Here is a 131,756-nt window from a genome sequence, read left to right on the forward strand (position 1 = left end):
AATAATCTATATGCGTCCATGTACATGTAATTCTGAAAGCTTCTCAAACTTGTGAAATGTGCAGTCCATGAGCCGTTCTGACTTCATTTACTCCTGTCGCGACTGGAGAGTAGTGCTAAAGCAAGCTGTAAGGCAGTTGTTATATAAAATGACATCCAGTAATTATAAGTAATTATAGACTTATGTTCATGTTTTATGTTCATGTCTATGACCCAAGATTTAACATGAATCTAACCATTTCACCTCAGTTTGTGACATGCGCTATGTGTACATCTATTGGTTGATTGACTTTCAGCATGTCCTCTACTGTACACTGTAGCTGAGATTAAGGCTGACAGAGTAGCTATAGAAACACTAGATATAGTGAAGCCATGCCAATTGTATTTTGTGCTTTTATATTTTTACCCTAGTGTTGAATTGATTTGATTTGATTGTTTAGTTATGATTTTAAGATGTCCTTAGCATCGCGATGGAATTCTTGACATTCTCTCACAGAAATTTAAAGATAGACGATTTCTTAACTGTTGACTGTTTTGTTAAGACCCAAAATGATGTTTTACTTCATGTGCTGGTGGTAAATATGAAAGAATGTCTGTCAGTATTGAGGTGTTGGTCACAGCTCTTCACATCTTCACATCCTCTATTTTATGCATAAAATGTAGATGCAGTATGTTGTTGATAAAGTGTTCCAGTTTTTTTTTTGGGGGGGGGGGGGGCGTGTATATGTGTATATTTGATTACATTGAAATGTTATGATATATCTGTCTGTAAATATGATAACATTTTGCTCAGGTTATATAGGTGTACATCTGTCTGTTTCTGTTTTAAAAATCTTCTACCCTGTCTATCCATTGTGTAACAGAAATTACACACGTATTAAGGGTTGACTTTTTGATGTTGTGTGATCTGTTTTACCTATACTCTCCATTACAAAGGGAGATAATTTATCACATACACCACACATAAATTGATTAAAAGTACTCGTTGTGTATTTGTATTAGATGGTTCGACAAGGTGACATAAAGATAAGCCAGGACTGCAGTTTGTCCTCAATAGTTGTCTCCCTTGATGCAGTCATCACTTACTGGTTACAGCCCTGTCATGCAATCCACATAGATATTACAGAGCATGATGTTCTCCTCATTGATATAACAGGTTTTCAGGGCCTGGTTTCATGAACCTCACTTAGCAAAGTTTGCCCTTAACTACCATGTTACATGACCTAGCTAAGTCATGAAGCTCACTTAGCTAGGTAAGCCCTTAACTACTATGACAACGTATGTTGTAGAGAGCACTTAAATAAGGGTTACTTAACACTAAGTAAGCTTCGTGAAACGGGCCCCATGACAATGTATGTTGTAGAGAGCACTTAGCTAAGGGTGACTTAACACTAAGTAAGCTTCATGAAATGGGCTCCATGACAACGTATGTTGTAGAGATATAATGTGCGCTTAGCGAAGGGCAAGTTAGCACAAAGTATGCTTCATTAAACTGGCCCCCTGATATTATACACTGCAAGCAAACTATTATGACTTGTCAAGTCTGCAGCGCCTGCATCTGTTTCACCTAGCTGACCAGGATTTAAATGAAATATAGATAACTACTCCTTCAAGCAACCATGATGTAAATGACATATCCGCTGGTGGAAAAGGTAAAGATAAATGCCCCAAAAATTTAAATGGACATGCTCATCGGCAACTACACAGTGTAATGCACACTGTGCTGAGAAATACCTACATTGCACATCAAAGCATATTTGGCAGCTTATTATTATTATTATTATTATTATAACTGATTTAATTAAATATACCTTGTTTTACAAATGAACCGTCTGATTTATTGTTATACTCAGCCACTGTACACCTGAATGTCATGTGCCCTGTGCATTTACATTATCACCTGTTAACATGGGCAAGCAACCAATCAGATGTGAATATATGTCTTAAACAAAATGTTCAGGGCCCAATTGTTAGAAAATGTATTAGCTAATACTGGTATTAAGTCATATTTTATAGTGAAAATTTTAATCAAACTCAGCAGCCAATGGAGTCCTCCAAAATGAAAGTATAATAGCAGAGGTTTAGGCTCATATTTAATATTCTGGTGCACAATTTATTTTTAAGGCTAAGTACAAAATTGAAGACTTGGTTAAAGTTAATTCTGGCTTTAAGTCTTAAATCAGTTTTGAACAACTGGACCAAGGTCATTAAATTAAACTTCTTTTGCAGTTACCATAATTATTGCCTGGGAATTTTGCCACCTGTGATTTTTTAGCCTCATTGAATTATTGCTACCTGTATTGTTATGCTATTCATGCACACATATTGTGGGGGCATTAGTCTAGCTTTTAATTATTAAAGCTACAGGTACATTATGAAAATGAAATGTTTTTCTACAAAAATAGTCCAATATTAAAAAACTTAGGGCAGACATTCCATGATCTAGTTTTGCTTCCAGAAACAAAAAATGCAAAACCTTAAATTGCAATCAGATACCAGTTATATTTTTGTCTTTTTAACATATTAAAGGTGAGTCAACACTAAAAAATCAAAAAACTGGATTAAAATAAAAATTGGAAATATAACCTTTTTATTTAATCTGAACTAGAAGCTTTTATGATTTTCCTGACTTTTTCAAGGCTCTAAAATGAATGAAGTAAACATGCATTCAGCAGAACATATTTCTAGGGTAGTCCCTTTTCCTATAAATCAGATGATTTGTCAGTTTTATTTCCATACCCTCCTGAGTTCCACCATTGGAAAAAGATTCATTCAGCCCATAAAACAAAAATATAAATAGGTGTGGCCGTATTGCCTATTTCTTCTGAATTTTGGGACGCCTGGTTTGCTCATTTTAGCCGATATATATGTAATTCTAGCATGAATATTAAGTTTCTTTTTTCTCACATGGTGAGACCATCTAATGAACAGCATGCTCATATCCTTACTTTTCCAAAAGGCTAGTAAAGAAATGTAATATTCTACTTTCAACACTGCTAATATCTGTCCCAAATTTGAGAAGAATTAGGGTAAGCAGTAAAGATTAAGGATTGAGAGTGAGTAAGCTTGAATAGCTAAGGTTAAGGTGCATGTACTCTGAATAATTAGAGATCTGTTGTACTAGCTTACTTGTGGACTTGAATCTTTGAGCTTCTGTACAAAAAATGACTTGTCTGCGAACAACTGTAGTGGAGGCTGAGTGGCGAATAATTAATGCATACATGCACATGAGATCTATCTTTACCGCTCTCGAAATTGCTTCAGACCTCGTAGTGTTGTCCTCCCAAATCGTGCGACACCTGTACTTCATTGTAACAGTTCATTTTCATATTGAAATATTTTGCCTACGTCTTGTTATGTTCGTCTTGTGTAGTGCCAATTGTTCAACGATATCTAACAGTTGTAATAACCCTAATTCTTCTAATTTTTGGGGACATCTGATCTGCTCTTTTTAACCAATACTGGTATACACATATTTGTCGTAGGAATATTTAGTTTCTTTTTGTTTTGTTTTTTAGATGGTTAGTCCATCTAATGAAGAACATATTTATATCTTAGTCCCAGAAATTTTCCCTAAAACTAGTAAATGTAATTCTTTGCTTTCAGCACTACCACTATCTGTCCCAAAAATTAGAAGAATTAGGGTAAGTTAATATATGAGCATGTTTATTTTGATGTGTGTATGCATGTATTACTGTAACTCGGATCATTCCAAGTAATATATACATAGCCTATTTCTTCAACCTTTTCACACGTTCACCTGGGCCCAGTTGCTCAAAGCTGTCTTAAGACTTAATACCATTTTTAACTTAAAAGTAAAGTCTTCAAGTTTGTACTAGGCCCCAAAATAATTGCATAGCAGTATATTAAATATGAACTTCATCTGCTGCTCTTTCATTTGGTCTCAGCTGTAGGGTTGCTTGGTTTTGTTACAATGGCGGATATGTAATGTGACTGAATACTGATTTTAGTCAGTACACTTTTGAACAACCGGGTCCATGTGTTGTGTTATAAGCCTATAACTGTCTGAGGACATTTCGCTGTCTAACATGTCTATACAGTAGGTTAAGTAAAAACTTGATTTTTCTCTGTGAAGCCCTGACCAAACACACCAAAACATAAATCCTCACCATTATCAAAACATAAAGGTGGATGCATTGCATTCAAAATTGCTCTCACATATGCAAAATGGTTGAAGAAATAGGGTAGTACATATGCACTCAAATTAAACTTTTGGAAGGCGATAAAAGAAATTCTTTGGAGATGCATGAAGACGCGTGCTTATATTTGCCCAAAAAATTGATTGAAAAGGTGCATATTTGAAGACAGTACTGTTACCTTGGTTACAATCAGTTATACATATAGTAATTAGCATATAATATTCTGGGAGATTACTTAATGGAGTAAAAGTTTTATTGGCCAGTTTTGAGTTGAACTAGATTTGCAATAGATTATATATATGTAGTATAAAGAAACTGAGCGAAGAACACTGCACTGGTTCTTTCAATGTAAACTTTATACCGGTATATCTATAGTGCCAAACTTTGGAATGTACAAGCTGTATTAATTCTTACTGTCTATGTCACAGTTATAGAGGATGTCCATTTACATTTGATCTTGAACAAACAGATATTACTCATGTGAAGTGATTTTACTAGATGTAATAAATGAATAAGTGTATATTAAAAACAACAAAACAAAACAAACAGAAGATTTGTTTTATGGAAAGACTTTTTCATGTATTATTGTACAGATGTAGCCTGATAGAATGAATTGAGTTTAACTGTAATAAAGTTTTCTTTAAAAAAAAAAAAACTTCATAATAAAATGTTTTCTTTGAATTAGGATGTAAACAATGTCCATTACATATTGATAAAATAATTGAGCATAGCAACACTGAATTCATATTTGTGTTTCTTATATTGTAGCAAGAAAACAAAAACAAACAAACAAACAAAAAATACCCATTTGTTATGAAATTTGGCTGGGATCAATTTATTTGAATATTTTAATGAGATCAGTGTTTGTGTTGCATTTGGATCATAAGAAAATTAGGAAGAAAAAGTTTAGGAATTCTGATGATTAGCACATGGATGGTGCTTCATCTGTAAATGTATATACATAAATATGTTCATTTAATTCATTGTATCTCTGTTTTTTAGTTGGAGCTATATCCTTCCAGAGCCCTGATATGACACTTCCATCCCTTATGAAAATGGCCTGTGCCCCTAACAGAATATGCCATCCCTCCAGTTATCCCAGTGCCCAATTGCTATATAGTTCCCACCTGGAGTGCCCAGGAAGTTTTGGTTCCATCCGGTTTGAGTGCCCACTATATACGTCCATTCTTGGTCCAGTGCCTAGCTACATTCTCCATTGCCTGGTCCCTCCAGTGCCCAAATGTACACATAGAGTAGCTGTAACCGGTTTCATGAAGCTCACTGATCTAAGTAAACCTGTAACTACCATGACAAACGTGTGTTGTAGAGATATAAAGTGCACTTAGCTAACCACTTAGTAAGTTTCATGAAACAGGCCCCTGGTATGAAACGCCCAATTCCAGTTCCATTGCTTTACTGCCACACTTTCGTCCTTCTGGATCCATTGCTATCCCTCCAGTTTCCATTTGCCATACAGTACATGGCATGGAGAGCCCAATTCTGGTTCCAGTGCTTTACTGCCACACTTTCATCCTTGGATCCATTGCCATCCCTCCAGTTCCCATTTGCCATACAGTAGGCACGGAGTATCCAGTCCCAGTTCCATCTATTTTAGTGTTCACTGATACATGTCTACCATAATTTGCATAGATACAGTGCCATATATATTCCGCTGACATCATTACCAGGCCCTATTTCATTGCCCTTTCCCAGGGTGCCCAAATTCATTGCCATCACTCCAGTAAGCCTAATTTTGTTGCCATCTGTTTCATGGCAAGTTACTGTTGCACTGTACATATAACCTAGCTATGGTATGTCCAAGAATCCACACAGCTAATCAATCTGTCGACCTACCACAGGATATTAAATGTACATGAAAAATGTCAATTAATACAACTATAAAGAGCAAAATCAACAATAAAAAAGAAACAAAAGACTTCATCAAATTTTTAAACACTTAAGATACATGTAAAATTAAAATTTAGAGATACTTAATATTAAAATATAGTGTAGGCCCTTCTTGGAGTGTCTTGAATTAATTTAGTCCAGGCCACCCATAAAATATTACTTTTGTTGTGAAGATTTTCTAAGACTGAATCAAATGGTGTTATTTGTTAATGTTGAAAGTTATTTGTATTCCAGTTGTATGATAATTAGTATTAATTGGTCAATAGGTGCTGTTCTGTGACTGGTACTAGTTGTATGTTGTATACAATAGGCGAGTTTCGAGTTTCTTCTATCGATAAAGGTAGAAAAAGTCCAATTATATCATCTGACCTGTCAGAAATGTTGAGCAACTATATTTCACCCCATTTACTATAACATGGGCGTTTGAAAAAAGTTTCGCAAAAAGTAATTTAGAGTCAAGGGGCTGAACGTTTGTAAACTTGAGATGTTCCCGTAGGAGATGGGTGTAATTTGTGCCTCTGGAACAGGGTAAGGCAGGTGGTCAGTAAATTAATGTTGACATAGGCAATTGCCTACCATTTTTCACAATGATACAGTCACAATGATACAGCTGAACTGTTTTTACCTTTAATGACATAAGACTTCCAACTCAAAACTCCCCAACTTGACAGTTAACAATGAAAAATGTGACATACCTGTATACGAACATTATGAATGAATATGGTGGAAAACCCTAATGTACACATGTTCAGCTTGTTACAAAGTATGTATGTGAAGTATTGAATTGGTATTAAATAAATGAGCGAGTTCTCTTGAATAGGACATGATATGGGTAATCTGTGCTAATTAGTGTGTAAATTAACACCATAGCACATTTATTAAGTAATTAGGATTATTAATACATGCTTGCATTTAAACTACCCTAAGTCTTTAACCTTTTCAACCACCACTGCGATCAATACTTTTAAATATTCTGAGAGAGCTACGAGGTGTAGAGAAATAATATGCACATGAATATGTTTCAATAATATGTTTCATGAAGTTTGCTTCTTTAGTGACACAAACACATCATTCTTGGTGCCATTTTTCATTTTGATACGTAAATTCCGCCAAAAAAATGCTTTTACAGGTTGAAATGGTTCAAGATTTTTAGGTGAGCACTTCAAAATTGCGTGTGAGGAAGAGATACAATTGTGTATCAAGTTTCCGGGAAAGTAATATTTTAAAGATGCTTTGTAAGAATTGTTAAGGAAAAAAAAATAACTGCAAAATTATAGTTGTTGAAATCAGACTAGAGGTCCTAAGAATATTAAAAAATAATTAAGTTATACAAATCATTGCAAAAAAGCGATGGTAAATTAGAAATCAAACAAAAATTCTTTTTGAAACATTGCGTAGAGATCCTAATTTAAAATTCTGTTGCATATTCACTTTTAAAGACTTATAATTTATGTAAGGAGAAGCCTATGACAGGTATGAAATTTTCACAAGTCAGTGCAGTTACTCCTATAAGTTAAATGCACTAAAATTTCAGTGCTTTTTCAGAGGAAAATAAATGTCAAAATATTATATTTGGCGCTGAAACTTACAATTTTCCAGTAGAATACCATCCAGTGTTCCAAGCAAGTTACTATATATCACAACACCTTTCTAAAACCAGTAGAAGTCTCAGAATCAGGAAAAATGGGCAAATTCAGGGTCATTTAGGGTACATGTATTTGTATTAGACGAATGTGTGAAATGTATGTTTAATTGTTTACAGTATCGTCATGTAATTATGTGCGAGTTTAGTAATGTATTCATCATCCATGGAAACACAATGTTTAATTGCTCATATTGTAATTAATTTCCAATAAAATTATGAACAATTTAAGTACTTGTAGTTTGTCTAAATTCTGAGTAGGTTACTCATTTTTTAAATAATATTGATTGATTGAGTGATTGATTGATTGCATGGTGTTGAACTTCTATGACAATGCTCAGGTTATGTTTGGAGGACACTGAAGACTGAGTGAGTGAGTGCTTGGGGTTTAACGCCATACTTAACAATTTTTCAGTCATATGACGACGAATGAATCCTTACAGTGCGTGTAATGTGCCTCCTTGTTGCAGGACGGATTTCCACCGCTCTTCTAACTTGTGCTGCTTCCCTGAGATGCTTTACAAAGGCAAGTAAGCCATCACACCCGAGCCATTATACTGATACGGGTCAAACAGTCGTTGCACTATCGCCTTCATGCTGAACGCCAAGCGTGGAAGTTACAACTTCTTCTTAAAAATCTTAGGTGTAACTCGACCCAGGATTGACCCTGGATCTACCAGTCCCGAAGCAGATGCTCAACCAATCGGGGGCCACTGAAACTAACTGAACAATAAAACTTGACAGGTAACTTAAGATCGATTTTGATACTTCTTTATTTGGTTGGATGGTTTATGTTCAATGCCTCCATCATCGGATCCGTATACATATATATCTTTACATAAAAAGCATACATGTAATTAAAAATAAAGGTATCTATTTGTCCATAGAACAGGTACAAAACTTTTGATTCCGCTATGTATGAAGGATAACATGACTTATACGAAATCCTTCAACACTGGCTACATAAATGAACCACAACTTCACTGAATGAACACAAAATCTTTACAAGCACACATACAGTATAAATGCATATCAATTATAAAGATGAAAATTATTAACAAACTGTTTACAAGAGAAAATGTTAGCACTTAAAATTAACCAGTATGCAATTTTAGACAGCACTAAGCTTCATGGGTAAGGAAACTAAAGTACTTCATGAAACCACTGGGCTTTCTGATGTCATTACTATTAAAACCAATAGCGTCATAATATAATGTACCTACATATATCACAACTATAAATTCAGTTGACTCAACTTTACCTCTAAATTCACGCTTAGTGAAAATCTTGGAAAGGGCTTGAAAGTTTTTGTGCATAATTCTGCTATTCCAGTGAAAATCGATGCGCGAACAGATGTGCCTGGTGCAAAATGTGTCTTTGTAATGACATACCTGTGTAAGATGATGGTAAGATAAAATAAGCTATCCCAACAAACATGCTTAATTTGCTTGTCATTTCTGAGAATTGTGACTTTGGTCTACCATATGTATGTTTATTTATTTATTTACTCGATTGGTATTTTTACGCCGTACTCAAGTATATGTTACTTATGCTATACGACGGCGGCTGCCAACATTCGGGTGGGAGAAAACGAGGCCATGTGTACTGGTACATCTATGAACATGCATCATTCAGTCATTGTCATAATTATTTCGAGTATCGCTATGTTATAGAGAGCTGTAAATATATTGGCTTTCGCCACATGTTTGTGGAGATTTAGAAAATGTCTTCAGCAGTTGAAATGATGTTAGCCTAATGAGTGAGGAATTATATCAATGTGTCAGGTGTGTGAAATACCTGACGTGCTTATACTCATTAACCCTGAGACTTCTGAATACTAATACCAATGTGCTTGGCATCAAGAGGCCATACTGAAGATTTTAGAAAAAAAAAAAAAACACATTAGCTAACCAAATCAGATTTTCTGTATTCCCCAAGAATCGCTCAAATTATTGCCTGTCAGTAAATATCAGACTCATACCTGTACTATTTTTAGTGTTAAAATTATTGTAGACACTGCAAAGTTATAATGCAACCCATGTTGTTCATTTTAGGTACTTTATTTCCAGTTTTGAATGGCAATTCACCCACTGATGACACTGATATTTTGTGACTGATAATTATTTGAGATATTCCAAACCAGTATCAAAAATTTGTTGTACTGGTTGATTTTTTGCCAAAAATCTCTGGCACAGCCTCTTTAAGACACGAAAATGTCTTATCAATCAATTATAAACGAGATCTATTTATGAATGTGATGAAACTTATAAAAAATAGCTACATGTTTTTGACATAATATACCCATAGAAAAAAAAGATTTCCCAAAACATCCAGCAAGTACTGAAGTTTGTTTCTGCGATCTTGTACTAAATTAAAACAAATGAAAAAATTGTCAAATGACAAATGTAGCAAAATACATCTTTTAAGTTTTATATTAAAGAGTAAATTGAGATCTACATGTACACAGCAGCCAGCTACATGTTTTTGTTTTTTAGGCAAAATGCATTTGCCTAAAATGCCAAAATTTCACTCCAACCAAACAAATCACTCTTGAAATTTGATTGACACTTATGAGTGTAACAGTTGACAAATATATATTTTAATCAAATGAAGAATACTATTCGAGTTAAGTTTATTTGCACATTTAACCCTTTAATATGTGTGTATGTACCTCATGGTCGTAAGTCAAATTTTCTTCTTAACAAGGTACATCAATTTACCTTTTAAAGTCCTTTTAAAGTTTGAATTTGTTTTTGTTTGCGAACTGATAGATTTCAATAAAGGTGATTTAAGCCACTGTTAAAAAAATTTTGCCCAGATAAACACTTCAACCAGGTTTATTCCCTTTGGCCCCACTTGTGAACTTTATAAAGCTATTTTCAGCAAATGTTTTGGATAATCCCTGGTGCTGTCTTCTGAACAATATTGTGAAACCTTTTTCTATTATGAATGGGCAATATTTCATCACACAATATCAAACTAAGCACAACGCTCATGCAGGCCAGCATAAAGACGCATAATATATCTGATACCAAATGTAAATGAAGCCCGACTTCAAATTACCAAATTGCTCTACACATGAGTTAGTATCTTTTTATGTCTATGAGAACTACAAATAAATGTTATAATATAATAAGGACTTATTTCTTAGCTTTTCAGCGACACTGACCTTGAGGAGAATGGCTGATATCTGTATGTATTGAATGTATGTGTACACTTCATCCACTGACTTGTATAAAATAACATCCTCCTTTTTTCCCCCCAAAACCCCCCCCAAAATCAGGCAAATGTGTTACAAATGTACATTTGGTACAGTTATTATACATGTATGCTGTGTGTGAAAAAGACCAGGTTGTTAAAATGTCAGACATATTTCATGATGCCCGTATTTGGATGGCAAAACTTCAGCTTACCACTGGATTAATGGTAAAATCGTCACTATTCCAACAACCTTGACAAGTTTAGTTAATACATTATGACTTAATATTTGCCTTTTCTTAAGAACACTGAATCACCTTTCTTGTCTGATTTAAAATAACTCTTCCCCAGCTACTATTAGCACCATCTAGTCTTGCGTGATTTCGGGGATTTATGCTATGGCCAAGCTTAAAAAAAAACTGTTTCAAATGCTTTAAATGCTGCATCTACAACTGCAATTCAACAATCTCTTCAGACCCGTTGAACAGTTCAGACTATCTTGTTGTCGAATTTTGTAACGTTAAGGTTAACTACATGTATTTTATATCTATATCGTATGGATATTTTCCATCAATGGTCAGCAATTTTTTGAAATGATGTCCTAAAGACAGCTTTACAATTCTAAACAAGATTTTTTATTTCCAGCAAAGTGATAAACAAGAACAAGTAGCTGAACGGAAATATTCACTGAAATAGACAGAGAAAAGACCAAGCTTTCTTACCTTAAAAACCTGCCTAGACCAGCTTAGCACCCCACCAATTCCATCTCTCGCCCCCTGAAGTTGTTTTGACCCCGTGGGTGCTACCTACTTTCTCGACTGACTGTTAGAACCTCAGCAAAACTGTACATTAAAGCCATCTTCATGTCCCGAGAAGAAAGCGGAGAAGCTTTTTGTACTTTTACATGTCTTACATCTTAGGACAATTATTTCTGAGAACTCTCTCTGAGTAAAATAATAAGGCCTATCCTACTACATGTAGTGCTCATCTGACTTGTTTGTTTGATCGAGTTCTAGCGCTTTGGCAAGGCAGGGGCAATAAGCTTAAGTACTGTACAAGTGTTAAAAGAGTCTACCTACACTTATTGGAAAATAGCCGACTAAATTAGTCAGTCTGACGGACAATGTACACGCTCGTGGAAGGAAGACCCGGGGGGGGGGGGGGGGGGGGGTGCGGGGCAAGAACTGGTTTTATGTACAAAATGCTTTATCCTGACGACTCACCACAATATACTTAATTCTACTAAACCAGTGAAGATTACTTTCAACAATTTCTGATATTTATCTCCTTCAATGTTTAATTATCCTCTAACTGAAAAGTCTTAGGGACGCCTCATGGAATGAAAACAGCAGCATTTCAATTTTTTCATGTAGACTGAAATGAATTCTGAACAAATATTTGCTTCACCATGTTGCTCAGTCGTGGCTTACGTGTAATCTACCTGTAAGTTTCGGATGAGAAACACACACATCTTGCACTCTCTCATAATAATAACCTTCATAACGAGTATGTCAAAACAAGAGCTTTTATCGAGGTATTTCTAGGATTATTTCATCAGATAAGTACCTGATGACCTGTATCAGACAGGTCAGGAGTACACAGATTGAGAGAAGTATGCCACTCCGCTATGTGGCCAGGTCTCCAGGGCTGTACACAATACAGAAGGATGATGGGAAAATGGATATTGTCTGCAAGACACAATGAGTATTTGTACCTCAACTAACTGACTGTATTGGCAGGGGTCGCAAACTTAAATTTGTCGAACGTATTGGATTTCCATCATTTTCCTGTAAAATTCTCCCCCTCCCCCCCCCCCTCTAAAAACAGGAACAGATCGTTTGTTGCACACTGGAGTAGTCAGATGGGGAATCATACAAAGCAAGCGTGGCCTTCTCATCTCTATTTATGTACTTTTGGTTTGATCTACATGGTGATATGAGCCATCAGCACAACTCTGATGTGCCTTATGTTAATATCGGCTGCTTTCTATAAACAAAATCTTTCATACTTCACAATAATAATCTCAAGATTTCCTTAACATTGCAGGACAATTCTACAAAAACATTAATAAAAAAACAAATAACAAAAAAACCCCCACAAAATTTGGCAAATAAAAGTATACATCCTGACAAATACAAAAATGAAAACATTGCAATGGTCAGCTATTTACCAGTTTGGTCCGGAGAGCATCAAATGCTGTCGATCACTAAGAGGGCTGTCCTAAGCCCAGTGTTAACATATGTCTTCCATCATATATATAAATGTATATACAAGGAAATTTACAAAATGTGATAAATAAGACTGAAACCAGTGACTTGAAGACGGAGTCATCTCTTGTCTTCTTTTCGCTTGCGTTTACTCAGGGCGTCTGCGTTTCCCGCTTTCTCCTTTTCTCTTGCTCGCCGCTTGTCCAACTGTACACGGTGCTCTTTCTCCATGTCTCGCTCTGTGATGGGGAGTCTCAACGACTATACATGTAACAAAAATGGAAAGGTATGCAAGTAATTCTACCACTAGTTGTTTTAAAATACAGATTAAAATATATATGTCTCTGTGATAAAAAGTGGCATACAGTGGGTGTGAGTCTACTTAATTATTTGATTGGTGTTTTACGCCATACTCAAGAATATTTCACTTATACAACGGCGGCCAGCATTATGGTGTGAGGAAACCGGACAGAGCCCGGTGGAAACCCATGAACATCTGCAGGTTGCTGCCAGACCTTCCGACGTACGGCGGAAGAGTGCGAGTCTACTGCCAACTCACCCTATGGTAAATGAACTAAAATACTGCTCAAAATATTGAATTTTACAAGGCAAAAAAATGTCACAAAATGTCATTTCCGGTGGTGAAACCCAGATTGTGTTAGTTCCAACCAAAACAAACAAACCTCAATACGCCTTTCTGAGACCATCACAACTCTCAGAATCAGGAAAAATCTGCAACTCAATTTTATATGAAATATTAGATCAGATAGGTTATATGTCCTCTTACAAATTAATGCAGGTGTTTTCAGGAAAAAAAACCATAAATCATCCTGTAAGAAAGCCTTCACTCTATGACAACTCATTACTTCAGAGTCTCGTGGGATGCCACCACTTTATGGAACAATGTTGCTAAAATCTGACTTGAAATCCCATGCCCACTTGTCCACTAAATGACTCATATTCCCACTGTGACTCACGTGCCTGTTTAACTCACATACCCACTTTCACTGACATTTAAACTTTGACTCATGCTTGATTTAACACACATACCTTCACTCACATGCTTATAAACTTGCAACTGCCACACATGTCCACTGTGACTTACATGCTCAGCTTGACTCACAAGCTGCTGGCACCTGGCACGTCCAGCCTGACTTGCACGCTCAGTCTGACTCACACACCCTCCTCACATGTCCACTAATTTGCACCCATCACATGTCCAGCCTGACTCCCATGCTCAGTTTGACTCACACACCTGCTTTCACTCACATGGCCACTAATTTGCACTTATCACATGTCCATCCTGAGTCCCATGCTCAGTTTGACTCACAGACCCGCCTCACATGTCCACTAATTTGCACCTATCACATGCCCATCCTGACTCCCATGCTCAGTTTGACTCACAGACCCGCCTCACATGTCCACTAATTTGCACCCATCATATGTCTGTCCTGACTCCCATGCTCAGTTTGACTCACACACCCGCCTCACATGTCCACTAATTTGCACCCATTACATGTCCAGCCTGACTCCCATGCTCAGTTTGACTCACACACCTGTTTTCACTCACATGGCCACTAATTTGCACCTATCACATATCCAGCCTGACTCCCATGCTCAGTTTGACTCACACGCCAGCTTTCACTCACATGTCCACTAATCTGCACCTATCAAATGTCCAGCCTGACTCCCATTCTCAGTTTGACTCACACACCTGCTTTCGCTCACATGGCCACTAATTTGCACCTATCACCTGTCCATCCTGACTCCCATGCTCAGTTTGACTCACACACCCGCCTCACATTTCCACTAATTTGCACCTATCACATGTCCATCCTGACTCCCATGCTCAGTATGACTCACACATCCGCCTTCACACACATGGCCACTAACTTGCACCTATCACATGTCCAGCCTGACTAGCACGCCTGAGTTTGACTCACACACCTGCTTTCACTCACATGCCCACTATACTTGCACCCATCACATGTCCAGCCTACTCCCATGCTCAGTTTGACTCACATGCCTGCCTTCACTCACATGCCCACTAACCTGCACCTGACTCACATGCCTAGTCTGACTTGCATGTCTAGATCATCCTGACCTGTAAGCCTAGGTAGACTCACATGCCAAATCACTGACCTCTTTAATGATGACCTCCTCGTGTAGCATTTCTGGTGGGAAGTGGCGTAGCTTCTCCATTGTTTCGTATATGGTGGGACACTGTGAAAGCTTGTCTCTCCCCTCCAGTGAAAACTTCACCAAGACCAGAGCCACACGAAACACAACCTTCACACCTGTTGTAACCATGGCAACAAAGAGTGTAAACTTTAGTTTATGAAAACCTTTAGTTAATGTTTTTAAAGACAATATTTTATTGTCTTGATAGCTTGATAGCTTATTTTCATTTTATTTGCAAGTTTCTTACAAAAAGCCACTGAGAAGCTAGCCACCAGTAGATGAAAGTTGAGTATGAACTTCAGTCGCCTTAAACTGTTACCTCCCCTTAAAAATGCAGTGCCCTAATAAAGTTATGGTACATGTGTATTTAGTGAGTTGCTCACTCATCCATCAAAACACTGTTTTTATATCTTTTTGACCTCTAATTTTGAAGAGTGCATGGGGGGAGGCTAACTCAAATACATCCCAAACTGTATTCCACATTTTAATAATACAGCCTTTCACAGATTATGTAAAGTAACCCTGACAGCAGGAGTTGGAAATATAACAAATGTGGATGAGAACATGTAATGGTAGGAACAGAGCTGATATAACAAGCCCAAAGTCCATGACACTTTGTACCCAGGCCCTTTGTTATAAAGTGAATTTCCGATGTTGAATGGTAGGATGTCAATAATTTGACCAAGCAATTGAATAAAGAGAGTTGCTTGTTGTAACTAATGATTACATAAATACTTTCACTTGTATTTATTTATTTATTTGATTGGTGTTTTACACCGTACTCAAGAATATTTCACTTATACCACTACGGCCAGCATTATGGTGAGAGGAAACTGGGCAGTGCGTGGGGGAAACCCACAACCATCCCCAGGTTGCTGGCAGACCTTCCAACTGACGGCCAAAGAGGAAGCCAGCATGGGCTGGACTTGAACTCACAGCAACCGCATTGGTGACAGACTCCTGGGTCATTACGCTGTGCTAGCGCGCTAAACAACTGAGCCACGGAGGCTCCTCCACTTTTAGAGTGCAGTCTAACCTTCACAGAAGAACATGTCCCACACCCGGAGCACACAGGACCAGGGCAGAGTGCGGGCAAACACGCACATGAACCACTCCATCATGTAGAGGATTGGGTCAATCTTCTGCTTCTTCTGCAAACACAGATTCAATGGAGACAAATGTGAGTCAAATGGACTGGCGAAAATAGACTAGTACATGTAAATCATGGAACTATCCACAGCCTTCTGCAAACACAATGGAGACAACTGTAAGTCAAATGGACAGGCGACAACAGACCAGTACATGCAAATGATAGAACCATCCACAGCCTTCTGCAAACACAATGGAGACAGCTGTAAATCAAATGGGCTGGCGACAATAGACCAGTACATGTAAATCATAGAACCATCCACAGCCTTCTGGAAACACCATCATCAATGTGACCCCAGTGACCTTGGCATTGTCCAAGATTTTTGTACAAAATAAGCTAGAGATGTCAGTGATGTCAAGTGAACATAGGGAGCACCTTATGCGCTGTAAGGAGTACCATAGTATGTGCAAATGCAATTAAACTACATGTAAATGTAAAGAGTGACAAGGACTAAGGGAGATAACCCTTCAAGTGTTTACCAAATGTTTGTAGACTGGTGTTGATGTTTTCTTCAGCAGGCCGTTCAAAACTTCCCCATCTGTCTGCACAGCTTCCTATGGAAGAACAACAGATAAAAACATTCACACTGTTATTATTTGTTTATTTATTTATCTGCCTGTTGTTTAACCCCACAATGAAGTATATTAGCGTGCATATTATCCTCCACACTTAGTGTCCTGCAAACCATCTTTATCTTAAATAATGACGATGTCACCCGCTCGTTAGGCAAAGAATAAATGAATAAATAATTATAACTTAACACCACATCAGCAATATTTCAGCCATATCGTGGCGAGGTAAGGGAAAGAGTTTTTGGTGTTGAAATGAAGCCTATGGAGATAATTATTATGAACTACAAAAGAACTGGTGGTGTCATGTATCACTAATGAAAGGTAGGCTTGGTAGCGAGTATGACTGCTGTTACAGATATGGTATCTGAATGTAGGTGACAAGTTAAAAGAAACAAACTACAATTTTTGTGTCAAATTTTCATTTTGGGCGACATCAGTTTGCCCCAGAATTTAATTGGGTGATGCTGAGTGTATAATAAATAGGTTATTGAATAAATTCATGCTGAAGTGGAGACAAGCTTGTTCACACTTTGGTATCATGCAAAAACCGAACGCATCTGCTTCAGCTCACATTCATTAAACAATCTATAAGTATTTCCCCAGTATCACTCACCAGGCCAGGGCTGTAATACCCTGGCAGGTACTTCTCACAGATAGACACCAGGCACCAGAAGGCTTGTTCTGCAGGCATGTGCATGAGCAGGACTGCAGCAATGGGTCCCTGGGCCTGACAGTAACCGTCCTGGGGGTTGTAGATGGTGTAGGCCTTCAGCACATTGAACATATCACCTTGTCTGTAAACAAAACACAGCGATAAGGAAAATAAGTCACTGTTGTTGTTCTGAGGGAAAGGCCAGATGTAGGTGTTCAGCACATTGAACATATCACCCTGTCTGTGAACAAAACACAGCGATAAGGAAAATAAGTCGTTGTTGTTCTGAGGGAAAGGCCAGATGTAGGTGTTCAGTACTTTGAACATGTCACCTTGTCTGTAAACAAAACATAGCAATAAGGAAAATAAGTCGTTGTTGTTGTTCTGAGGGAAAAGCCAGATGTAGGTGTTCAGTACTTTGAACATGTCACCCTGATTGCAAACAAAACACAGCGATAAGGAAAATAAGCTGTTGTTAATATATATGAAATCATGGTATTCCCTTCTGATAGAATGTACAGGCGAATGCTTTTAGTACACTGAACAGGTCACTGTGTCTGCAAACAACACACATTGAAGATGAATGTAAGTGGTTATTGTCAGTATATAAATCATGCTGTTCTCTTCCAATGGAAAGTCCAGGATTCAGATCTGCTTGGAATTTTAACAAAATTTGGTTGCATTCCTCAAAACTAACTTTTTAAGACAGTTGCCCAGAAGGCAAGTTATTATCAAACAATATGATTACCCTCATAAGATTTTACTTGACACTAAATCCATTAGCAAGCTTGTCCACTCAAATGATGCTGTATTCCCTGTCTGGTGAGTGAGTTGTTTGCTCCAAAGGGCAACAACCAGGGACATTTTGCCTGCTCACATGAATTTTCTCTTGCCCAGGGCAATTGGGCAAGTGTTAAGTTACAGCACTGCTATTGTCACTTCTGCAGGGCTTTCTTAGACAAAAACAAAAATTTTGAAAATGAACGCTTAAGTCAAAGGTGGACAGATTTTAATTCAGCATTTTTGTAAATAATCAAATTCTTTTTTTAATGAAATATTTTTTGACACCCTATCAACCTTGCATGAAGTTGCCTCACCCATGCCCCCCTCTGGCCGCAAACATCTCGTGAAGAGGAAATTGCCGATGAAGATCCTTTGTGATGTCATCCACCCATTTAGGTTCTCCCTCCTGCTTGATCAGCTCCTGTGCACAGGGAAAACAACAAACAATTACACAATGTATTTCGCAGTAAAAAAAAAAAAAAAGTAGACACTTCAATATTTAAACTATGCAACATATGACATGGCATTCAGAGAATACCCATAGCTCGCCTGATTGAGCAGTTTTTGAAATTGCAAATATTTATCTCTAAACCCCGAAAAAGTAGAAAGACTGACACTGTCACATGCAGAGCAGTGACTTCATATGTTATAAAGTCGTAAATCATTGTGGAGGTAAACAGACACCGTGGAATGGCATGGAATGACAAACTTGTTCATTTATATGCAGACAGGTTGAGGAATTGGGGTAGAACTAGCCTTGAGGAAAACCAACACACAAACATCTTGACAGAAAGTCACAAAAAAACCCCCACTTTGACCTGGATTTCAACATGAACTTTAATGGTCAAAGCCAGCAGACAGCGCCCACCAGACAGCACCCACTTCATCATCAAGAACTTCTCATTTATATCACCATGGTCAGTTTTATGGGTGGAGCAAACTGAGGTGCCCATGTTAAACCAGTGACCTTTGGCAAACTATTGATAACCACTCCCACATGTGATAGGTAAACCAATGACCTTTGGCAAACTATTCATAACCACTCCCACATGTGATGTGTAAACCAATGACCTTTGGCAAACTATTGATAACCACTCCCACATGTGATGTGTAAACCAATGACCTTTGGCAAACTATTCATAACCACTCCCATATGTGATGTTCATATATGCATGACACATTTCTTGCAGACAAACTTTAGACCATGTAAATGAACTCATGAGCCAAGCTGACCGCTCATCATCACTATGAACAAAGAGTGCATGGGAATCTAGACCCCCCCCCCCCCCCTCCATCCAATGCCAGGCTTGAACTCACACCTTGTGTATTCTGGAAACTGAAAGATGAGCATCATAACAAAGCCAGCTTAGTGCCCTTCCTCCCGATTTGGGTCTATTGATTTAATGTTTGTTATTAAGATAGAATCATGAAAATATAAAAAAGTAGAAACAGAATATTTAAGCATCAATCAATATTAATTTGTGCCTCCTTCTTGCAGGACGGATTTCCACCGCTCTTTTATCTTGTGCTGCTTCACTACAACGACTTACCGAAAGCAAGTAAGTCGTTCCATTATCCCAATAATGCTAAACGCCAAGCGAGGAAGCTACAACTTCCTCTTTTAAGGTCTTTGGTATGACCCGGCCCAGAATTGACCCTGGTTCTACCACTCTGAAGCAGATGCTCTACCAACTGAGCCATTGGGACCAGTAAGTGACATCTGTGTGTACATGTAAACATGTGCATATGTAATATACAGGGTGTCCCAGAAGTAGTGCACCATCCTGATTTTCATTTTTTTTCTGCGTTTCAGATTTAATACTGATTTCAAATTTTTTTTCTCTCTTTCCGAGTTACTTATGACTAATAAACTAACACTACAAGAAAGAGTTGAATTGGTTTTTTATGTTTGGAAGAGATGGGGCAACACACCGCTCTGTAGCTGAAGCATTCAACCTCAACCTGGATGGTGCGCCACTTCTGGGACACCCTGTATATCTATGTGTAGAATTGTCACCTCATATTTGCCCTTGTTATGCTCCAGTAGGAACTGACTCCCGCACAGGTACTGCCACGCCCTCGGTCGTATGGATGGGGGAATTCCCTTCCGACAACGATCTTTCACCTGAAGGGACAAATTGGTTGAAAAAACTTGAAAAGGATCATGAATCAAATCTCGTCCCTAGTAACTGCACTGTATCTTTAACTTTAGTTTCTAATTACTAATTATTTATTTATTTTATACACAATATATGCTTTAGTTCAGCAATTTTCCCAGGTGGAGAACTCTCAGATGGTATGGAGTGGCCTCAATTGTGGCATTCTCTACCAACAGGCCAACAATGTATGTTAATACACATGTTTTGGATCTTTTTACAACAATTATTCACTTTATTATGTTGTCAGGCAGTATATTGTGCTGGAGGTGAACTACATACTGGAGAACTTTTCCACATGTGACATGTAATATTGGGGAAGGTACATGTAAGTAGTCCTCAGTGAACTTCATGTTAAAATACATGTATATGCTACAACATCATCAACAGCTTAATATCACTATAGCATCAAGAACAATGGAAGCAAAAGAATCGTGAAAAGCCATGTCCAAGAGTGGTATTGAACTTGCATATCTTCTGAAAATAACAATCCAAAATCATGACTCTCACAGTCAAAATGTAATAAGCTGGATTTGAACCTGTGACCCAGTGAAAAATAGCATGTGCCGGTATGTTATGACTAGAAAGTCACACAGGGTCTGCTACAAGCAAAGGTGCAAAATCAGTTACTAACAAAATGCCTTTATTCTATATGACTGCACACTAGTCTAACTCTTTGTTTACAGAAACAAAACACTGCAAAGACAAAACTGAAGATAAAATCCCCCGCTGTTAGGTCTGGAGGTTTAAGGGTTTCTCTGCTGAGTAAGGCCCAGTGACTGTCTAGTACAAGATGCAGGCTTGGATCTGAACAAGCTTACTGTGCATAAACTTTGACATAAACACAATATTTACCCATATGTTTACAGACTGCCAGTGTTGTTGGTTTTCATCACTATAAACACAGACTAAGGCCTCCCACAATGTAACTACTACTCAATAGTCTCTTACACTAAAGATTTTTGATCACTTATACATTCCTCAAATTTATGTCCATATTTATAATTTATCTATTTGAACAGTGCTTTATGTTGTACACATTACCCAAATTTTTCTCCTAATTTTTCCGGACATCTGCTCCACTCTTTATAGCCACTATACATGTAATTGTATGCATATTTAGTTTCATTTTTTTTTCCCACATGGTTAGTCCATCTAATGAACAACACACTGATATCTTTACTTTTCAAAAAAAAAAAAATGTAATTCTATGTCCTGAAAATAAGAAGAAATAGAATAAATATTTCAACAGCAGTAGTTCAGTTACAGGTGAAAGGGATGACATAGAGAAAATGATGGTGCCTCCAGACATAAAACCAGATGGAGTGGGTTCAAATAAAAATAAAATAAAATAAAATATTTTCATAGTCATAATCATAATATGATTTTCTGTGTACCTTTTTGAATCTCTTGCTCATCCATTTTTCCCAGTTTTCGAACATTTCCAGCCCATTTCATTTCACGTTTCCGTGTGACTTCAACGGGTATTCGAAACTCCCTGCAATAGAGAAAAAAATAAGGTTAACTGATGAAGAACAAGGGAAATTTATGCCAGTGAAACTTGAGGGTTTTTTGTGTTTTTTTCTTTAAGCAAACCAAAGACCCAAATGACTGGTGGACTTGAAGTGTTAAGTGCAATGACTAATATCATGATCAGTGCCAGAAAACTTAATGCTAATTAAAATATCCCTTGCATTAACCTTGGAAACACATATATGTAAGTAGACAGAGGAAACTACAGATGCGACAATATCAGGCTTACTACAATCAAGCAGCTCAATGTTCATTCACATTTCAACTAAATTATTCTTTTAAATAACGACGGGTGAAGATATCTGAAGACACAATTTGGCTTTTTCAGGTCTTTCCTGATTTTGAGTTGTCTTACAGTTCAGCTCTCTTAGTTTTAAACCAAGAGATTCAAAATTTGTTTGCTTAGCCATATCGAAGACACCAGACAGGACACCCATCCAGAAACAGTGTACTTCATCATACTGTCTCACTTGAAAGCCAGGTCACTGATATCATATAGAGACGTGACACCCTATACACAGTGTAGCATCATGTGTCTGCTGCCTCAACAGCAAGTAATGTCAAAGACATCACGCAGGACATCCCACCCAGACAATGAGTGGTGCCTTGCTCAGAAAACCATGCCAAAGACACCAGATATGGCCCACGGCCCAGACACAGTGTACTGCCATATGTGGGCTGTTTCACTTCTAAAGCAATGCAAGAAACACTAGACATCGCACACCACAAGACACAGTGTACTGTTATATAGATATATATACATGTATGTGTGTTGCCTCATTGGAAAGGCAGGTCAATACTGTGACATGACACTCCATAAAGACACTGGGTACTGCCTCACTAGGAAGCCATTTCAATGACAACAGACATAGCAATCCTTACAGACACAGTGTATTGCCATGTGTGCTACCTCACATGGAAAGTAATGCTTAAGACACCACACATGCATGACACCACCCACAGACACAGTATATACTGCCATATGTGCAGTCTAATTATGACATTTGTCCTGTCACAGTTTACTGTCAATAATACGTCATCAGTGCCTATAGTGCAGACTACAAAAATCTCAACTATGAAATGTGAAACCCAAATTAATATTTGACTTCAGTGTTAAACAAATCCAAACACCATAAGACACAATTGACGTGTACATTGTGCGCAAGACTGCAAAGGCATACCGACTTTACAAGTAGACTACTTCACTACATATCACTTACTGCTCAGGATCTGTGTACTGCTGACCACCTAGAAAGCCATAGCGGTCAGTGGATCTCACCGGCTGACCGTTTGCACTCGGGGATTTATTGCCTGCGTCCTCTCGCTGTTCTTCATCATCATCTTCCGAATCGGAGTGAATCTGATCATCAGTTACATCGTGGTTGTTTAAAGCAGAATCCAAACTGTTGCGACTAGAGTTTGCCATTGTTTGATCCTCTCAGTGTTTATATATACATATATATATATATATGAAGTCCTTCACAGACTAGAAGTTACAAGTACAACACAACACATAATTGCACCTCACTAGTTACTCCCTTCAACTTTTGGAGATAAGATTTACTGGGGTGTCCGTTTATGAAAACTTAAAATGTTGACAGATCAATGAAGTTTTTACAGGGCACTCCTAAGAGTATGTCCGAGGTGAATTTGATCAGAAAAGAAAACTGAAGATTTCTGGCTATACAGAAGCCATGCTGCCAATTAAAGCACACCCAAAACTTCCCTTCCGGCAATATCGTCAGCGGGGTTTTGTTTCACTGGATTATGCCTTGATTGTTGGTGTATTTTCGATGACTGTTAAACGCTTCTTCCGTCCTGCTGTTGATCACAAATGACGAATAACAACCATTATTTCCTGAACACAACATCATTCAGTTTCTAGCGATACGATTTTCCCTCCGTTCACCATCGCTTCAGGTGGTTACAGTGCATCAGGCTTCACACTCCGAGAAAAGCTGCAGCAAAGCTAGTCACACAAACTGTCCGCCATGTTACTGTCAATACCATTGCTTTGATGTCGCCGAAATCATCAGTCGGCTCACATTTCGCTCGCACCTGCAAGATTCGCCTGCTTTCGTGCGTATCCGTATATTTCCGGTCATGTAACTGCGCATGCGCTAGTTTACAGGAAACGTTTATAAAATCTCGCCGTTCAACGGCGAATCTCGTTGTGCTAATCTCGCTCAGACAGTTGGCGGGAAATTTTTCACCACGACACTCAGCAAGATATCTCAAAGTGCAAGCCAATGCTTTTTAACATAATGAAATGATTCACTTGTTAGTCATGAAAAAAAAAAAAAAATCCACAAATTACTGCAAATGAAAACAAACATCGATCTCGAGTTTACACTTGACAAGTCATGTGTTAAAATGACCTACCGCTATGCAAGGGTGTGGCCTTATCTCACGGACTAGAAAATCAGCTGTTGTCAAGCTTCAAAATGTTACGGTACTTGCGACTTCAGTTTACTGTAACAGTCGCATCACATTTCGCTCGCGCCTGCAAGATTCGCCTACTTTCGTGCGTATCCGTAATATTTCCGGTTTTCAGTAGTGGTGCTGTCCACAATATTATACCCCAAAAATTTACATTGTTCGTCCTATACCGGCATGAAAATCTTCAACACCAATCCCTCCCCCTTCTCCACAAGATAAATTATCATTGTTTGAAGTTTTGAGTTATTTTTAGTTTTGTTATGTTTACAATGTAATTGGTGCGCATTTGAACTCATATCTGCTGTATGATGAAAGTTAAACAACCATGGACATCTCGTTTCAAATAGTATTTACATGTACTTGTGCTTTTCGTGGAACTGCTGATAAAGAAACAGATACCGGTGTTAAATATTTATGTATCAATATAGACCTGTATCACAATTATATACAGATTGGGGCTGTTGAACTGAGTATTTTACAGTCTCCCAAACTAATAACTAATATATACATTTTGAAAATTATTAATTTTTAAAGAAGCTGTACCGGAGATTTTTGGCCAAAAAATGGATCAGTACAAATTTTTTTCTGTTAGTTCAGAATAGTCCAAATAATTACTTTTCACGAAATGTCCGCTTCGTCTGTGCACATGCTGCAGTTCAAAATGAGAAAGAAAGTTCCTAACATTTATGAAGTGGGCCTCATCACAATTTTTTAACTTTAGGATCATTTCAACACCAAACAATACAGGAACGAGTCTGATATTTACAGGAAAAGCTACATCTGTTTTTTGGTATATAGAGACATTTTGATTTGATTAGCAAATATGGATTTTCTGCCAAAAATCCCTTAAATTTTTAAAAGTTTTTATTTTTTTATATGTTAATTATTCTTTATTTATTTTTGATTTGTCTATATAGCTCTTTCTATGACTGAACTATAAACATGTACCGGTAGCTTAGAAAAATTGCAATGAACAAATTTTAAAAAAACATGTATATATGTGGTACTGCGTCATTTTCAGGCCAAAAACTCATGCACTTTTAGTTCCTCTACATGTTCCAGCACAAAATAATCTGTAACAAATATTATCATGTCAGCTCGTCAAAGATTTACGAGATTTCTCTGCCAATATTGTTACAGCCGATTGATGGGAATATCAGGTATTTCTGGGGAAGCCTGTGTGACTACCGGAAATTGAGACGCGCATGTGCATTACATAACTCAGAAGTAGTTCAGTTCTTACGCTGCGACAGTACATGTGCGTGACACTGCATCGTGTCCTCAGCATAATAACAAATATCCAATATGCCCAATACTTCATTTGTAGGCCTTATTAATGCCACAGTTCTTTCTGAATGTCTCTGTTTTGCTAGATGCAGCTTCACGATCACACAAGTTCCACTGAATTGGTGGTTTTCACGCAGTGCACACTGTAGTGAACCCAGCGAAGCGGTGTGATACTGCCACAAACGAAATGTCAATATCCCTTCGCGAGAAAAAGAGTACCAATAATTATTGTCAAATCAGTTGAACATCATGCCAAACCGAAGCGTGTGAAATAGCCATCGAGCATAACTGAACACTGTTTGTAATTTTCTGTTTAACGGAAAGCAGAACTTGGGTTTTGTCAGAAAGAGTGACATCACATACATGCCTGAGCACAACCCATTTCCTGAAATCTCCACCATATTGGTATCGCAGCGCACTTGAAAGGACGTCCCAAGTCCTCGAAAGTGAACTGAAATTTTGACCCAAATATCGCAATATATTGCGACAAGGTCTTTTAGTCGAGGAGAACTAAATAGAGGCATTGTATAGCCTTGGAGTGAGGTCGCTGTCTGCTATGAAATCTTGAGGCTGACCTGGGAACCAAGACGATTTCTTCTCAAAGTTGTGAACGTCGAATGGCCAAGATGTCGACGTCCATGAAAGCGAGACGTGGACCTGGCTCCAAACCTTCAAACACCAGGTTTGTAATTCACGCTTATTTACAGGAACTACGACCCACTGGTCGCCCTATGTATCAAAACATTTCCGTTTGATAACAAAGGCGGAAAGATAATAGTGTTTAAACGAAGTGAAAAGACAACCTGCAGACATGTGTGATGTTTTGTGTAAGCTAATTCGTTTAGTGTGATCAAAAAGATTTCGGATGAAGTAGGCGTGTAAATTGAATAAGGGTAGCGATATATTCGTTAAGTTAATAAAATCCACTGTCTTCAAGTGTTGTATGAGGATAGATAAAGGGTGGTATTAGATAAATGATTTGGTAAATAAATTTTTAGGTTAGGGTACACAATAACTTGCTACTGAGGTCGTAAGGATGTTTGATTCCAGGATAAATACATTGGTAATGCCTAAAAGGTTTACAAATATATTGGGATCAGAAATTAGGCTGTCGTGGTAGAAAATACCATCTGTTGGGAAGAGGTAAATTGGTTTGTTGATGTTGCAGAAAGTTTTACAACTTCCTATTTTTTAAGCATATGTTTACCTTTAGTAGCATCATTTGTCATTCAGGGGGCTGTTTTGCGAAGCTGTTGTGATGTTGCTTCAACTGCAATTCCCTTGTGGATGTCGTTTAACTGGAATTCTGTAAGACGAAACAGAAGCTAGAGACCACGTGATCTCCTTAGTAACAAACAGTGTTTGTGAAGAAAACAGTCCCTCCAACGTTATTGCATGGGAAAATGCCTATTTTTGAATCGCTGACAGCAACTAGGTCTTACTGGTCGCTAGCAGGTGGCAAAAAGTGACCTTTTCCCCCAATGCTTTTTAGCATTGAACGGCCATTGTGATTTCGACAGATAAGGGTGGTCACGTAACCTCCAACTTCCAACCAGTCTTACAGAATGACACTTGTTATGGATAAGAGTAACCTAAAACTGCATCGTTAGATTGGGTCATTTCGTGTGACAACTGCCGGTAATTATTATGTATGCATTTAAATAAACTAAACATCTGAAGCTATGCCTTTGTATGTTTGTATTTGAGAATGCGCACATCCTGGAATTTAACCCCCCTGCGACAGCGTGACCAGCAGACAGTGATTTGAAAGGTGATATGGGAAGCCGTAAGAGAAATCGGCACCTATGGATTATATTTGGAGAAAGTCATCTGATGAGGATTAGAAACTATATTTTGGATACGAGTCGTTGTAATGTATGTTGTGTTAATAACGATTATAGTCAGTATTTTCTCCTAAGTCTCTGTGCAGGTAAAGCTTGATGGCATGATTAAAACTGCAAGTCACAGATATGCAGGGTCACAGACACATCTCACTACATTTCTACACTGTGAGATTTGAATTAAAGTGAAAACGCCTGGTAGCCAGAATGCCTGCTCCTAAAAACATCAAAATATATGTAGTATATTCAAGTTAGCTTGCTAACTTGAATATACCACATATATTTTGATGTCCGAGATTACATTTTTAAAAAAAGACAGGAGCTGTAACAAGCTTTATGAAACTGTCATCATGCGATACATTATAGCCCTGTAGAACTCACACGTAATTGGACTTGCAGTGGCCTTACGGCACAGTGAGCATTCTGACTAACAGGCGTTTTGGCATGATACTTGAGATGTTAGCTGCTGTACATGTGTATGGGGTTCCGACTGACTTTGGTTACCCTTTACCAGGTACTCTTGGTACAGTCAATTTAACCTTGACCAGTGAGTCCTAGCCACCATCATATGAGTAGAATATGCCCAGTGAAATTGCCTAAGTAAGATGTTATATCATTTGCTGTATGCATTTTATCTTTTATACCTGCACAAGCTGGTATCTTGTTAAGCAAGTTAGCTGTGGAAACCATTGCTTATATTGTTAAGCTGCAGACATAACATACTTTTACATGTCCAAACTCAACTAAGTCTGTATCAACATTGTTATCACTACTATAATTTTTATGTTGAAAAAGGATTCAAACCCAGCTACTGACATCTGAAGACTATGTACTGCAATCTTCAACTTATTCGACTTGTAAAGCACTTTTTTCAGTTAAATTTATGCACTGGATTGAAAGTACTATTTCCTTTGCCAAGAAATGAATTGTTGCTGTTGCTAAAGATTTAAGCTTCAAAAAACTTGGCAGATTAATCATCTGCACCTCACAGCTCTCTCAGAATATTTTAAAATATTGGTCACAGTGGTGGTTGAAAAGGTTGAAGAATCAGGGTATATATACCTATATCTACAACATGGTCACTCTGCCCTTTCTCTCTAATGCTGGATTAAAATCATGTTGTGCTAATAACACCCTCCTGAAATAATCAAGAATCTAGGGGGTGATTTTTACTCCTGCATGTTGTCTTGTACAAGTGGTGTGATAATCTCACAGCTGCTCAAAACTCAAAGGCTTGTTAACCATCTCTATAGAATGAAATAAATCTTGAAAAAATGTACACCTCCTCATCCAACCAGAATAATGAAGCAAAATTCTGTGGTAGGTATTAATTACCGTATTTCTTTTGTTAGATTTTAAAGCATAGCATTCTGATAAAAACAAATGGCAATGCACTAGCCATGAAACCTGTGGAAAATGTGAGGGAATTTAATTTAATTAAAGTAATTTAATTCCTCTTCAAAACAGTATATATTATCACTGCTGACTTCCTCTCCGGCCATAAGTGGGAAGGTCTTACAGCAACCTGCGGATGGTCGTGAGTTTCCCCTGGGTTCTGTCTGGTTTCCTCCCACCATAATGCTGGCCGCCGTCATATAAGTGAAATATTCTTGAGTACGGCGTAAAACACCAATCAAATAAATAAATAAATCAAAACAGTATATATTATCACCACTTTAATAAGGCCGATGGCTTCCTCGGTCCAGAGTGGAAACTCACGGTGTTCGCAGCATTCCTAATTATACCCTGGCCCACAAGTAATCTGTATGTTGTTAGAAACTGCACAGGAAGATGTGAAGGTTCTTAGTTAGTATTCAGCAGAAGATGGATAAATCATGTATGACTGCCCACTTATTGTAAGATGATGTTGGTATCAGGGGCCAGACTACATATAAGCAGGCTTGGATGGATTCCTCATTGCCAATTTGTTATGTGCATGATTTACATATGTGCATGTATATGCACCATATATCCTCAGCCTTTTCACATGTTTACATGTTGATGTTTACACTAGCTATATTATGTCTGGACCGTTAAAACTAGACGTTTGGTGAAGCCCTGAAGTTTGTCAATCAAGCCAACAGTTTTGTCTACATACAGTAGATGCATGGGTTGAACTCAGTGTTGCCCATTTAACTTACAGTATTTTCACCTCACCCTAAATGGCCTAAAATTTCCTCTGTGAATAAGTTGCTCAATTTTTCCAGATTCGGGAAGTTTTTTTGATTTTAGAAAAGTGCTTTGAGAGGCGTTTGGAAGGTAGGATGATATCCTACTGGGAAAATGTAAATTGTAGCACCAGAAGTAATATCTCATGACATTTATTTGCCTCCAGAATGCTCTTTTGTGGTCAAATTTTAGGTCATTTAGGGTAAATTTAGTCTTTAAATATATACCTTCAGGAGCATTTAAAATGGTACTTTTGATGAGGACTCAGAAATATAAGAATTGAGAATTAATAGAATTAAGCGGAATTAAGCGTAATGTGTCATGAAAAATGCTGAACTTTTAGGTGAAATACTTCATACGGGAAGGTGCATGTACATATATCGCTGTGTACATGTATGTATATGGTATATGTGTATGGCACATGCAGTGATAGAACTTGGCAGTAAAGCCATCAGGACAGTTGTCCTGTTCATCCCTAAAAGTTACCAAACATTTTTGCAATTCTTAGACCAGTTCTCTGCGTTGTACAGTTGACCCATATATGATTAAATGTACTATGTACTTTAATTTTGACATGTAATTGTTTTAATAACTGACCTGGGGGGTTATATGCGGTCTCTGTAATTTGGGGGCAATACATGGCTTCCAATCTTCCTTGAAATATCATCTTGTAACTAACTTGTTGTTGGATTAGTTTCAATGCTTGAATCGGTTAATGATCCATTAGTTGATCGCTTGATAAACCCGAAATTAATAACTATGCTGCAATTATTATTTTTCGTTTCGTTGCCAACGACTACCATATTCTCAGCGTCGCACTCCTGTCCCTGTGACCTTCATGTCGCAATATGCACCATGTGTCTCTTTGCTCAGTGAAAAACCACGGGAACAGGATAATCTTATGTACGTAACAAGGAAAGTCTTGTACAGTAAGTCTGGTATATTTGATGGAAACAGTATTTTCCAATGATGTGATGGTTTGAAGTAATTTGATGTTTTCTTACGAATAAAAGGCGCTCGTATGAATCCACTCGAATGCCAATTTGGAAAACTCATCACAGTAGAAGAGTTTCATGTACGTGCAAATTTTCATTGCCAAATATTGAACCGGACACTTGTCAGTGCTGCACCTAAACTCTGACGGACAAGACCATTTTTTTGCCGGACATGTCCGGTGGTAATTTTGAACGCTGACACACCTGATCAGGACTGTACAACGTGTACATGTATGCTTGTCAACCAAACTACTACACATACTGTGGACAAAATTGCTGAATGAAGAGTGGTTATTTTATGACAGACAACAATGTGCTCATGTGTATCCCCAGGTCCTGATATGTATCCACAGGCCCTGATATGTATCCCTAGGTCCTTAGATGTATCCCCAGGCCCTGATCGTTTTAGTCTACATGAGTCTGCATGTTGTAGATGTCACTGTTGGAGAAAAGTGCTTGACGTTCATAAATGAAGGAAATCATTAAATATAGGTCAGAAGTGACCGTTTTCACATCAGCTTTACATTGAAACAAGTAGTGGAAAGCAGTAGTTTTTGTTTCATGTGAATTTGATATTATCTTATTTCAAGCAATTTCATTTCGAGCAAATATATTGGTAAGAGTGTCAGTGAACAGATTGAGATGACTGAGTAATCTAATATTGTTCCAATCCTGTTTTGCCAAAGATAAAAAAATAATTTCAACAGGTTTAACATGATACATGTACAAGTTTTCATTCATTGACACTTGAAAATGAGTTGTCAGACAAGGGGGGTAACTGTTGGTCACTTGTGATGATGAGGTGTTTCAAGTAAACATGGTGATTAAGCTGACCTGCACATGTATATGGATTTACTTCTGCTCTTTGCTAAAAATTCGTACATACTGTCAATGTCATTGATACCATGAATGTATGCGGAGTAAAAAGGAGGTAGTTTTGCCATGACTGTCTCTGCAGCTACTGGAAGTTTTAGTAGAGCTACTGTTTTACAAATAGCACATTCTTGAGTGCAGTGTAAGTTGCAAATGTGATCAAATGTGGATTCATATAGACTGTTGCATGTAATATATGCAATTCTGGGTGATAATATAGATCTGGTAAATGTGGTTAACATTACTCCCAATTGACCGTGATGTATGGAAGGAAAGGCGGAAAAGAGGGGTTTATACGTAATGGGTTTAGTGGAATTAGCTGGAAATGCTTGTAATGGAATACTACCTGACCTGCAGCAGAAACAAATACATGCATTGTATCAGACAGGTGTAAAAATCTTATTACACAAGTCTTCCTTTTACCAGGATAAGTAAATCTTTAAGTGAATAGACGGTGTCTGTACACAGTACGTGGAGAGAGAACTGGTTTAGGGTCGTGTCATATTAATGTGGTGAATACATCAAAAGATTGTTTATTCATGTATGAATTAGAGGTATGCAGGTGCATGTATTATTGTTTCATCATTAAAGGAGGCCTTTGTATTTTGCACATGTAGCTAAAAATGACCCTTGACATTATGCTCATAAAACCTTTTAGCTAACTGGTTAGTGTAAATGGTCATGAACATGGAAACTTGTTGTTTGTTAAAACCGTGCACAGGTAAACTGATTGGCCTAACTTTGTTACACTAGGTGGCTACATAAAGTAGTCTACTGTATTAATGACTTATTTATTTATTTGATTGGTGTTTTACGCCATACTCAAGAATATTTCACTTAGACGATGACGGATGCCCAGCATTATGGTGGGAGGAAAGCGCTTAGAGCCCAGGGGAAACCCACGACCATCAACAGATCGACCATCTTGCAGACCTTCCCACGTATGGCGGGGGAGGGTCTATTATTATATACCTGTAATAATCTGCTTTACTCAGTGACAACTTAGTACAGAAGTATTTTACTGCAGTTACATTTCATTCATTTGAAACAGGATGTGGTGAAGTCCACCTCCACTTTAAGTTGGGTGTAGTGTAGACCCAGCTGTTTTTTGGGGAACTTGAAGCATTTGCGAGAGACTGGAAGCCACTTGGCGCGTCCAGTTGGGCGATGATTTTAGTCAAATACCAACTTCTACTTTTCTGCAACTTGAAGCATCTAGTTGAATTCGTCATTGATTTAAGCATGCTTGTATCCAGTTGAGTACATTTCTCCCACAGTTAGTCAGTGTGATTTGTGGCATGCAATATATCGTAGGGCAGTCATATTGCCACATCTAAGAAGACACACTGAATCTGGTCAGACACCACCCCATTTGTTTACCATCAGAACGTTTTCTCGTACTTTTTAAGTGTTACGCGTAGGATGGATCTGTTGAATTGGATGCAGGTGCTTTGGAATACTGCTTGAACAACAACTGCTTTTAGTCAGGGAATTTGTGGAGTCCCATGCTCTCAGTGTTCGTAGGGCCTTTGTGACAAATGAATGGAAGATGGCACTCGTAGGAAGCAGTCCAGTATTCACTGGAAACCAGTTTTGTCCTACAGCAATATGACATGCCAGTAACTTACCAAAAGGTGGTGGTTTTCTTTGGGCACTCAGGTTTCTGCACCTATAATTCTCATTTACATCAATCAGTCATTCAGTCCAATGCAGCAGTGTCCAGTTTAGTTTGGAATTCCTTCTAGAATGGTAGAGCAAACATTGTGGCGTGTTTATCAATGCTAAATGTAATAAGGTCAGCAGAAACTAAAAGTGAAATTTTGTATTTAAGATGGATGGGGGTAGGGGGTGAGGCTTGAATAGTTAACAGTAAAGTGCTGTTTACAAAAACAGAAGCTTTCCTCTTTACGACAAGAAGAAAAGATGATATGTGCTAAATATTGTTCAACATCTAACATGATTGTGACCTTTATAGTGATATTAAAGTAGGTCACTGGAGGTCAGATGCAGGGCTTTGACCTATCCACCGCCTGTAATTTTCCATGGCAACCTTTCTCAGGAACCAGTTTGTTTTTGGCAGCAGGACTGAAGTATGCCATTGATGATTTAGGGCGGCTAAAACGAGGTCACCAGGTCAGGAGCACATGTATCTAAATATGTTAGCAGTTGTGTGTAATGTAGATGTAATATATGCAGAAATACCTGAAACATGCCAGGATAAATTAAAAGCAGAAAGGGGCAAGCCCAGTTCAGGTAGAAAGACATTTATCAATGTGAATGTTCATGTAACTTGGCATTCAGGTAAGGCATTCTAGTGCCACCTAGTGCTTAGCACGCAAACGCCGCATAATGACCCAGGTGTATCTTACTAGTGCAGTGGCTGCGAGTTCCAGTCCAGCTTATGCTGGCTTGTCCCCTGGATTTGTACAGTTTCCTCCCACTGCAATGCCGATTGCCGTCGTAGAAGTGAAATATTGTCGAGTACGGCTTAAAACACCAATCAAATGAATCGTTTGATGATGGGTTATCTACTGTTTAGGTTTATGACATTATCATTTCTTTGGCCTGATGCTCTGTCATCTGGTTACAATGATGTCATCATTGTAACTGTCTCACAAGGTAAGTAGATCCCTGTACATGTACATGTATGTATCATCCTTGACAAAGTTTGCCAGATACCTTGCAACAAGCAAGAATTTTACTCTGGGCTCGTGTTTTTGTTCACCCATAAACCTCACTGCAATCATATACGTAGGGTACTGTAAAAGTTTTGCCAATGATTAAGTTGTACAATGTAAAATGTGCAAGTCACTGTTCCACATGTACCTGGGGACCTTTGAACTCTTATAACACTGCCTGTGCTACAGCAAGTAGATCACCTAACAAAAGTTAACAGGTGAATTACAGAATCTACCATTTGTCCTAGTTCTTATACTGTATAGGTACAGCTGTAGTCGTGATCGGTAAAACTTTTGTCTGTTCCATTATAAAAGTCCCAGGAAATTCCAGGAAGCGTTCAAAGCTTTTGTGAAATGAGCTTATTCCTACAGAACTTTGAGTGTTTTTAATAACCAAATAATTCATACAGTACTCCTAGATGCATCTCTTACAGCAAAAAAAAAAAAAAAATGGTACTGTATGTGGTAGATGTCCGTTCTCATACGTACAAGTAGTACAAGGTACAAGTAGTACAGCTTTTCAGGACATAATAAAGAGTGATTAAAATGTATTTTATAAGTATCAGGCACCTTTGACTATCAAAATCTTCCAGCTACTAGCAGGATTTTTGAAGTGTCGCTGTCCATGCATACGCAGTATTTACTGAAGTCACGGGCTTGTTTTACAGTGTGCTTGTGCTTGTCGGTGCAGCTTCAGCTTTGCTATTAATCCTTGTTAGCGATAAAGTTCATGAACATGATCTCTTCCTTATTTTTCATATGCATATAGACCAAGACTCTAGTGTCTTCGCATATCAAGTACTGTATTTATTGGCATCTGTGGCATGTATATTTTATGTGGAGTCCTCTCCCACAATGGGATTGTTGCACAGAGGTGTTGTATCCATCTCCAGAATTCATGAAAGAGGCCTGCTGGTTATTGGAAGCAGCAGGCCAAAAAATCTTTAAGCACTTCCATCTGATCAGTCAGTGACGTCACAGTAGCTTTTTTGTCTGCCAGTGAGGATATGTTTTTACAAGGTAGGGAATCATTCATGTGCGTGTTACTGTGTAATAGTCCGTCAGATGTAGGTAGGAGTATCACCTGTTGGGGCACAGAGCCGGAATATCATCAGATATAGGCAGGAATGTCACCTGTTGAAGTACAGAGCTGGAATTCACCAGATGTAGGTAGGAGTGTCACCTGTTGGGGCACAGAGCTGGAATATCACCAGATGTAGGTAGGAGTGTCACCTGTTGGGGCACAGAGCTGGAATATCATCAGATACTGGCAGGAGTGTCACCTGTTGGGGCACAGAGCTGGAATTCACCAGATGTAGGTAGGAGTGTCATCTATTGAGGCACAGAGCAGGAATTCACAAGATGTAGGCAGGAGTGTCAGCTATTGGGGCACAGAGCTGGAATATCATCAGATATAGGCGGGAGTGTCAGTTATTGGGGCACAGTGCTGGAATTCACCAGATGTAGGTAGGAGTGTCACCTGTTGGGGCACAGTGCTGGAATATCATCAGATATAGGCAGGAGTGTCAGTTATTGGGGCACAGTGCTGGAATTCACCAGATGTAGGTAGGAGTGTCACCTGTTGAGGCAATTCTAAGTTCACCTTTTAGATTTGCCAGCATGACTAGTATAGTCACAGGGAGCAGGTCGTGGCAGAGTGGCTAAGGTGGCTATTTCACACATGACATGGGCAGAAAACCATTCTCAGGCAGAATTTCCACGATTCCCTGCCTCTCATGGTTCTTTAGGCCTTTCTGTCAATAAAAGGTTGAGTGCGCTGTAGTGTGTAGTGTTGCATGAATTACACTGGTTATCACTTGCCTTTCATCAGTATGTCCTCGCTGTCACATGTGGGCAAGTTTGCCAGTATGCATGACTCTCTGAAAGACAGTCATTTGGTCATTGCAATCCTTTTTGCTTCATTCATGATGTATATGAGTCATACATGGATGTATATATACTGGTTAACCTACTTTGAAGAATTTCTACCATGCCTTAGCAAAATCATTTCCTGACTGTGTACTATATTGTGCTCATTGATGATGAGGCTGCCGGTCAGTCCACTTACTCTGGAGGGGTACTTCAGGATATGCATGCAGGGATGAGATAATAACTGACTTTCAGATGCCCATTCCACATAATAAACTGACGTTTTGTATGTAGAATATTGTCAAGCAATCCGACCAGTCGACCCTCTCCTCTCCTCTCCTCTCCTCTCCTCTCCTCTCCTCTGTAGAAATTTGACCTATAAAGGATAACTTTAGGTCCAATTTGAAAAAAGTCTCCTACAGTTGAAGACTAAAATGTACTGCTTAGAGATGCCCACATGATATGAATTTCACAGAAATTATAAAATAACCTGTTGGGGCCTCCTTGGTTGAAGAGTTTATACGGGCTCATTAGCCCGCAATGACCCAGGAGCCTCTCATCAATGTGGTTGTTGTGATGTACAGCTCATGCTGGCTACCTCTTCAGCCGTACGTGAGAAGGTCTGGCATCAACCTTATGATGGTCTGGTTTTCCCCTTGGCTTTGTCCAGTTTCCTCCTACCACAGTGCTAGCCTCGTATAAGTGAAACATTCTTGAGCACAGTGTAAAAACCAATCAAATAAATGAATGAATAAATAAATTACCTGTCCAACTGGATAATAAGATTTCCCTAATATACGAAAACATGCAGTCTGTTGTTGAATTTATGGAAGACTTGTTCATACCGGCTAGTTAGAATATGGGAGATTTGAACATAACACATAGACTAGGATAATGAAGACATTCATATTTGTTATTGTTAGAAGGGATGAAATAAAATGCACTTATATACATGTTAATTTCTGATTGTGTACATTCTAATATGATTGCAGGAGTAATTGCACATCTTCAGTCCCAGCAGTATTTTTTTTTTTTTTTTAAAAGTGGCTTAAATATACTAATATGGCTTATCTGCCTTTGATGATACTTTTAAAGTTAGCCAATAAATCCAGCATAAATACAGCTTTGTTGCAAGAGTCAGGCTATTTCCGTGTGAGCTTTGCAATATCTGTGTGACAATGTTAATGAATTAACATATCATCAGCTGAAGTCTGTACCAGAAGCCTGCATGATAAAGAGGATAGGGGTGAGGGAGATAGGGATGGGAGAGATGCATCTGTCTTTGGTGTCGTGGCAGCTTTTATTGATCCCTTACCGTGATGTCTCTTTCTCTACATATTGCCTTTTGCAGTTTTTTTTTTTTTTTTTTGCTCGCACTAACCAACTACTGAGGAAATGATGTCATTATTGTATCGACAGCCATAGAGCTATTAGTCCGAGCGAACCGCGTGCCAAGAGGAGGAGTGGAGCGGCTGGTTTTATGCAGGCTTTGTGTAGGTCATGCCGACTAAATCATTGATTTCTCTCTGTGCCAGTTCTAAATCTAGACTGTTGTGGGGTTTTTTTTTTCACAACCATCTGTTGAATATCTTGAGTTTTTCTTCCAGAACGTGCCCTACACATTAAACATCTAATCCATTTGCATGGATGAACATTTTGCAGCCTTCTCAGATTTCATGAACTGTTACCATCCATTATTTTCTGCCATATTGGCGTTCAAATCTATAAATATGACTGGATAATATTTTCATTTGAAGTCAAAGAACACATTTATCACAAGCTTAAAATGAATACAAAAAAAAATTAATGGGATAGAGGGGGTATTTATAAGGACCTAAATGCTTCAGTGTACCTATTTACCTGTTTATTGCATATTACACAGTTCATGTTATCACGTTACAATAAGGCTGCATAGATAACTTGTACATTGCATCAATTTATGCCCTATTTTATTAAAGCAGTACTGATCTCATTTTCAAACAGCTGACTTCTAAAAGTGCACGGAAATTTTGCCGATACCCGCTGAAGCAGAAATTCTTACCTACATGGATAGCATGTAACATACATGTAGCCCGAGACCTTGTTCTAAGGGTGGCTTATATAAACTGAAAGGCGAGGACCGCTAGCCAACCTTATGGTATTTACCCCTAAACCCATATTAATAGATCACAGTCGAGATCCTTGGCTACATGTAACACAATGTAACATATTGTGTGTATGAATGCCTCTGAAAAACTTTTACCTATTATTACAGAGCATTATACCTGTATAATATGTACATACATACATATGTACACATAGGTGCACTTTCCCTTAAATCTTCTCTCTCTCTATATATATATGTATATAGGGATATATAATGTAAAGATTGATTATCACCTTTTATTAGCAGAAGTGTGTATATATAAATATTTTACACATGCATACACATATTTGTGCTAAGTCAAGTGTTAACCGCTATAAATAGAAATCATGAACCAGAGTTATTTCAAGGATGGCGGAAATGTTAAATAACTGAAGGTTAATTTGATTTCCCAGTTCTCCATGTAGAATCTGTGTGTTATAAGTGCTAATTTGGCTTGCCTACCCACCCCAGATGTAGAGGGGGGGGGGGATGTGTCATGCATTGGCACTTCTAAGGACACGTGTGTATTGTACTTGCAAGTTTGTGGTTGTCGGCTGTGATTGTAGCTGCCCAGATTGATAAATATACTTTATTTTAAGGTTGTAATAGGAAACAAAGCAAAGCATTCATGTGTACAGTTGAAAGTAGACCTACTTGTGTCTGTGGCTTGAACACTTTGTCACATTAATTCATTCAAAAGAGTTTTAACATGAAATTTTGTGAATCATTTTTTTTGGATTTATTAACAGAACTACTGTAATTCTTCAACCTTTCCGCACGTTTGCAAGGTGTTTATTCAAGCATATTCTGACAGATTTATTTTGTGTGGAAAGATAAAATTGTACTTTTTTGAAGTCGTGAAACTGGCAACTCCAACCAATGTGGTTTTGTCTCCAAAATCAAATCAAAAATATGCATAAATTGCACTGAAAGTTGCTCTTTCATGTGTGAAAAGGTACAGAAAAGAAGAAGAGGAAGTATGGTACACTTGTCTTTACCTTTGCTACTTATCTCCTCTCCATTGTAGGCGTGCAAAATTTATTTTTGTTGACAGGGCACACAAGATACAGTTTACAGTATTATGTGTGTGCATAAATTATTATGGTTATGTACATCATCTATTCTTACTAGTGTCTCCATGGACTTTTTTTTCAGCAGGCTTGATATTTATTATTCCTGTTGAATTACCATATATGTACATGTAGCCCATCTGTCTTCCATACTGCTTCTTAATTATTACTGATTGAATCCAGATGTCATCCTTGAATAGGCTTACATAATTTGCCTTGGCAGCAATATTCTGCGTTCATGTACAGAATTGATGGTGGTGAAAGAATGTAGAAAGTCTTTAAATCGGCTGTAAAATATTGTCACGTCTGTCTACTGTGTCAAGCCTACCCCCATACCATTTGTTGAAGTTGGATCACACATGTTTTAAGCAATGTTTTACAGGTAGAATAAATCTTTTTGACTCTTGTTGGAGGGTGCAAAAATAAGAATGGGAATGAAACTTGGAAATCATCTAATTTGTAGAAGTTATGGACTGTCATGGCAATTTCTCATGTTGGAGACATAGTCACATGATCATAAAGCCTCCCCTCCCCCCCAAAAAAATTGGATAATCATAAAAGAAAAAGTAGACATCCAACAAGGTAAAAAGATGGATTTTCAATTTTATTATTTTTATTTTGCTTTTGGGTTTTTTTCTATAGCCGACTACACACAAAATAAAATTGGCGTCCCTTTATGGGTACAAAGGAACAGCATTCATGTGTCCTCAGGCCTTGCCAGTCCATGTAGTAGACTCGGCTACTAACACTGGGTTATAGGGGATTCTGCACTAACCGCCACCTCCCATCTTCATTGATTTCTCTATCCACGTTTCTGTTCACTGTTGTTGTTTTTGTCCCAGCTAAGTGAGCGACGTGGCTAAGTATAGCTTTGCAGAAATGTAACCCAGACTGTCTGTCCAGCTTCTACTACTACTGGTACCCTGTACATGTGCAACTGGCATCACAGAGCTATGATACAACAACAAACATCACAGAGCCGAGATTAAACAACTGGCATCACAGAGTAGTGATGTGACAACTGGCATCACACAACTATGATGCAACATCTGGCATCACAACGCAGTGATACAACAACTTGCATCACACAACTGTGATACAACATCTGCCATCACATAGTAGTGATGTAGCAACTGGCATCACAAGACTGTGATGCAATAACTGGCATCACACAACTATGATGCAAAATCAGGCATCACAAAGCCATGATGCATCAAGTGACATCACAGTAGTGATGCATCAAGTGGCATCACAGAGCTGTGATGCAACAGCTGGCATCACAAAGCCATGGTTCATCATCTGGAGTCACAGAACTGTGATACAACAACGCTCTGTAATACCAAAACTGGTGTCATTGCTAGGCGCAGCAACTTACATCACACTAATGAAGCAACTGGCATCATGCATGTAGCAGCAACAGAACCCTCAAAGCAGGGGTAAATATGTGATGGAAGAGTTTCACATGAACAGCATTGTGTGCTTGAAAGCTGGAGATATAAAATCCTGGAGCTCAGTTCCACAAATCTGTCCCCAAGTCACAAATCCCATTAAATGGAAGTTGATATTCTGACTTTACAAGTTGTAGATATGCATCACAGCATTAATGCAGATCTGATCTTAATGCTGAGGTCACTTGAACTGGAATTGTAATCTCCACTAATGCTGTGGAGATGTGGATATGTATCATGGTATTTTGGCAGGTGTGGCCACAGTGCTAAAATCACCTGAAGTTCAATCTCCATGACAGGTGTGTGTGTGTAATGTCAATCTTGTAATGCGCTTTCAGCATAATTTACATATACAATTGAAAATCACTCTAAAATGAGTTGCATGTGTCACTAAAGATACAAACTTCATAAAAATGTATAGATTATTTCTCAACAACCCATACTCCTCTCTGAAAGTTCTAAAATTTTTGTCACAGAGGTAGTTTGAAAAAGTTGAATAATTAATGTAAGTCCTAGCTTTCAGAAGGTGATCACAGCATTAAATTTACTTTGCTGACTACAGAACAGGTGTTGAACCTGTGCACTCTAGTTAACAACCTTAAATGTACTTCCTTGTGTACCTGTGTCAGTATAAAGTACACCTGAACGAACTTAGACGCACAGGACTAGAGTTATTAACCCTAGCGGTGGAGAAGGTATGCCAGGTATGTGGACCTTGACATTCTCCGTTATCATACACCACTGTTGAACCGTGCAGCTCAACCTGCTTTTTTGTGTCAGTATATGTGTGATTTGTTCTATATGAACCTCCCGGTTTGGCAGTGACAACCTCAGCCGACAGCTCTGTTTTTCATTCACAGGTTGTTGACACACAGTACCTGTGTAATACTGGTTTCTGGACACCTGGATTGTGATTAGAATGTTAATGATTTATCAAATTATAATGCTGTTGTTGATGTAAATCAGGAAATGTGACAGACCATCAAATTCATCCAACTTTTAGCATACGGTATAAACAGTACCTTTTTATTAATATATTTTCCAGCTTTATAAAACATGTAAAAGCATACTGATCTTGCAGGGCCTTAATGTAGGAAACCTGGGATCTTGTAGTAGTATGGTCTAAAGAAGTTTACAGCTTTATTGACATACGTAAAAAAAAATAAAAACGAAAAAGCATACAGATCTGGTAGGGCATTTGTGTATGAAAACTGGCATCTTGTAGTAGTGTGATTTAAAGAAGTTATGGGGCCGCAGACAAGTTAGGTATTTGATAAGATAGCATAGATGTGGATGTACACCTGTTTTTCTGAGGTGAACCACTGACTGAATCATAGTGATGTGTGGTATACAGTTAGACATATTGATCACCATCTACTGTTATAGGGTTAGCCAGCAACCTGTCCAGGTGGACATAGACCAGATTTGGGTGGGGGGGGGGAGATAGAAAACTAGTGCAATTTGGACAGCCTGTTGTCAACACTTTTAACATGGGAGAGATAGGACAATTTGGACACTCTGCTCTAACAAAATGGCCACTAGTAGGGCTGTTTGGACACCTTCTGTGACATTTCTGGCTAAACCCCTGCCTAGTTTGTGATCACATTGATGAAAGCATCATCACTGGTCCTCCTGAATGATGACTTGCCTGTAACCGCCATTGAGGCTGTGTGGTCGAATATAGTTGTCTCTGGTTCGGCTGTGACAATGTGGTTAAAGGTTTGCCAGGTACATGTGCTCACACAGCTTTGACCTGTTTCTTTCTGATGACTCATACCTGTAAATGTCATAAATGCTTGTCAGTATTTAGAGAAAGGCATTAAACACCCGATATTTAGTTTATGAAGGGTCTATTTAATATTCTACATGTATAAAGTTTAATATATATAGACATTGTCTTCTATCCATAAGACTGAAATTTAAAAGATTAAAGGCATTCAGGAATCTTATGTTAATTTAGAGTCTGTCTGATATTTACTTGTGTGACGTTCATCAAGTATGTTTAGCCAGTTTCATCCATCCTTGAGACTCACCAACAAATGTATCGGTCAGCATAGTACGTTATGAACACATGAGATAATTAAGATATAAAACACAGTTTGCCATGCTCACATCATCAAGATAACGCACAGCAGACGAGAGTTGCCCACTGGTTGAAAATGCAGCCCCTCATTCTCAAACAGTGGACGACCCCCCTCTGCTGTGCATTATCTTAGTGATTTGAGCATGGCAAACTGCGTTTTATTTCTATTCTAACATACTGTTATGAAATAATGGAGCCATTAGCGGGAAAATATAACACTGAAGACAACCGCTCTCTCCTCATGCCTCAGTACGGTGGTTGCAGTGGCATGAGACAGTGGTTTGTGTACCGCCGATCTCAGTTCTGCATCACAGGAAATGTCTTTAATCATCGAGCACAACCTGTTCACTTTAGCGCTTGCTTGCATTGCCAGCAATTCGCCGCTTTTGGAGGGGGTTACTAGTAAGAGGTACCTTGATGCTTCTTGTTTGATGCCACCTCTTCATATCTCATACACGGGATAAGTGTCTATTGGCCACATGATGTCAGGTACTGGTAAATATTTCACCTTTAACCTAAACGGCCTGACAAATTATATGTAAATTCATTTTGCCTATGCCCTGGAAAATGTGAGCTGTCAAATTGTGAAGAAAACAGACTATTTGACAGCACAACCCAGCCCCCCTATTTCATTAGTAAAATGGAACTGTCCCAGCATCCATGACAAGCACGGCAACTGTGTATAGATTGTCAGTTTGAGCACACTTAGCTCACCATTGCTTTTAGTGCTAAAGTTTTTGGAGGTATTTTAGAATTATGAACAACGAACAATACATGTAAATCAGTGTGCATGAATTCTTACCTGGCCTTGTTACATGCATCCCTCTGTCAGTCAAATTTTGTTTGCTGTTTAGCAAGAAAAGAGTTCTTGAGTTTGCACACAATCTGAATGCCATGTCCTCATATTGGAATCACTTGGCCTGGATGTATGACTGGATTTATGACTTCAAGAAGCGTACATGTGATATATACATGTACATCTACCTGGTCAGACGTATCAAATATCGTAAATACCACCATGTACCTGCTATCAGTTGTATTACTCATGGCTCAGAAAAAATTATTTGACAATGGACTATACTGAGACTGGGGGAAGTGAGCCAGCACTTTCAGTGTTTAGTCACCTCACTTGCATCACCTTACCTGTGGTGTATATGTGTACAGGTAGCCTTATGTCTACCGGGTGTGCTTTTCACATCTCTCATGGTGTCTCATCAGGGCAGTTAGTATAAGTTACACTGGTTCAGGTACATGGAGAAAGCACTAATTATCAGGTAAGTATATAGATATACAGGGAGTCCTGGAAGTCAAGCACCATCACAGGGTTTTCATTTATAATCATAGTCAGAGCTCAAAAGTGGGTAGATGCATTGAAAGCGAGTATGTCACATTTACGATTGGTGTCAATGCTCACACTATCCAAAGTAAACCGCTAAAGGGGCAGCAGTGGACAGCTTTCTTGAGTGTGACTTTAACCTCCAGTGTTTGAGGATATTATGGCAGCAACCTGCGGATGGTCGTGGGATTCCCCCGGGCTCTGGCTGGTTTCCTCCCACCATAATGCTGGCCATTGTCGTATAAATGAAATATTCTTGAATATGGCTTAAGACACTAATCAAATAAATAAATAAATGTCAGATATTGAAGCACATGTACAAAATCAACCCAAATACATATACATGTACTTGAATGACAAGCGTCACTAAAACTTGCGGATGTTCTTGGGTTTCCCTCGAGCTGTGCCCTGGATTTCTGGCACCATAATGCTTGCTGTTATTGTGAAGTGAAATATTTTTGAGTACAGCATAAAACACCAATCAAACAAACAAATATTGAAATTAGATCCTGTCGGGGCAGTTTCTGTGTGGCCCAAAGGTTAAAGATTTACAGTAGCATCAATACTGCAACGGAACTGATGTTCATCAGCTTCTTTAAGAATGTCCTATTTCTTGGTACTATTTCCAAAGGTGACATTTACATTAAAGTGAACTTGTGGGAATTAGGTTTTGTTCACTGTCTCTTGGACTACTTTTCTGCCCTGATTGTGGCCATAAAACATCTGGCAGCCAGCTGGTAAAGCTGTATACCCACTTCCTGTTGCTCTTAGTCAGTTTAGTTGTGGCATTAGACCTACTTTGTATTGGGTATGGAGGGAAGAAATTACAGCTGGGAAAGGTTTAATTTCCTGATAAAATGTTCAGCTTCATGGTAGCATGTACACATGGTCTGAAATGTTTAAGCATTTGCTTGTTTTTTTAAGACCTCAAATTTAGCCCACAAAGATGACTCATTTCAGAATCAGATATGTAAATGATTATTTGTTATAATTTATCAACTTCATCTTGTGTTACCATGTTTGTGAATGTAATCTAATACATGTACATTTCACACATATGAATAATGTTGGATTATGTCAAGTTCTGTTGAGGTCATCACAGGAAAGAGATCGAAATATTTTAAACATTTTAACAGCTGGCACATGTGCGTGTATTATGGGCACAAAAAAAGTTGAAACAAACTATTGGACATGTACCTTTTGTATTAATTATCACCGTAGATTTTTTTTTTTTTTTTTTTTTGATTGGTGTTTTACGCCGTACTCAAGAATATTTCACTTATACGACGGCGGCCAGCATTATGGTGGGTGCAAACCGGGCAGAAGCCCGGGGGAAACCCACGACCATCCGCAGGTTGCTGACAGACCTTCCCACGTACGGCCGGAGAGGGAGGCAGCATGAGCTGGCCTTGAACTCACAGCGACCGCATTGGTGAGAGGCTTCTGGGTCATTACGCTGCCCTAGCGCGCTAACCGACTGAGCCACGGAGGCCCCTATCACCGTAGACAAAACGACATTGACAGTATTAGTATAAGTTGATATACTATATTCATATTTCATTTCCTTTGCCAATTAAGCTCCTTGTGAAATAAGTCTATCGGATTTTGTGTGCATCAGTGCTGCAATTCAAGTATACCCAATTCCATCTTGTGTTATGGTTTTTATGAAAGAAATCTAATACATTTCACTCCATAAAATAATGTTGGATGACCTCAAGTTTTGTTGCCCTGAACGACATCTACTATATGGGTATTATTATTTGATAATGCTTCTGATACAGTATTCGTGTACATTTGCTGTGATAGCCAAGCATGAGAGTCTGCGGGTATGTGAAATTCTGTCTTTATCTTCATTCAACAAAGGCTTCTAAATTATGTATATGTACCAGGTCCAGCCGACACAGAGGCTAAGCAGGTTTGAGAGTTACCCCATTTGTGGTTAGATATACCCAAATTCCCCAAACTTTTCCCATAGGAAAAGGTACCAATTGTACACATTTTGGAATTTAACTTTGGAGACAAAACTACATTGGCTAGATCAGTAAATTTCAGAGATTCACAAAAAGTATAAGTTTAACAGTGCTTCAGAATATGCTTGAATAAACACTGTCCAAACATGGGTTGAAGAATTACAGTACATTGCATATTATGACGGGTAGCTTTTAGATCTGTCTCCTGACCTGTATTTTTAGCTGTGGAGGTGTTGTGCTGAGCTAAATCATCCACACTGAGGTGGTGTAAGAGACTTTATACCCCAGGGTTAACAGGTGTACATGTCTGTAACTGGGGGCTGGCAGACTTGCAATGTACACGCACATATATATGTTATATTTACCTTCAAGGATTATACTGGGGTTTTACCATTCTGTGCCATTCACATTGGCCCTCTGTACTCCCTGCCCCTCACACTATCCCCGTCCGTATCATTTAAGTTTTAAGCCATTGTAGCTTATAGTTATGAGTTTCATGCTTCAAAAACTAATTTTGCATTATGTCATATAGTAGCTGCTGCTGTTTCAGGCGAAAGATGTACATGTAATTCAGATGAGACTTATTAAAAGGAAATTTTTATTGCAGTGTGCATAGTAAATTACGGGTACAGTATCAGGTCAGGGTCACGTGGAGTTAAATTTTCATACCTTTGCTGGGTGCCCAAATTGGAACCAAAAGCCCATATTACATGTACGTGAAAGGGATATGAAAACTTTTTAAAATGTGATTTAATATTACTTCTTAATCTATCAATGTCTATATTATTCAGTTGCATATTTAGCCTGTGATTAGAAAAGATATACAGTACATTTACTGTCAGTTCTGGGGAAGACTTAACTAGGGTGTAAAGGCAGTGCTTGTGGTGTGAGCAGTGTGAGGTTTTGTGCTGACATACTGACCTTATGGTATACTTATACACATGGACATGTATGTGTGTATGTATGTATGTATGTATGTATGTATGCCAATCCTCTGTGTGTAGCCAGCCAGGTCAGCTGTCATGTAAGGTCATGCATAGCCGACTGGCCCAGGCTGTCTCTGTTTAGCAGCATAGCCCTGGCTATAGACCACTTTTGTGGATATTAGCATAATTCCTGGAGCTGTGACAGTTTCAGTAAAGGTGAAACATGCACTGCAGATTAACAGCAATATTTGTAGTACTATTCCCCAGTTCAGCTTTGTGAGCATGTACATGCACCAGTGCATCAGACGCGGCACACCTATAGATATAGAGGGGTTACACATGACCTCATCACCTTGGCAGAACAATAACAAGGTAGCCATATTGGAGTTCTGTTAACATGGGATGGTCCTTCAGAGAGGAGTCCTCCAATATGGCTGCCTTAAGTAGGTCATGCAACCCCTCTATTGTTGTGGTGTTAGTATTATGTACTGTTTTAGACCCCTAGCATAGGGTTAGCACGCTGCATGTACCTGTCCAAGTGGACAGGTGAAATAGAATGAATCGTTATGGCTTAAGGTCACTACAGCGATATGTCAGCCATCTCGTGGCGGCAGGTAAAATAGAAAACTGGTGCTATGTAGGCACGTTGTTGTCAGCACTTTTAACCTGGAAGAGATAGGAGAAAATGAAATCTGGACACCCTGCTATAGGAAAATGGCCTCAAAAACGGATGTTTTGGTGGGCACCCTTTTTCACATTTCTCGCTAACCCCCTGACTCCCAGTCGTACATTTGTTCATTTGACAGATCTTGGCGAGAGGGTTGAAATGTTGTAAAGCCTTTCTTATTTACCTCGATTTCCTTATTACTGTATAATTATTTATTGTTCATTTGTAGATAGTATGTACGTGTACACATCATTGTTCAAAGCATGTTAAGATTTGTAACTTGGCAGTCAAAAGAACATTTTCAGTTAGGTAACATGATGTACTTTTTCATGAAGTTAAAACCTAGGTTCTAATACGAGGTCTTGGCAGAAATACGTACCATGTGAGCATACATACATGTAGATTTAATGATCTGACAAAGTGGAAAGAGGACTAGGAATAAAAGAAATTTCGCTTGTCTGCGGAAGTTGGTAATTCTTCTGTTACAGAAATCAATCTTTAAAGGAGAAATATTATAGTATTCTTCATAAGCCGGGGTCATTAACTATATTTACATGCTGTAGCCTCTTCAGTGGTGAACAGACATCAGCTTAATAAATCAGGGTGTTTAAAATTGTATTTTTGGTCTTTTGTAGAGGTCCTAACAGATCAACAAGAACTCAGGAAAAGAATTACATTGTAAGTATGTTCAGTATATGTACACACCCTACATACATGTACGTGGTATTCTGTTCACTGAAAGGAATTAGTGGCAAATTCCACAAAGCCCTTTCTGACTTCAGTCAACATATAAAAGCTGTAAGACACTTAGTTTTTGGTAGTAGAAGTTGAAAATTTTGACATATTTATCTTGAAAGAACATTGATGAGGGGTAACGCTTTGAGAAAAAAATAAGCTTGGAGATCGTATTTCAAATTTGAACTTAAATCAGATGCGGCTTTCTGGAATTGGCCCCTGCTCTGTTACATGTATATACGGTGTTAGTGAAATATTCTTGAGTACTGCATAAAATACCAATTAAATAAATAAGTAAATTATATACAGTGTTCAGTATCATACAGAAAAGAAGTAGCGAGAGAATTATGGTTAAGATGCTGCTTGTTCACATGCGAGGAAAATTTTTAAAATAAATTTGCCAAGGTGGATGGTTAACCAAAGGCATTTGGGTGTCAGGGGTCATGTCTAGAGAAACGCTAATGGTTCTCATCCCAGGCCTGGTGGTGGTGACATTGTGATGATGAATTTAAAGAAATTTTTCAAAATGCAACTCAAAATGATACTTTCTAATAGCTTTTACATGTAAGTCTGGGAAGAAATCTGGATGAAAACCATGAAAACCTCCTAAACCATGATATTTTTTGTTTATTTTTTCCTGTTACATGTTATTTTAATGCAGTTCGATTAGTTCAAGCGTGCAAGCGTTTGGGAGCCCAAGCGTTTCCGGAGCTCAAATGGCTCTAAGACCTGGCCCTGGATTTCCTATTTTAATAAATCAGAACGCGATTGTATACATGTCATTAATATGACATTTAAGAATATTTCAGTATGTACACGTACACAAGTTTGAAAGCAAATATTTGGTTGAAATTCAGACAGTAAGTAGTACAGCTGTGTGTATTTAAGTCAACTTTCACTTAACTCTGGATTCTGTTTTTTTCTCTCCTACAGGCTGATGGAATTTACAGCAATGAAAGATTTACCCATGTGGCTACATCACTGATTGTAAGTAAACAAATAAGCTCATGTCTTAGTTCACACTAACACCACTAGAGTCAGGAATAACTTCATTGTCTTCACTACAGCTTCAGGCAATTCTTGAACACAAGGGTTTTTATTCATCTTACATCTTGACACATTGAAGACAACTTCCGAATCTAGGTTAGATCAAGTGATGAAAGGGAATTAGGTCGTGAAGATAGAGTTCAAACCTGACCTTTGACAAGGAATTTGTAAATTCCCTTGCTCTCAATGTTGTTGGGATCTTTGTGACTGTGAGCATTTGTTGATGCTCATGGTGGCCATTTGTGAGGCCTTATGCATGACAGAGAGAACTGCTGTCAGTATATGGTGTGCATAACATATGTCCAGCATGGAGAAGCTGGCTAGTCACTTACCAAAGGCCGTTGGTTTACCCCAGATACTGTGGTTTCCAATTAAAAACATTTAGAACTGACTGACTGATTATGGTGCTAAACACCAATGAAATATATTAATATTAATATTGTTGTGAAACTTTGTGTACTGTTATTGAAATCTCTGCTCTTTTTTTTTTTTTTTTTTTGTAGGGATGCACAGTCCAAATACAAGTGAAAAATGGGGATATTTATGATGGGATTTTGATTACCTTTTCATCAGAGGTAAGTAATTTCTTCACACGTCTTAAATATGAAATTCTGAAGTATTGAGATTAAATCTGTTGTTTGATTCATTGATCTAATTGAGATCAATTTGAGATTAATATGCACATGTAGTTCTGTCACACGGGGTGAGCTTTAACATGCAGACACATTTAACACTTCTCCCAAGAAACCACTAGGCCTTGCCCAGTAAAATTGCATGTTTGAATTCAGCTCTAAATGGCTTACATTTCATAAAGCTTTGTTAGGAAGTTTTACAGGGAGCAGGCTACATGTACTGTATGTGTAACATAACAGATATATGGATTACAACTACTGTTGCACCGAAAGCTATTCAGTTTTGTGTGAAACAAACAAAACTGCCGAATACAGGTACATGTACACATATTGTCTGCTATGACAATGATGTAAAATTTCAGGGTTTCCCCTCCCCCCCCCCCCCACAACTTGGAGCAAGTTTGATAGATAAAAAAACAAGTCTAAATCTAATACAAATTTATTTACATGTAAAATGCAACTTTTTCTCCAAGCACCAGTGTTATGTACATCATACTGGGAGCAGTTTGGAATTGATTGGCAACACCATTTTATCACACCATATTGTGGTACATAAGTAGGTGCAGGGGGTCTCCGCGGCTGAGTTGGTTAGCGCACTAGTGCAGTGTAATGACCCAGGAGCCTCTCACCAATGCGGTCGCTGTGAGTTCAAGTCCAGCTCATGGTGGCGGCTTCTCCGGCCGTATGTGGGAAGGTCTGCCAGCAACCTGCAGGTTGTCATGGGTTTCCGCCGGGCTTTGCCTGGTTTCCTCCCACCGTAATGCTGGCTGCCACTGAAATATGCCACTGCATGGCATAGAACACCAATCAAAGAAACAAATAAATTTATATTACAAAACAGGACCTGCTTACATGGCAAAAGAGCCCACCCTAATCCTGTCACTCATGTCTGTTACAGATGAAAATTGTTTTAAAGAAAGTCCACAAAATCACAGAGTTTGGGTCAACGGCGATCCCGTCTCGCGACTTGCTTCAGGAAACAGTTGTGTACAGTCTGAACGACGTAGTAGCAATCAACGCCATCGATGTCGATCTAGAATATGCAGTCAAAGGTTTGTTCATACCTCCAAGGAGCAATATTTTATAGTATTGTGTCACTGTGAGTTCAAGTCCAGCTAAAGCTGGTTTCCTTTGCGGTCGCATGTGGGAAGGGCTGGCAGCAACCTGCTGAGTTATGTGTTTCTTCCACCATACGGCTGCTGTCGTATAAGTGAAATATTCTTGAGTATGGTGTAAAATACCAACCAAATGAACAAATCAAATATAGTATTTTGTTCTGCCTGGCTCTTTCATCTAAAATAAGGGGAAAAAAGGGCAAATTCGCAATAGCTGCATTGTCAGATGGAATGGTTCTTGTTAAGAAAGGATATCACAAATCTTTATAAAACAGCTGTGGTATGTTGTGCGCTTTGCCTTGTAAGAAATCTGGCTTTGAAAAGTAATTCTGGCGAACAAAGGTTTCATTTTAAAGTTATTCTGGCAAACAAAATGCATGGTACTGGACAAAGCAGTTTTAAAGTTCACATTTGTAACATTATTGCTTTAGCCACTAAACTGGACCATCTACCTGCAGACCTTTCAGTGGTGTTTTCTTTTTTTTCCTGTTGCAGATAGTTTTACTGATAGTGGTATAAGTAAATTTAATGGCCAAATAGGTGAGAAGGAGCTGACCCCATGGGAAAGTGAAGGAGGGGAGGAATTGGTGCTAGAGGGAGATGCTTCAGTGAGTATATGGTTCTTCCCTTGGGGGAGGGGAATGTGTAGGCTACCATATTTCCTCGATCAAACCAATGTAAATTTTTCTCCGAAATCAAACTGCCCTAATTCCTGAACCTTTGCATAGGAAAGAGCAAAATTTAGTGCAATTTATTCACATTTTAAATTTAATTTTGCAGACCAAACTACATTGGTTGGATTGACCAGTTAGTTATAGGGCTTCACCGAAAGTATAATTGTATCATTGAACACAAAAGTACCTTCAGAATATGCTTGAATAAACATGTTGTAAATGTGCGAAAAGGTTGAAGAATTGCAGTACATACAGTTGTAGTTGCGTAAGTTGAAGTGAAAGTTGCTGATTTGTGTGAGGAAGCTGTGGAATTTGGTAAATGAAAGATCCCCTTGTGTTCATCTACACATGTATGTACCCAGAGTCATTCAGTGTTTGTCTGAACACCAAAGTTTAAGAGCGGTAGGTCCTGGGTCAATCCTGGGTCAAGTCACACCTAAGACCTTAAAACAGGAAGTTGTAACTTCCTCGCTTGGCGTTCAGCATGAAGGGGATAGTGCAACGACTGGTTGACCCGTATCAGTATAATGGCTCGGGCGGGGCGGCTTACTTGCCTTCGGTAAGTCGTCTCAGTGAAGCAGCACTAGATAAAAGAGTGGTGGAAAGTTTACTCACCTTAAGTGTAATACTAAAAATTTGCTAGATCTAGAATAAAGCAGAATGAGTAATTTGATCACGTTCAGAGTTTTGGGTCAAGTAAATAAGAGCCAGGAACCGTGTTCTTCCTTGAAGGCCTTACATTTTCACGTTTGTGTGTAACTCAGCAGTACTTTCGTTCTACAGAATGGTTGGGATCCTAATGAGATGTTCAAGACAAATCGAGAGCAGTTTAATGTTCAGTCCACTTACGATGACAAACTTTCTCAATATACGTAAGTAAATATGCAAATGGTATCATGCTTAGAGAATGGTTTTTTTCTTGATTTGGAAAAGAAAGGTAACATGTTTGCAGCAGACCATGACATACTTCATAGATTGCAGCTTATGAAATGTGACATAACATTTCTCGTTTGGAAATCAGCAGTTCTGTGTTCACATGTTGAAAGTAACATTATTGTTATTTTGATTCAACTGCCACATTTAAAGTCAATTTATTTGAATACGATTTTTTGTTTATATCATGCCTCACATCCTCGTTTAAAACATACTTAGGCGTAAATGTGTTTGTGGTCCCAAATACCCTCCATACAATTTTTTTCGGCAGATTTGCTATTCTCCTTAAGAAAGACAGAAAAAAAAACATTGGAAAGTATATGAAGTTTGATCATTTTTATGCCCCAGTCTTCATTAACAATGTATGTAGGAAAAAATACCATTAAAAACAAAATGTATGAATGAATGAATGATTATGGCTCAACAAGACGTTGGCACTATTTGATGTAGTATATGAAGTTTGATCATTTTTATGCCCCAGTGTCCTTTAACAATGTATGTAGGAAAAAATACCATTGAAAACAAAATGTATGAATGAATGAATGATTATGGCTCAACAAGACATGGGCACTATTTGAAGTAGTATATGAAGTTTGATCATTTTTATGCCCCAGTGTCCTTTAACAATATATGTAGGAAAAAATACCTTTGAAAACAAAATGTATGAATGAATGAATGATTATGGCTCAACAAGACATGGGCACTATTTGAAGTAGTATATGAAGTTTGATCATTTTTATGCTCCAGTGTCCTTTAACAATTTATGCAACTAAAAGTACTGTTTAATCCCACACACAGGACGGTATTGGAAAAGAGCAATTCTAAGGAATACCGCAGACGGGAGGAAATGGCTAACAAGCTAGCACAGGAGATCGAGGGTACGGAGGGCTACCGGGCGCGGCAGGACCTGGAGAATGGGGATGGGAATGAGGAAGACAAGTTTAGCGCTGTTTTGCGACCTATGGGCAATGGTACTGGCAAGTGAGTATGACCAAGCTCGGAGCAGAAAAGAAAACATGCCTTTTGCAGGCCTTCATATTTGACGCGTGCTGTTACACTCCCACACCTTAATGTAGTGCACTCCTGAAACAAAGGTGTGCTAATGAGACGAACCTGACAGAAGCAGTTGTCTGGTGAGAATCAGTGTAGGTGTGCAAATCACACTTTTGGTCTTTGGCAAGAGGTGTGAAAATCCCACATCTGCTCAGACACAAAGGCAAAGGCCCGCAATTGACTGTTATTAATTCTCTAAAAATAAATGAAGCATTATATTATATTTTATGGCATTAAAAGGTAACAGGATAATGACAACAAGGATTTCTTTTATGTTAATACACATTCAGGTCTACGTAAACAAAGCTTTTAAAAAAAGGCATAGTCGAATTCTGTTAAAAAAAGGTAGCCCACACTTCAGCTTACTGAAAAACTTCAAAAGTAGACCTTTTTATGATTATCATGCTGATACAATTTTGTTCAAAACCTTCTCAAAATCAAAATTGGACCAAGAGCATTGAAAAGCGTTCAAACCATTGTAAATAGATTTTGACAGGTTTCTTGTCATCGACATCTAAAATGGTTTGAAGGATACCCTGTGGAACAGAGCTAACAACAAGATTCATAAGATTTACATGTACAGTGAATAACACTATTTAAGCCATACAACTGAAGAGTCCTCAAGAACAAAATCTTAGTTTCCGTATTATCCTCCGAAACTAATAACAGCAGTTTTAGTACGGTGCAGTTTGTTTTTACAGTTTTTAATAGCAGTTCGGACTTACTCAGACTCGACCATTTATGATCATATAACCTTGCTTTTAAGATGTACAGGCCTAGATACTGGAGTAGCTCGTTAAGAAAAACAAATGTTTATAGCATGTTTCGTTTGCATTGAATAGTCCACAAACATCATGCACATCATAGTCATTTTGAAACCTGCATTATCGGCTGGACACTATTACTGGGATGATGGTGTTGTGGTGTTTTGCGTGGGGAATAGAATTATTTTCTGGACTAAAGCTAGGAATGTATATTTAATTTTATTGATGTTGCTAGAATTTATATTAAATATGCATGGGTTATTTTTGTTATCTGTCTTTTACTTTTTGTAAGACCTACCCTTCAAGGACCCAGAGAAATGGAATTAAGAATTGAAATACACAGATTTTTGTGTGACAGTCTGTGTTGGCACCTGGTCATGGAAAATTTTAGTTGAAGGAATTACCTCCCTTGTCTTAGAAAGACTTCTTAAAGAGTGTCAGCGTTTCTTAAATTTAATTGGTTTGAAAATCAAGCTTGAAAATGAAAGAATGTACTTTAAATTGATTGTGTAGGTGAACTGTTCTATCACACCAACTGTACTTGTCTGAATTTGGAAATTTTGTGTGTTCTTTTTAGTAAATGTGGTAATCGGAAGCTGCCATCATTTCATATGAAAAATACGAAAAGGTAACTTTCCACTGAAACAGAAAAAAAAAGGAAGAAAATATGTTGAAAACTTTCATCTTTTTTTTTTTTGCATGATTCAGTTTGTTTGTTTTGCTTTTGCATTTTAATTGTTCTTTTTTTCATTTGGAGTTTGTTCTTCCCTTCCGATTGGCTGTGTAATCTTCTCTAGCATTTGATCTCTTCTAAGGTTAGATGATTTACGCTAATCTCTAACATTTCATTCTTACCCCGAATTAATTATGGTTTTTTTTTTTTCACCATATCGACAAACTGTTTTGCATATACATGAAACATCTTGATTTATCTTTGAGCAAGCTCTAAGGTAAAAGTCTCCTTGTACTTAAGTAGGAGTCCACTGTTTCCAGAACATGCTGCATTGTACCTGTGTCAGGGTTTTACGGGTATCTGAGTGAAATTGTTACCTGTCTTCTAGCACGGACTTGTGTTAATGTGGCTTGCTGAGTGTTCCCGACAAGCACGTTCACGTATGCAGGGCTCAAAATGGGGACCTGCGAATGGCGAAAAGCAGGCTGGAAATTTACCGTAGTAGGCCAACTTAAAACGGGCCTGCCAAAAAAGGAAAAAAATCAACAAATAAAATCACAGGCCAAGCATGAGATTCCAGTGTATGGACAACTATAAGTTCTGCTTTCTTATTTATGGTGATTTGATAAAGATACAATTTTATTTTTCACTGAAAACGTTGGAAACATCATTCACAGGTGTTGCAAATCACAGAGAGATGTTGCAAACCACAGAGAGATGTTGCAAACCATAGAGAAATGTTGCAAGAGATAACCCAAAGCTACTTCAAAGCAAAATTATCTCCTTTCATTTATGTGCAGTTGTTTTGCGTCAACTAAAAGCGAAACCAATGTTGACTTCTTGTCTTGATAGAAGGATCCTTTCAGTAACTAGGTCACATTTATATCCATTGCGGACTAGTTTTATGCAGAAAATCTGATAAAGTGTTAACTTTCCTCTTCAAAGTCCTTGACTGAAATTTTTGAAGTTGACTTTTCTCGTTCAACTGACTGGGCAAATTGTTCTTTCTATTTTAAAACCATGATGACTGATGAAATCATCGCTAAACGGGTCATTTAGGGCTGCGTGGTCCTGTTAGGTTGATTTTCATGTCTTTCGGCGAGCGGTTCGAAATGTTTGTAGACTAGACTCGCCATGACTGCAAAATATCATTTTCCATGTGCGAGAAGGAAGGATTGCAACAACATTTCTCCTTGAGATTGGATTTATACTTGCAGAAGTGATAATAAAGGTCTTATTCTCTGCTGTTTTAGTGTGAATTTAAAAGCCCACTTTGTGAAGAACCAGCTAGATTTTGGGATTCAGTGATTAAACAGACAAAAGGCAGACAAAAAAAAAATGTCAGAAAGTTGGCCTGGTGGTATGGCACATTATTGTTTTGTGGACCTGGTGGTATGGCACAGGATGTTTTCATGGACCTGGTGGTATGGCACAGGATGTTTTCATGGACCTTGTGGTATGGCACAGGATTGTTTCATGGACCTGGTGGTATGGCACAGGATTGTTTCATGGACCTGGTGGTATGACACAGGATTGTTTCATGGACCTGGTGGTATGGCACAGGATCATTTCCTGGACCTGGTGGTATGGCACAGGATGTTTTCATGGACCTTGTGGTATGGCACAGGATTGTTTCCAGTCAACCAAATGGCTAATACCCCTTTCTTGGACTCTCCTGTTATACCCTGGTGGGTGGGTGAAGCATTTCAATTGTACACGTACCTGGATACAGTCCCGTGACAGGTCAAACTTATCTCAGTGCCACCTCACTCAGCACTCAGTCATAGGGATCAAGTAAACTGCTAGATTTCTCTGTCAGTGTGCCTTTGATGAATCTGGTGTCATGTCTGGTCTTATTAGCATGGCATTTCATTGAGGCAGCATTGTACATGTAAATATGTCTGCATAAAAAGCAGTGCATATGTCATCTTGATATCAGTGAAATAATGTTGAGAAGGATGTTAAAGAATCAAAAATATATATAATGATAATGGTATCTGTGTGGGGTGATTCTGTGGACTACTACGTTTTTCCTTTTTTTTTTTTTTTTTTTTTTTTTTTTAATGAAAGACTGCTAATGAAAAGGACACTGATACAAAGGGGTGTTTAAGCAAGGGTATCGAGTGTGTATGTTAGAGGAAAGGCTGCAGCATAGACACACACATGTATGTCACTATGCTGGTTTTAGGGTCACTTGTCTAGACACTTTTTATGTACTCTCCACACATGGCAGTGGGCTTTGACATGGCAAAATATGTGGGGGGAAAACGAGGGGGGAGAGTTTGAGTGTAAGGATTTAAGGGTGTTGGTATTAGCAGGTCAAATCCACCAAGTGGTTTAGCCTCCAGATATAAAGCTAAGGTGCTGCAGATTTGGTCTAGCAGTAAGCTTATTATGTCACGGGCATTTACAATTGGTCAGCTAAGCAGGTAGTTTCTTGTCTGCCATCAGCCCAACCACCTGAGTTCTCGTGTGGACATACACAGGGGAACTCAGGCCCGTGTTCCACTGTTTCATGAGTTCTCTTGGAATGGTGTTCCTTTCAGGTCCTCTCGGTTTTCCGATTTTCCTGCTACCTTTCAAAAACCTGTTTATGCAAAGGAGAAATTGAGCTGCAGACTGAATGGTATGAGTATGTGTTATGTGAATCAAACTTCTCAAAAGTCTTTGTGCTGGATAAATATCAAGTGGTGACCTTTTCATGGAACTGCTCTCAAGAAGAACACCCCAGTAATCGTGTTGATTTATACGTTTTGATTCGTAGAATTCTGATTGCAGGATTCAGATCTGCTTGTGTATTTTCTTGTGAAACAAGATCTGATTTTAAATGTGAGAATATTTGCCAAAATATGAAACTACCCTTCAATTCAGCACTTCTTTGGAGTCTTGATGCTTCTGCATTTCAGAAGGCCAGACTTGAATTGTATTCAGAAGGATCCTGTGTCCATTTTCTGGCTGCTGTGTCCTTGGCAAACTCTCCGTATGCAAATGTACATGTGGTTTGTTGAGCGTTTTGACTTCGATAGGCACAGTTTATGAAGTGGGAGTTGTATGTTGGTGACATGTCAGGGTGTCTTCAGAAACATGGAATACCTTTAGCCCATGGGCCAAGGCCCAAAATTTCACATATTGGTACCACTCAAAGTGGGACCAGTGCTGTTTTGAAGTTGGTACATGTCTTTAGTTGTTTTGATATGATATGATAACCCTCGCAGACGGGTAGCGTTTTGTGAGTTATGCCCCCTTTAATAAACTTATTCATTGTTCAATGTGCTGAATCATGCATTGCCAACAGTCATACAATAGGAGTGCTATTTGAACCCTGAATCAACTCAGCGACAGAGTGTTTACCTTTATGAATACTTTCTTAACTAATTCAAGCTAATCTTCTCAAACATAAAGGCAAATTTGTGTATGTTTTTTGACATTTTATCCCTCTCTCAGTTGGGAGAGAGATGAGCTACAGTGGTGAGAAGGAGTAGAAGGAGAAGCATCATCAGTTTTCTTTGCAGCCAGAAAACGACAGAAAGCATGAAGTTTATGGTTTGTGACATTTTTGGCCATTCTGTCATGGTGTTAACAATTAACTGTTTACTTCAGGTCTAAATATCCAAATGATAGATTCCAAATGGCACACAGTAAGGGTTTTCACATGACTCCAAACACCAAAGGAAACTGCAAGACTCCTAATTCTTAAAGAGGGACATTTGCACTCTCAGTTATCTGTCAGCAGGTTCCATGGATGTTTAATCAACATCTTGCTCTTTAAGGTGATGTCTTAATTGTGTAGTGGCTTTAATTACGGAACCCTGGGTGTTGGTAGTCATTGGTTCGTTGTACAGTCAAGCTGTGTGGATAGAGCAGAAGATTTCTCTTATCTGGAAAACAAGGTAAAGTGATTCATCCAACTCACTCTGAAATATGACTGTTTGTGGACGTTTTGACCTTGATGTTAAATCCTTCAAGCATAGCACTTTCTGATTTAGAAGGAAAACGTTCCTTACCAGAAGAGTTTTCCATTGTAAGTTTTCATAAACTCCTACAGCGATTTTCTCTTCCTCTCCTGCACTACTTCTGGAGGAACAAATGAATGGTTATTGATTAACACCAATATTTGCAGATAAGGACTCCTATTTGTGTACAATCTGGAACTTCTAATGCACGACTGTATCATCAAGGTCCGTCTTGTGTAGGGCAAAAATTCTTTGATCAAATTTTTGGATTGCTGTTCTAAGTCTGCTGCCACCTGCACCAAGCTGAGCAAACTGGATAGGAAGCTTGTTTGTTTTCGTCCTTTGGAGAAGAACTGCATCTGCATGATAATCCTTGAAACATCTTTTTCCTGCTTTACTGCTGGGCGAGAGTACGTGCACAATTTCATCTCTAAAGGGCGAATGTCTTGAGATCTATAAAGCCAGATTTTGGGTGAAGTGCTCTGAAAGTATTTGGAGTATCCCTAGAAAATCTACAAGTGATAGTTACAGGTTAATCACAAGCACCGTGTATAGAACAGTCATGTCTTTGTCATGATGAAAATGCTACTGAACTAGTGGTTATGTTAAAATTAGAAATTTGTCCGTGTTCAAGTCATGTTGCCGGATGACCACTGCTCGCTGTGGAATGCTCCGCGAAACCTAATCTTCTCGTAATATCAAGGATTCAGAGTCATCTTTCAAACAGTGAATGATGCCTGGCTGCTCCATTTGCATCGTTATGTCATCAATTATTTATCAGGTGGCAAAAACGTTATGTGTTGTGACTGTTCACAATATGGTCAGAAAAGACCAATCAGTTATCCAGTGTTTTAAAGGCAATTTACGACATTGTCTGACATACACTTCATAATAGTGTTTTTTTCCTCTTTTTTTGTCCTATTTCAAAATAGGCATTTATACTCTGCAAAGAGTAATACAGAATAATTCAATTTTAATATTTGGAGGAACTTTCAATTACCAGTATTCTTGATGGAAAGTCAAAAAATCTGATCAAAGGTTTGCTCTGACATTGTAGTTTCCAGACTTGTAGATCACAGCTAAGGAAATGACACAAAAGTTTACTTACCTGAGCTAATCTGCCTTAACCCAATGTAATAATGGTTGTTAATAAAAAAACTAAGCAGCTGGGTATATGGACTGTTGATAAACTGTTATCAACTCAGGTGAAAACTTTGCAAATCTTAAATGTAAATGTAAGCAATCAACTGAGAATTCAAGTGTGGACTGCTGTATTTTTTTTTTTTTTTTCGCTTCATGAACAATCCAAACCACCCTTTTAAATTGATCTTATTATATTATTAACTGAGAGTCCATAATATATTGACATTGCTCTTGCTTTTTGTAATTTGCACAACGCCATATAAGATGATTTTTAATTTTATCAAAATATGTTATAAAGCTAACATAGCAGAAAGGCTATCAGGTTTTAATTTACTTCTACTGACCGTACAGACCTGTTAGTATCAATTAGGTTTGTCCACCTAAGGTGGTACCAATATTATGTCCGGCCCATTGACTACATGAAGTGTTTTAGAAAGGGATGCCAGTCATGGGATGGGGAGGGGTGGCCTATGGGTGTTGTAAATTGTAGAAAGTTTTAACTGGTATCTTCAGCATTGTTGGTGTTAATATGCTTCAGGTTATTTTTAGGTAGAGGTGTTTTAGTAGGGTGATCTGAGTACATCATGTAGATTAGCTTAAAGCTTGCTTGGAGACGTGACATGAAGCTCGGAACGGTTGGTTTGTTTCAGATACACACCTCCTCACCGCCGGAATCCCCCACGACAGGTGCCCCACGGTGATGGTCCTGGTAGATCGTCACCCTCACGGACTTCACAGCCCCCACCGCAACATCATCGCTTAACGGCCTCCCACCCGCCTCCAGGGATGCCTCACCCGCAGCACATGCAGTCAGTCCAGCCAACACACCTACAGCCAGCTACTGTGCAGCCGACGCCCCCGCCCCAACAGACGTCCCCCAGCCCATCCCCACACAGCCCCTCCCCCCATAACATCCAGTCACAGGTGCTCACTCCACCGCAGACGCCCCCAGCCAAACCCGCAGACCCACAAACCACAGGTGAGTTGTGCAGGTGTGGACAGCCTGGGTTCACAATACTACTGTGAGGTGGTCGCTGGTTCAAATCCAACTGTTGCTAGCTCTTCGCCCATCAAGGCTTTTGTGAGGTGTCTGTGATAGTCCCCTTTCTGCTGCCTTAGGCTGCGTTTCCGTGGACCTGTGATTGCATTTGTGATTGCTTGCCCATTAATTTGTTCGAGAATGTAAATAACATAAATATGCTGGTGTGTTTCCACAGACTACATGTTAACGCAGTGCAAAGAAGACATGTCCTATTTTGTTTATTTCTTTATTTGATTGGTACTTTACGCCGTATTCAAGAATATTTCACTTGCACGACGACGTCAGGCAGCATTATTATGGGAACAAACTGGGGAAGAACCACAACTATCTGCAGGTTGCTGCCAGACCTTTACACATGCAGGCTTGTGTGAATGAAATATTCCTCTTAGAGTAAGAGGAATTCATAGTTCACCACCAGTATCAGATTGTTACAACATGAGCTTGTCACGTATGACAATGTACGCTGTTTGATGCTGTAAGATATGCCCCGTCAGTTCTTCAGCTATTGCTTTATAGTCGGGATGTGTTTCAAGTGGATGTACTTGTACCTGGTAGAGAGTAGTGATTTTTTATCTGGGCTTGGCTCCATTCTCCATGTCCATATTAGTGACCACAGTCACACGGGTGAAAGTTTTTTCAGTGGTAATAAATAACAAGGTATCTGTGTTAAAGAATGTGATTGATTTCAAAGAACAACATCTCCAGCCAGGAGCCGTTGAAGTCCATCCTGGGGGCCTCCGTGGCCAAGGGGATTAGCAAGCCAGCACTGCACTGTGACCCAGAAACCTCCCACCAGTGTTCACTGTGAGTTCAAGTCAAACCCCTGCTGGCTTCCCCTCGGACTGTCACGGGTTTCCCCCAGGCTTTGCCTGGTTTCCTCCCACCATAATGCTAGCCGCCGTCGTATATGTTAAACACCAATCAAGTAAATTGATAACTGAAGTCTAAGCCGGATTAAGACATAGTTACCGAGGTTGATAACCTCATCAACTAAAAATCACGCTGTTATTTTGTTCACAGACAATACTGACCAATCATCCATGGAATCTCCAAAGCTACCTAGTCCAGATGACAGCGTGCCAAATACAGAAACCTCGTCTGGTTCCTCATCACAAGTCTCGCCTCCTAGCAACAAATCTGATCATTCGGGAGGTAGGCAATTACGGGGTAAAAGCTTGTATTCTGTAACAAGGATTAGTTTATCCAGTTGGTGAAAGCTAACAGCACAAATGGTGGCCATGCCAAGAACGGCCATAATTGTGCTACATTACACCCAGATTTGTTCCAGAATAATTTTAATAAACCTAATGATGAAAGCAAAACTTACATTGTAACATGCCATTCTTATTGTCATTCTTCATGTTCTTGACTGATAACTTCATTTCACATTTGTTGGTGCCTGCAACTTTTTGTGGGTCAATTCTTGAAGAAGACATATGATCTATGAGATATCACATTAGAAATTTATCTCATGCTGTCATTATTGGGAGATTGGATGTCAAAAGAGCCACATTTCTTGTGTCCAAAAATTCTCAACCAGCCCCCATAGCTTAGTTGGTAGAGCGTCTGCTTCGGGAGCGGTAGATCCAGGGTCAATCCTGGGTCAAGTCACACCTAAAACCTTTAAAGAGGAAGTTGTAATTTACTGGCTTGGCGTTCAGCGTTAAAGAGGATAGTGCAATGATTGGTTGACCCTTATCACTATAATGGCTCGGGCGGGGCTGCTTACTGGCCTTCAGTAGGTCATTTCAGTGAAGCAGCACTAGATAAATTTGGAAATCGATCCTGCAACAAGGAGGCACATTGCACGCACATGATTAAAAAAATCCTTGGTCTTCATATGAAAAATTGTTAAGTACGACGTTAAACCCCAAGCATTCATTGACGCTCAAAAATTCTCAGAACTGATTGTAAACGTAATGTTATCTTCACTCTTCTTGTACAAGTAGATACATTTCTTTAATTTTGACTTTCAGTTTCAAGAGACGATTTGATGCGAGATGAACAGATACGAGAACTTAGGGAGTTTGGAGCTCAATTTAAGGTAATGGCTGTACTCCTTCTCCTCATAGTATCCTATTTTCTCATCCTTTTTGCACATGAAAGAGCAACTTTGAACTTATACACACCTTTAAGGGATTTTGGAGATAAACACACATTGATTTGATCGGCCAATTCCAGGGCTTCAGAAAAAGTGTAATCTTATCAATCTACACAGAATAATGCCTTCAGAAATATGCTTGAATAAAGACCTTGTGAAAAAATTGAAGAATTACAGTCTTAGTACATGTGACAGTTGCTAAGTAGGAGAGGCCTCTGTGGCCAGATGGTTAGCGTACCAGCGCGGTACAATAACTTAGGAGCCTCTCACCAATGTTATCGGTGTTCGTTAAAGTCCTGCTCATGCTCCAGTCTTACTTGATATGGTCTGGTTTGTCTCAACTAAATGTACTGCCTGATCGAAAGTTAAACAAGCCGCAGAAATGTTTGGACGGTATTATCACTTCGACAGTTATCTCTAGCTTCCATCCACATTATAGGCATTCAATTATATTGTGTCAACATTGGTAAATTATAAACCTTTAACAGTGAGCAAATTATAGCACGTCCACAGTAACACATTACTGCGGATCAGGATTGCCACCTTGTAGGGTTTCAGTGTTGGGCATAAATTGTTACCATTGCTATTGTATAAGGCATCAGCATTGCCTCTCTGTAGGGCATCAGCATTTCCACTCTGTATGACATCAACATTGTCACTCTGCAGGGCATGACCATTACCCTCTCTAGGACATTAGAATTGCCTCTCTATAGGGCATAAGCATTTCCACTCTTTAGGGCATCAACATTTCCGCTTTGTTTGACAACATTTCCGCTCTGTATGACATCAACATTGCCACTCTGTATGACAGAACATTTCTGCTCTGTATGACATCGACATTGCCACTCTTTAGGGCATCAACATTTTCGCTCTGTATGACATCAACATTCCCACTCCGTATGACATCAACATTGCCACTCTAATAGGCATCAACATTACCACTTTATAGGGCGTCAGCATTTTCCACTCTGTAGGACAAACATTGCCACTCTATAGAGCATCATTTCTGCTCTGTATGACAGAACATTTCCGCTGTGTATGACAGAACATTTCCGCTGTGTATGACAGAACATTTCTGCTCTGTATGACATCAACATTGCCACTCTGTAGGGCATCAACATTTTCGCTCTGTATGACATCATTTCCTCTCTGTATGACATCAACATTGTCACTCTATAGGGCATTACCATTGTCCTCTATAGGACATGAAAATTGTCTCTCTATAGGTCATCAGCATTTCCACTTTGTAGGACATCAACATTGTCACTCTGTAGGACATCAACATTGTCACTCTGTAGGACATCAACATTGCCACTCTGTATGGCATCAACATTTCCACTCTGTAACATCGCTATATTATAAGGCTTGAACAATACACACGCATTATAAATGGTGGGTACCACATGCATGTACTCTATTAACAAAGGGCAGTGCTTGAAACAAGAATAGGTAACTCGTTCAGGCTAAATGGTGATGTTGGGTTTTTGTTTCAGTTATCAGATGGTGAGAGTAAGGCGTCGTCAGAAGAGAAAAGTCAGTCAGCAGAGAAGGAGCGGTTAGAAGGTCAGCCAGGAAAGAAAGAGACAGAGCAAGAGAGCAAAGATAAATTATTAGCAGAGTAAGTAGTAGCCACGAAGCAAGAGCTGTGACCCCTGAATATGGGAGCTATATTTAATATGCATTTTACTAACAAATATTTTCATTTCTCAAAATTTTAGGCATTTTGCAATTTAGTTTTGCAATGAATTAATCATGGAAATGAAGTTGCCTGATATTAGTACCTCACATCTGTGATTGAAATATCACAATTTTGGGGTTCTAAAATTTGCCTCAAGGATGAAAAACAAAATTCTAATTTTTTTTTTTTTTTTTTGGCATATTTATCTTCATTTTCCATTAAGGCATACTCTTCATTTTATAGCATCTTTTCATGTAATGGGAGTTTATTTGACTACAGTTTTAGAACACTGATCATAGAAATCCCCCCGCGTTTAAGAATTATCTCAAGGTTTAGGGATTCCCTTGACTGTATGAATACTATGAACACTGATATGAGTCTTTAATGCTTGCCTGTTTTAATTTAATTTTCAGGGCTGTGAAGAAATCAACTTTAAATCCAAATGCAAAAGTTTTTAACCCCAATGCAAAATCTTTCCAACCTGTAAGTATGAATAGGTGGATCCTTCTACTATTTCTGGCTAATCAAAACTATTGTAAAACTTAATGCCAGATTTTAAGGTAAACTTTAAGCTTTTTCTTCAATTTTTGTACTTTGTCCAGAAATAATTGTGTGACAGTATATAAAATATGAATTAATGTACTACTGTTACACATTGTACTTTGACGACTGCATTGGCTGCTGAGTTTGGCTGAGATTTTAGATGTATAATTTGAGTTAGTACCAGTATTAGCTAATACACTTTCAAACAGCTAGGCCCAGGGCCCATACTTATCAAAAATCTTAAGACTCAAGTCAAAGATTCAAACGTAGCTACAAATAAAATATTTGTACACTTTACTACAAAACAACCTGTGCGTCTGAAGGTCTGCCAGCAACCTGCAGAAGGTCATGTTTTTTTCCTGGGCTCTGCCTGGTTTCCTCCCACCATAATGCTGGCCGCTGCTGTATGGCGTAAAACATCAATGAAATAAATGTATAAATAAATACTGCAGAATAATGCACTAACCACAGTATGAGTTCTTTCCTGTTCGGATTTTGGCTTTTTAAAGACTTCCAAGTAATGACTTAAGTCTTAAGTTGCTTGATATATACGGACCCAGGTCTCTAAACTCAAATATCCATCCTGTATTTGTCGTACCACAAAATATATAGAGTGAATTAAGGGGCCTCCGTGGCATAGTTCTAAGCTAGCTAACGCAGTACAGTGCTCTCACCAATGTGATAACTGTGAGTTTAAGTCCAGCTCATACTAGCTTCCTCTCTGGTCGTAAGTGAGAAGGTCTGCCAGCAACCTACGGATGGCTCTGGGTTCCCCCTGGCTCTGGGCTATTTTTCCTCCCAGCATGATACTGGCTGTCGTTATGTAACTGAAATATTTTTGATCACAATCGATCAGATAAATTAGTCCGTATGTTATTTATATTTTGGCAATGTGATAAGTTCGTGTTTTTGAACTTTTTTACGTTGAATGTTGAAAACTGAAGGCCTTTACAAATATGTGTATATAGTGTTACGCCACATATGACGTCACATCTTGTTGCATGACGTAAGAAATGTTAAAGTTGATTAAACTTTCATTTATCATCCTACTGATCTCAGATTGGCATGTCATAAAACAGAATATCTCTTTAAGCGACACATGGGTTAAGTTTTCCAGTGAGTCACCAAAGGTTAGTGGTTTACTCTGGATTCCTCCACATGAAACTGCCCACCATCATATAAGTGAAAAACTCGTGAGTATGGTATTAATGGTCATTCATTCATTAATCCGACTGTCCTGGTTGTAGAAACACTCCAATGCCAACACTCCCACGCCTCCACGGCCTCAGACCCAGAGCCCAGTAATCGCACACCAGCAACTGGGACCTGTGCAACTTGCCTTCATGTCAGGAGTCATGCCACAGCCAAAATTTCCCAAAAGAGGTAAGAAAATCTAGCTACATTCAGTCAAAAGAGGAACACACAAGCTCTGTGGGGGGCGCTGAGGCAACAAATTCTGAATCCCAGCCCATCAGAGGAGAGTCCAGGGTCCGCCTAGGCCCTGGAAGCTCTCACCATTTATATCAAGGGGGGTGCAGTATAGGAGATTGCTGGTTTTTGGAGAAAAAACCCCGAGAAGGCTGTATTTGTGTGGGTAAACTGCTTATAACTGGTAACATCTTTTGACCTCGGCTCTCACACATTTGCACACAGATTCAAATTGAAGTACAGTTTATGACTTTAAACTTTGCCCAATATAGTGCAGTTTTAGAAGCAGATATGTGTCACAAAATATTACTGTAGTGCTAAAACTTGGATATTTCCAATTGGATACCATTCAACCTTTCGCAAAGACGTCAAAAAATTTCTTTATCAACAGATCTCTCAAACTGAGGCAACTTTGTCAGGGGTGAAATTTTGGGCCATTTCTGATAACGCATAGCAACATTTTATAGTAGCTTATACTGATTGCAACAGAAATCAAACTAATGGACCTACACTTCTCTTCTCTTCTCTAATTAGTGTAATGGTTTCATAGTTGTCTAGCAATCTATATAAAGGATGGTCGTGGGTTTACCCCCAGGCTCTGCATGGTTTCCTCCCATTGTAATGCTGGCAGCTGTTGGAAGTGAAATATTCTTAAGTGTAGCATAAAAAAATATCAGTCAATTGTACTTCATATTGATCTTGTCTGAACGGACCATGTGCTTGTTTCTCGTCCTCAGCAGTGGTCTCTGTCTCACAGCGGCCCGACTACAATGCGGCGGCCCAAGCTGCAACGGGCCAGCCCCTACTGGCCCAGACGACCAACCCATTCTTCTCTTACCAAATGGTATCTGTCCAGGGGGGAATGCCTCAGCCAACGCATGTCAATTATCCACAGGTACCAGAGCCCTTCACAAACCTTTAGGGGGAAGAGTTATTTCTGAATTTTGTGGTGGAATGAAAGAAATTATTTACCCAAATTCCTCAACCTTTTTGCATATGAAAGCTTACTTTCAGTGCGGTTTACGCACGTCTGATTTTGTAGATGAAACTACATTGGTTGGAATGGCCAATTTCAGGGCTTCACAAAACGTCTAATTTTGTCAGTCTACATAGAATGAGGCCTTCAGAATATGCTTGAATAAAGTTTTAAGAATTACAGTACCTGGTGAGGTGTTCAGGCCTTTCCCAAGCTGTGTTTGTTCTTGTAGTGGAAAACATGATGGCTATCAATCATATGAGCGAGATTATCTTGAAGTAATAATGAAACACATTGTTTGTGCGCTGTGTATTTTGCTTTATGACATGTTCTATCCATGTATAGGTACAAAATCCCTCATGTGAATCTTGAGTACGTTATTAAACACCAATCTCCTGAATAAGCAAATGTGTATTTCTGTGTGAACAGTTACTGCCTGTCAGTCACGGGACACGGATGCCCTCAAATCTGTCCGTGATGCCCAACAACCCCCAGGGGCCCCAGGAGCATAACCCACAGGCGCAGTACCCAGTCTTCAGTACGTATACAACCCCCACAGATGTAGTCATGGAAATCTGTTGTGAATGACCTCAAATTTCATTGCATTTCAGAAATTGTATTTTTAGAGACAAAATATTGCCTTTGGTACTTGCTATTGCATTATTCCAGTTGAGTATCATCCTACTTTGACACCGGACTTCAGAACTCATGCTAAGATCTGTAGAACTTTTAAAATGCGGGAAAATGAGATACTTAGTCGTAGAGCAAATTTGAGGTTATCTACAGTTATTCTCTTGTTAGGTGCAACTGTCTGTATTACCAAATACTGTTGTAAAATACATTCGTCAGTCTGGGAAACCCTAATTGAGATTGGCAAACATTCTTAGTGGGATATTCTCAGTTGGTTAGCGCGCTAGCGCAGCGTAATGACCCGGGAGTGTCTCACCAATGCGGTCGCTGTGAGTTCAAGTCCAACTTATGCTGGCTTCCTCTCCGGCCATATGTGACAAGGTCTATCTGCAACCAGCAAATGGTCGTGGGTTTCCCCCGGGTTTCCACCCACCATAATGCTGACCGCTGTCATATAAGTGAAATATTCTGGAGTACGGCGTAAAACATCAATTAGATAAATAAGTAAATAGTGGGATATTAGACAGCATGGACCCCATTCTCTGAATCCGGGTCTGTTATTCAGATTGTGTAACTAGCATCTTTGTTTGGAGGTCTTGGTGATAATAAGCAGTCTGACATTCATTAAAACGCCTTGTCTTACTCATATGGCGTTCTCCAATATGTGGAAAGTTTGCCAGTTGCTTACTTTTTTTACTCTAGGCACTGTAAGTTTCTTCAACCCAATCGCTGACCATTCTCGAATGCGTCAAAAATTATTGAGTGTGGCATTAAACAACAATCAAACAATCAAATGTATAAATATGTGAGAAATTCTTTATGACCTTTAATATGTAAACAACAGTGAAAGGAATATGTGAGGAATTTTTGAGTGGTGTATTTCTCCTAAACTTTGCTGCGTAATAATGCACTTTTTCAGAAGCCCATAACTGTCTTAAAATGATACCTTTGATACCAACACTGAAGTATTTCAGGAAATTGATTAGACTGCACAAAAACACTTCAGTGACTTTATAAGGTGGTAGAATCAGTCAGAATAAGACAGAATGTCACTTGAATTTAAATGCTCAGTTCAGGTAGAATACAGTGTGTTACTTTTTGTCTTGTTCTCCTCAGTGACGCCACCAGTGCCGGCCCATCTCCCACACCCAGGGCCACAGCACCCACCCACGCCTGCCCATATCAGCCAGCACCCCGGGGTAGGGCACCATGGCCAGCCTCAGCACCCTGGCGGTGGACAGATGGGGCCACAGTCTGGAGGTCACCACCCTGCTCCTAGCCCTGTACAGCACCACGGTGGCCCTGGCTCGCAACCAGGGGGACACCCGCCCAACTCAGGCACCCCTCAGCCACACCTGATCTTCCCGGGCCCCGGAATGGGCCAGCAGAGTCACCCTCCCTTACAGGCCAGCCCCCACAATCCCACGTCCCCGTCAGGCATACACCACCTGTCCATGCCCGCCTACGCCCTGAATCACCCGCCCCACGGCCACTCCATGCAAGGCGCCCCGCCTATGTCTCTGCCTCAGAGCCATCCGCCCTCGTCAGGCCCCCACATGATTCATGCCCATTCCCACGGCGGCCCGATGATGATCCATCATCAGGGCCACAGTCAGATGCAAGGCCATGGACAGATGCAGCCCAGTCATCAGTACCCAGGCCATCAAGTACCAAGTGAGTGCAGGGGAACAGTATGGTAGAACTATATGACAGGAGTTCTAAAGGCCATTGGGTTACAAGATGTTAACAATTTTAAAACAAAGTTGTCATTTCTCCAACAATATAGAACCCTTGGCTGGTAGTCTTAATCGGGGCCTTTGTGGCCTATTGGTTACGGTGATTCTTCAACCTTGTCGCATGTTTGCAAGTTGTTTATTCAAGCATATCCTGAAGGCATTATTCTGTGTAGATCGATAAAATTACACTTTTTGTGAAGTCATGATATTGGCCTATGTAGTTTTCTCCAAAATCAAAATTAAAAAAATGCACATGTATCGCACTGAAAGTGGCTTTTTCTTATGCTGAAAGGGTTAGGGAATTAGAGTAGTATGCCAGGATCCTCTCACCAATGCGGTCACAGGGAGTTTGAGTCCAACTCATGCTGGCTTTTTCTGTGGTCGTATGGGGAAAGGTCTGTTAGCAACTTACGAATGACCATTTGATGACTTAATTTTCGAAATGACTGGCAAAAGGAAAAAATGGATTGGTCTCATATTTTTGTAGAAATTCGTAATCTCTGCTCTTAAGCCAAATAAAATTCTTGATTCTGCAATGAAATTTTGAAAATGAATTTTGTGAGATCCAAATTCAAACCATCTAAATATACCTACATGTACTATAGCAGAGAAATAGCCATATGAAATGTATAAACCCCTGGCTTAAGTGAGGCTATTCAAAGTTAACATTGTGTTTATGATTAGTCACTTATTAGTCACTTAAGAGGCCCTCAATTTGTATTGCCACTTGAATTTTGACATCCGTTTCATGTTACAGCTCATGTTGGTAACCCAGGCCCGGGACCTCATGTGATACAACAGCCTGGGATGGGAGGCATCCCGGTCTCTCAGTCAGGCAATATTCCCTATATACCTCACCCAGGTACGTCCCCAGTAAATCTATACTGCATCATGATACATTCAGGTCTCTCACTCAGGCAACATGCCCTATATACCTCACTGTCAAGGTATGTCTCCAGTAGATCTATACTGCATTGTGATACATCCCCAGTAAATCTATACTGTATCGTGATACATCCAGGTCCCTCAATCAGGCAACATGCCCTATATACCTCACTGTCTAGGTATGTCTCCAGTAGATTTATACTGCATCGTGATACATCCCCACTAAATCTATACTGTATCGTGATACATCCAGGTCCCTCAGTCAGGCAACATGCCCTATATACCTCACTGTCAAGGTATGTCTCCAGTACATATATACTGCCTCGTGATATGTCCCCAGGAAATCTATACTGCATCATGATACATCCAGGTCCCTCAGTCAGGCAACATGCCCTATATACCTCACTGTCTAGGTATGTCTCCAGTAGATTTATACTGCATCGTGATACATCCCCACTAAATCTATACTGTATCGTGATACATCCAGGCCCCTCAGTCAGGCAACATGCCCTATATACCTCACTGTCAAGGTATGTCTCCAGTACATATATACTGCCTCGTGATATGTCCCCAGGAAATCTATACTGCATCATGATACATTCAGGTCTCTCAGTCAGGCAACATGCCCTATATACCTCACTATCTAGGTATATCTCCAGTACATATATACTGCATCGTGATACGTTCCCACTAAATCTATACTGCATCATGATACATTCAGGTCTCTCAGTCAGGCAACATGCCCTATATACCTCACTGTCTAGGTATGTCTCCAGTAGATTTATACTGCATCGTGATACATCCCCAGTAAATCTACACTGTATCGTGATACATCCAGGTCCCTCAGTCAGGCAACATGCCCTATATACCTCACTGTCTAGGTATGTCTCCAGTACATATATACTGCATCGTGATATGTCCCCAGTAAATTTATACTGCATCGTGATACGTCCCCACTAAATTTATTCTGCATGGTGATACATCCCCAGTAAATCTATACTGTATCATGATACAGCCAGGTCTCTCAGCCAGGCAACATGCCTTATCTAACCTACTATCAAGGTAGGTCTTCTTTGAATGAATGATCACATGTTATGGATTTATGGTTATTTTATTTCACTTAAATTTTTTCAGCTGACACATTTTGATCAATTAATTCATCCTATAAAAATCTGATCAGAAAAAGTTATGCCTTGGCATGAAAAGTATCATTTGAAGACCATCATATGCTTCTGAATGGGGATTTTTAAATACAAAACTGTATGTGAAATGCAGTATTCTTGTGTTCTGTTTTTGATTAAAGAGTTTGAATGCTGCTCTTGCCTCATTTTATGACAATAATTATTACTCTGTTTTCCAGTGCCAAATCAAGGGATGCCCCAAGTCCAGTCTTACCCTCATAGCCAGTGACACAGTAATAGACAGTTAGGCAATTCAATTGATTATGTAAGGTAAGGCTCTTTTCTGATGGCTGTAAAATACCCCAAGTCCATTCTTACCCTCATAGCCAGTGACACGGTAATGGACAGTTAGGCAATTCAATTGATTGTGTAAGGTAAGGCGCTTTTCTGATGGCTGTAAAATACCCCAAGTCCATTCTTACCCTCATAGCCAGTGACACGGTAATAGACAGTTAGGCAATTCAATTGATTATGTAAGGTAAGGCTCTTTTCTGATGGCTGTAAAATACCCCAAGTCCATTCTTACCCTCATAGCCAGTGACACAGTAATAGACAGTTAGGCAATTCAATTGATTATGTAAGGTAAGGCTCTTTTCTGATGGCTGTAGAATACCCCAAGTCCATTCTTACCCTCATAGCCAGTGACACAGTAATGGACAGTTAGCCAATTCAGTTGATTATGTAAGGTAAGACTTTTCTCATGGTAGAATGCAACATTGTGTTTAGCCATCTTGTGTGTGAAATTCAGTTCCTGAATAAGTAAAAGAAATTAAGGTTAAAGCTACCAGAAGTATTTGTAGTGCTACATCATATATAAGGTAAGATATTTAGTACCGTAACTATTTGGGGACTGCTTTGGTGGCCTATAGTTAAACCTTCCGCCTCAAAACTGGAATTCTGGATTGAGTCATACCTAAGACCTTACAAGAGGAAGTTGTAACTTCCTCGCTTGACATTTAGCAAAAAGGGGATAGTGCAACAACTGGTTGGCCTGTATAAGTATGATGGCTCGGGAGGGGCGGCTTACTTGCCTTCGGTAAGCCGTCTCAGTGTAGCAGCACTAGATAAAAGAGGGGTGGAAATCTGTCCTCCAACAAAGAGGCACATTACATGCACTTCCTTTCTTCGTCATATGACTGAAAAATTGTTAAGTACGACGTTAAACCCCAAGCACTCACTCAAAATTTGGAGAACTGGATTGTGAAGTCCTCTATCTCCAGACCTTGAATTAATAAATCCCCTTGACAAACTAAATTGATGTTCATGGACCCCATTTCTTGCATTGAATTAAACGTGACTATGACAGATTACAGATCAAGTTTGAGTTTTGTGCTCTTTTCTTCATTTCCCAACCAACCTGTGCCCATTTTGTCCTGTTATCCAGTTGAACAGTTTTGTAAACTTTCTTTCAAAATACTTTGTTATTGTGACAGTTTTGCTGATTTTGTTTGAATACACTCTGTTATTCTGAAGTGAAACTTTAAACATGTTACTGATGTTTTAGGCTGCTGTGTTTTTTGCTCTGTTGTAGACTTACATTTAGACTGTCGGTTAGCGCGCTAGCGCAGCGTAATGACCCAGGAGTCTCTCAGCAATGCGGTCGCTGTGAGTTCAAGTCCAGCTCATGCTGGCTTCCTCTCTGGCCGTACGTGGGAAGGCCTGCAGCAATCTGCGGATGGTCGTGGGTTTCCCCCGGGCTCTGCCCGGTTTCCTCCCACCATAATGCTGGCCGCCGTCGTATAAGTGAAATATTCTTGAGTACGGTGTAAAATACCAATCAGATAAATAAATAAATACATTTGCATTACAATACCAATATTTTTACATTGCTTCATTTTCCTGTCCGAATAAAGGGCTTTCCAAATGTCTTGATTCATTTCCTGGAAATCCTACAATTTGACTGTGATTATTTTTATTTCGTTTTGTTTGTTGACAGGTTATGTAAAACATGTACCAGAGGCTTTGTTCACTGGAACTGAGGTGTCAGAAAGGGGAGAGAACTGGCTTCAGCTCACAGCTGGGTTCCTAGGGACGCTGTGGTACTAAGGCCATTCCTAGATGCTAAGATGGGAGGAGTACAGTTATCCAAAGGAGGTCACTCCACTGGCAATATAGGCAAATGCCTCTCCCAGACACCGAATGGAGCAGTCATGTTTTTTAAGTGTGGATCTTGGCCCATGAGATCATAAGGATGGACGAAAGTGATAAAAAAGGTGTGTGAGAAAGGATTCAGCGCTGAGCAAGCCCTGATTCTGCAGCTGATTTTAACAGAGGACCTTTTCTTGAGGATGCTTCTCAATTATGCCTTCAGAAATTTCAAGGATGTTGTTTTTTTTTTTTTTTTTGGGAGTTCAGCCGTATATGAATGAATTTTAGAGAACAGTTGAGTGGGTGCAAGGCTATCTCCCTTTGAAGAATGTTTTCTGAGTCAATATAGACTAATAGGATGAGTATTGAAGCAGTGTGAAATTAGATGAAATAAGGGAAGAGCCTGGCTTAATGAATGCACTGACCATATGTGCTTCTTAGGGAATACAATTTTTAACCAAAAAAAGAGAAAAGAAGGAAACATCTCGCGTGGAACCCAAGTCATGAAATGTGAAGCTGCAAATCATGGTAATATATAAAAAAACACTGGCAGACTGGTGTCTGTACCAAAAGGAACTGTTCCTTTCCCAGTGGAGACCCAGAAGTTCACGCAACTTCTTTTCTTCTTTTTTTTTTTTTAACCTGTGACGTGTGCAGTTGTTTGCGCATTAGGATAAAATCTAATCCGAGGATGTGTGAATGTGATGTGTAAGCATGAAAAAAGGGAAGAGAAAATGCCAACAGTTAAACAATGATGTCAGGACATTTTGCAAGAAGCTTCATTGAGTTGGCGTAAAAGAAGCGAGGTTTGTGAAAAACAATAATACAGACTTATGAAACAAACCTCTTATATATCTCTGCACCTTGCCAGGACGTTCTTAAAAACAGGAACTTTCTGTACTAATGTGCAGAAGTTGGCCTGATTTTTTTTTTTTTTTTAAATATGTAAGGTTTTTTTTTTCTTCTCTCTGGTGCCAATTCTTGGCAGTGTGAAGCTTCGGAACTGACATCAACAGAACTACAAAATAATGAAAAGAAACAAAAAAAAAATCCAAAAAATAAAAAATACAAAAACTTCGATAAACCTTTTCTGTTTTAGTGTTGTTGCATCATTTCTGACTTCATCTACACACCTGAGCAGGTGGGGTGTGAACTGTGACAGATAATGACAATGATGAGGAAAACATTTATCTATAAAGGTTAAAGGCAAAGGAAACACTAAAATGAAATATGTTATAGACGAAACAATATTAAAGGAAAGTAGTTTGATTAAAACTACATTAAAATAACATTAAAACATCAGATTTTATGGTGGCTTGAAATGGTTTGTTTCAAGGTGCATTCCGTGAATGCATTTATAGATCTATGTGTACATGCATATTGAATGATCACATCCAGCAGTCTGTGTGTTAAGTGGCAAAAACCTGATGTCACAATATAGTCTGCAGAGGCCGCCATGAAATCCCAAGTTTCATGTGCATTTTCCGTGGTTCAATAAATTATATACAAAAAAAAAAAAAAAAAAAAATCAAGCAAAGCATTATTGTGGACAGTGTTTAGCAAGAGGCCGGTTTCATGAAGCTTACTTGGTGTAATGTTGCCCTAGGCTAAGTCATGGGAGTTAAGAGCTTGCTTAGCCAAGGCAGCGTAATGACCCAGGAATCGCTCACCAATGGGAACGCTATGAGTTCAAGTCCAGCTCATGCTGGCTTCCTCTCGGTCGTACGTGGGAAGGTTTGCAGCAACCTGTAGATGGTTGTGGGTGGTTGTGGGTTTCTCCCGGGCTCTGTCCTGATTCCACCCACCATAATGCTAGCTGTATTCATGAGTAAGGCGTAAAATACCAATCGAATAAATAAATAAATGCTTAGCTAAGTGAGCTTCATGATACCGGCCCCTGGGTAATTGTGGTTCATCTAAACATATTACATGCAAGTGTTTCTTTGCTTTTAACTTTGTGTAAAGGGCCATTCAAACTTGAATTATCATTTTACTAGTGGGAAAAATATTTTTTTCGGTATCTGAAGAGGGTATAAAAATTTGTCACAGCATCATCCATGATTCTCGATTGCCATTGGCAGATCAGGCAGGTTAAAATGTTGACACACACTTGTCAGAGACGTGGCCATGCCGACAAGGATTATATGGGATTAAAACCCTTCACAGCTAAATTACTGCGCATACTGACATGATTTTTTTTGTATTCCGTGGCACATCGCTGTTACGTCAGGCTATATCAGCGCTGTCTGCAGCCGACATTGCTAGCATGATTTGTTCCCGTTGAAGACCTGTTTGCAAGATCGAAACGCCATGAACATTAATTAAATCATAAAACCATCAAGATTGGACAGAATGAAAGAGGGATTTTCAGTGAAATTTTCATTACAGTGTTATATTTTTTTTAGTATCAGCTTTCCCGTAAAACACAAAATAAAATTGATGTGGCCTAACCATTATCAAAAGGAGCTGAGAAATGAAGATCAGTAATATAGTCCTTTAGTAGGCAGACTGTCGGCATGTGTGGAGTGACCGGGAATTTATAAGAAACTATAAATGGTATCAAATGGAATGATACAGGATCCAACCATTGACGGTGTTTACACAAGGGATCGCTGTTAATCAACAGTGTTACTGGGATCCATGCTATCAGCGTGTTACCATTTCTGGTGCATACATTGTGTTCATGATGATAGCGAAAAAAACCCAAATAAGAATGAAAGGAGTAAACTTGAGTTGAACCATAGGCGGTATGTTCAGTGAACCTTGTACTAAAACCAGCTGGAAGAAATAATTCATTAATTTCAGACGCTGGCACTATTGTACTGTGCCTTTTGATTTACCTGTGATAGTCTATAGTGGTCGACAGAAAGAATACATTGTATGGGAGAGGCCTATGTGTCATTCCATGCAAGATAACAGGCTCGCCGTACGTAATTTCCTTCATGCAAAAATTACTGAATGGTTGTGTCTTGGCGGGGGGGGGGGGGGGGGGGGAGGGGGATGGTTGGTGACACTGGTCCATTTATAATAAATTTTTTTAGTCTGTCGAGGAGTTTTATTTTTTTGCACTTGTGGTAAAATCTAGAAACTTCCGATATATTTGGTTGGATACAGCCCATAAAGTTGCATCATATACGGTCAAAATTTGCACCATTGATAATATAGCGACGAAGTGGAAGGAAATTGAAAAATCAGTCGCGTGACCTATGGAAAATAGCTATACAAAATTATAATTTGCATGTGTACGCTGTACGAAATTGTAAAACCCCATTACTGGATTAACCCTGATACAGAAGTATAACATTTCAACTATTTAAGTACGCCTACTGTTCATGTGACAGCTTATCAAATTTCAGCTCGATCGGATCGGCTTTTTCTTTTTTTTTTTCAGTAGGCCCTACACAGCACCCATATACTCCTTACAGCTCATGTGTCGCTGTTTACCTTTCACTTTACATGACTGCCACCAATAGACAAGGTTGACCTAAGAAACACACGTAGACTTGTTCAGGCTTAACCTCATCGCGTGTCGTACCGCGGAACTATTCAAGCAGCGTGCATCCAAAAAATTGTTCTAACTTTTGGTTAGAATCATCTTGTATGTAATTTAGATAAGGGGATACATGTGTATTAAGTGTTGATATGGTCAAAGGTGTGTTTTCTGACATCATTTGTCTTCCTGCATCATCATCGTGACCCCAGTGACCTCGGCGATGGTCAAGATTGCTGTACAAAATTTGCCATTTGTGGCAGTGGTGTAAAGCGAAAGGTAGAGAGCGACGCATTCGCTGTAAGGAGTGTGTATAGCACCTTGACGTGAATAAAATGTCGACAGTTCTAGTGGCACCGTTTGCACAGCCCAATGTTTAGTGGTGCAACTACTATGACTTTCAAGTCTGCAAAAATGGCCGTGGTTTAATTACACAGACCGCCCCGTTTTTTTGTTGTTTTTTTCATCCGTTCCTAAAACTGACCGCCATGACCGTAGTTAAGTGATAAATTATATATATGGCGTTAAAGGGACATACCACCACCGGCGATATTATCTTATATCTTACTTCGGTATTTTGCTGAACCCACTCAAAAATTCTGGACCGGCCCGGATAGCACAGTTGGTAGAGCGTCAGCTTCGGGATCCTGTAGATCCAGGATCAATCCTTGATCGAGTCACACCTAAGACTTTAAAAGAGTAAATTGTAACTTCCTCGCTTGGCGTTCAGCATGAAGGGGATAGTGCAACGACTGGTTGACCCGTATCAGTATAATAGCTCGGGCGGGTCGGCTTACTTGCCTTCGGTAAGTCGTCTCAGTGAAGCAGCACTAAATAAAAGAGCGGTGGAAATCTGTCCTGCAACAAGGAGGCACATTACACGTGCATGCACCCTAAGGATTCCTTCGTCGTCATATGACTGAAAAATTGTTGAGTACGACGTTAAACCCCAAGCACTCACTCACTCACTCAAAAATTCTGAATTTCTTTAGGCCGTATGTCCCTTTAATTAAGGATCAAATAAATTAGGGTTAGTGTAGTCATATCGACCGGAAGTGAAGCAGTCTACATACTCGATGCGACCATCCTCCGCAGTGCCTGTGAACAATATATTACACTTGGTCTGTGTCATTCCGTTGAAGTGAAGTTCAAATCTCTCAGTTTCTTGACACACACATATTCACATTCACCCGGGCTATAGGCCTATGCGCTCATGAAACTGATGGGTCATTGGTGCTTTAGGCTACGAATATTTCACTTGACTTGTCAGGAATTTGGAAATAATTACTGCTGGCAAGCAATCGGCCCCAGCTGGATTCGAACTCTCACCCTCATTAGCTATGGAAAGACAGGTTTAGTTATGGAAGGGCCAACGGCCCGATGTAAAGCAGTCTACTTTCCCGAGGCGACCATCCTCCGCAGTGCCTGTGAACAATATATTACACCGTTGGTCTGTGTCATACCGTTGAAGTGAAGTTCAAATCTCTAACTTTCTGGACATGCACATATTCGTATTCTTATTTATTTTATTTATTTGATTGGTGTTTTACGCTGTACTCAAGAATATTTCACTTATACGACGGTGGCCAGCATTATAGTGGGTTGAAACCGGGCAGAGCCCGGGGGAAATCCACGACCGGAGAGGAAGCCAGAATGAGCTGGACTTGAACTCACAGCGACCGCATTGGTGAGAAACTCCTGGGTCATTACGCTGCGCTAGCGCGCTAACCAACTGAATCACGGAGGTCCCTACATATTCGTATTCACCCAGGTTATAGGCCTATGCGCTCATGAAACTGATGGCTATCGGTGCTTTTGAGCTACGAATATTTCATTTGACTTGACTTGTGTCAGGAATTTGGAACTAATCACTGCAGGCAAGCAATCGGCCCCAGCTGGATTCGAACTCTCATCCTCATCAGGTATGGAAAAATTAGCTTCGTCATGCATGAGCCAGCAGTCGGATGTGGAGCAATATAGTCTCCCGAGCCATGGATCCTCCGTGAACACTACATTATTACATTGCTTGTCAGTGTGAAATCGTTGAAGTGAAATCCATTTCTCGCAGTTCCCTGATATACACCTGTCCATTTCCAGATGGGTTTAATATATGTACATAAAACCATTCCCATTTTCGCTGCATTTGAAAGAAACCACAGACTCTCCAAATGGTACCTATTATCGGGACCTATATTTGTGCAAAGACTAAAATGGTGTCCTCCCTCGCAGACTTCACGATATTCCGAGTGATAGTTTCAATTTTGACATTGTAAATTATCCATACTTAATTGGACAGCAATATACCGAAGGTTCCTGCACATGCCATGTACATACCTCGCGTGTTCGATCCTGTGTGTTGTGTGACGATTTCTGTCACCGTCACAAGTCTAAAACTAATGCAAAAACTTGTGTGTTCAGGTTATTCCATCAAACGCCTTCACACTAAGTTTCTTAAGCTTCACAATTCCTTGCAGAGCGTCCAAAATCACTTTCGCTCTGCTTCATAATTGTGTCTAATTCCGCTTAACCGGAGGTTACGTGGCGTATATTCATCGTGTTGAATTAGATCGCCACGAGGAATAAATGAACAGTTGCAATCAAAGCGCCACTGAGATACATATATTGTTATCGACAACCGATATTCTAGCATGGTACACGATTTAAATACTGATTTCACTCAGTCGCTCAGAACGTACCTTGCGCCTTTCCGACATCATTGAAAACTGTTGACTGCTTCTTTTTGGATGATTCCGTCCTAATTTTGTACTTCATATACTTTTTTCTTTGGTGGTTTGTACTATACGTCGTTTTTGGGAAAAGGCCTTGAGATTATTGACCTGGAATGTCATTACTGGTTCACGGCTGGTATACGAATGTCAATTTCGACGCATAGTTTCAGCATGTGTACGTGGTGGACGCCACAGTAAGTGCAAGGCGCTATGTATGTATGTATATACACTCCGGGTTTAACACCCTACTTAACAATTATTCAGTCATGACGACGGAGAGGCGTTAGGCGTGTGTACATATATGCTGTGTCTTCTTCAATGCGCCGCCACTGAAGTACCTTTGCCGAATACGCCAGACATGACACCCCACCCAGTCACATTAGACTGACACCCGGCCAACCGGCCCTGTTTCCTACCTCTGCTCTTTCAGTGCCGAGTAGTAAGAGAGGCAGCAAAAGGTACCATTTTACCCGACCCATGTCTGATTCCGGGTTTGGTTAGTAAATGAGTTTACTATCAATACAATATAAATATTTTATCACTTATCAATATGGCTGAACAACTTGTGTCTGAATTCATGTCGTAAAAGTTATCAGTTTTGTTTGATGAATACTAATTTCATAGACTGCCAATAGGGATGACATCACATTGCAGTAGTTCATGACGTCATCGAACCCATGGCACGTGAGCGTACAAATATGTAACATATCCAGTTCATGTATGACACAAAAAAAGAAATGAACAATTGCACAGGCAAATGGTATTAAAATTCAGAGAGTTCAAATCTTTATCTAAGAAAAATTGTCGCCCCCCCCCCACCCCACCCCTTCGACCATCATCTCTGTTTGAAGACAAAATAGCAGTGTTCTTCAGTTTCTTTAGTTCAGCAAAATGTACGACTCCCTCAATCAGTGTTTACAGACAAAAGGGCAATACTCTTTTGTCTCTGTCCTGTCTCTTAATAGTGAAGTCGTCTGAAACGTCCTCTATCCGGATCTCAATCGGGATCACTACCAAAGCTAAATAGATTGGTCTTTAGCCTAAGGCAACACTGTGAACAAAAATATATCCAAGTTGGTGAGGAACGTTTTCCGTAAAGTTGCTGAGAGATAGATGGGTTATTATATAATATAGAGAGATAAATGAATGAATAATTTTGTAACTTATTTGCCTTACAGTGCTGATTTCTGGTTCATGGCGCACGAATATTGCAATTGCGACATTAACGGGCAATTGCACGTGACATTATTTCATTATTTATTTGATTTGATTGTTGTTTAACACCATGTTTCACAATTACGGAGGTCGGTGGTCTCATCCAGCTCGCTGAGTGACTGTGGCATTGGCGTGTCTTGTTGGTCGATTAACCATCGGTATAGAAAAATTCATCTGAGGCCTCGCCACTTTCCGCCAACCGGCCCCGATAGCTCAGCTGGTAGCGCATCCGCTAGGGGGCGGTATATCCAGGGTCACACCTAAAACCTTAAAAGAGGAAGTTGTAGCTTCCACGCTTGGCGTTCCGCATGAAGGGGATAGTGCAACGAATGGTTGACCCGTATCAGTATAATGGCTCGGGCGGGATGGCTTACTTGCCTTCGTTAAGGCGTCTCAGTGAGGCAGCACTAGATGAAAGAGCGGTGGAAATCCGCCCTGCAACAACGAGGCACATTACACGCACTGTAAGGATTTATTCGTCGTCATATGACTGAAAAATTGTTAAGAGCGACGTTAAATCCCAAACGCTCACTCACTTACTTAAAGGTGGAGAAAACATAACAGTGACATAAAGTTCAGATGAAAGAGTGCGAAAAGTTATTCCTGAATGTGGTCTTCAATATTTTTTCCGATTTTTCCTTAAGGAGAAAAAGACACATTAAAATAATTTTTGTATGGTGGGTATTTGGGACCACCTTTTGGTATTTATAGTCTTTGTTTAATAATGTCATAAATGAGGATGTAACACAGCTTTAAAAATATTTTTGCACTAGAATTTATTCTGTTTAGCTAACAAATGTATTTAACCTCAGTTTGGATCATATTTATATTTTTAATATGCTCATAAATATTATCATAATTTAGGTTAAATGCATCTGTTTCGATATAAACAACAAATTTACTTTCAAATAAATTTATTAGACAAGCATCACATCCGTATTTAGAACATTATTATGCAACAACAATAAACACCAAAAGTTCTTGTTTTCATGTTTTCTTTTCTTTTCCTTTGAAGCTAAGAACAACCGCACGCATTTTAAGTAAAATTCATGTAAGACGACATCTCACTCTAGAACAAGATTTGAACTTTACCAGATAAACTCACGCTGACGTGTCAGTCATATCAATATGATGGACATTTACGTTGAGAAGCGGGATTTTGTTTTGCATCAGCTTTATCACTGTATTGTCGTCTGTAATGTTTATGAATGAGACCGTACATCATATTTTACTCGTGTGGCCGCAGTACACTGCTCAAAGACAAATGTTCCTGACCTTCTAGACATTGGAATTGTTAACTCAACTCGACAACCGTGCTTTGTCCACTGAAAAGTTTAGGTTTTTAGTTTTTTTTAAAGCTGTGGTGAATTATTTATACAGGATGCACAGATTTTAGCCCACACTATTGTGGCAATAGTTCTCTATGGATTGACCATTATTGATTAGAACCGCCTAAATCCCTGAAAAACATCTTCTTGTCTTGATGAAAGTCATTCCACGGAATGGAGTCGCCACGTAAACTAATTTATGTATGTATGTACAGTTATGTACAGTTTACATGAAGGATAAATATCATTATATCCTTATTTTTCCCATAATCGCCAAAGGACTGGAAAAACTTACCCTCTACCATCAGAAATTCATCGTTTTTCAGCCTACAACGTGTTCTAACCTCAAATCCAAAAATTGAATATTCTTTACAATTCTTTTAATAACGATATGTCTATTTTGCATTGTAGAATAAGGATGGGACTGAGCGCTCTTCACGCTGATCTGTTTAAGTATAATATTAACCCAGATTGGTCCTGTAACTATTGTCCATGTCCTAACGAAACGGCGTATCATTTCCTAAAAGAGTGCCCACACTTTGCCGCTCCTAGGCTGCATATGCTTGTAGACATAGCAAAAATCACGTGTCCAGGAGTTCACCAATCTTTACTTTTGGCTGATTTATTAATTTCCAAATACCATAATAAAGTCTTACTTTTCGGATCTAAAGATTTGGTACTCTTAGATAACATTAAATTATTTCAAACCACAATTACCTTCTAGTCACCAAGAGATTCACCCATTAATATAAATTATGTTCGCAAATGGTATTATATTTTACTTAACGTGCTAGTATGCATATATGCACAGGTAGATTTACTTATGTAGACAATACCATTTATTTATTCCAAACTAAGGTTTAACCATTTATTTTGTAACTGGTCATCATTTTTGAATGTGAATATATGTAAGGCTTAATTCTTGCGCTTATGTCACCTTATTCTATTTTATTACTATATAATTGTAAGTTAGCAGATATTATTTTCAAAGTATCATTTTTCAAATGTTGTAATTAAATGTAAATAATCTTGTTGAGGAAAACCCCTTGTGGCCACTGGCTGTGGACAATCCTCTATAAATAAATAAAGCATTAAATTAAATTATATCGTGGAAGGTTCGTAGGCGTTCACTGTTGTTAAGCCAGGTAACATGTTATATGCAGATATTTTTTACATGAATACACAGTCATGTGAATCTTTGTTATCCGTCACGTTCATTTTCCTCGCTTTTTCCTGTGTTTACATACAACACGTGAGCCTGTGCTTTTCTGTGTACGTATTCTGAAATGTTTTACGTTGGGTCATATGCCAGCTGGATATCTCCTGAACAGCTTGCCCACAAATAGTTGTTTTGGAAGTAACGCATCTATGCGCCGTAGGTCAAACTAAAACTAGATTTCCTGCCGTTCTAAAATCAGACTTCCGCTCCCCTAAAGACGTCGTTACAGTCCTTATCACACTAATTCTCGAAATAAACTTCTAAGAAAAGTTTTGGAAAATGCAGATCTTATTTTTTGTTCGATCGGAATCAGTCAGGTCAGCGACACCTTCAGGCGAGAGAAATGTGTATAAATACGGCAGATCTTTGACAGCCTAATCAGAAAGGAACACCTCGTCAAAGAAATCTCATTTCAAGAAACTTCAGGGTCCCAAAGTCACAGGTGTGTATATTAACCTTATTATTTTTACTCATTGCCATGCTTTTGAATGTAATTTGTCTACAAAATTCAGTATCAGAGGTTTCCACTGGGCGTAAGGTCGACAAACGTTCGTGTAGTTTGACAGTATGATTATGTTGGCGTTGGAATCACTTACAATCTAAGATCACTGTATTTTCAGTGAAAGGAGAATGACAAATCTTGTTTCCCTGTGGTAATTTATTTGATTGCTGTTTTACGCCGTAGTGAAGAATATTTCACTTACACGACAGCGGCCAGGATTATGGTAGGAGGAAAGCGTACGGCCGCTTGCGTGCTAACCCCCTCGGCAACATAGGCCCTCCTGTGTTAATTAAAATGTTCAGTTGAATATTTCCCTAACTTTCATACAGTTCCGCGTGTCTTACACTGTTAACATATTCAATTAAATACAACCATTAACCTTTTGTTATATTTCAGTCACCATGAAGACCTCCACTATTGTCCTAATCGCTTGTCTGGTTGTCTTGGTAACCGTATCTACGGAAGCCATGACACTTGACAAGAAAGCAGCCAGTCAGTTTTTGGTCAACAGACACAAGATCGCCAAAAGAGAATCAGAAAGTGAGCAGTTTTGTGTTATCTGTAAAGCGTAAAAATTAGTTCTTTACTTTTTTCTTATAGGGTTGCTTTTTCCCGAATTCAACAAAACTTCACAGATTACAAAATCCAGTAAAGAATAGAAAAGCGGTTTTATGCCGAAACATGATTTAATCTTCGAGAACAGATTTTTAAATATGATTACAGAATGGATCATACTGTGGAGTCATTAGTGATACATAGTGTTGTTTTCATAACAGGGAAATGATAATTTGACGTGTAACAATTGTTAGCGTTTTTGGTTGGGTTGGTTGGCGGGAGGAGGGAGGTGAGGGTGGACCGGGAGGCCAAAACATTTCCACAAAATGACGGCACAAGACGCGCCTTTCTACATATTACATAATTTCTATTTCCAGCCGCCACTGAAGCTGCAGAGACAACGGAAGCGACAGAAGCTACCGAGGCGGCGGAAACTGCCGAAGCGGCTGAAAGCGGCGAGAGACGCCGGCGTTAGGAAATTTTTAAATATTTCCCTTGATATGCTCAAAGCATAAGGTTTTAATGGCCATTTGCATCTATGACAGCATATAACTTGTTACTTTACCTGTGAGTTCGTTTGCGTTACTGATTCGCTTATATATGCACCATGTACTAGATGTCTTTTATATTGAAATACGTAACTTACCAAATAAAGTGTATATTTTACCAAATTTATATCAGCTTAATTTTTCTTTGATTTCTTTATGTCTTTGGTGTTTTATGCTACGAATATCTTACTTAAGTGATGTGGGTAAAGGTAAAAGGGGATTTAACGACTGAGAATTTGGAAAAAATCGATCCCAGCTGGACTCGAACTCTTACCTTCAAGTGAAATGCAAGCTTCTCAATTTCTCGATATACATATATTTATTTCCATATTTATTTCCAGATGGGTTGTATGCACCCACTAAATTGACCGCATTTGTATAGGTGACAGATGTTGGCGTATGTCAATAAACAACACTCTACTAATCTGTAAACCTGAGTGACTTGTGAAACGGGGCCCCTCCTGTAGACTGAAACGTACCCAGAGAAGAATTGAGACAAATCTGTTTCGTTTATGAAGTATTTTCATTTTCTCAATTCCGTGGCTCCCCGTTCTCCGTTCCTTAGTCTCTGTTCTCTGGCCCGTAGCTCTCTGTTTCCTGCTCTGTATATAGCTCTGTTTCTCGTCTCCGTATGTCTGTGTTCCTGGATTCGTAGTGATCTGTTCTCCAGTCCGTAGTTCACCTTCTCCGCTCAGTTGGTGTCTGATTTCCGGTCCGTCTGTCAATCTTTGTCACTCCCAAATTTCATACATCAACAATACCTATAGCATCAGAGATTGCCTGCAGTTGATTAGACTCATTACATGATCTCCATACCTGGATCCAGTTTTAGTTTCAGCGCATTTATTTATTTATTTATTTATTTTGGTGTTTTTTTAATATCATACTTATGAATGTTTCATTTTAACAATGGCGGTGAGCTTCAGGGGTGGAGTGCTCCAATTAAATCACCAATTAACTGGGCTTCAACTGGTATATTTTTGACACATACAATATGGGTGATTTTGGATTTTTTATCTACCACTGTATTGATATAGCAGATAATGTTTCTTCCGGTATTTTCTGTTTCCAGTTAAATCGCTCGTTAATACCGAATTCTATGCGAGTTTGCTTTTGCCGGTTACCCACTCACATGTATATATTCTTGTTCACATTTTCCTCTTGTACGCGAGGCTTTGGGGTTTTTTTTTGTATGTTATGTCAGGTTTCGATAATATTTCACTTTGTGCTGTGTGACCATCGGCTATTTACTGATCAGCTGACCCACAAATACTTGCTTTGAAAATAACGCCTTCATGCCTCTTTTGGCAAACTAAAACCTGATTTCCTGCTGTTGTAAAATCAGACCTCCGCTCTCCTAAAGACATCATTGCACTTCTTATCACACTAACTTCTAAAAACAGTTTTGGGAAATGTAAATTTTATTTCTTGTTTGATCGGAATCAGTTAGACCAGTGACACCTTCAGGCGAGTGAAATTGGTGTATATACAGCCGATGTTTGAGAGCCTAATCAAAAAACAACACCTCTTCAGATCAAGAAGCCCCTTTTCAAGAAACTTCAGGATCCCAAAGTCACAAGTGAGTTTATGCATCCGATTATTTTGTTGTCATGTTTTTTTTTAATGTAGCTTGTCCAGATGACTCACTATCAGAATTTGCTCAGTTATGTTTAAGATCAATGAACTGTGCGGGGCGTCAGGCCGCTGTAGAAGTCAATAGTTTTACACAATGAACGTGTCAGTCTTAGAACCACTTAACCAATAGGAAAGACCGTCGTGAACTCCGGCAAAACAAACAATCTATATTAGGTCACTATATTTTTAGTGAAAGGACAAAGACTAATCTTTCATACAGTTTTGCAAACTAATATCGTAATTTCCACATTTGGGCCCCATATATTGTAAAAAGCATTCAATTAAACACAACCATTAACCTTTTGTTTTCATTTCAGTCACCACGAAGTCGTCCACCATTGTCCTCATCGCCTGTTTGGTTGTGTTGATAACCGTATCCACGGAAACCATGACACTTGACAAGAAGGCAGCCAGTCAGTTTTTGGTCAACAGACACAAGATTACCAAAAGAGAATCAGAAAGTGAGTAGTTTTGTAATTCATTGCTTATTTTCTCTTTAATAAGGTTGCTTTTTTACGACTTCAACAAAACGTAACGTTTGTGAATTCCGTTAAAAATTGTAGAACACTAAAAGGAAGTCAATTTTATTCCGAAATTCGAAATCCAAAGATTTTCTTATAGGATTGGATAGGATGGATAACACACGATCATTTGCTATAGATATATTCCTTTTCATAACAGGACTATAATCTGATAATTTGACGCAAGTGTCAACGTTTTCGGTTGGGTTTTATAGAGCTGTGGTGGACAGGCGGTGAGGAGAGGATGAGGAGGACAAATGCATATCCCCACCTCCACATGATGACAAATGACTTGCCATTCTACTTGTTACCACCTGATTTCTATTTCCAGCTGTGACCGAAGCTGCAGAGACGACGGAAGCTACCGAAGCGACAGAAGCTACCGAGGCGGCGGAAACGACCGAAGCGGCGGAAAGTTTCGAGTGACGCCGACGTTAGAAGACACTTAAATGTTTACCTTGACGCTCCTAACAAATGAAAATTTACTGTTTCCTTCTATGATGTAATTTGTTAGTTCATTTGTTTTTATATTTACATCATTGCTTCGCTTGTTTATGCAACCATGTACCGGATATTTTGTTGTGTTGAAACACGTAACTTACGAAATAAAATGTATATTTTATATCAACTGAATTTTTGTTTGATTTCTTTTTGCCGTTGGTGCTTTATGCTACGAGCATTTCACTTATGTGAGTCAGGTATAAAGGGTGATTAAATGAGTGAGAATTTGGAGAGAACTACCGCACTGATGATCACATTAGCTGTATTCGAACTCTGACCATTAAAAGTTATGTAAGGGCCACCGGCCGGAAATGGAGCAGACTACTCTACCGAGTTGGTCATCCTCCGGTATGCCTGTAAACAGTATATTACATTGCTGGTAAGTGTTATTCCGTTGAAGATCATTTCCCTCAATTTCTTGATGTAGATATATTCTTTTCCAGCTAGGGTTATATGGATCCATGAAACTGTATAACTGACATTACAAAAGAGCGAGGTGGCCAAACCTCGTTGTTTTGCTTTAAACATTCATACTTTTGTTTCGTCCTTTCGTAGTTTTGCATCTCACTTTTGCCTCGTCCTTTTGTTGTTTCGTCCTTTCGCATTTTTTTCTGGCCTAAATAATCAGTAGAAAGGACAAAAGCACGCATGGCTACTATTGGCTTCCATAAGAACTCATTGCTTATTCAATGCGATTCAACGCCAACAAGCGATTAGTGTACTCCACGCAATGACAAAGGCAATAATACTTTCTCCGCGAATATATATTAGACGTCTTTCTTTATAAAAGAATTTCCTAACATCCAACTCTAAAACTATACTGCCGTGACATCATACAATACAAGAGATAAAATAAAGTTCATTTATAAAGGTTGATATTGTACTAAAACGTGCGAACAATGTCCAATATGGCAGTGTCCGAAATAGTAGATAGCAGCTTAGGGGATGTCACCCTCCGTCAAGTGTGTATAGAAAAAAACAAAACAAAACAAAAAAAAAAAAACAGACAATAGCAAGTGGAATACAGTAAGGTACCAACAAATGAGTTTATATTCTATCCCTGTGTTAAGCATTACTGTAAATATTTTATCAGTGTAAGTGTGGCTGAATTTATGTCGTATTTTAAAAATTGTCGAAGCTCTGTGTTCTCCGATCTGTAGCTCTCTGTTCTCTGGTCAGTAGTTCTTTGTTGTCTGGTCTGTAACTCTGTTCACACGTCAGTAGCTCTCTGTTCTCCGGTTCGTAACGTTCTCTTTTCTCCAGTCTGTAGCTTTCTGCTCCTTAGCCTTTGTTCTCTGCTCGCTGTTTTTGTTTTTTATCTTTCTGTTCTCCGATCAGTAGCTGTCTTCTGTGGTGAGTGGTTCACTCTTCTCCGTAGCTCTCTGTTCTGTGCCACGTAGTTCTTTCCCCTTTCTGTAGCTCTCTACCCTCAGGTCAGTAGCTCTCTCTCCTCCGACGAACAGTTCTCTGTTCGCCAGACCTTAGCTCTTTTCAACGGTTCGTATCCCTCTGTTCTCCGGCCAGTGTCTCTGTTCCCTGGTCAGTAACTCTCTCTCCTCTGACGAACAGTTCTCTGTTCGCCAGTCCTTAGCTCTGTTCTCCTGTTCGTATCCCTCTGCTCTCCGACCAGTGTCTCTGTTCCCTGGTCAGTGGCTCTCTCTCCTCTGACGAACAGTTCTCTGTTCACCAGACCTTAGCTGTTTTCTCCGGTTCGTTTTCCTCTGTTCTCCGGCCAGTGTCTCTGTTCCCTGGTCAGTAACTCTCTCTCCTCTGACGAACAGTTCTCTGTTCGCCAGTCCTTAGCTCTGTTCTCCGGTTCGTATCCCTCTGCTCTCCGGCCAGTGTCTCTGTTCCCTGGTCAGTGGCTCTCTCTCCTCTGACGAACAGTTCTCTGTTCACCAGTCCTTAGCTTTGTTCTCCGGTTTGTATTGCTCTATTCTCCGGCCAGTGTCTCTATTCCCTGGTCATTAGCTCTCTGTGCTTTGGGTCTTTGTATTCTGTGTTTTCTGTGAGTCTTAAAGTCTGCCTCTTGTATCTTGTCACCTATGTCTGACTATTTATAAAATCAGTCTTTCGTTAATCTATACTACCGGAAAGAAAATACTGAATAACTCTTCTGATTCATGATGTTAAACTCCATATGCTTTTCTCCAAGACTCCATTGTCTCAGCTTACGTCATAATTATTATTGAAAAAAAGAAAAAGAAAAGGGAGAGGGCGCTCCACTTACTGATCAATGTGTAAAGCTTGTGTTGATAAGAGTCACTTACCAAAGGCAATTTTAGTAGTGACCGTCACTGATTTTAGAAACAGATAAATAAAGGTGACAAAGTAGAAGAAACAGACTTTCGCTACATTAAGAGGTCGGAAAAATGGTGACAAATGCCAGGTAGACTAGATTTAACTGAATATAAATCGTCATTAAATAAATTAATAAATAAATTAATGAATAAACAATTAGATGAAATTAATTACTTAATTAAATAAATAGCTGAATAAATAGTAAAATAAAGTTAATTAAATAGTTAAATAATTAAATAATAATATGTCCAATGCTACAGCATCAAGGTATTCCCTGTCAAAACATTTTTCTCATTCGCCCACCTGTAAATACGAGGACATTCGGACAATGTATTTGTGTTTTAAACGAGAAAGTTTTAACACGCACACACAAAAAAGGTTTTTTCTATACATCGAAATCTGTCCCCTGTATGTAAAAATGCACGTCGGAAATTTATTAATATACAAGCCAATTTATATATTATTATCTGTTTTGATGGTGAACTATGGTGATGAACCATTTCAGACACCATTTTGATCTAAAAAAAAGTTTGTGTCTTTTCTCTGGTCGTTTGCCTTTTGATCGGGTCAAAGTAAATCCAGATTTTATACCGGTCTAAAATCAGACTTCCTGCGTCCTAGAGATATCATCTCTGTTCATATCAAATTAACTTTCTGGAAATAAACTTGTAAGAACAATTTTGGCAAATGTATTTATTGGTCGATCGAAATCAGTCAGGTCATGTCACACCTTTGGGCGAGAGAAATTTGTATAAGTACGGGCGATGGTTGAGATTCAAATCAGAAAGCAACATCTCGTCTGATCAAGAAATCTGATTTCAAGAAACTTCAGGATCCCCAATTCACAAGTGAGTATATTTGTCTTCTGGTTTTGTTTCCCCATTAATGTTATGGCTCGAGCATAACTCATTACGACCTGACGATATCCCTGTCAACACTAAGATTATTGAACTGTTCTGGGAGTCGGTATTTGAGTGAGTGCTTGGGGTTTAACGTCGTACTTAACAATTTTTCAGTCATATGACGAAGAAAGGAAGTGCATGTAATGTGCCTCCTTGTAGCAGGACGGATTTCCACCGCTCTTTCATCTAGTGCTGCTTCACTGAGACGACTTACCGAAGGCAAGTAAGCAGCCCCGCCCGAGCCATTATACTGATACGGGTCAACCAGTCGCTGCACTATCCCCTTCATGCTGAACGCCAAGCGAGGAAGTTACAACTTCCTCTTTTAAAGTCTTAGGTGTGACTCGATCAAGGATTGATCCTGGATCTACCGGTCCCGAGTCGGTATTTGACACGCTACCCATCATATGACACCGTTGTGTTTTGACCGAAGTGATGTTGTAAATTAAAACTGGGATATAGTATGTATCCACTACATAATGCCAACATTTAGTTCATAATTTCTTAATCTTTATAATTTCTTGTTTTTCACTTCAGTAACAATGAAGACCTCCACCATTGTCCTCATTGCCTGTCTGGTTGTCTTGGTAACCGTATCCACAGAAGCCATGACACTTGACAAGAAAGCAGCTAGTCAGTTTTTGGTCAACAGACACAAAATCGTCAAAAGAGAATCAGAAAGTGAGTATTTTTTTATCATTGTGTTTCATTTTTGACAAAGTTGATTCTTAATGAATGCAAGAAGACGTTACAGAATATGAATCCGGGAAAAAAATAACAAAAACAAAGAACAAAAATAAGGAATTTCTTTTGCGAAATTTATCTCATTCTCTGATAACAGATTTTTAAAAATAAGATTACGGAACAGATAGTATTACCATTTGTTTTATAACAAGAATATAATCTGATAATCCTTGCCTTTTTGGGGTTGGGAGGTTGGGTGGACTGAAGGCAGGGAGTTGACGGGTAGGACAACAAATTTCAACAAAATGACGACAAAAGTTGCGCCATTCTACACTTTACACCCTTTTTGTTCCCAGCCGCGACCGAAGCTGCAGAGACGACGGAAGCTACCGAGGCGGCTGAAACCACAGAGGCGGCGGAAAGTGGCGAGAGGCGCCGACGTTAAGAAATCTTTTAGTGTTGACACATACTCACGTGGAATTTTATCTATGAAATGGTGGCGCCATTTAAACTAATTCATGTTTGTATGCCTGGAATTTTATCGACTATTTACTTCTGTGATATGATATAATTTGTTACTTCAACTATGTCTCGCTTTTCATCATTGGTTCGTTAGTGCCTATGTGCACTATGTCCAAAAAGTCTTTTCTACGCAATAAAATATATATTTAACCAAATTCACTTTCTTTGAATTTTTCCAAAAATATTTTTTCTTGGCAATTTACGCTACGAATATTTCACTAATATGACGTGGGTTAGGCTAATGTACAAGAAGAATCAGGCGGAGTTGCGAGAAGCCGTTTTATTCTATACTTGACGTTGTTCCAGTTGGTATTTTTAGACAAAGTGGTTCACTTTTTTTCTAAATTCGACACTTTTCTAAATTTGCCTGTTTTATTTCCTATTTTTGTCTGAAGTCGACAGAGTAAAACTCATGGTGTATGTAACATTACGCCTAAATTACGTGTACATTATTCTCCTTATATCAACAAAGAATGTTGTCATCCGGTTTATTAAGCTTTCCGTTAGATACGTGTTCGGAAATGGACACACCTACATCAACTAGCCTGTGTTGTACATGGAAGTCTTAGATATGTATGAACTCCACGAATTTTTATCGTCCAGTAAACAGGTAAATCAGCAATGGGATCTACATTTAAAGGGGATGTACCCAGTCGTTGCCTAACTATAATGATCCAAGCTTCCCGATTTTAAAGAAGTACCTAGTGAATCGTCAACTAGATTGCGTTTTCGAATCCAGCTCAGATCGTATATGAAGGTAATGTTTCCAGCTCGTCTTGGACTTACCAAGATCCCAATGAATCCCCCCAAAACCAATAAGGGTAACCACAAACACACGGCTGTTTTAATTTGGACATGGGGCCTGCACGCTAGCTCAGGATAGTGACCCAGGAGCATGTCCTCAATGCGGTCGCTGTGAGTTCAAGTCCAGCTCATGCTGGCTTCCTCTCCGATCGTACAATGTCTGTGTGTAGATTTGATAGCAACATAGCGGAGGGTCTTGGGTTTGGACCGATTTCCTCCCTCCATAATGTTGGCCACATAAGTGAAATACTCTTGAGTACTGCGTAAAACACCAATCAAATATATAAATAAATAAACCCGAACGTTACATGTATTCCTCGCACATGATGAACGAAGTACTCTAAATAATGTTTTACGTTTATCGGAATGTCTGTTGGTCACTGCTAGAACGTAATCTCGTATTGCAGCAGATTATTCTGTTAAATACAGCACACATATTATACCAATCCGACATAAAGATTGTATTAGACTGAAAGGATATGGTCGAACTCGAATGTGACAGTTATGCCACGTGACTATGTTATGTTGCAATTATGTTATGTTGCAATCATGTTATGTGGCAATTATGTTATGTGGCAATTATGTTATGTGGCAATTATGTTATGTGGCAATTATGTTATGTGGCAATTATGTTATATGACAATTATGTTCTGTGGCAATTATGTTATATGACAATTAAAAAATATGTTATGATTTCAGAATGTATTCTGGCATCACTCAGAAAAGAGACTTTCTTTTAAAATTGGCATTATTTTTTTTTTTTTAGTGTATCTTGTTTTAACCCAGTTCTGACTGACTGTGGTCTTAATCCATTTGGCTCAAAATTCAACGAATCTACTGTACGTTCTGTATAATGGGCTTACTGTTATACGCAGTGTGATGAAGTCGGCCATACACGTACCTGGGGCACAAAGTGGAACTTTGGAAGGGGGAGAGCACACCGCGTTCCCCAACTTGTAAAACTGAGCGTCAGTGTGCATATATGTGTGAAAGGTGCTTCAGAATCAGAGGATTATAGTGTTTTAAAGAGTTTTTGACAAAAATCAGTGTACTTTCTTAAAGCCATAATGTGACTACAGTAAATCACGTAAAATTCTCTACAGTTTTTAACGAGCTAATCTCTCTTTTGTATAAACCTTAGAACAGAAGGGTGACAGGTAATAAAACAAAAATTACTTGAATTACTATAAAGTACATAAAACTTCATGTGACTTTTTATTTTATTTTACCAACCTAATACAGCAGGGTGATTAGTTGGGAGATATTCTAAGAGGCTACAGCTGATTTACTGTAGGAAAGATCACTAATCGTTAACGTCCGTATATTTCTCGTTTAAGTCTCACACGGTTGGTCGGCTCTGTAGGCCTACACTTGACACAGATATGTGTACGTTACATTTACCTGTCCCATTTCCACACTGTTGTCGTTAAGTGTCTTGCCCAGTCCGCATACACCCCCAGGGCACTTCCGGTCAGTCCTTTCACACATTGGAATGTAATATTCTCACCTGAGAATATGTTAATGGTGTCAGGTCACATCGTCCTTAGAGCAGAGCGGGGAGAAGAAGGGAGTGAAAGGGGGAGGGGCCGCTGTTTGAACTTAAGCAGCCCATAATATTCACGTTTCGTTCACAACATTTATATTTTTATATTTACCCCACCATACAAAACTCACACGGAATTTACACAATTGGTTATTGTTTTCTTTATGAAAGGGAAACCTTAATAAATACGCGGTGTTGACACTAATCAAATAAGTAAATACATTTGTGTTAATACAGATTACAGCTTGTGTTTCGGTTACAGATGAAGGTTTATATGAAAGTGAAAATCGTGGTTTCTGAACTGTTTCCCATATTTAATCATGTCTTAAAGGATTTGGTATAGTAAGGCGGAGAATCGGCCCCAGAGAGGTACGATAAGATAGAGCAAATTTCAAAATCCCAGCACAATTCTGTAAAATTTCGGAATCAGAAGTATTCGAAGCACTCATGCAAGTTACAATGCCATAAAAGTGATGGTTGCTTAGTAATACCCCCCCTCCCCCCCCCCCAAAATGCACTCCCGATCAAAAACACTAATTTTTCGTTTAAACGAGGCACCGTGTTTTTAATTTACAGTATGAAGATCAACATTAACCAGAAAAATATCTTTACTGAAACCTTCATGTGTGTATGTCTACGCGCTGTCAAAATTTTTTGCTTAACGTTTGTATTCATATTTAAATCATAAACTTTATAATTTGATGAGTTTTGTCATATTTTAGCAAGTTTGAACTTTGTATTTCTGCCATGATTTCTGTCAGGAATCATCAACAGTACAGCGAACTAACGAAGTAGATGCGGAGAAAAGGTTGCATATTGGGGAAAAGTTCGAATCTTCCTGGCGCTTTTTTCTTTTTTGTGGAAGCATACTTTTGTCAGTGTAAAGATAATGGTCCTCGCATTAAATGCGTATTATCATGGATTAGAATGGATAAGCTATGGTATTACGTAAAATTTGGTAACTATAGCGACATCATACGTGAATCCTGGTTGAGAGTACATGTGGTTCACTAGCCATCATTAACATTAACAGGTTATGCGTAACGGAAGTATAAGGCTGAAAGTTACATTTGTTATATATCTATTTAACTGACTGCTGCATAAATGAGTGCTCAAGAATTTTTCAGAAAGTTACATTTGTTGTGCAGTGATTTTCATAACTCTACAGTGTCTAATGCAAAAAAGAAAAGATATTCCAGTGTGACTGGAGCTGGCTACGAGTTTTCGATTTTATGACCTATACATCGCTTCAGTGTTTGTTTGGAGCTTTATAAGCCGTATGCTTGTCATATAACTTGAAAAGACCAGTAAAACAGGACTGAAAAAAGAAGCAGCCTTACGAGTATGTCAGCAGCTGTCAATCTCGTTTCGCTACTCGAGCTCCACAGTTTCCACAGGCCGAGGGGGTTATCACTCCAGCACGGCGCAATGACCCAGGAGTCTCCCACCAATGCGGTCGCTGTGAGTTCATGACCAGCTCGTGCTGGTTTCTTCTCCGTCTATAAGTGGAAAAGTCTGCCAACAACCTGCAGATGGTTGTACATTTTGTTCCGGGCCATCCTGCCATCATAATGCTGGCCGTCGTCGTATAAGTGAAATATTCTATACAGCGTCAAACACTAATCAAGTAAAACAAATAAAACCAAACTACTGTCGCGTTTTGCCTACCTGACTGCCCGACCAGTCATAGTATTGTGACACCTGCCTGATTACAGTATTGTGACACCTGCCTGATCACAGTATTGCGACACCTGCCTGATTACAGTATTGTGACGCCTGCCTTATCACAGTATTCTGACACCTGCCTGATTACAGTATTGTGAAATCGGCTTGATCACAGTATTGCGACACCTGCCTGATTACAGTATTGTGACGCCTGCCTTATCACAGTATTCTGACACCTGCCTGATTACAGTATTGTGACATCGGCTTGATCACAGTATTGCGACACCTGCCTGATTACAGTATTGTGACGCCTGCCTTATCACAGTATTCTGACACCTGCCTGATTACAGTATTGTGACATCGGCCTGATCCGAGTATTGTGACATCTACCTGATCATAGTATTGTGACACCTACATGATCACAGTATTGTGACAACTACATGATCACAGTATTGTGACACAGTGTACTTATCCCAGTCCGGTCACAGTATACTGATTTAGCCCCGATCACAGTATTTTGACACCTACATCTACATTTTCTAAAACTGATCTTTCATGTTTATTTCGAGGAAACTTTTTGGATAAGAAGGATATCTTCAGGAAAGAGGAAGTCTGATTTTATAGACTGGGAGAAGAGTCACGGAGTTTGTCTATCTGATCATCGAGGCACATTTCAGGGTTGTGCAGCAAAGCAAATTTTCATGCCAATTTTTACGAGCGTAAAATATTTCGCAGATGGATAGACAGGAAATTAAGTGTGTGTTTTCTGTTGTGAGTCTTCTGACAATAGTTTAAGCTTTAAACTAGAAGTGAGTGAGAACAATACTTTTATGAAGATTACCCTATTTATGTAAAAGAATGGAATAAAAATTTAATGCATCAAAGAGCAATGAATATTCAACAGTTCCTGATGTCAGCTGCAGTGATAGACTACAACAAGCTGCCTTCAAGAAAGCAATCTCAGTGTTTTTGTCCAATTTACCATCAGTCAGATGTTGGATATACTGTGAGATCCATGACGAGGTGGTGTCATTGCTTTAGTGTCTTCATGGTACGGATAAAGCTTTCTTTAGCTTATTCCGTTCGTAGTCAGTATTTTTAAATTCGGGTTGTTACGCTCATTCCTTTTATAACATACCCTGGTAATCCACAGATGACCCTGTGGAAGATGACGTCATGAGCGTGCCTCGTTTTCAACTTCTTAGAGGCCTTACCATCTCAATGTAGGCAGAAGGTACATTTCCATTTTACATTGGGCACACGGTAATAAATAAGGCCGATTCTGACATGCAGAGTCACTATTAAACCTGATTGATGTCTGAGGTGAAATAAACACTGAAAAAATTCAAACCCCATCTAATTTGGTGAGAATCACGTTTTATTAGGAAAACTAGTGCATTTAAACAGAAAACAAATTTTGTACATGGTGCATATATACAGGCGAAATCATAATGAAAATCAATACGCAGTTTAAGTGAAAAATGACGTCGTATCACAGAAGAAAATAGTTCCATATAATGGGAACGTCAAGGTAAACAGTTAAATATTTTCTAACGCCGGCGTCTCTCCCCACTTTCCGCTGCCTCGGTAGTTTCCGCCGCCTCGGTAGCCTCGGTAGCCTCTGTTGCTTCGGTAGCTTCGGTTGTCTCTGCAGCTTCGGTCACGGCTGCGAAAAGAAATCACGTGTCTTGTAGAATGATGCATGGTTACGCCAGTCGTCGACGTATTATTCAAATCGTTTCAACTCATATTGCGTAAAAATATCAGTCTATTTTTGTATCTTTATCTTTTCAGGCATAAATATTCTGTGACTTATTGCAGAAATCCTAAAAATCACAAGGCTATCAGAGGACAAATACAGGTGTAATTAAGTTGTTTGACTACCAGTGCTATTATCTACAGTTTAATTTTTTACGATTCACAGAACATATTACTCACTTTCTGATTCTCTTTTGGCGATCTTGTGTCTGTTGACCAAAAACTGACTGGCTGCTTTCTTATCAAGTGTCATGGCTTCTGTGGATACGGTTACCAAGATAACAAGACAGGCGATGAGGACAATGGTGGACGACTTCATGTTGACTGAAATGAAAACAAAAGGTTTAAGAGATTATGAATTACATACTGGCTTTATCTTGTTGTGATAGTTTTAGTCTTGTCTGCTAGTCTGTTAGTTTTAGAGAGAAAGAAAAGCTAGATGTCATCTATACTGCTCCCACTTAAATATTCATTGATAATAGATGGTTACTTTGCTTTAGGTTTAAGTTACAACATTATCTTGGTCACTTCACTGCGGTGTCTCTGGTGTCTCATAGGGAACCGTTCTTAACATGTCACAGTATTCTGATGCCGGTCCGGCCACAGTATGCTGATCCCGGTCCGATCACAGTATGCTGATCCCGGTCCGATCACAGTATTCTGATGCCGGTCCGGCCACAGTATGATGATCCCGGTCCGGCCACAGTATGCTGATGCCAGTCCGGCCACAGTATGCTGATCCCGGTCCGATCACAGTATGCTGATCCCGGTCCGATCACAGTATACTGATTCCGATCTGATTTAAGCATACTGATCCGGGTCGGATCACAGTATGATGATCTCGGTCCGATCACATTGCAGTGATTCCGTTCCGATCCCAGTATACTGACACCCGTTCCTCACAGTATACTTATCCCGATCCGATCAGTGCTTGCCTCTTCCTTTTAAAAAATCTCGTACTTAAAGTAAAATCCAGCTTCACGAGGGAGACTTATACAAATACGCCTTTAAGTTCAAAGACATCAGAATGGAAAAATAAAATTCAGAGGGTAATATACTCACTCGGAACTTTGGGATCCTCGGATTTCTTGAAGTGGGATTTGAACTGAGGCGTTTTGTTCTGATTAAGTGTTAAACATTGACCGTATTTATACAAATTTAATTCGCCTGAAGGTATGACGTGCCTGATTTCCATCGACCAGTAAGTGTAGGTCTCCTGTTTAAAATTGATGTTACATGTTTATTTCGAGAAAGATTATTTGACAAGAACTCTGACGATATCCGGAAGTCTTATTTTAGACCATGAGAAAACTGGTTTTAGTGTGATCGAATATAATCGCACATTTTAGTGCTATTCAGGAAATGGCCTATCTGCGCATGTCAAAATCATTCTATCCAACATAATACAATCAGAAAACATTTTACATGAATCGACCGTTATTTGAGCTTCATGTTTACTGAGTATGGTTTTTAGGCCTATGAAATGAATAGACGTTCAGTTTTATTCCATGCATTCCTTATTTTCTCTTTGAACTTATTTTGCCCCATGGCTACAAAGGAGCATGTGCGACTTGTAAATGGACTTCTACATGGGGTCTGGAAGTTCAATTCTCAACACTGATTGCACATTTTAAGGCTCAACATGAGTTGTACGAATTAAATGTCTAAAACAACTCAAGGATCTCGTTTGTTATGATATATATAAGTGGTAGAATGAAAATTCAGTGCGGCTAAATATAGGTACGTGGTGTACACGTCGTCAGTGGTTCCACGTGTTATGATTCTAAAGCGGTTACGTCATACATATTTACGTATGCTTGCGTTGTACGCCGTCCTTAACATTTATTCATTAGGTGTTTGTACGAACACTGTACTGATTTCTTGTGACACGGCGAGTCCACAAAGCCAAAGTGCTGATGCCAGCAAAACATCATGCCGAAGATACCAGACATGACGCCTCACCCTGTCACATTCTACTTACACCGGGCCAACCCGTCCTGTTCCCTTGCACTAACCCAACCCGTGTTTGATCTCAGGTCTCCCGACTTCGAAGTGTTCGGTCGGAGACGCTCGTGTGACATTCACCTCAGTGTTCATGGTCTTTGTTATTTTGACAGTCACCGCAGTGTTTGTGGTGTTTGTGGTGTTTGTTATTTTGACAGTCACACCAGTGTTCATGGTGTTTGTTATTTTGACAGCCACCGCAGTGTTTGTGGTATTTGTTATTTTTACATTCACCCCAGTGTTCATGTTCTTTGTTATTTTGACAGTCACACCAGTGTTCATGGTGTTTGTTATTTTGACAGCCACACCAGTGTTCAAGGTGTTTGTTATTTTGACAGTCACCCCATTGTCCATGTTATTTGTTATTTTGACATTCACACCAGTGTTCATGGTGTTTGTTATTTTGACAGTCACCCCAGTGTTCATGGTATTTGTTATTTTGACAGTCACACCAGTGTTTGTGGTATTTGTTATTTTGACAGTCACCCCAGTGTTCATGGTGTTTGTTATTTTGACAGCCACACCAGTGTTCAAGGTGTTTGTTATTTTGACAGTCACCCCATTGTCCATGTTATTTGTTATTTTGACATTCACACCAGTGTTCATGGTGTTTGTTATTTTGACAGTCACCCCAGTGTTCATGGTATTTGTTATTTTGACAGTCACACCAGTGTTTGTGGTATTTGTTATTTTGACAGTCACCCCAGTGTTCATGGTCTTTGTTATTTTGACAGTCACGCCAGTGTTCATGGTATTTGTTATTTTGACATTCACACCAGTGTTCATGGTGTTTGTTATTTTGACAGTCACACCAGTGTTTGTGGTATTTGTTATTTTGACAGTCACCCCAGTGTTCATGGTCTTTGTTATTTTGACAGTCACGCCAGTGTTCATGGTATTTGTTATTCTGACATTCACACCAGTGTTCATGGTGTTTGTTATTTTGACAGTCACCCCAGTGTTCATGGTATTTGTTATTTTGACATTCACACCAGTGTTTGTGGTATTTGTTATTTTGACAGTAACTTCAGTGTTCATGGTATTTGTTATTTGGGCAGTCATCCCAGTGTTCATAGTATTTGTTATTTTGACAGTCACCGCAGTGTTTGTGGTATTTGTTATTTTGACATTCACCCCAGTGTTCATGCTATTTGTTATTTTGACAGTCGCCCCAGTGTTGATGGCATTTGTTATTTTGACAGTCGTCTCTGTGTTAACAATATTTGTTTACATCATTTGGTTACAAAATTCGTGAAAGGACTTGTTTCAGAAGAACCCAACGTTACCCCGATATGCGTCAACATAGGGCATGTAAAACGTAGTCCTCAATCATTTGAGTTATCTCATGCTAATTAAATTGATGAGATTTTTTATTCAAGCTGGCACCTTTCTTAACATTAATTACTGGACAGAGAATTTGTTTTTGAAATAATTTTGATATACGGGCTGGGATACTCGTTGTCTCGCGAAGCTTTCTTAAAATATCCCACAGAAGGCCCTGTTGTAGCTGATGTCATCAGTGTGCCTCGTTTTCGACTTCTCAGAGATCAAAACATCTCAGCTTAGGCAGAAGGTACATTTCTGTTTCAAGATAGGCTCACCCTGAGACATTTATACAAATATGGCCGACTCTGACATATTTCCTTGTCTTATGTGAAATATTCGTAGGACAAAACCCCAGTGGAGTAATTAAATACCAAGAATATCAAACTCCAGCTGATTTGGTCAGATGCATATTTTATTAGGTAAATTATTGTCTTCAAATGGAAAACACATTTTGTAGATTGTCCATATATACAGGCAAATATATCATGACGTCATATCACAGAAGAAAAGGTCGTATAAGGTCGTATTTTAGGAGCGTCAAGGTAGACATTTAAATATTTCTTAACGTCGGCGTCTCTCGCCACTTTCCGCTGCTTCGGTAGTTTCCGCTGCCTCGGTGGCCTCCGTCGCTTCGGCAGCTTCTGTCGTCTCTGCAGCTTCGGTGGCAGCTGGAACACAAATCACGTGGCATGTAGAGCGTTGCATGGTGCGTGAGTCGTTGATATTTTGTTTAAATTGAGCTTAAACTTATATTTTGTAAAAATGTAAGTATATTTTTGTACTTTCGTGTTTTACATGATTAATAATCTGTTAGGCATTGTAGAATTTTAAAAATTTAGAACCATCAGAAAAGATATACATGTATACTACCCATTTTCGATTATTAGCCTCTACAGTTTAATATTTAAACTACTCACTTTCCGATTCTCTTTTGGCGATCTTGTGTCTGTTGACGAAAAACTGACTGGCTGCTTTTTTGTCAAGTGTCATGGCTTCTATTGACACAGTTACCATGACAACCAGGCAGGCGATGAGGACGATGGTGGAAGTCTTCATGGTTACTGAAGTGACAACATAAGGTTAAATGTAATTAAGATGTTGTCAGTTACATATTGGCTTATTTTGCTCCAGTTTAATTTGGACTTTATATACTTAAGGCGTTTCTCACTCGAAATCATTTGAACTATTGCATCAAACGTTTTCTTTACCCCCACGCAATAGCCGTCGAGGTAAAAATATACTTTCGAGAGAAAGCGAAGCCAGATGTCAGTTTTCCTCCTCTCATTTTAAAATGCATTGGTAGTAGAATACTTCTTTGTTTTCCTGGAGATTTAATTTACAAGATTATTTCCGTCAATAAGTTTCCACATAGTTGGCCAGTGTTCTTTATCTCCAATTATGTTGACAGGCCCGACCAACCCAAACATAGATCCAGACCCTATCAATTCTTGACCTTTCCCTTTCAAAAAATACTGGAAACTAAGTTAGAATCCGACTATACGACGGTTGCTGATATAAATACACATTCAAGGATATAACGTGGGAAAAAATAAGTAAAAAATGAACATACTAACTTGTAAATTTGGGATCCTGAAGTCAGTTTCTTCAAATGAGACTTCTTGATCTGACGAGGTGTTGTTTTCTGATTTCATAGTCAAACATTGACCGTATTTATACAAAGTTCCCCCATCTAAAGGTATAACCTGACTCAATTTTAATCAGCTAAAAATGTTGGCCTACATTTTCACGCTTATTTCGAGAAAGTTAAAACTGGTAAGAACGATATCCCCAGGAAAGCGGATGTCTGATTTTAGACCAGGGGGCGACTGATTTTAGTGTCCCGCAATGAATCCTCCCGGTCTTCAAAGTGCATTTCCCGCCTTTGCAGTAAAATTGTAAATTTTCGTTCGTCAAAGCCATTTTATCAGTCATAATGTATTCCCGAAGCATTAACATGATGGGTGCCATCGATTCGTGTTTATTTTCATTTTTTTCTTTATTTGCTTTTTTTGCTGACTTAAGCGGTTTTAGGCCGATGAAACAAATAGGTGTCCTCTTTATCCCGGGCGTAATTGATCATCTTTAGTTGTGCTCCATGGCTAAACAGGACGCATGCGAGGCTTTTAAGAGAACTGGCACATGGGATCAGGAGTTTATTTCCTGCCCTTGATTGTAAATATTTATTTTTCCCTACCATTTATTTCATTGGTGTTTTTCGCCATCGTTAAGAATGTTTCCCTTACACGACTTATAAGCATTATCTTGGTAGAAAATCAGGCAGGGCCGTGGTGAAACCCAGGACTATCCGCTAGCTACTGACAGACCTTCCAACTTAATTGACAATTTAATTTGTTTAACATAACTTCTAGAGAAAATGGTTAAACCACACAAGAATAGATTAATTTTGAGACATTATAAATGTGCATGCATCGATGATAAATATATGTTGATGTCACGGGATTATTATTGGCACAGTAGAATGCAATGTGCATATCTTACGTCACTTGTGGAAAAATTCGTCAGCAATTTGCTAAAAGTTGGAGGTTTATTTCGAGCACTCGCCCAACAATTGTGGCATTTGCTTAAAGTGACAATTGCCCAACGACTATGGTATTTGTTTCACCAATAATCATTCGAGTGTTTATGGTATTTGTTCACACTGACAATTGTCCCAGTGTTTATGGTATTTGTTCACACTGACAATCGTCCCAGTGTTAATGGTATTTGTTCACACTGACAATTGTCCCAATGTTTATGGTATTTGTTTACACTAACAATTGTCACAGTGTTTATGGTATTTGTTCACACTGACAATCGTCACAGTGTTTATGGTATTTGTTCACACTGACAATTGTCACAGTGTTTATGGTATTTGTTCACACTGACAATTGTCACAGTGTTTATGGTATTTGTTCACACTGACAATCGTCCCAATGTTAATGGTATTTGTTCACACTGACAATTGTCACAGTGTTTATGGTATTTGTTCACACTGACAATCGTCCCAGTGTTTATGGTATTTGTTCACACTGACAATTGTCCCAATGTTTATGGTATTTGTTCACACTGACAATTGTCACAGTGTTTATGGTATTTGTTCACACTGACAATTGTCACAGTGTTTATGGTATTTGTTCACACTGACAATTGTCACAGTGTTTATGGTATTTGTTCACACTGACAATTGTCACAGTGTTTATGGTATTTGTTCACACTGACAATCGTCCCAATGTTAATGGTATTTGTTCACACTGACAATTGTCCCAGTGTTTATGGTATTCGTTTACACCGGCAATCGCCCCACGGTTTTTGGTATTTGTTTACACTGACAGTCGCCCCAGTGTCTATGTTTTTTGTTTACACGGACAATCGTCCCAGAGTTTTTGGTATTTGTTCACACTGTCAATCGACCCAATGTTTATGGTATTTCTTTACATTGACAATCGTCCCACAAATACCAAAGGCAACTTTATTCAATGATTGAAGATAGGAAGCGGTTTTCATACTACGTCCATATCAAAAGTTTCAGTACCAAAAATGTAGAGATTTATTGATGTATTTCACTGGTGTTTTTAACTGTATCCAAGAAAGTTTTCCTTTGGTGAAAGTAATAATCACTATGTTTATTTCACAATGTGTATTCACAACGTTAGTCCTGTGTGTCGGTAGAGTAAACATTCTCAATGTGTGTAGTTTCTCCACAATATTGTATTTCTATACGGGTCAAACGATTGTGTTTTGATGAAACCACATATATAGGCTATATACAAGTATGTGCGAGTGCGAACGATTTCATTTCAAGTAGCGGTCCCCCTCCCTTCCCGTCACTTGAAGGACAGTGTGACCTAACGCCAGATACGGGTCAACTTATTCTCAGGTGTGAAGATTACACGTCAAGGTGTGATACAACTAACCGGAAATGCCCCGGGGGTGTATACGGACTGAGTAAGACAATTCACGTCATAATGGGGTGGGTAAGGGGCAGATGTAAAGGTAAGGTACATGTATTTGTGTCAAATATAGATCTGTAGAGGTGACAAACCGTGTGTGATTTAAAGTGAAGTAGTTAAGTGTTGTGTCTTACAGTAAAACACTAGTAATTTCCTTGATTATCTCCCCAGCTAATCACATGACTGTGATAAGATGGAAAACAATCATGGATTTTTTTGTGAATTACAGGAAGCAAAGTGTTTTTTTAATTAATTATTTACCGTGGCCTACTCCACCACAGTTTATACAATAGCTAGATTAACGGGTGAAAAAAAAGGTATACAATTACAGGTGTGTTACTGTAGTCACATTTTGACTTTCTGACAGCACACTGAGTTTTGTTAAAACCTCTTTCAAATACTATATTTCGCTGATTCAAAAGGACTGTTCACTTGTTCATGTACAGGGATAAAAATACGGATGTTAAAGCTGCACAAAGTTGGTGACAAATCAAATGAACTGTGATGTGAAATACAATAAAACACCTATGACTTCACATTTGAAGTCATAATACTGATTAAAAAAATACTGAAGACCACCTTTACAACTAACTTTTCCTACCATCTCATCTGACCTGTATGTAATGTTTATGTTTTCTTCAACTTCAACTGACCTTCCCGGATAGCACAGTTGGTAGAGCGTCCGCTTCGGGAGCGGTAGATCCAGTCGAGTTGTGACGTCCTCGCTTGGCGTTCAGCATGATTTAGTATAATGGCTCGGGGCGGCTTACTTGCCTTCGGTTGAAGGTGAGTAAGTGAAGCAGCACTAGATAAAAGAGCGGTGGAAATCCTGGAACAAGGAGGTACATTACATACGGGTAAGGATTCCTTCGTCGTCACATGACTGAAAAATTGTTGAGCACGACGTTAAACCCCAATCACTCACACACTCCAACTTTAAGTGAAATCAGGCATACTTAGCCTTATACTTCAAATGATTTCATTACAGCGGTAACAGAGAGACAAGCTGATGTTATGTCTTGATTGCGACAGATTGATGACTCGGTAGATTAGACTGCATGTGACTTCCGGCAGCTTATCTTTGCATAACTAATAAAATGGTGTGAGTTCGAATCCAGCTGGTATAGATCGACACAAACTTTCACCTGTTTAATTCACCTTACACCTGACTCTAGTCCCACAAGTGAAATATCTACAAGTATAAAGCACTTGTAGCAAAAAGAAATCAAAGAAAATTCAGCTGAGATAAAATAGGTGATATATACATTCTATTTGGTAAGATGTGTAGTTAAAAAATACATTGGTGGATATACAAGTGAGACAATAATGGAATTTGACACACAAGTGCAGTAACAAATCACGTCGTTTGACAGAACCAAGCATTTTAAATATTTCTTAACGTCGGCGTCTCTCGCCTTATATATTAATATGGAACTTGTAGTGAGAGCATGGCGAAGAAATCTCAGAGGTACTTTATGCTTGGCCCATGAAACATATGTGAAATATAGTTAGTATAAAACACCAATGGCATATAAAATATAAAAGAAAAAACCAGTTGAAGTAAATTTGGTAAAATATACGATTTATTTTGTATGTATTACGCATGCATTTCAATACAAATGATAAAGGAACAATAATGGAAAATGGATACAAATTTCCTGGTATGATACAATGTAATCTGTTACATCCAAAAACGTTATGTGTTTGGAATTAAAGGTATTAAAATGTTTTTAACGTCGGCGTCTCTCGCCACTTTCAGCCGCCTCGGCAGTTTCCGCCGCCTCGGTAGCTTCTGTTGCCTCGGTGGCTTCCATCGTTTCAGCAGCTTCTGTGGTGGCTGTGAATAGAAATCACGTGACATGTAGAATGGCACGATATTTGTCAACATTTTGCGGAAAAAAAAGAAATTTTGGAATAAAGCTACCTTCATTATTTTTTTACTTTTTCCCGGAATTTCTAGCCTGTGACGCCCAGTTGAATTTATCAAACAGCAAACTGTTCTTTTAGAAAAAGAAAACGATTAATCCTTGCGCTTTACAGAGAACCAAAAAAACTCACTTTCTGATTCTCTTTTGGCGACCTTGTGTCTGTTGACCAAAAACTGATTGGCTGCTTTCTTGTCAAGTGTCATGGCTTCCGTGGATACGGTAACCAAGACAACCAGACAGGCGATGAGGACAATGGTGGAAGTCTTCATGGTGACTGAAATGGGAGCAAAAATTGTTGGATGTTAAAAATTGATGAATTATATTATGCTCGAGCTCCCTGTATTTAAGTGAATGCGACAGTGTATGTCCTGGAATCCGTGTTTCTAGTGCTATGACTAGAACATATATAGGCCTAACTCCACCGAACGTTTAAGTTATCACAAGAAACAGCTGTAAAGACAGAACAAGACGTGTCGCTACTCACTATATGTGTAACTTAAAACATTATTTATTTTGGTATACGGCTGCGGATTGATATATTGTCAAATTACTAGTCAGGACTGTTATGCCTTCACGACACCACGTCTTTTCATATTGGATTTATTTATTTATTTATTTATTGGTGTTTTACGCCGTACTCAAGAATATTTCACTTATACGACGCCGGCCAGCATTATGGTGGGAGGAAACCGGGCAGAGCCCGGGGGAAACCTACGACCACAGACCTTCCCATTTACGACCGTATTCATATTGGAGATGATACAGAAAGCTGTGGTACTGAGTGGTCCAGTAAAAGCTACATTGAAGACGTAACAATGGAGAAATAAAAACGAAAGACTATATACTTACTTGAGTTAGAGATCCTGAAGTTTCTTGCACTGTGATTTCTTGATATGACAAGGAGTTGCTTTCTGATTAGACTATAAAACATGAGTCGTATTTATACAAATTTCTCTCGCCTAAAGGTGTGACATGACCTGACTGGTTTCGATCGACAATATCGATTTCTTTCGAGATAATTTATTCGACAATAACAGATACAAAATCTGTGGTATAGCAGAAGTCTCATTTTAGACCAGGAGAAAATTTGGTTTTAATTTGACCCAAAGGGATCAATATGAAAAATGTTATATAGCACAAAGAGTAAGATTAGAGCAGCTACGACAGTGTTATAGTTGGAAAATGGCCAGAAGAAATCGGTGAAGTACGATTTCTGTCTTGTCAATTTAGGACAGTTACTGTTTTCTTCTAACTGTTCATGTAAACGCTTAAATCGTAGCAACTGATACAGTCCGTACAGGATCTTGGTTTGTGCAAAATCATTCAGGTAAAAAAATAACATGATGTTACCTGAAATTTATAAATGAATGGCCTAGATTTATTTAACTTACTGTGTTGTCACTGCATTTAATGAACAATAACAATATAGTGATACTTGCGTGATGAAGGCATGATCAAAAACTCCCAGGATGGCGGTCATTTTTTTGAGTGGAGAAAATTTTGAGTGCCCCGGAGTTCCTCCAGAGTGCCCCAGTGAGCCCCGGACTGCCCCAGATGGCGTTACCAGGTATAAAAGTATCCTCGTTCTATTCGCCAGCTTCTGCTGATTTGTCCCTCCGTAAAACGAAGAGGGTTCTTTGAGCACATTTATTGTTAAATATAAAACCATAATCTATTCGTAAAGAACCATTCTAACTCTCTATAGAAGTTTGCACATGACATATATTTGAAAAAAGGTAAACTTGAGTTTAAATGTTAATGGATTTGTTTATGCAATATTTCACACATCAAGTGACACCGTTTGTGATGTTTAATGGCTTCGACCGGACAGTTCCCTAAGGAATCAGTTGAATAGCTAAAGGTACACGGCATACCAAATAGAGTAAGACCGATTCGGAAGACTGGATTCGAACACACTACTACACGAGGCATTTGACCGAGTTCAGAAAGTCGAGATCATCAAGCACACAATCCGCCACATCAGCTTTAATTTTGGGTTACTTAGTGATAAACTTCCTATATATATATATATATATATATATATATATATATATATATATACACAGAATCAACAAGCGGTAGTTTAATGAGCTGGATGACAACATTCTTAGTTGATTTAACGCGTAATTCATATATAATTTAGGCATAATTTTACGTACTAAGGTAAGGACTAAAAATTGCCAAATTTAGACAAAGTTAATTTTTTACTTCAAAAAAAAACGGTCGGCTTTGGAACAAAAAGTTCAGTCACTACGTCTATTATGCCAACTGGAACACAGCTGATAACATACATCAAGCGACAACCATTAAATATCTATTTGTATTCACATGCGCAGCTGACAACCCACCAGGTCAAGTGTAAGAAAACAGGCTTGTGTCAACACTGGCCCGTCAGGTTAAGTGTAAGAAAACAGGCTTGTGACATCGCTATAACCCATCAGGCTTGTGACACCGCGGTAGCACATCAGGTTAAGTGTAAGAATACCGGCTTGTGACAACGCTGTAACCCTTCAGGTCAAGTGTAAGAAAACCAGCTTGTCACAACGCTATAACCCACCAAGTCAAAGGTGAGAAAGCCGGCTTGTGAGAACGCCCTAACCCATCTGGTCCAGTTTGAGAAAACCGGCTTGTGGCAACGTTGTAACCCATTTGGCCCAGTGTGAGAAAACCGGCTTGTGACAACGTTGTAACCCATCTGGTCAAGTGTGAGAAAAACCGGCTTGTGACAACGGTGTAACCCATCTGGTCAAGTGTGAGAAAACAAGCTTGTGACAACGCTGTAACCCATTAGGCCAAGTGTAAAAAAACAAGCTTGTGACAACGTTGTAACCCATCTGGTCAAGTGTGAAAAAACCGGCAACAGATATTTCGACTTTAACACTAATTCAGCGGAAATCTCGCGCTATCCATGTAGGCTTTTAACTGCATTTTACAAGTTCAAATACGAGTTCAATGTACGTGACACTCCATGGACGTTTTTCCCACTTCATACTGTCTGATGGCCTTGTCCGGCTTTGTCTCAAAATACGATTTTACTGAAGTGAAATATTCCTGAGCACGGCGTAAACCACCAATCAAAGAAAACAAATATTGGTAGAGCATGCCCGATTGTCTCGGGAGACTTAACCACTTTCATAAGTGTTGCATAACCAATGTGGGCTGGGGTTCGAATCCAGCTGTGATTGGCTGCGCCTTGTAATGGTTTTCTTCAAATTCTTACCAGTTTAGTTACGTTTGCATCTGACACGCTTCACATTCGTAGCATAAAAGACCAATACTATCAATATATTTTTAAAATCTCAACTGAAGTAAGTTTGGTTAAATATACACTTTATCACATGGGAAAGACATTTCGCACATAGTGCCGCCTAGACACAAGAGAAACCAATATTAATAATCCGCACATACTTGAAATATAACAACATAATTACATCATATCACAGAAGTAAATAGTCGATAACAAGATAAACGTTGAACAATTTCTTAACGCCGGCGTCTCTCTCCACTTTCCACCGCCTCGGTAGTTTCCCGCCGCCTCGGTAGTTTCCCCCGCCTCGGTAGTTTCCCCCGCCTCGGTAGATTTCATGGCTTCAGCAGCTTCGGTCATTTCTGCACCTTCGGTCGTGGTTGGGAATATAGATCATGTATCATCTAGAATAATGTGCCCTTTTGTCGTCATTTTATGGGAAGTGTTTTGCCCTCCACTTACATGTGTACACTCTTGCCCCAAAAGCACACTACCCAACCACTTCTGCCAAATTATCACATTAAATTCTTGGTAAGAAAAAAGAATATCTGTAGCAAAACACGCCCGTATTATGTAATCTGTAATCTTATTTAAAAATTTACTTATTTTGAATTTCGATGATTCCTGTTGTAGCATGTTCTCTTCACGACATATGGCTCAAATTTGCAAATGTGACGTTAAACCCTGATAATTTATTCACTCAAATCTAGGCTAAATTACATTTGTCACGTCCTGTCCTGTCGGTATGGCGATAGACTGTTTCTTCTATTTTTCCCTGTATTTAGCTGTTTCTAAAGTCACGATCACGACTAAAATTGACTTTGGTTTGTGGCTCGTAACAACACAAGCTCTACACATTCAAAGGTGGAGCACCCTCTTCCGTTTCATGTTTTAATAATTATGACGTCACCGAGCAATGGATTCACTCCACATTTTCTCTGCAGTAGAACAGATTAACTAAAGATTGATGTTATAGATAACGAAATGAAGGTGATAAGTTACAAGAAACAGACTTTATGCATCAGATGGAACACACAGAACAGAGGCCCGGGGAACAGAGAGCTGCGAACCGGAGAACAGAGAGCTAAGAACCTGACAACAGAGAGCTCAGGACTGGAGAAAAGAGAGCTGCGAATTGGAGTACAGAGAGCTATGGACGGTTGAACAGAGAGCTACTGACCACAGAACAGAGAGCAACGGAACGGAGAACAGGGAGCTACGGACCGGAGAACAAGGAGCTAAGGAGCAAAGAACGGAGAGCTGCGGACACAGTTACAAAATATACGGACCGGAATACAGAGAAACTGACCACCACACATTAGCGGTACACACCTAATGAGACTTTTAAAACACGGCATAAACTCAGTCGCCCTTATACTGATAAAATATTTATAGGAATGCGGAACATGAAGACATAAAATGAGCACATTTGTCGGTACCTATTAAATCTTACTGTGTTCCACTCGCAATGGTCTGTTTCTTTGGGCCAACCACCTTTATTCAGCTGTCTGTAAAATCCCTCATACTCGCTCAGTCATTAGTCATTTAATTTTATCTCTTGTAGTATATGATCTCGCTGCAGTATGGTTTTAGAGTTAGATGCAATTCAGCTATAAAAAAAAATAGTGTAGTGTGCTCACGGAGACTTTTAGTGTAGACTGTGTTACCGTATGTAGTTTGTTCTAATCGCTTGGTGGTTCAGCCAGTGAAAAACAGGTTTTTCAGATCGCCATTGTCCAGAACGCCACTTACTTTTGAATAATTATCACGTCACCCGAAGATACGAGTCTTTGCTGTATGAACGAAGCTTGTGAAGATTAATTAACATTAACAACTAGAAAAAGTATTCGAACTTTTGTTTTTTTGGTAATAATATGGAATACCATCATATCAATGTGCAGAGTTTGTGTTGTTATGTGTTAATGACTAAAGGCAGTTTTGGTAGCGAGTATGATCGGTTTTAGACATAGCTAAATCGTAGATGATTGGTGACAAGAAACAGACGACAGCGAGTTCATGCTTTTATTCCTTAACCCTGAAAACGCTTCATAGAGGAAACGGGTCCCACCCCCCCGCCCCCCCCCCCAAGTTTTTCTCTGGGTAAGTTTCAAGTTTCACTCTGCAAAACATCATCGTTTCAAAAGTTACTCAGTTTTTGCAGCTCTGTAGATAGTTGTTTTTTGGCATATACCAGTATTCTTCTTTTATACAACTGGGGTCCAGTTTCATGGGTCCATATAACCCTAGTTTGAAATGAATATGTATATATCAAGAAACTGAGAGGAATGATGTTCACTCCAACGGAATTGCACAGGCCAGCAATGAAATATATTATTCACAGGCACAGCAGAGGATGGTCCCCTCGGGAGAGTAGACTTCCGGCCGCTGGTCTTTGGATAACTCTTGAGGGTCAGAGTTCAATTTCATCTGATTTAGTCACCCTTATACCTGACCACCATCAGTGAAATATTCGTAGCATAAAGTACCAACGGCATGAAGAAATCAAACAAAAATTGAGTTGATATAAAATATACATTTTATTTTGTAAGTTACGTATTTCAACACAAGGAATCCAGTACATGGTGCATGTACAGGAGAAACAATAATGGAAATATAAAAAGAGATGAATTAACAACTTACATCATTTCATAGAAGAAAACACTCACTGAATCTTTATGTGTTAGGAACGTCAAGGTAAACATTTAAATATCTCCTAACGTCGGCGTCTCTCGCCACTTTCCGCCACCTCGGTAGTTTCCGCCGCCTCAGTAGCTTCCGTCGTCTCCGCAGCTTCGGTCGCGGCTGGAAATAGTAATAAATAGTAATAATGTAGTAACGTGCAGAATGGCTCATCATTTCCTGAAGGGGTGGGGGTGGGTTCAGGTGGGTGGGGGATGGTTTCGGGTAGGGTGGGGAAATGTATTTGTCCTTCTCGTCCACTTCCTACCGAACCGAAAACACTAACACTTGTGTCAAATTATCAGATTATATTCCTGCTATGAAAAAAGACACATCTATAGAAAATGATCTTGTATTATCCATTCTGTAATCCTCTGAGAAAAATTTTCGGATATCAGATTTCGGAATAAAATTGCGTTCTGTTTGCTTCTTTAATTTTTACCGGAATTCATAATACGTTACGTTTTGTTGAATTCGTAAATAAAACAACCTTTGTCGACAAAAATAAGAGAGTAATCTTTATGATTTACAGAGCACACAAAAATACTCACTCTCTGATTCTCGCTTGGCGATCCTGTGTCTGTTGACCAAAAACTGACTGGCTGCTTTCTTGTCAAGTGTCATGGCTTCCGTGGATACGGTAACCAAGACAACCAGACAGGCGATGAGGACAATGGTGGAAGTCTTCATGAAGACTGAAATGAAAATAAAAAAGTTAATGGTTATATTTAATTGAATGCTTTTTACAGTATAAGGCGCCCAAATGTTCCACTTGCGGTAATAGCAGGCAAAATTGTATAAAATTGACATAAAATTCCATCGAACATTATGATTAACATAGGGCATACTTGTAAAGGCAAAGCAAGATTGGTCTTCATTGGCTCATTGATCTTAGACATTACAGACCAAACTCTGACATTGAGTCTTCAGGGTAAGTTACATTCAAAAACATGAAAGCAAAGTAATCAGATGAATAAACTCACTTGTGCCTTTGGGATCCTGAAGTTTCTTGAAAAGGGGTTTCTTGATCTGAAGAGGTGTTGTTTCCTGATTAGACTGTGAAACATTGGCCGTATTTATACACATTTCTCTCGCCTGAAGGTGTCGCTGACCTGACTGATTCCGATCGAACAAGAAATAAAATCCGCATTTTCCAAAACTGTTCTTAGAAGTTTATTTCGAGAGTTAGTGCGATAAGAACTGTAACGACGTCTTTAGGAGAGCGGAAGTCTGGTTTTAGAACGGCAGAAAATCTAGTTTTAGTTTGACCTATAGACGCATGAGGGCGTTATATTCACAGCAAGTATTTGTAAGCTAGCTTATCAGTAAACATCCATTTTTCACATGGTACAAAGTGAAATTATCCAGAAACCTGACATAACGTGCAGAAAAAAAGGAAAGGCTCTCCTGTGATACGTAAACAAGGAAAAAGGCGGGGGAATGCACGTGACGAATAACAAAGGGTCACGTCAAGTCAAATAATTTCCGCATATAACATGTTACCTTAATAATACTGAACGCCTCTGACACTTCGAAGATTTTACTGTGACAGATCTTATTTAATGCGAAATCTCGCTTGTCAGCGTGATTGTCCATCAACATGATATGACTCATACGAGGACATAAGTCTATTTGACAAAATCCAAATCACGTTTTGTACCTAGCAAAATCCAAATCACGTTTTGTACCTAGCAAAATCCAAATCACGCTTTCTACCCGACAAAATGCAAATCTCGCACTAAACCGTTATTTCGTCTTACATGAATTTCATGCCGCTTTACCTCATGTGTGGTTGTTCTTAGGTTTAAGGATGGCGAAAATTAGATTGACCTCCGAGGAATCGCTAACTCATTGACAAACAAAACAAGCTGGATTAGAACATCCGCAATCTTTTCGTCTTAATATACATGCAGGAGGTTGTCGCTGTTGCTCTGCAAAGTCAGAAATTCATCTCAAGCTTCGCAACTGCTGCAACCGTCTGCTTAAGCCATGGTGCTAGGGGGCGTGCCATTTGCTACTGTTTAACCATTTAAGCACTTACACAAACAGTTAGTATTTTACCCTGGGGTAAATTGACAGAGGCTGTATTTCACTGGTTACGAGAGAACATTTGTCAAATATCTCAATGTCTGCTGGTGGGCTTAGCATCCCCGAGGCCTTGTCCCTTTGTTTCATTTTTATTAGTTTTCATTAAATGTCCTGGCAACACAATATTCTGAGTAATTCAAGACCAGTGACGTCTTATGAATTGCAAGTATAATTACTGTTTTGTTTTTATTTAATTCTTCTTTGGCTATGGTGCTAGGGAACGTCTAAGTTGCTACCATTTAAACATTTACATGAGAAGTTAGAACAAAACCCTGTTTGAGATAAACTGACAAAGAGTTGTATTTCATCAATTACGTGCAACCATTTGCCAACTATCATACTGTCGTAGCTGCTGTGTAATTCTTTTATATTTGCTCTTATACATTTCGGTAGTTAATGTACAAATTTTTATGTCGCCTTTGTAGTAATTGCCTAATAATGTTACAAGAACACATGAGGCGTGGATTCAATCCTGGCATTAGGTAGCGAAATTTTAAGTTCCGCCGCTCTCACATCTCGCGTGGCCCTTTGAGTAGCCTTTTACTTGAAGACCGCGTAGTGTGCATTTGTCTAAGTCACGTGGAAAATAGTTTCCGTAACTTGCCAAAGGTCGGTAGTTAATACTATGAACTGTTTAAACTAAAACTATTTACTGTATCCACATGTAAAACTATCAGTTTTAGAGAAACGTAACCAAACGTTTCAGTGTGAAAGACCGGTGTAGTGCTGGCTTAAGACTTTACAAAAGTGTTCATTCATTTTTTCACAACTTTTTTGTTTGTATGTATATGACTGTTTCTCTGTTTGCCATCTAATGGAGAAAGTTATGCACCAATTCGGATAGTTTTTGTCCACAGACTGGCCTGGGGCTAAAGATCCATTAAGCGTTGGTAGTGATCTCGATCGGGATCCGGATCCTGTAAGTTTAAAAAGATATCCAGAACTTAATTGTGGTATGAATATACATATACCATCAAATATTATACAAACTGTTGTTTACCGGTCTTTATGTGCCTCGTGTCTATATATGATTATTTCTTACGAATATCTAATCATTGTGCATCTTGAGAGAAGTATCTGAACAAAATGAACCACAAGGTAGTGGGTTCGAATCCAATACTGGTTTTATGCGACAAGAAGTGGTTGACTGGATTGAATTATCCGCGACTTCCTCAATTTATGTACATAGCCTTTCAGCTTCGTGTAAGGGCTATTTTTAAAGATTTTATAGTTAGGCTAATATTTTTGGTCACAGGAACTTTTTTATCATATATTACAAGGCTGCAGAACGTAAGTATTGAGGGAAAACTTATTGTCGCACTGACTGAATCTTTCTGTCTTGCACTTGATGGTGTTTCCATGTATGTTGTAAAGCTGGAAAAGCCATATAAAAGTAGCGGGATTCCCTAAATTCTTCTCACTCACACAAGTGAAATATTCATAGCTTAAAACACGAATGACATAAAGAAAACAACGAAAAAATCAGCTGAAGCAAATTGGATACAATATACATTTTATTTGGTAATTTATATAGTTGAGAAAAAAGGCATTTTGTACATGGTGGATATACAAGCGAGATCATACTGAAGCAACAAATTACATCGTTTCATAGAAGCAATTAGTGGATCAAACTTTATGGTGCTATGAACGTCAAGATAAACATTTAAATATTTCTTAACGTCGGCGTCTCTCGTCGCTTTCCGCAGCCTCGGTAGTTTCCGCCGCCTCTGTAGCTTCTGCCGCTTCGGTAGCTTCCGTCGTCTCTGCAGCTTCGGTCGCGGCTGCGAATAGAAATCATGTAACATGTAGAATGACACGTGATTTATGCAAATGTCTCATTCTCCCGACCATCTCATTTCCCCAGGCCACACCACCTCCCAACGCCACCCAACTCAACCAATAGGGCAAAGTGTCAACATACAAGAATATATTCCTGGTAGGAAAAAATATACATATAGCAAATGACTCCCCGGTATTATCCATTCTGTAATTCTATTAAACAATGTTAGAGAAGACAATTTCCGAAATAAAACTTGTCTTTAGTTTTGCTCTTTATTTTTTCCGGAATTAATAACCTGCCATGTCTTCTTCAATTCGTGAAAACTTTTGAGAAGAAAGAAATAAAGAAATGACGCTTTACAGAGAACACACTACTCACTTTCTGATTCTCTTTTGGCGATCTTGTGTCTGTTGACCAAAAACTGACTGGCCGCTTTCTTGTCAAGTGTCATGGCTTCCGTCGATACGGTTACCAAGACAACCAGACAGGCGATGAGGAGAATGGTGGACGACTTCATGATGACTGAAATGAAAACAAAAGGTTAACTGAATGCCTTTTCCAGTGTAAGGCAAGTGAAACTAAATGAAAAAAACGACATATATGACTGAGGATTTGATTTAAATTCCAATCCCAACTGTAACATGAATTTATATAATTTCATAAAACATTTTGATTAGCACAGTTGTCAAGACGAAGTTCTTTTCCTTTCATAAATATACAATGTTCTTAGATTGCTTGTTTTTATTTGTCCGTAGTTTTAACTCACAATATTATGAGTAGCTGATCTCCGTATGAGTAGCTGATCTCAACACCGACATGTTTAAAATTCCAAAGTATTGGGATGTTGGGGCGACTCGACGGCCGGTAGACGACCTTAGAGATGAGAGACAAAAGTGTGACATTGAAATTTTGAGATAAGTTACATTCAAAAACATGACAACAAGATAAACAGATGAATAAACTCACTTGTGACTTTGTGATACTGGAGTTTCTTGAAATGGGATTTCCTGATCTGACGAGGCGTTGTTTTCTGATTAGACTGTCAAACGTAGCCCGTATTTATACGAAGTTCTCTCGCCTGAAGGCGTGACCTGACCAGACTGATTCCGATCGACCAATTCACACATTTTAAAATTGTTCCTACAAATTTATCTCCAGAAAGTTCATTTGATAAAGACAGGCGATATCCATAGGATAGCGGAAGTCTGATTTTAGATCAGTAGAAAATATAGTTTTAGTTTGACCCAAAGTGTTCGTATGCTCTTCAGCATAAATGCAGTACAGAGAGTAAATCAAGAATAGCGACGACAGTGTGATAGTTGAAATATGATCGCACGTAACCGGGAAAAAACGGCCTCTGGCTTGTCAGTTATAGCTAAGTCAGGCTTACATTCTAACTGTTCATGTAAATGGTTGAATAGAAGAAACTTGTACATGTTCCCTAGCACCACGGCTTAAACAGAAATGGGTAAATATTACAGTGAAATTACCAGCAATTTATAAGACGTCACTGGTATAGATTTGTTTAAAATCCTATATAGTCGTTACATTTAATGAGCAATAACAGGAAAACAAATTCAACCAAATTTTCGCAAACATATTTCGTTAAGATCGACACTACTTTACAGTGTTGACTTACATAGGCAAAATTCCGGCCCTTCACCATTCCGGCTCTACATACCATTCCGGCCCTACACCACTCCGACCATACACCATTCCGGCCCTACACCACTCCGACCATATAACATTCCGGCCCTATGCCATTCCGTCCCTACATCATTCCGGCCCAACACCATCTCGGCCTTACACCATCTCGGTCCTACACCATTCCAGTCCTACACCATTCCGGCCCTACACCATCTCGGCCTTACATCATTCCGATCCTACACCAAAGCAGTACCAAACCGTAACATATGCCTAGATCGGAAAGTACCGGAAACGTATGGTAGCGCTAGCCTAAACTGAACATTTTTGTGGTGTAAATGAAAAAAACAAATCAAGTTCAGCTGGAGTAGTCTCAGGGTGTACACTGTAAATACAAGTAAACGTACACTTTGAGCCAAATATAATATTGTACAGAAATGTAAACTGTTTTTAATGTGCTTGCCAAGGTACACCTATGCTCACATCTATTCTCTGCATAAATATAGACATGGAAACACGGAAAGCAGCTAGTAGATGTTTATTTTTGTGAATGTCTCTAAATGCAACGGGCCGTGGAACAAGGCTACGGACCGGAGAACAGAGCTGTCGACCGTAGAACGGAGAACTTCAAACCGGGAAATAGTGCTGCGGAGCAAGGAACAGAAAGTCACGGAGCGGAAAACACAGAGCTGCCGACCGAGGATCAGAGTCACGAAGTGGGAAACACAGAGCTACCCACCCAGGATCAGATAATCACGATGCGGGAAACACAGAGCTGCCGACCCAGGATCAGAGAATCACGAATCGGGAAACACAGAGCTGCCGATCGGGAGCAGAGAGTGAAGGAGGAGAAAACACAGAGGTACGGATGGGGAATAGAGAGTCACGGAGCGGAAACACAGAGCTACAGACCGGGAATACAGGCACTGAAACACAGTAAGCAGCCAGTAGGTGTTTATTCTTGTGAATTTCTCTAAATGCCACGTACCGGGGAACAGGGCTACGGACCGGAGAGCGGAGATCTTCAAATCGGGAAATGGTGCTGCGGAGTGAGGATCAGAGAGTCATGGGGCGGAAAGCACAGAGCAACAAACCGAGGAAGAAAGAGTTACTTACCGGAGAACAGTGGGCTATACTCGAACTGGAGAACAGAAATTGACGTCACCTGAAGCATATGAAGTCTTGCAGACATGCTTATGAAGTTACAAAATAAATTAAGAAACGATAACACCAGATTAAATGTATATAGTTATATGGAAGCTGGATGAGGAGATCTCGCCCCGCGGCCTGCGGCACGAGGACGGTGCAAATCGTGCGCGAATGGTACGGGACGAGGGGACGAGAGGATGAGGGGACAAGAGGATGACGGGCGAGGTCCACTTGCCCGCGCCCCGCGGCAGGCGAACGGTACCATTCACACCGGAACAGATCAACCGGGCTATACAGATGTACGGACCGGAGAACAGAGAGGTGCAGACCGGGGAACAGAGAAGTACAGACTGGAGAACAGGGCGGTACAGACTACATTATGTCTACATAATCTAGTTCTACAGCAGCGATTGCCTGTGCGTCCATGTACATGTATGTATGTTAAAGTGCCGAAAACGCTTCATAAAGAAACGGGTTTCCTTCAGTTCTTCTCACTCTTCAGGATAACCCCGTTTTAGAAGTCATTCAGATTTTCTAGCTTCGTATGTAGTTATTTTTTGGCATAGGGCCTACACTAAAATGTTTCCCTTAATTAACTGGCTGTCAGTTTTATGGGGGTATACAACCCATCTGGAAATAAAATAGGTGCATATCAAGATACTAAGAGGAATGAATTTCACTTTTCACTGCGGAGAGTAGACAGCTCTGGCAGTTGGTCCTTGCATAACTGAGGGTGAGAGTTCGAATCCAGCTGGGATCGATAGCTGCACTATACTGTATGTATGTATGCCTGGTGTTTAACGTCGTAGTTAACAATATTTCAGTCATATGACGACGAGGAGTCATCAGGTGTGTGTAAATATATTGTGTCCTCTTGTGACAGAGCGTGTCCATGCCGCCAAGTATCATACCAAAGATACCAGACATTGACACCTCAAAAAGTCACATTAGACTGACATGACTGACACTGCGCCAGTCAGTCCTGTTTCCGTACTCAAGACCTATACGGGGACAAACCATATTCGCTCTGCTTTCGTTACCCTTATTCCTGACACACATCGCATAAACGAAATATTCGTAGTTTAAAGCATAAAAATGAAGTAAATTTTACAGTATAAACATTTTGGAAAGTTATATAGATCAATAACAAGACATTTTATACATGGTGGATGTACAAGTGACAAAATCATGGAAGTCGACTCACTAGTGAAGTAACAAATTACATCGTTTCATGGAAGCAAATAGTGAATAAAACTTTCTATCTTAGGAATGCCATAGTAATGATTTAAATGTTTCTCAACATGGGCGTCTTTCCCCACTTTCAGCCGCCTCGGTAGTTTCCGCCGCCTCTGTAACTTCCGTGGCTTCGGCACCTCCCGTCTTCTCTGTAGCTTCGGTAGTAAATGGAAATAGAAATCATGTAACATGTTGAATGGAGCGTCATTTGTCGTCATTTTGTGAAAATGTTTTGGCCTTATCTATATAGCCAATGCCACACCAGGATTATCCATTTTGTAATCTTATTTGCACCTGAATTCGTACAAAAACAAGCTTATCAGAATCTAAAATAAAAAATATGCTCGCTTTCCGATTCTCTTTCGGCACTCTTGTCTGTTTACTGTTGTCTGTTCACTCACTGGCTGCTTTCTTGTCAAGTGTCATAGCTTCCGTGGATGCGGTTTCCAAGACAATGGTGGACGTCTTCATGGTGACTGAACTGAAAATAAAAGGACGTTATGACCCAGGAGTCGCTCACCAATGCGATCGCTGTGAGTTCAAGTCCAGCTCATGCTGGTTTCCTCTCCGGTCGTACCTGGGAAGGTCTGGCAGCAACCTAGTCGTGGGTTTTTCCACGGGCTGTGCTCGGTTTCCTCTCACCATAATGCTGGCCGCTGTCGTATAAGTGAAATATTCTTGAGTACGGCGAAAAACACCAATCAAACAAATAACTGAAAATAAAAGGTTACTTGTTGTATTTAACTGGATGTCTCTTACAGTAGAAGGAATGTGAATCTGTATGAAAGAGAGGGAACATTTTGATTAGGTGGAATTCATGTTTCTAACTGTATGAAATTGAAGGAACATTTTGATTTAATGGAATTCATGTTTTTAACTGTATGAAAGTGAGGGAACATTTTGATTTAATGGAATTCATGTTTCTAACCGTATGAAAGTGAGGGAACATTTTGATTTGGTGGAATTCATGTTTCTTACTGTATGAAAGTGAGGGAACATTTTGATTTGGTGGAATTCATGTTTCTAACTGTATGAAAGTGAGGGAACATTTTGATTTGGTGGAATTCATGTTTCTAGCTGTATGAAAGTGAGGGAACATTTTGATTTGGTGGAATTCATGTTTCTAGCTGAATGAAAGGGAGGGAACATTTTGATTTGGTGGAATTCATGTTTCTAACTGTATGAAAGTGAGGGAACATTTTGATTTGGTGGAATTCATGTTTCTAGCTGTATGAAAGTGAGGGAACATTTTGATTTGGTGGAATTCATGTTTCTAAGGTTGCGCCATGAACTTATAGACTTCCACTGAACACTTTCGTTATCACACGATATAGCGGTCAGGATAAAACAAGACTTGCCTCTATTCATTCAGAAATACAGTGTTTGTTATTACCAGATTTTAAAATTAAATATACGACTTTGGTTTCATATTATATAGCCAAATTCAACGCCGTTATGTTTATAATTAAAGCTTCTGGAGAGTTTTGCCGACCGCACACTCCACACATTTTAGTGATCCGAGAGATATTGATCTGGATGTAGTCTACATGTATGCTCACATGTCGGCTCAGCCTGATCTACACACAGGGCGAAGCAGCCGGCAAATGTTGATATTTTTAAAATTTCTGACAGATTTTTTTTCCACTGAGGGCGAGATCCCCAGATAAAGTCTAATCGCAGACATTTCGGGGGTGGTTGGAATTCTGAAACTTTTCGTGTAGTTGTATTTCTTTGAAAACATTAAAAGTATTGTACCTCAAATACACATCCGTGAAAATGAACGCTAGACAGATTGTTTTCGCCATGAATGGCCTTGTTTGGTGACATTCAGTCCGAGATGTGTTTGTCCTTTCTTGAGTCACAACTAAGACTTTAAAATAGGAAGTTGTAACTTCCTCGCTTGGCGCTCAGCATGAAGGGGATAGTGCGACTGGTTGACCTGTGGCAGTACAATGGCTCCGGCGGTCGGCTTACTTGCCTTCGGTAAGTCGTCTCAGTGAAGCAGCTCTAGATAAAAGAGCAGTGGAAATCCGTCCTGCATCAAGAAGGTACATTACATACACCTTCCTTCGTCGTCATATGACTGAAAAATTTTTGAGCACGACGTTAAACCCCAAGCACTCACTCACTCACTCAAAGTTCTTAATACAGACAGGGTTCGCGTAAGTGGTCCTTACAAATTCAAGTATTATTATTATTTTACAGACTAGCAATTAGGAAACAGAACATAAGCTGGAGTATAAGTGGCTAATGCAGAAAGTAGCTAATATCTACACCATAGTTTAGTGCAGGCATCCGCCTACACCACTTCACCACACTACACCACTTCTCTTGAACTGCCGCCTGCACTACGGTAAAGTGTAAGCTTTACACTTAATTTTTGGTTGTGTATTTATGATATTTCGTACTTAATTTATTTATTTATTTGATTTGTGTTTTACGCCGTTCTCAAGAACATTTCACTATTGCGACGGCGGCCAGCATTGTGGTGGAAGAAAACCAGGCGGAGAGCGCGCGTTTGCTACTTAAGGTTGATATATTTTTATTTTTCAAAAATTCAACCACAGAGAAACAAGCTTTTTTTTCCCGTACCGTATCAACACATTGTCTAAAATGAAAAGAAAAACTTCGCCATCAGAATAAACAGATAGTGATAAATTGCCGTGTAGGTACAGGCGAACGAAAGATTGGTCATAAACATGATGTTGAATTATTTTGTTAACATATTCTTTTTCTAAAATGTTCATATGTGGACCTAGGTATCACATGATAAAGCACAGTTTTCTGCTGAGACAGTTTTGTACCAAGGCATAATTGCTCACGTATTTACGAACGGTGAGTGAGACGTGGGCAGGTGGCTAATGGCGCTTGTCTGTCTATTGCCCGAGAGATGCTAGAACATAAACTGTTATTGCAGAAGGTCATTTTGTTAAATATAACACGTATATTCTATTAACGCAACATAAAGAATGTATTTCACTAGCAGGATATTATGTTGAAAACGACACAGTCTAATGTCATAATGGCAGAATACATTCTAGCATCACTTGAACAAGGTGCTAAAATCAATGGAAGGTCTGCCAGCAACCTACAGATGGTCGTGAGTCTCCCCCCTTCTCTGTCCGGTTTCCTCCCACCATAATGCTGGTCGCCGTCGCAGAAGTGAAATATTCTTGAGTACGGCGTAAAATACCAATCAAATAAACAAATAAAATGAACGGATTTTTTTATATCCATTTATTTATTTATTTCTCTAATTTATTTATTCATTTGATGGATGTTTTATGCGGTACTCAGGAATATTTCAGGCATGACGGTGGACAAGACTATGGTGGGAGGAAACTGGGCAGACCTCAGGGGAAATCCAAAACTGTCCGCAGGTTACTGCCAGAATTTACCATGTAAGAATGAGAGGAAGTCAGCGTTAACTGGACTCACAAGGAGTTAGTGTGCTCCTAATTTTTTTATCCCACTCGATCAACGGATGTCCCAATTTTCTATAATGTTCCTTTTAGTGGCGTATCATTCTTATTTCAAAAGACAATTGTTTTCTAAATCTAAGACGTTCTCTCATATATGACGGAAATTTTTCAATCTGGCGTTAAATCCTGATTATCTATTCATTCAAATTAAATCTTTAGATTAAAGCCTAAATGTCATGTGCCACCTGTCACGCCTCTGGCATATCAGTATAACTACGGTCTGTTTCCCCTATTTTACCTGTATTCAGCTATGTTTTCCACATCATGTAAATGAGATTTTTTCTGCATAAAGAGCACCAATGTCATGAACAAATTAAAGAAAAATTCAGCTGAAACTAAATTTGATACTACATTTATTTGCTAAATTATGCATTTCAATAGAAAAGACATCTTGTCTTGGCATATACAAGCAAAGCAACAATGGAAATCGAGAAGTAGGAAATTACATCGTCTAATGGAAGCAAACAGTCAGAAAACTTTATACGTTAGGAACGTAAAGATAAATATTTAAATACTTCTCAACGTTGGCGTCTATCGCGACTTTACTGGGCCATGGTAGTTGCCTCATTCTCGGGGGCTTCTGTCATCTCTGCTGCAGCTTCGGCGGCTGTAAATGGAAACAATTTAACATGTAGAATGGCGCGCCATTTGTCATCCTGTCTTTGAAAAGTTTCGGCTTCCCCGTCGACACCCTGTCCTCAGTCCACCCGACCTCTCAACCTCACCCAACCCAATCAAATGATTATATTATATCTCTGTTATAATAAAAACTGTATTTATAGCAAATGACTTCCCGGTATTAACCATTCTGTAATCTTACTAAAAATCTATCGATGAAGAAGGAAATTGAATTCGGACCAATAAAAGCTATCCTTTCTCTTTTAATTTTGCCTGGAATTCTGTGACCTTCGTAAAAAATCAAAAGGAATAGCCTTTACGATTCATTGAGAGCAAAATCACTCACTTCCTGATTCTCTTGACACCCCGGTATTATCCATTCTGTAATTCTATTAAACAATGTTGGAGAAGACAATTTCCGAAATAAAACTTGTCTTTAGTTTTGTTCTTTATTTTTTCCGGAATTAATAATCTGCCATGTCTTCTTCAATTCGTGAAAACTTTTGAGAAGAAAGAAATAAAGAAATGACGCTTTACAGAGAATACACTACTCACTTTCTGATTCTCTTTTGGCGATTTTGTGATTGTTGACCAAAAACTGACTGGCTGCTTTCTTGTCAAGTGTAATGGCTTTTGTGGATACGGTTACCAAAACTACCAGACAGGCAATGAGGACAATGGTGGACGACTTCATGATGACTGAAATGAAAACAAAAGGTTAATGGTTGTATTTAAATGAATGCCTTTTCCAGTGTAAGGCACGTGAAACTGTGTAAGGATATATTTGATTTGATGGAATCGGCGTTTCGGATGCTAGCTGTGACATAGATTTATATAATTTCATTAAACAGTTTGATTAACATAGCTATCAAGACAAAGCAAGATTTGTCCTTTTCTTTCACTAAATATACGATCCTTGATCACTTTTTTTGTTGTTCTTTTGATATGCTTTTGGTCAGTACACGACGGTGTCTCATCATGAGTAACTGGTCCCTACACCAAGTGATGATAACGTCAAACTATTGGATTGGCATGCCGACCTGACGACCAGTAATGCTCATTGATCTTAGATTTATTTATTTATTTGATTGGTGTGTTACGCCGTACTCAAGAGTATTCATTGGTCTTAGACATGGCAATGAAAACTGAGTTATCGAAGCTACATGTACATTTAAAAACATGACAAATAATAAGACGAATATACTCACTTGTCACCTTGGGATCCTGAAGCTTTTTGAAACGGGATGTTTTGATCTTTCGAGCTGTTGCTTTCTGATTAGACTGTCAAACATCAGCCGTATTTATACAAAGGGCCCCTTGCAACTAGATGGGAAGCCCCGTGTGACTCAGGTTGTCAACCTGCTCACAGTGACAGTCTCCGAAATCACGCTAGGGCTTCACCGGTTTGCGGTTGAGGCTGTTATGCAACAGGTGTAGCCGATGAAATAGGCCAGGCTAAAGTATTCGTTCCAAACCATCAGATTACTGTATGCCGTTAAATGCACAGGATAATATCATTTTCCGCCTAATGTTGTTATTTGAAAAAAAAATTTGTCTTTCTAATTATACAGTTAATATATTACAGTGTCTTTGATAGTCACTTTCTATGAAACTTAACTGATAAACAGGTGCACCTTTGTAATTATCCGGCATGCTGTCAGCTGAAGTAAATACCGTTGAGCTTTCATTAGAAGAATAATGTATATAATCTTTATAGATTTACAATAATATATTTAAACATAACTAACGATAAAGTTTGACAATACATGAAGAAATGTGAAAAAAATTTCTTGTCTGGTTCAAATTGATCTATATATATATATGAAGAAATATGAAAAAGAATTTCTTGTCTGGTTCAAATTGATCCATATATATGAAGAAATATGAAAAAGAATTTCTTGTCTGGTTCAAATTGATCTATATATGTATATATGAAGAAATATGAAAAAGAGTTTCTTGTTTGGTTCAAATTGATCTATATATATATGAAGAAATATGAAAAAAGAATTTCTTGTCTGGTTCAAATTGATCTATATATATATGAAGAAATATGAAAAAAGAATTTCTTGTCTGGTTCAAATTGATCTATATATATATGAAGAAATATGAAAAAGAATTTCTTGTCTGGTTCAAATTGATCTATCCATTACCTCGCTTTATTCAGCACGAAAAAAATACTACGCAATTATAGGAATGTAACTAACGTATTCTATTCGTCACATCGGTTTCAAGGAACGCATGTTACCACTAAACCATATGCGGTTAATTGTCTAGAAATCATGAAAATATTATGATGAATGGACTTCCAAATTATTTATATTTTTTCGATTTATAAAACTCTGATTTCGTGAACGAACACGATACTTCGTTCTCGCTTACTACAACCTAACTAGACACTGAATATATGGAAATAATTTTGGTATACGAAATTAGCCTGTTATAAAGGGAATTCCATTCTAAGGAAAACACCCTAAAATAGCAAAATCTGTTTTAGATGAAAAGTATAATACTTTATGTATAGATTTTATTCTAACTGTTCATGAATCCTTCGCCGCCATATGACTGAAAAATTGTTAAGTACGACGTTAAACCCCACTCACTCACTCACTCTCTCTCTCACTTACTCACTCACTCACTCACTCTAACTGTTCATGTAAATGCTTAAATAGTAGAATCTTAGAATCTTAGAAGCACGACGGCTTAAACAGGAATAAGTCAACAGAAATTCATCGCACGTCACTGGTATAGATTTATTTAAAATGCCGTGTTGTCATTGCATTTAATGAACAATAACAGGACAAAAAAAACGTATTATTTTCTCAAACAGATTTCGTTAAGATCGTGATGGCCATCATCCACTGTTTGCTTACATCCAAGCTTTTGTTGACGCTCCTGTGTCAGTGTAGTCTATTCGCTGAGACATAGCGAAAGCTGATTCATTGCTTGGAGAATGTTCAAATTGCATTGTAAAATACATGGATTTCGAGGCGGTTTGTCATTTCAGTCTTGTATGTTATGTCTGCACGGGTGTTTTTATTGTTCCACGACGTTATACATTCATGCCTCGCTATGTTTGTAAAGTACATGGACGTTCGCTGCATTGTTTGTTTCACTTCCGCAAATACCACTCCCTGTTAGGTCGCGTGTTTTAAAGTCAAACAATATTGTATTCTCCCGGAGTAGTTTATACCACTCACTGTACTGTTTTCGGAAGATGGTTCGAGTAACCAAAACATTGTATGATTTGTTTTATCAGCTGAAAGGTAAGGTTGGTCGCAACGGGAACACACCAATCATTCGGTTTACATCGTCCATAACACTATGCTGACCGGATACGTTTATGACCGAAGGAGGGAATTTGTACAGTTTCTCACAATTTTAATACCGTTTGCCCGAACAACATTTCTTTCTGCACATTACTTTTTACAGATATCTCTCTTTCGCCTTGTAAAGCTCTACCCGAGCCGACTACTGTTGGATTCGAACCCACCACCTTAATTATGGGTCATTTTGCGCATTTACTTATTGAATTCAGCTAGAATCAATTATATATCGATACAAGAAACATTAAGGCAAGTAAACAATAGTTGAAGTTTGATGGAAAAGTCTTAGCACATGTACATTTATGTTGTTTTTCCTAATTTTATAAGTTGCCAATAGGGATGACATTACATGCATGTAGTCTACAAACAGAACAGTTGTCCCGGCAAGCCGTATAAAAATCAGAGAAAATGTACAAATTCCATAATTCACTATTTACCTACAAAAAACCCAATAGCCCCAAACTTCCGCTCTCCTAAAAACGTTGTTAGTGTCCTCTCACTAACTCTCGAAATAAACTTTTTAGAACACTTTTATATATTTTTCGATCGGACTCAACCAGGTCATGCCACACCCTCAGGCGAGGGGAATTTGTATAAATTCGGCAGATGTTTCACAGTCTAATCTGAAAGAAACACCTCCTCAGATCCAGAAATCCCATTTCCTATTAAGAAATGAAGATCAATAAAACCGGGATCTTTAACATTAAAAACATATGTCGGTGTTGGAATCGGCTACCCGTAAGGACACGTCGTCGTGTACTGACCGAAATAATGTAATAAAATTAAAACTCCGGACTAAACAATCCAGCCAACATCAATGTTAAAACCATTAAACTTTTGTTTTCAATTCAGTCACCATGAAGTCGACCACCATTGTTACATCATTGTTCACAGCCGCCAATGGAAGCTGCAGAGATGACGGTAGCTACCAAGGCAGAGGAAACGATCGAGGTGGCGGAAAGTGGCGAAAGAATTATAAAAATTTACTTCAGTTGATTCTTCTTTGATTTCTGTATGTCAAGCTGTAAACTGACTTGGAAAACGGGGATTTCCTTAAAGAGTGAGAAGAATTCAGGAAAACCTGTTTCTTTATGAAGCGTTTTTAGCACTGTAGAAAATATACATGACGCAAGTGAAAGATAGCCAGATTTAGTACTGAGTACATGTGCTCAATAAACACTTTCCCCATGGCAATAAATATTTTATTAGTGTAAGGGTGACTGAATTTATGTCGTATTTTTCAAATGGCCAAAGATTTGTTTGTTGGTGTACACCTGCTGTGTGGCGGCCAATTTATGTTTTCTCGGGTGCGTATATAGTTTTCTTTGTTTTCCCGTCTGTACGTCTATGTTACTCAGACCGAGGGGCTACAGGCCTCCCGAGCTCTCAAACAGTGGACAACTCCCGTCTGCCGTGTATTATCTGGTTGATTTGAACGTGGCAAACTTTGTTTTATTTAACATAATATTATGAAATAATGGAGTCATTAGAGGAAAAGTGACACCGAAAACAATGGCTCTCTCATATTTGTTAACATGTAACGGTCTAGGTTGTGTTGATACGATTTTGGGCAAGGTCCGTGTCAATGGAATGGGTGGGAAATAGATCATCCAATCAGAGCGAGGCGCGTGACATTTAATGACCAATAAATCCACATTTTCCGCCAGCACCTCTTCCTATCAGTCCGAGCTCTAAATATGAACATAACAGTTTTTGCGACATAGAGGAATGATGCTTTTAAGTCAAACTAATAAAAACTGCCAGAAGCGAACGATTTATTTTGTGGAGAAACTTGTGCATTCAGTTAAAGTTAAAATGGAAGGTGCTGCCTGAGATGGTAGGCTCGGGCGAACACCTTCTTCAACTCGGTCACACTCTGTGTCTGAGTGACTATAGCCATTGAGTCAGGCGCGATGATAGAAGTCACAGAGGCATCCGACGACGACTGAGCGA

The 131,756-nt window shown here is 39.1% G+C and overlaps 2 protein-coding genes across 3 annotated transcripts; one reads left to right on the forward strand and one right to left on the reverse strand.

Moving 5' to 3' along the window:
- Positions 1 to 12,771: 12,771 nt before the first annotated feature.
- Positions 12,772 to 23,601, reverse strand: LOC135476656 (TBC1 domain family member 10B-like). The gene is given in 10 exon segments (XM_064756757.1): positions 12,772 to 13,375; positions 15,257 to 15,411; positions 16,332 to 16,446; positions 16,925 to 16,999; positions 17,631 to 17,811; positions 18,767 to 18,873; positions 20,470 to 20,577; positions 22,006 to 22,056; positions 22,058 to 22,106; positions 23,362 to 23,601. Coding segments are annotated over 10 exon segments (1,188 nt in total). The 5' UTR covers positions 23,568 to 23,601; the 3' UTR covers positions 12,772 to 13,234.
- A 2,692-nt stretch (positions 23,602 to 26,293) lies between these two features.
- On the forward strand, positions 26,294 to 76,163 carry LOC135476197 (ataxin-2-like protein). Of its 2 annotated transcripts, XM_064756139.1 has the most exons (21): positions 26,294 to 26,549; positions 48,553 to 48,595; positions 49,586 to 49,639; positions 50,203 to 50,274; positions 51,230 to 51,383; positions 51,942 to 52,054; positions 52,904 to 52,992; positions 53,852 to 54,034; positions 55,448 to 55,498; positions 61,290 to 61,618; positions 62,702 to 62,833; positions 63,658 to 63,725; positions 65,276 to 65,400; positions 65,874 to 65,943; positions 67,251 to 67,386; positions 68,169 to 68,326; positions 68,837 to 68,945; positions 70,154 to 70,711; positions 71,531 to 71,635; positions 73,019 to 73,109; positions 74,776 to 76,163. In XM_064756139.1, exons 1-20 carry the CDS (start codon positions 26,485 to 26,487, stop codon positions 73,066 to 73,068), a joined length of 2,664 nt encoding a protein of 887 aa, XP_064612209.1. In that variant the 5' UTR covers positions 26,294 to 26,484; the 3' UTR covers positions 73,069 to 73,109; positions 74,776 to 76,163. The 2 variants fall into 2 exon arrangements, with proteins under 2 accessions (XP_064612209.1, XP_064612210.1); XM_064756140.1 differs by lacking the exon at positions 55,448 to 55,498.
- The last annotated feature ends 55,593 nt before the right edge of the window (positions 76,164 to 131,756 follow it).

This window comes from Liolophura sinensis, chromosome 10, assembly GCF_032854445.1.
Source record: "Liolophura sinensis isolate JHLJ2023 chromosome 10, CUHK_Ljap_v2, whole genome shotgun sequence".
Classification (NCBI taxonomy): Eukaryota; Metazoa; Mollusca; class Polyplacophora; order Chitonida; family Chitonidae; genus Liolophura; species Liolophura sinensis.

Coding starts and splice junctions, on each gene's coding strand:
- LOC135476197 (XM_064756139.1), top strand. CDS start 26,485: ATGGCCAAGATGTCGACGTCCATGAAAGCGAGACGTGGACCTGGCTCC. Junction 65,401..65,873: donor AAAGATAAATTATTAGCAGA/GTAAGTAGTAGC, acceptor TTTAATTTTCAG/GGCTGTGAAGAAATCAACTT. Junction 68,327..68,836: donor CGCATGTCAATTATCCACAG/GTACCAGAGCCC, acceptor CTGTGTGAACAG/TTACTGCCTGTCAGTCACGG.